This window comes from Helianthus annuus, chromosome 13 (genome assembly GCF_002127325.2).
Source record: "Helianthus annuus cultivar XRQ/B chromosome 13, HanXRQr2.0-SUNRISE, whole genome shotgun sequence".
In the NCBI taxonomy this organism is placed as follows: Eukaryota; Viridiplantae; Streptophyta; class Magnoliopsida; order Asterales; family Asteraceae; genus Helianthus; species Helianthus annuus.
This window is the reverse complement of record NC_035445.2, coordinates 167,719,898-167,860,353: the sequence shown is the minus strand read 5'-3', so window position 1 is coordinate 167,860,353 and position 140,456 is coordinate 167,719,898. Positions and strand designations below refer to the sequence as shown.

At 36.3% G+C, this 140,456-nt stretch overlaps 8 protein-coding genes, 3 long non-coding RNA genes and 3 other non-coding genes across 16 annotated transcripts; 8 read left to right on the top strand and 6 right to left on the bottom strand.

Moving 5' to 3' along the window:
• Window positions 1-28,267: 28,267 nt before the first annotated feature.
• On the bottom strand, window positions 28,268-36,212 carry LOC110903553. 3 transcript variants are annotated; one of them, XR_004876581.1, is made up of 4 exons: window positions 36,063-36,212; window positions 35,469-35,522; window positions 28,772-28,825; window positions 28,268-28,469 (listed from the first exon to the last, which is right to left on the bottom strand). It is a non-coding gene; the product is annotated as an uncharacterized LOC110903553 (long non-coding RNA). The 3 variants fall into 3 exon arrangements; XR_002572055.2 differs by lacking the exons at window positions 35,469-35,522; window positions 36,063-36,212 and adding an exon at window positions 29,366-29,515; XR_002572056.2 differs by lacking the exons at window positions 28,268-28,469; window positions 28,772-28,825 and adding an exon at window positions 35,021-35,166.
• A 10,632-nt stretch (window positions 36,213-46,844) lies between these two features.
• On the bottom strand, window positions 46,845-48,243 carry LOC110902334 (rho GTPase-activating protein gacK-like). Its single transcript, XM_022149023.1, has 3 exons — window positions 47,243-48,243; window positions 46,980-47,087; window positions 46,845-46,860 (listed from the first exon to the last, which is right to left on the bottom strand). Exons 1-3 carry the CDS (start codon window positions 48,241-48,243, stop codon window positions 46,845-46,847), a joined length of 1,125 nt encoding a protein of 374 aa, XP_022004715.1.
• Window positions 48,244-57,410: 9,167 nt separating this feature from the next.
• LOC110900306 (spastin) lies at window positions 57,411-65,632 on the top strand. The gene is made up of 13 exons (XM_022147206.2): window positions 57,411-57,854; window positions 58,990-59,081; window positions 59,222-59,241; window positions 59,711-59,951; window positions 60,313-60,408; window positions 60,943-61,058; window positions 61,365-61,445; window positions 63,253-63,376; window positions 63,471-63,520; window positions 63,643-63,733; window positions 64,445-64,480; window positions 64,908-65,005; window positions 65,136-65,632. The coding sequence occupies exons 1-13, from the start codon at window positions 57,541-57,543 to the stop codon at window positions 65,250-65,252; spliced, it is 1,476 nt and encodes a 491-aa protein (XP_022002898.1). The 5' UTR covers window positions 57,411-57,540; the 3' UTR covers window positions 65,253-65,632.
• Window positions 65,633-66,207: 575 nt separating this feature from the next.
• TRNAV-AAC lies at window positions 66,208-66,281 on the bottom strand. Its single transcript has one exon. It is a non-coding gene; the product is annotated as a tRNA-Val (tRNA).
• A 2,249-nt stretch (window positions 66,282-68,530) lies between these two features.
• On the bottom strand, window positions 68,531-68,604 carry TRNAV-AAC. Its single transcript has one exon. It is a non-coding gene; the product is annotated as a tRNA-Val (tRNA).
• Window positions 68,605-70,105: 1,501 nt separating this feature from the next.
• LOC110902335 (spastin) lies at window positions 70,106-74,831 on the top strand. The gene is made up of 10 exons (XM_022149024.2): window positions 70,106-70,217; window positions 70,905-71,000; window positions 71,491-71,606; window positions 71,903-71,983; window positions 72,123-72,246; window positions 72,416-72,465; window positions 72,618-72,708; window positions 73,703-73,738; window positions 74,280-74,377; window positions 74,501-74,831. The coding sequence occupies exons 1-10, from the start codon at window positions 70,106-70,108 to the stop codon at window positions 74,615-74,617; spliced, it is 921 nt and encodes a 306-aa protein (XP_022004716.1). The 3' UTR covers window positions 74,618-74,831.
• Window positions 74,832-75,496: 665 nt separating this feature from the next.
• On the bottom strand, window positions 75,497-75,570 carry TRNAV-AAC. Its single transcript has one exon. It is a non-coding gene; the product is annotated as a tRNA-Val (tRNA).
• Window positions 75,571-82,576: 7,006 nt separating this feature from the next.
• On the top strand, window positions 82,577-85,036 carry LOC110900307 (fasciclin-like arabinogalactan protein 10). The gene is made up of 2 exons (XM_022147207.2): window positions 82,577-83,071; window positions 83,958-85,036. Exons 1-2 carry the CDS (start codon window positions 82,675-82,677, stop codon window positions 84,887-84,889), a joined length of 1,329 nt encoding a protein of 442 aa, XP_022002899.1. The 5' UTR covers window positions 82,577-82,674; the 3' UTR covers window positions 84,890-85,036.
• Window positions 85,037-96,428: 11,392 nt separating this feature from the next.
• LOC110900308 (putative disease resistance RPP13-like protein 1) lies at window positions 96,429-102,210 on the top strand. The gene is made up of 3 exons (XM_035982469.1): window positions 96,429-96,799; window positions 97,954-101,543; window positions 101,635-102,210. The coding sequence occupies exons 1-2, from the start codon at window positions 96,429-96,431 to the stop codon at window positions 100,451-100,453; spliced, it is 2,871 nt and encodes a 956-aa protein (XP_035838362.1). The 3' UTR covers window positions 100,454-101,543; window positions 101,635-102,210.
• A 5,193-nt stretch (window positions 102,211-107,403) lies between these two features.
• LOC110900311 lies at window positions 107,404-109,248 on the top strand. The gene is made up of 2 exons (XR_004876580.1): window positions 107,404-107,798; window positions 109,007-109,248. It is a non-coding gene; the product is annotated as an uncharacterized LOC110900311 (long non-coding RNA).
• Window positions 109,249-115,371: 6,123 nt separating this feature from the next.
• LOC118479245 (putative disease resistance RPP13-like protein 1) lies at window positions 115,372-118,215 on the top strand. Its single transcript, XM_035981745.1, has one exon. It carries the CDS (start codon window positions 115,664-115,666, stop codon window positions 117,335-117,337), a length of 1,674 nt encoding a protein of 557 aa, XP_035837638.1. The 5' UTR covers window positions 115,372-115,663; the 3' UTR covers window positions 117,338-118,215.
• Window positions 117,352-122,150, top strand: LOC110900310 (putative disease resistance protein At3g14460). Its single transcript, XM_022147211.2, has 6 exons — window positions 117,352-119,540; window positions 119,635-119,747; window positions 120,097-120,379; window positions 120,586-120,800; window positions 121,003-121,397; window positions 121,491-122,150. Exon 1 carries the CDS (start codon window positions 117,888-117,890, stop codon window positions 119,520-119,522), a length of 1,635 nt encoding a protein of 544 aa, XP_022002903.2. The 5' UTR covers window positions 117,352-117,887; the 3' UTR covers window positions 119,523-119,540; window positions 119,635-119,747; window positions 120,097-120,379; window positions 120,586-120,800; window positions 121,003-121,397; window positions 121,491-122,150.
• A 4,338-nt stretch (window positions 122,151-126,488) lies between these two features.
• LOC118485542 lies at window positions 126,489-128,159 on the top strand. The gene is made up of 2 exons (XR_004876579.1): window positions 126,489-126,748; window positions 127,835-128,159. It is a non-coding gene; the product is annotated as an uncharacterized LOC118485542 (long non-coding RNA).
• A 1,088-nt stretch (window positions 128,160-129,247) lies between these two features.
• Window positions 129,248-130,649, bottom strand: LOC118485935 (protein SICKLE-like). Its single transcript, XM_035982468.1, has 2 exons — window positions 130,385-130,649; window positions 129,248-129,726 (listed from the first exon to the last, which is right to left on the bottom strand). The coding sequence occupies exons 1-2, from the start codon at window positions 130,647-130,649 to the stop codon at window positions 129,248-129,250; spliced, it is 744 nt and encodes a 247-aa protein (XP_035838361.1).
• Between the last annotated feature and the right edge of the window lie 9,807 nt (window positions 130,650-140,456).

The window sequence follows — 140,456 nt, the reverse complement described above, 5'->3', positions numbered from 1 at the left end:
CCGCCATTAATAATAGCTTAACGGAGTTAAGATTTTTTCCGAATTACAAACTAATGTTTTATGGATTTTGATCAGAACGAGGATACGATTTGATTTATGTAAAACCTACCTCGAAACGGTGCTTCAAACGACTTAATTTTTGTTAATTGTAAGTCTAAACACCCGAATTGAAGCACCGTTTTCGTCGTTTGGGGCAGTATTTCGTATTTCGAGGTAAATTTTATATCAATCAACTCGTATTCTCGTTCTGATCAAAATCCATAAAACATCGGTTTGTAATTCGGAAAAAAGCTTAACTCCGTTAAGCTATTTCTAACGGCGGACTATTATCGGCCAAAAGTGGAACAGTTCGGATTATTATCGGCCAATAACTGAGTTGGGATTATTATCGGCCAATAACTGAGTTGGGATTATTATCGGCCAAATTGAGCAAGTTGGGATTATTTAAATCCAATTTGCCTTTATTTTATGCAGTTTACTACTTTGTATCCAAAGTAAAACACGAGCAGCGTCCCCACATACTTGTCTTCTTTCGAGACTCGTGAAGTGGAAAAACAAGAACAAGAAGAAAACTTGTGAGTTCTATGTACATCTAATTTAAATCTGAATCATTATCAAAGGCTGGATATTCTTCTGCATGATATATATAAAGAAGACAAAAATATGGGTTAAGTTTCCAGGAATTTTAGTAAGTGTTTTATCTGTAATGAAAAGGACCAATATTAGTTTATTAGTATACAACTAATCATATAAATTAAGTGATAGCTGAACAAATAATACTATACTTCACTTTGAAATTGACAACTTTATACAACTTTTGAATCATGATCAACAACTAAGAGGTGTTTCAGTTTTGCAGTGTTATGCAAATCCAGTTCTGACTCCGGTTTTTTCGGCGAATATAACAAGACTAATATACAGTGTCTAATGCAAGGAGTATTATGCTATAATCATGAAAAAATACAAGGAATAACAGTTACTAATGACGCAGGGCGGAAGCACGAAAATAAACAACCATAGTTCTCAAAGAAAATTGATTGAGGACTAATGAAACGATACACGGGGGTCCCTTTGTATGGATTTCTTAATTTAGCAGGTACCACGAGTTTTCAAAATTACAAACGGACTAACAGTAACATATAATGAGATTAAGGTCACAAATAAACACGAAATTAAGGCAATCGGAGATTTACACGTTTTTCGACTAAAAATGAAAGAATTGAAAATAGCTAAACTTTAGGCAAGGTTTTTAGTAATGAAATCAAAGCCCAAACCGGTGAAATTTGGGTCCGATAGATGGGCCAAACCGCCTATCACCATTTGCCACGTGATCCAGCTAGTCAACACATTTCCGCACGCCGATAATGGGCCTGTAACTCCACTCTCATAACCCAATTTAGGCCCTTTTTAAGTTGGGCCCCTTTCTGTCTTATTTTCCCATGTCTAGCTAGTCCAAATACGCTAACTCTTGGACCATGTTCCTAACAGACTAGAGGTGCACAAAATAACCGGTTAATAACCGGTCCAGCCGGTTATTTAACCGTAGGTTAGTAACCGGTTACAAGTTTTTAGTATAATAACCGGTTATTAACCGGTTTTTTTAAACCGGTTTTTTAACCGATAGACTGGTTAACCGAAAAAATAAAAAAAGGCAAAAAAACTGGTTTTTAACTGAAAATAACCGGTTAAAGTAATAACCGGTTAAAGCATTAACCGGTTAAAGTCAAAAAGTCAAATTAACCGGTATAACCGGTTAACCGATCCGGTTATTAAAATTAACCGGTTTGTGCACCTCTATATCAGACTATCATCATTGGTGACTTTCTCCCAACCTATGTTGTCCAAATAAATTAAAGAAAAAGAAAAATTCTATTTTTCTCCACAATTGGCCAAGCAACGGAAGGTTGCAATAGTTTGCACATGCTCTTTTGCCACTTGTCAAAATTGGATTGGTTCCATCACCTAATTTTCTTTTTTGTATTTTATTTTCTAACTACCAATTTCCCCAATAATTTTATTACTCAAATAATTTTTAATATTTAAACTGAATAACAAAACTAAATACACCGTATTTCCTAAAATAAATTTCTAAACATTACCATATAAATTTTGTTAAAAACGGAGTTCGTTTGAAAAAAAAAATTCCAGTATATTATATACTAGGTTATATACCCGTGAGCTTCACGGGTTATGAGTTGTGTTAAAAAATCTATATCTATAAAAGTATTTCGCCGGAACACGGGCCGTCGTTGGAGTTCGAGCGGTTGTCTTTGTAGCTTTATGAGTGGAATAATTAAATCCTCAATCGATGTAGAAACCATCTTCTCGCTAATTTTCTCATACTTCTGTTTCTTGTTTCTTGCTTTTATCCCTTGCGAAGGAAGACCGGGTGAATAACACAAACAACGTTAGGCTAATAACATACAACTGTTACTTTTGTCAACTTCCTGTGACATAAAACATGCATATAGTACCAGTAAGAAATTATTACATTCCTCCAATAACATTGCTCTTTTTTCAGTCTCGCGTGTGGTATTTTTGGCGCCTTACTTTTTTTCAGAAATTATTACTGAAGTCTAAAAGGAGGGAATAATGTTATATGTTTAGAAACTACAGAAAGAAACAGTTACTTCTTTATATCTTACTTCTTTATATCTGGCAATTCAAGAAGATATGCGAAGATCTTCTCAAATAATGTCAAAAGTAAGACCTCAATGAACAAAGGTTCCTTCACATTTGTTGCTCCATTTTGTACTTCCGTATCTTCAGATGAAGAATTAACAGCAGAGCTTTACTTTTTAAGCACCGATGTAGCGAATCCAGCAGCCCATACCTTCAAAAATAAAATAAAAAATCATACACTATTAATCAATCCAGAAAGTCCCTTAACAAAACAAAGATAATGCATATTTAAAATCCTAAAAAAATATATTAACTGGCAATGGGCTAGTACAAACAAATAAAGATTGATTTATGCTTAAGATAACTAATCCATCAAACACTCTATTCTATGTAACTGAATAACAAATTCAGCCGTTACCAGCAAATGTATCACAACTATCATATATTCATATGCAGCACCAGTGTGTGCCTTCCGTAACTTTATCAGTCCCATATTTAACATAAGGTGTAACATTCTTTGTGTGTAGGTTGTAATTTGCTTGAAAAACATAGCTTGTTAACAATTAATGAAATTGAAATATGAAGGATATAATACATTCTTAAGAGCCCTAATTTAATTGGACAAAACGGATCAACAACTTACGAGTACCGGCTGAAACCAATCTTGAAGAAAAAAAAGAAAAAAAAACGTGGATTTAACCAGATCTTGAAGAAATTGAGAGGGTTTTGTGCTTACCGTACAACTACCGTTTGTATCGTCGCCGGAAAACTGACTATAACTACAGTCGCCCGATTCCGGCCGCCGGAGTGTCGACAGTCGACTCTGTCGCATCTGTCTCTCTCACTCCCGTTCTTTCCCCCTTTCTCGCCCTCTCTCCCTTCCTCCGCCGTGCGCCGCCATGACCAGGTGGTCGGTCCCCCACTTCTTCATCTAATCTCTCATGCCCCTCTCTTGACTTCTCAGATAAGTATACACACTAAGTGTTTGTTTTTCAGATTTGGTTTCATGATAATGAATTTGAATCTTGAATGAGGTAAGTTGTTTGAGGAAACCTGTAAACACATAGGCTTCCCGGGTAAACTTGCAGGAAGAGAGAAAAAGAAGTTTGGTGATAATGACTTTAGGTTTTCAAGAAGAAAAAAAAAAGGAAAATCTCATAAATTATAAATTGACAAGTAGGATAAAATGAAAGGGGAGCTTTGAAATGCTGACACGTGTCTTCCTAAACTTTTTCATTATTATATAGGAAGACTAGGTTATCTATCCGTGTGATACACGGGTTGAACAATTTAAGTTGTATAAGACATACATAAAAACAGAATAAAAGAGACTTTCAACCCAGTTGATCGGTTTTCATTTATAAAAATCTCTAACTCTACTGTTTATAGCATAATACAAAATAATAGAGTAGTCACACTTGCCTAAAATATGCACGAATATAGTAGTTGCATTTTTCTTTAGTTGCATTGCTTTAGAGTTGATCATACAAATATTACAATCAAACACATAACTTTCCATCTTTAGTAGATAAAAACATCAATGTCTACATTTTTGTCAAGAATATTTGGGTCAGTAACTCTAGAGCTTTGAACATGAGATGAGTTATCATAACTTCATCACAAAAATACCAATATTTGACAAAAGTTCTTGGCTTACAGATACAACACTAAATACATGACAATGTTGCTTCCAAGCATGTTCTAGTATGAGTTTGGCAAGAAGTTCAGCTGATGCACCTTTTAGCTCTAGGCAACCAGCATGAGAATGACACTTGATAATAAGTCGTCACAATGATCAGATAAGATTAATGAGAACTAACCTTGAGGCTTGAAATTAGAAAGAGGTGGTAAAGGCCATTAGCTTGGAAGAAATTTTTTTGGCTCACGAAGTTCATTGTAGAATGGGTGGATACAAGCCTCCAACTGTTGTCAAAAACAAAAATGTAAGATTCAATAACAATGAAATTTTCTTTATTTAACTTGTCTTCCTCTTCACTAATCTAAGGGAGGAACTTTTCAATTTGAAGATTTATATTATAGCAAATTTCAGATTAAGAAATATCACATATATTTTTCATGTTTATATTGTTCTTTATCTCTTATTGTTGAACTCTAGCAAGCTGGCAATTTGATGTTTTATCTCTAATATATTTGATACAATAGTTATTTGTTAATCAATTCAAATTATTGACAAAAAGTGTTTCAAATCAATCCATCCCGGCTCGTTTTGACCCATACAAAGAGTTATACCATTTTCGGAACCCGTTACACAAGGGACACCACCCGCATGAATTCTGCTTCTCGATAATTTATGTGGATTCATTGTTCAATGCTCTAACAATGCTTCGATTTTATGCTTCTGAATTCTGGCATTTCCCTACCAGCCTTATACCCTAATATTGTTTATACAACATAATGAATCGTCCGCTCCCAGGTTGAAGAGTTTTCGCAATTGGCGTCGTCATTGTTTGCTGTCTGAGCACAACATAGGCATTAGGCAATGGGTAACCACATAAAAAACCTAAAAATCATGGATGTAACTGACCCGATCTGATAACATTTGCACTTAGTATACATAAAGAGGCCTTTATGACAACATTTCACATTAATCATTAAACCTTATGTAGCCTAATCAATTTTGAAAACAATGAGCAATGCACTTTACATCAATTGTCAATCAAACGTAATTATCCGAAAACCTTAAAAACATAATTCCACATAACCAAAAGTTTTGCATCAAATTAGTCACCGACTACGACCTACAGTTACTGAAATCCTAGAAGTAGGTTGTAAGTAAAGCTTCATTTTCTATGCAACAATGGTGTGTTAAAATTATTGCCTCATACTATAACCCAAAAAATAGGTGTAAACACAACATAACAACCAAAAAGAAAACTATCAAAATCCAATTGAAGAGGTTGAAACTCATCGTCTTCCAAAGTTGATTTAGTTCTTAGTTTAATGGTTTTCTAACCATTAATCAACCAAAATAAAAAATAAAAAAATAAACACCAGAAAGTTAGTTCAGGACTTACATCGAACACCTCGAGTGCAACTTCCCAGCTATGAAAACACCTAGCCCAAACCCCACCAAATCGGTTACAGCACCAGAAAGTTAGCCATGGCATCCACTTCATCATCCTCACTACCATAGGTATCTTGAAACTTAAACCCTAAAAACAAAGAAAGACTGGACAAATTAAAAACTCTGATCTGTAGAAACATACTGGATAATGACATAGGAACTCACATTTGATAGCCGATCAAACTAAAAGAAGATGGATTTACATAAGATGGAGGGGCTGGATCAGATTTGGATGTGTCGCCATTAGGGTTCAACATGAATAGAGAGAGAAATTAGCGAAAATGATTGTGGCGTCTTCAATCTTAGGGCGTCTTCAATTCAATCTTATGGCGTCTTCAATCTTGTGGCGTCCCATGAAGATTGTGTTTAGGGTTTTGAGGAAACAGAAAAGAGAGCAAGTAGTGAAAATAAGAGCATAAGTCGTATTGTGATACGGGTCGAGTCCAAGCAAAAATGGATCCAATCAATTGAGCGGGAAAACCACCAAAACAATGGCCTGAGAATTTGACACCTGTCCCACAATAATTTTATTTATTATATATAGAAGATATTGATTGTTTAACTTTTTAATTTTTATATTAAAAATAAGTAACTTTTATATGTTTTTAAAAAAATAATTGTTTCACTTATTATTTACATTTATTTAATAAAAATTTAGGTTGGGTTGAGTTGTGAATGTGTGTTAAAAATTGAGTTAGGTTGGGTTGTGTATGTGGAAGAGAGAGAAAAGTTTTTTTATTAAAGGTTGGGTTGAGTTGTGAATGTGGATAGTCTCAGTTACAGACATCAGATTTGTAAGTTATAGCCTTATCACACGGAGGTCCTATTTTTTAGATGATACAACTTTTCTATTCTTGTCATTAAAAAAGGAGTAAACTGTCAAAATGGTACCTGAGGTTTGGTAATTTTTACCACTTCAGTGCAAAACTCAAACCTTTTGAATCTGGGTCCATGTGGTTTCAGTTTTGTTGTCATTTTCATCCAAAAGCAAAATCTGGTCAGATTTTCCAGTTAACATCCATTTTTTTTTGTTTTTTCCTCCATTTTAATGAAGGACAAAATGGTCAGATTTTTTAACTTTGTTATAATAAAACGTTAAAAGACCATTTTGCCGTTCATTAAAAGGGAGGGAAAAGACAAAAAAATGGATATTATCTGAAAAATCTGACTAAATTTTATTTTAGATGAAAATAGCAACAAAATTGATACACAGGGATCCAGATTCAAAAGATTTGAGTTTTGGACTAAAATGATAAAAGTGACCAAACCTCAGAGACCTTTTTAGCCGTTTACTCTTAAAAAGACATCGATAGATTAGAATATGAAGATGAATAAAAAGGTCAAACAAATAACATCTTTAATCTTGATCAATTGTTAGCCTTTTTAATTACTAACACCAGCATAAAAGCATAACGCACCCCATTGAACTCTTTTACAACTCAATTTTTTTCATAATTCTCTTGTGGACTTTTGGCATACAGAGTAGGATGAGCAAATACCGATCCCGTTCCGATAATCCCAATCCCGAAATTTCATGAATACTTGATACCGATACCGAAACGTGTCGGTTCGGTACGGTATCGGTATTTTGAGGGTAAAAGTCGGTATTTTACCGATACCGTACTGTACCGATACCGAAAAAACCAAAATGTGGATACCGTTTCCAATACCGAAACATGTCGGGATCGGGATTATCGGTATCGGGATCGGGATGGGATCGGTATTTTATACCATTTGCTCATGCCTAATACAGAGGCTGGCGATATTGACCAATAGACCTTATGGATCTTGAACTTTGTCGAGTACTTGTGAAATTGCGGTGGGGCTCCAACGAGTTGATTCTCCATTTGGCTTTCAAGAATGAAAACTTCGACAAGGTGTTTGTGAAAATGCGCAAGAAGCCGCTCCCAAATTTAGAGCTAATTCGCATACCGCCTAAGTTGAAATTACTAATGACACGACTGTCACACCCCAACCGATGGCGGAAACATCAGAGTGAGACGAAATAGATTGCTCGAGACGTCATAACACTAATCGCGACAAGTATTTAATAATTTCTTTTTTCATTGCTTGAACTAGAAACACCACAAGTTTAAAATAAATAATATATAACAAGTATCGAGGTAAATAAATTTCATTTCATTGATAATGATTTGATACAAGTATTGGAGACAAAATACAACAGGATTGAAAGTAATTTACAATACAAGTATTAAAGTTTGAATACGTTTCTAGGCAATCCTACTCGATTCCTTTCAACGTCAAATCCTGCAACATGTAATAAAATCATGGATCAATACAAAAGTACTGGCGAGCATACAAGTTTGAATATAAGTATATGTATAAAAGTTTATCTCAATCCAACACGGAAATTCTTATTCAAGTTGAATCTAGCACACACGGACATACTAAGCATAACAAATAACATGGATATACAAGTCGAAACTAACACGCATACACAACCTAATCATAACAATTAGCATGGGTGAACAAGTTGGACTAACAGGCGTAAACATTCTAAGCATACAAATAACGTATTCGATGGATTGAGTGTTTGAATATATTCAATTGTGTAAAGTGGATTTTGTAGTTGTTACATGTTGCACCCAAAATGTGATTAAAGCGTAAAAGGATTATGCTCACAGTTTCGCAAAGCTTCCTTAGGTAATCCTATGGAGAGTTGATGGTTGAATGATGGAACACCGAGAACACGTTTTAGTTCTTGCAGAATTCGAGTCTTGTCCTTGCAAATGCAAAGAATTAGAGAGAATTCGGAGATTATAGGAGTATTATTAAAATAAATATAAATGAAATAAATATACATTTATACTTATTTTATAAAAAAATAATTGAATCCGTTAAGATTCGTCTTATAGTTATAACGCATTATGAATTATGGATTTTTACGAAAATCGGGCAGAGTTTCCTATGTTTCTAGACGATCCCGACAATCTTGGTGTCGATATACTTGTCAAAACTCAACAATTAATCATAATCTAAATATAAACAATGTATACTTTATGCAACGATATCGGTTCGGTTTCACGATTACAGTAATAATTAAATATAAAACATGAATAACATTCGTGTAACATAATTTTACCCCAATCTTGTGCCGAACCGATGACCGGGTTGACTGTGTCGACTGCAGTTGACCACAGTTGACCAGTTTGACCACGTTGACCCGAACACCAAAACTGAAGTGAACGGAAACAAGCCGAACCAAAACTCGAACCAAAACAAAGCCTGACCGCAACTTTGACCTGGAATAAAACCCGAAACTGCATAACTCGAACTAAACCCGAAAACCCGCTGAAACGGAACCCGAAATCTGGTCCAAAACATCCCAAGATGAACTCGAAACATCAGAGGTTAACTGAACTGAAATCAAACCTAACCTGAGCCGATATGTAGCTTGAATCCGAACTGAATAAAACCCATAACCACTCTAACTCGAATCTTCTTAAATCTGACCCGAATAACCCGCCGTGAGCCCCCACTGCCGCCGCCATGATCGATGGCGCCGTTGTCGTCTTCAGCCGTCGCCGGCACCACCGTCTCCAACGGTGGTTCTCTTTCGTTTCTTTGATCCTTCTCTCTTCGCGTTCGGCTGTCGTATGCCATTTATCATCAATTAACATCATCATCATCATCTGACCTGCGAAGACCCAGCATCACCATCGTCATCGGAAAACGAGAGGGGGGTGTCGCCTGGAAAGAGGGGAACCGGGGGGTGTGGGTGTGTTGCAAGTAGGTGTCGCCGGAGAGGGGAGTCGCCGGCATCGGCGCCGGTGATCAGGGTTTAGAGAGGAGAAGGGAGATTGAGTGGGTGTGTGGTTGAGGGAGATGAAGTGGGAGCTTGAATGGGTTTTGGAGGGGTAAGCTTTTTGAAACAACTTATTGACTTATTGGCTTTTTGAAAAGTCATAAGTGTCACACCCTGGCTTTGCGGAAGCGTGGTTAATTTGGTGTGACTTCTTAATACCATAGCTTAATCATAACCAAGCTATATGAATTAAAAATATGCAAGATCATCCATTAAAATAAAAATTCCAAAACATTGTCTTACGGGATAACACCCTAACAACCAAGAACTTGTTCAAACATTACAAATGCAAACTTAAAGTAAACATGGTTCAGGGACTGTGACTTGTCCAGGAAAGAGTCACAAGCCTCGAACCCTGGATGACCTCGGGCCTAATGCAGCGGAAAACAAGCCATACCGCGCCAGATCGTTAGTTTCCTGAAATACATGTAAGTTGAAAAATCAACAATAATGTTGAGCGAGTTCATGCGAAAGTGCGTAAACAAACCTTTATCTTTATCAAAAACCTGGTATGTAGCAAATAAGGAAAAAGAGATCACCAATGGTTTGCAAGGCCATTGATATGTGTGAAGTGCAAGTAGGGATGACTCAAACCCAGCGGATTTATGCGTCGGGCACTAAGTCACCCCGAGGTCCGTTCAGCTGGACCTGGGGCTGGGCTCGCTACACCCAGATAGATCTACCGCTCCTGTCCCTCGGTCCTACTACGAGGATTAATGGCCTCAAGTTGCGCCTACCCACTCACATGATCTAAGTAGTAACCCTCCTTACGCTAACCATACCATGTATCAAGTATTCATAATCATAGTAACATGTATTTCACCCCCGCAGTTTATAAAACTGAAAACAGTTAAGAGAAAAGGGGGACATGAACTCACAGTCAGTGCGTAGCTAAATCAAGCACTCCAAATGTCCGAAAGCTGTGCAACGACCTACATGTGCTAATTCTATTAGACGGATGGCCGTTCTTTAGCTTTATAGTTTAATTTTCGGGAAACAGTTAGACAACTGTTCCTTGTACATAATTAGTAGTTAATTTCCTTCCCAAGGATGGGGGAATTAATACATGTGCGTTTATAATATTAAGTCTCACTTAATATATTTTATTTCTCATTCCAAAATATAATTATTTTTCTCAAAAATAATATATTTTCTGTTTACATAATACTTTCCAAAATAATATGTTGACAACATACGCGTTTATGAATATTTTCGCATAATGCGTAAGTTACGTTTTAACGATTAGTGGTAATAGTAATTACCGTTGTAACTTATATGTTTGTCGTGTAGGCGTTGGTATTATTTTGGGTTCAACAAAGTTTGTAAATATTATTTTTACTCTAAAAATAATATTTATACATTTTCACAAAATAATCATAAACAGTGTTGTGAAAAATATATTTACCGAATATATATTTATCACGTTTAGTTTTTGTGAAAATCCCACCTCCGAATATTTGTGATAAAGTCATGGCGAAATATATTTTGTAAACATTTCAAAAATAACTCTAACACTTGTAAATAATTCTAAGTGTTAGATTTTAGAAAAATTTCGCCAGAGTTTCCCCTGTAACTGGAGGTGGCCACGCTATCAAGCGTATCATTTTCTTTTACAAAATCACTTCCACAATTTCTTTAAATCAACCAATCAATTTTCGATACTTCAAACCAGTTGTAACACATTAAACTTGTAGACTAGTATGTAAAATCGCGTTGTTACATGAACTTGTAATTTTTCCGAAAGTCGTAATGTAGATCACCTTATATTTAGTGGATCTATGCATAAAATAGTTTAGTCTTGCAAAAACCCCGTTTTTGGAACAAATCATTCTTTACAACTTCCCGACAACTTTTGTAAAAATTGTTATTTTGTCGGATCTTTCGTTTCACAAGTGTTTATACACTTGTAGTTTGTAAAAAAATCATATTTGTTAACATGTCATCCAACTTATATAAAACATGATTTTCTCGACACCTGGTTCTACGAATGTACCACTTATACATACGTAGATCGGCTCGTTTTAAATACTATTTTACATGTCAAAACACTTTTACACAAGTTCATGTTTCCCGTGTGGTGGAGTTTCACCTTTTAACCCTCGTACCGCTAGAAACAAGCTTATGTTAAGATACATGATCTTAACAAGGTCGGGTTAAACGATGATAAGAGCCACCACATCGTAGATCGGGCCTCAATAACCAACATATTCGAATACTACGACTTTTACACGCGTTATATGCTTTTAACCAACAATATTCGAGTTTTAGTAGACTTTATAGATTCAAAAGATGGGTTACCGACTTTTAACCGTTAAAAATCCTTTTAACCACTTTAGATACGATCAAGAGCGAGTTTTAAATGTTATACCTCTAGCTCGGGGCTAGGGAAGAATCTAGTCGGAAATGGCGTGGATAAAAGCAAATGAACGAGGTCCTTCAACTTCCGCTTGCTTCAAGCTTCCTCGTACGTGACCCGAATGCCTTGTATGTGTTTGGAACTTGCAAGATGAAAACCGAAACGGATGGATGGATGTGAGGAGCTCTCGGCCGAGAATAGGGGGCAAGAGAGAGTGAGAGAATGAGTGTGTTGGTTTGTGTGTTAAGTGTGGGTTTATATAGAGAAAATCAAGTGCTATCGTCCATCGGATTCTTATGTCTCTAGATATCCACAAAACCAATTAAAATAATAAAAAGGTGTACCCTTGTTCCATTAGAATGGAACCGGCCTAAAAAGGGGGGGGGGTACCCGGTTGGATCTTGATTGTTCAGTTAATGTTCAGTTACATTAAGGAGGTTACTTTTAGAGTTTAACCCCGTTAGTTGTTTGATGCGTTATAATGCGGGTGTTAGGGTAATCAGGGACCCTAACTGGCTCAGAAAAAATACCAATAATATTTATGGCAATATTTTTATGTTCCGGGTATAGTCCGGTTGTTCGGTCGGATAGTAATCCGTTAAAGTGCTTAAGTAATCCTTTAAGCGTCGTAATTAATATTTTTAGCGACACAATTTATTCTGCAAAGTGTCAGGAATATTTCCTCATATTTTGGCACTTTATTAGTTAGCTAGAAGCCAGTATGTTAATAAAAGTGCTGTGTTTCGTGCTTAGAGTACGTTTTAGGCACATCCAATCTCTGTATCTTATTCCTAGAGATGCAGTTTAACAACCCTTGTATCCCTACACACACTATGGGTGTAGTAAAATAATTCTGGCCCATTCAGGCCTTTAGAGGCAGTGTTTGCCTGATGCTGGCTATATCAGCATGTTCAATAGGTTATCCGTTCAAATGCTACTGTGCTTTTGTGCATCATGTTTGTCACTAAAGTTCAGTAAATAAGTAATGTAGTGACGGAAATCAAAGTATGATGCAGATATGTACATGTATCAACAATCAAGTAGCAGTTTATCAGAAATCTCAGTTAAGCACAGTAATTAGGCAACAATTAATAGTTAATTAAGTCGTACGGATACCTGGTTTAGTGAGGGTTGTCACATTCTCCCCCCGTTAAATAAATTTCGTCCCGAAATTTTAAATTCTGCTTGTAGAAACAGGGTTCTCAGGAAATAAGTGGGGGTACTTCTCTTCAGATTGGATACATGAAATGTATCGTGAACATTATTCAGTTCGGCAGGTAGATCCAACTTGTATGCTACGGTCCCAATTCTTTCCAAAACCTTGAAAGGACCAATGTAGCGCGGATTCAACTTCCCACGCTTCCCAAAGCGTGCCACACCTTTCCAGGGTGATACCTTCAACAAAACCATATCCCCAACCTCCAACTCCTGAGGTTTCCTTTTCAGATCTGCGTAGGTCTTCTGACGGTCACGAGCCGCACTAATGCGATCTCGGATTTGCGCGATCTTATCTGTAGTTTCCTGAACTACGTCGGGACCTACCAATTGTCTATCACCTGCGTCAGACCAACAGAGCGGCGACCTGCACTTGCGCCCATATAAAGCTTCGAATGGCGCGGCACCAATACTGGTGTGGTAGCTGTTGTTGTATGAAAATTCAACCAGGGGTAAATGCTTATCCCAGCTACCGCCTAAATCCATCACACATGCTCTCAGCATGTCCTCCAACGTCTGAATCGTCCGCTCACTTTGACCGTCGGTCTGCGGGTGAAAAGCAGTGCTCATATTCAGCTTTGAGCCAAAAGCTTCCTGGAAGGATTGCCATATCCTCGATACGAACCTCCCGTCTCTATCAGAAATAATCGAGAGAGGTACTCCATGGCGTGTAACAATCTCTCTCATGTAGATTTCAGCCAATTTGCTTGTATGATCCTTCTCGCGGATAGGCAAGAAGTGTGCTGGCTTCGTTAAGCGATCCACTATCACCCAGATAGTGTCATGGCCTCTTGGCGTTCTTGGCAACTTCGTAATAAAATCCATGGAGATTTCTTCCCACTTCCATTGGGGAATTTTTGGTTGCTGCAGAAGTCCCGAAGGCTTCTGGTATTCCGCCTTAACTTTGGCGCAAGTTAAGCATTTGCTCACGTATATAGCAACATCGCCCTTCATCCTAGGCCACCAGTAATAATCTTTAAGATCCTGGTACATCTTATCCGCTCCAGGGTGGATAGAGTACCGCGACTTGTGAGCTTCATCAAAGATAACTTCTCTTAAACCACCAAACAGAGGAACCCAAATCCTTTTCTCAAAACACAACGTTCCTTCCCTGTTTGGCACCAAAATCTTCTCCATCCCACGGAGATATTCTTCCTCAAGGTTTCCCTCCTTGAGAGCTTCCTTCCGTGCTGCACGAACGCGCGCGGAAAGGTCGGTTTGAATTATCATTTCCATAGCCCTAACCCTTATGGGCTTGATTCTCTCTTTACGACTTAGGGCATCAGCGACCACATTCGCCTTCCCTGGATGATACTTGATTTCGCAGTCGTAATCGTTCAACAACTCGACCCATCGCCTTTGCCTCATATTCAACTCCTTCTGATTGAATATATGCTGGAGGCTCTTGTGATCTGTGAAGATTGTGCACTTTGTACCGTAAAGGTAGTGTCTCCAGATCTTTAAGGCAAAAACCACTGCGCCTAGCTCCAAATCATGAGTGGTATAGTTCTTTTCATGCACCTTCAGTTGGCGTGATGCGTAGGCGATAACCTTTTGGCGTTGCATCAATACACAACCCAATCCTTGACGTGATGCGTCGCAGTATACCACGAAATCGTCAGTGCCTTCTGGTAGAGCTAAGATTGGCGCGTTGCAAAGCTTATCTTTCAATGTCTAAAACGCTTCCTCCTGTTTGATTTCCCAATCAAACTTCTTGTCCTTCTGCGTGAGGAGTGTCAACGGTTGAGCGGTCTTTGAAAAGTTCTCGATGAATCTTCGATAATAGCCAGCCAAACCCAAGAATTGCCGAATCTCGGTTGGCGTTTTTGGCGTTTCCCAATCTTTGATCGCCTCGATCTTGGTGGGATCCACGTGGATTCCATCTCCATTCACCACGTGTCCAAGGAATTGCACTTCTCTTAGCCAAAACTCACACTTAGAGAATTTGGCGTATAGCTGTTCCTTCTTTAGCAGCTCCAGAATGGCTCTAAGATGCTGCTCGTGCTCAGCCTTTGTCTTCGAATAAATCAGGATGTCATCGATGAATACGATCACGAACTTATCCAAGTACGGCTTACAAACTCGGTTCATCAAATCCATGAACACTGCAGGTGCGTTTGTCAAACCAAACGGCATAACGAGAAACTCGTAATGTCCATATCGAGTTCTGAAGGCTGTCTTCGGGATACTCTCCTCCTGTATCCGTAGCTGATGGTATCCAGATCGAAGATCGATCTTTGAATAGAAGCTCGAACCTTGAAGTTGGTCGAACAGATCATCGATTCTTGGCAGGGGATATCTATTCTTGATCGTCAGCTTGTTCAACTCTCTGTAGTCAATACACATACGGAAACTACCGTCCTTCTTCTTGACAAACAAAACTGGAGCTCCCCAAGACGAGAAGCTTGGTCGGATAAAACCCTTGTCTAACAACTCTTGAAGTTGTGTCGACAGTTCTTGCATCTCAGGCGGAGCGAGTCTATAAGGTGCCTTAGCCACAGGCGCAGCGCCTGGAACTAAGTCGATGCGAAACTCCACTTGCCTTTGAGGTGGCAAGCCAGGCAAGTCTTCTGGAAAGACTTCTGGGTATTCCCTCACGACAGGGATGTCTTCGATCTTCGGCTCAGCAGCCTTCTTATCCACAATGTGTGCTAGAAAAGCAACACATCCTTTCTTCAAACACTTCCTTGCTTTCAGGCAGCTAATCATCCTTAACGGCGTCTCACGCTTTTCCCCATGAACAACAATGGTCTCACCATCATCGGTCGGGATACGAATAATCTTCTCGTGACAAACTATCTCTGCCTTGTTACTCGATAACCAATCCATCCCTACTACCACGTCGAAGCTTCCCAACTGGACTGGTAGTAGATCGAGAGCAAACTCACGCTCTCCCAGCTCGATTACGCAACCTCGAATCACCTCGTTTGCTTCTACTAACTTCCCATTTGCCAACTCGATCGAATACGGAATATCTAACTTACTAGCGGCTAAACCAAGCATGTTCTTAAATTCTAACGATACGAAGCTATAATCAGCACCAGTATCAAACAAAACGGATGCATAGCGTTGGTTTACAGGGAACGTACCAGTGACAACGTTGGGATCCTGGCGCGCTTCCCTGGCTTCCATGTTAAACACTCTTCCGCGTGCCTGGTTTAATTCTGGGCAATTCTTCTTGTAATGCCCTTGATCTCCACAGTTGAAACATCCGGGCCTCTGCCCGTTTCCACCATTGTTTCCAGCTTGATGGTTTCCCTGGTTCCGATTCATGGCGCCCGCTTGGTTAGCATTATTGACACGGTTCCCATCACCTCCCTGGTTTCCTTGTGGGCGTTTCCCATTACCACCATGGTTATTCCTATTCCCAGATCCTCCCTGGCCTCCCCGGCCAGCATTAGCCCAACAGAAATCCTTCGTATGACCAGTCTTCCCACATGATTCACAAACTCTCAGGCTGCAACGACCAGAGTGATGTCGTTGGCATGAGTTGCACTTGGGTTGTGCACCCATGTATCCCTTCCCTTTCTTTTTACTACCAGCTGTATCTTGAGCTGGCGCATTCTGCTCTCCTTTCTTAACCACCATCCCGGTGCCCTGCTTGAAATTCGAAAATTTTCGCTTGTTTCCACCTGACGACTCCACATGAGTCTCTTTCTTCTTGGGCTCAATCTCATCAAACTTGTTCAACCGAATCGCCTCTTCGGTGAGAGCCACACTCAGATCAATGGCTTCAGTGATTGTTGCTGGTTTGGAAGAAGTCACCATGCTGATTATCTGAGGAGCCAATCCCCAGATGAAGCGTTCAATCCTTTTGAACTCGGGCGTAACCATATAGGGTACCACATGAGACAAATCATGGAACCTCTGAACGTACTCAGCTATCTTAGAACCTTCCATCTTCAGGTGCCAGAATTCGGTCTTTAACCTCTGGATTTCAGCGCGAGAACAGTACTTCTTGCGCATAAGCTCTTTCAACTCTGCCCAGGTAAGCGCGTAGGCCGCAGTTTCGCCAAGGGTCTGGACCTGAAGATTCCACCAGGATAGGGCTCCATCCACAAATAGCCCTGAGATGTAGGTGACTTGCTGGTCCAATGCGCACTTGCTCATGCGAAGTACGGACTCGGTCTTCTCTGCCCAGCGGACGAAAGCAACAGCACCACCTGTGCCGTCGAAGTTTATGGGCTTACAGTCCAAGAATTGTTTGTAGGTGCACCCTGCACATACATTACATCATAGGAACGGCATTAGCATCTGCTAAAGGAATCCATTTAGGCCATGGTATGTCTTAATGACTTAGGGTTACCATGAGGAGGATTTTGGTTGCCGTTAATGTTCGAGCTACTTCCGCTTGGTCCTCCTTGCGAGGCAGCATATTGAGCAATGGCGTTAGCGATAACTTGCTGTAGTTCTTCATGAGTAGTGGGCATCGACTGCGGTTGACGTCTTGGTGCCATCTTCTAAAGATGCGTACGTCGATTAGGCCATAATAAACATACGTATATAGTAATAGTAATAGCATATAACATCTCATGTTATCAATATATCACACACAACATCCCATGTCCCAACATCCCATGTCACAAATATCATACACACAACATCCCATGTCCCAACATCCCATGTTGCAAATATCATACATACAACATCCCATGTCACAAAACATAAATAAGCAATCAAGTGAATCAGATATGGTGAGAATACGGCGATTGTTATATATATCGAGACCATAATGTGGTAAGGGTATCAGTACGTCACTGTATCATACAATCACAAATCAAATAGGGGCTACATCACCCCTGTCAAAAACAATATCACATCGGTGTCACATACATCCAGTACATCAACAAATATCAGCAAAAATCAGTATCGTCAGATGGTCTCCAAAAGGCTGTGCAGTCACAATCGCGGTCGTCTCACCCACGTCTACCACTATGGCACCGATGAGCTCCATGCGGATGGGGGTGGAGGAGGGGGAAAGTGAGCGTAGAGTAAGCGGCGTAAATGAAGCCAATCCTCCTCCATCGCCTGCTGAGTGCGAATAACAGAAGCGATCTGCTGCTCCATAGTCGAAAGTCGGGCAGCAAAGTCCGGGGGTAATGATCGAAAAGGCTGAAAAGATGAGGATGTCTGACCAAGATATGGACCTAGTGATAGCTGAGCTCTCTCGAGCTCCTGGAGTCGCTGTGTATGGGACTCATGCTGATGGACAAAGGACATCAAGACGTCCTCTATGGTATGCCCCATATGGAATGGATGATATGGATCAGTGGGTGGCATCGGAGAGGAAGATGACCAAAGCAGTGGCGTGCTGGTGGGATCGAATGGTGCTACATGAACAGAAGATGGAACAGGTGTCATCTGAGGCATGAAAGGCATAGGCATCGGTATGTGCCCAAAAGGGTGGGCTGAAGAGCCCTCTCCAGGCCCCGCTGGAGGTACAAACGGTGGGATCTGAAATGAAAAATCAGTATGATGTGCATCAGTGTGATGTGGTGGAAATGGTGGAACATCCTCGTCAGCAGGTATCCAACCGTGCTGAGCCTCCTCATCGGGTGGATCCATATGCTTTGCAAATAGAGCGTGCTCAGGCTCAATGGGTACAGGATCAAAAGGAGCAATGACAGGATCAACATGATCTACATGATGGTCAACAGGGACGTCAGCAATCAAAGGTGGGTCAACAAAAGGTGGATCAACAACAGGATCATCAGCGATCAAAGGCACATCACCAACAGGTGGGTCAGCCAAAACGGGCTCAACAGGAACGTCAGCATGTACCAAGTCATGCTCATGCACAGGATCGAGAGCAGCTGCCTGCTCTGGGGCCAAGGCAGGCTCCGGGTCATCAAAAGCCATGTCAAAATCAAACTCTGGGTCAAAGGGATCGATAGGATCAACAGGGTCCTCCATATGCTGGTCCATAGGAATATACTCAATATCGCGGTCAGGGTCAAATCCTGGAGGAAAAACGGGATCCGAATCCTCAATGTCGTCGTGCTCGAACACAAAGCTCGGGATGGGTGCGGCAGAAGATACCTGATCAGGGTCCGAGTCATGTACAAAATGCTGCGTGCTCGCCTCGTGAGACGGTACAGATGCCACAGACTCAAAGGAGTCTGGGACTGGCGAATGGGCGGGTGAGTCCTCAGCTGGAGCACCAGCGATCATCAAAAGATCGCCAGCGGGAAGAGGGGCTGCATCAGGAATCTCATCCTCGTAAGGCTCGTCCTCAAAGAGATCAATGTCGCCGTCAGCCTCGGCGTCGGGTAGCAAGTCGTATGCTGGATAAGAAGCAAGGGGTATGGGAGCTGGAATCGCTACCAAGGGAAGATACTCAGCAGGTGGGTCATCGATATGCTCATCAGCGCCGTCGGGCAGAGCGAAGGGCTGGAAGTCATCATCATCGGTGCTGGTGAAATCGGAGGTATGCACCTCGTGCTCTGAAGACACAATGTCATCCGACACTATGGGTAAGGGTCCGGTGGTATCTGAATCACCAGTGGCTGGTGAGTCCATGGGTCTGTAACATAAACACAAAATATGCACAAATAATCAGTAAATCAGGTAATCACATAAGTTACCAAGTAATAATCACATAATCCACCTAGTCCCACTAGCCTCCCAGCCTCCCAGACTGTCCTTCCTAGTCCCACTAGCCAACTTTTCCCAGCCTCCCAGACTGACTCCCTAGTCCCACTAGCAAATTCTCCCAGCCTCCCAGACTGACTCCCTAGTCCCACTAGACAACTACCTCGATCCATTAGATCGAGCCTCGGCCTCCCAGACCGAGCCTCAGTCTCCCAGACCGAGCCTCAGCCTCCCAGACTGAGCCTAAAAATAATAAATAAAATATGCTCAACATTTGTTTATAAAAACGTTTTGGATCTGGACTTAAGTGGTATGCAGTAAAAATGTTTTCGTGAGAGCCCTAGTGATCATAGTCTAGACTCGAGAAGGAATCCTAGTTCGCTATGATCAGAGCTCTGATACCAAGCTGTCACACCCTGGCTTTGCGGAAGCGTGGTTAATTTGGTGTGACTTCTTAATACCATAGCTTAATCATAACCAAGCTATATGAATTAAAAATATGCAAGATCATCCATTAAAATAAAAATTCCAAAACATTGTCTTACGGGATAACACCCTAACAACCAAGAACTTGTTCAAAATTACAAATGCAAACTTAAAGTAAACATGGTTCAGGGACTGTGACTTGTCCAGGAAAGAGTCACACGCCTCGAACCCTGGATGACCTCGGGCCTAATGCAACGGAAAACAAGCCATACCGCGCCAGATCGTTAGTTTCCTGAAATACATGTAAGTTGAAAAATCAACAATAATGTTGAGCGAGTTCATGCGAAAGTGCGTAAACAAACCTTTATCTTTATCAAAAACCTGGTATGTAGCAAATAAGGAAAAAGAGATCACCAATGGTTTGCAAGGCCATTGATATGTGTGAAGTGCAAGTAGGGATGACTCAAACCCAGCGGATTTATGCGCCGGGCACTAAGTCACCCCGAGTTCCGTTCAGCTGGACCTGGGGCTGGGCTCGCTACACCCAGATAGATCTACCGCTCCTGTCCCTCGGTCCTACTACGAGGATTAATGGCCTCAAGTTGCGCCTACCCGCTCACATGATCTAAGTAGTAACCCTCCTTACGCTAACCATACCATGTATCAAGTATTCATAATCATAGTAACATGTATTTCACCCCCACAGTTTATAAAACTGAAAACAGTTAAGAGAAAAGGGGGACAAGAACTCACAGTCAGTGCGTAGCTAAATCAAGCACTCCAAATGTCCGAAAGCTGTGCAACGACCTACATGTGCTAATTCTATTAGACGGATGGCCGTGCTTTAGCTTTATAGTTTAATTTTCGGGAAACAGTTAGACAACTGTTCCTTGTACATAATTAGTAGTTAATTTCCTTCCCAAGGATGGGGGAATTAATACATGTGCGTTTATAATATTAAGTCTCACTTAATATATTTTATTTCTCATTCCAAAATATAATTATTTTTCTCAAAAATAATATATTTTCTCTTTACATAATACTTTCCAAAATAATATGTTGACAACATACGCGTTTATGAATATTTTCGCATAATGCGTAAGTTACGTTTTAACGATTAGTGGTAATAGTAATTACCGTTGTAACTTATATGTTTGTCGTGTAGGCGTTGGTATTATTTTGGGTTCGACAAAGTTTGTAAATATTATTTTTACTCTAAAAATAATATTTATACATTTTCACAAAATAATCATAAACAGTGTTGTGAAAAATATATTTACCGAATATATATTTATCACGTTTAGTTTTTGTGAAAATCCCACCTCCGAATATTTGTGATAAAGTCATGGCGAAATATATTTTGTAAACATTTCAAAAATAACTCTAACACTTGTAAATAATTCTAAGTGTTAGATTTTAGAAAAATTTCGCCAGAGTTTCCCCTGTAACTGGAGGTGGCCACGCTATCAAGCGTATCATTTTCTTTTACAAAATCACTTCCACAATTTCTTTAAATCAACCAATCAATTTTCGATACTTCAAACCAGTTGTAACACATTAAACTTGTAGACTAGTATGTAAAATCGCGTTGTTACATGAACTTGTAATTTTTCCGAAAGTCGTAATGTAGATCACCTTATATTTAGTGGATCTATGTATAAAATAGTTTAGTCTTGCAAAAACCCCGTTTTTGGAACAAATCATTCTTTACAACTTCCCGACAACTTTTGTAAAAATTGTTATTTTGTCGGATCTTTCGTTTCACAAGTGTTTATACACTTGTAGTTTGTAAAAAAATCATATTTGTTAACATGTCATCCAACTTATATAAAACATGATTTTCTCGACACCTGGTTCTACGAATGTACCACTTATACATACGTAGATCGGCTCGTTTTAAATACTATTTTACATGTCAAAACACTTTTACACAAGTTCATGTTTCCCGTGTGGTGGAGTTTCACCTTTTAACCCTTGTACCGCTAGAAACAAGCTTATGTTAAGATACATGATCTTAACAAGGTCGGGTTAAACGATGATAAGAGCCACCACATCGTAGATCGGGCCTCAATAACCAACATATTCGAATACTACGACTTTTACACGCGTTATATGCTTTTAACCAACAATATTCGAGTTTTAGTAGACTTTATAGATTCAAAAGATGGGTTACCGACTTTTAACCGTTAAAAATCCTTTTAACCACTTTAGATACGATCAAGAGCGAGTTTTAAATGTTATACCTCTAGCTCGGGGCTAGGGAAGAATCTAGTCGGAAATGGCGTGGATAAAAGCAAATGAACGAGGTCCTTCAACTTCCGCTTGCTTCAAGCTTCCTCGTACGTGACCCGAATGCCTTGTATGTGTTTGGAACTTGCAAGATGAAAACCGAAACGGATGGATGGATGTGAGGAGCTCTCGGCCGAGAATAGGGGGCAAGAGAGAGTGAGAGAATGAGTGTGTTGGTTTGTGTGTTAAGTGTGGGTTTATATAGAGAAAATCAAGTGCTATCGTCCATCGGATTCTTATGTCTCTAGATATCCACAAAACCAATTAAAATAATAAAAAGGTGTACCCTTGTTCCATTAGAATGGAACCGGCCTAAAAAGGGGGGGGGGGTACCCGGTTGGATCTTGATTGTTCAGTTAATGTTCAGTTACATTAAGGAGGTTACTTTTAGAGTTTAACCCCGTTAGTTGTTTGATGCGTTATAATGCGGGTGTTAGGGTAATCAGGGACCCTAACTGGCTCAGAAAAAATACCAATAATATTTATGGCAATATTTTTATGTTCCGGGTATAGTCCGGTTGTTCGGTCGGATAGTAATCCGTTAAAGTGCTTAAGTAATCCTTTAAGCGTCGTAATTAATATTTTTAGCGACACAATTTATTCTGCAAAGTGTCAGGAATATTTCCTCATATTTTGGCACTTTATTAGTTAGCTAGAAGCCAGTATGTTAATAAAAGTGCTGTGTTTCGTGCTTAGAGTACGTTTTAGGCACATCCAATCTCTGTATCTTATTCCTAGAGATGCAGTTTAACAACCCTTGTATCCCTACACACACTATGGGTGTAGTAAAATAATTCTGGCCCATTCAGGCCTTTAGAGGCAGTGTTTGCCTAATGCTGGCTATATCAGCATGTTCAATAGGTTATCCGTTCAAATGCTACTGTGCTTTTGTGCATCATGTTTGTCACTAAAGTTCAGTAAATAAGTAATGTAGTGACGGAAATCAAAGTATGATGCAGATATGTACATGTATCAACAATCAAGTAGCAGTTTATCAGAAATCTCAGTTAAGCACAGTAATTAGGCAACAATTAATAGTTAATTAAGTCGTACGGATACCTGGTTTAGTGAGGGTTGTCACAATAAGCTCTAAAATGATGTTTGGCAAAGAGGGTGCATGTGAGGGGGAAAAGCCAATAAGTTACAAAATCCTGACTTTTCCAAGAAGCCAATAAGTCAATAAGTTGTTTCAATAAGCTTACCCAAACAGCCCTGTAATTCTCTGTGTTTGTTTAGAGAAAAAGATAAGGTTTTTTTAGGTGGAAGTTTGTATGAACGGCTGATCCCAAAAATTATATATATCTATGGAGCTGATTATGTCTAACTATCATCCAAGTCAATACCCACCGTTGGATCATGCTGAGATGGTCAGTCGTTTAAACTCACAAAAATAACTGCTCTAATGGCGGTTCAGGGCGGTTCCTTGCGGTTTCTTTAGCAGGTGGTTACCTCCACCTTAATGCCCATGATCTCCATAACTAAAACTAAGTTCTCCTACAAACATGGGTACTGGTCTCAATTCAGTTGAGGAGTATTGTTATATAATATACAGGCTGCAAACAAAAATTCGTATTTTCAACGAAAGCATTCTTGAAAAATCAAAAGAAATCCCTGGCGTTTTATTGGTCACCAGGCATTCGTTCAAAGAAGAGGAATAAAGGTCATGTTCCCTGTTTTCTTTCAAAAACTATACATTCTTATGGGTCATGTCGAACCAGGAGATCACTAAGCATTCGTGCTTTCTTTCCAACTGAATTTGTGACGTTTTGTCAACTGATGAAGGTAATCATCAAGTGACCAGTTCTTCATCTTCTATTCTTTGTTGAAGGTAATCATCAAGTTACCGGTTCTTTGATTTTGTTAGTTCTCATCGTTCTCAATTATAGCATTATAGATTTAAGTTTGAATTGAATCTTATTTAGCAAATTTATTTGCAGGTTTGAGTATCCTGGTGGCACCTTATACTTCCAAGACCCGCTTTCTTACCCCATGATTTGGAGACTTGATTCATATCCGTAATATCCAAATCCCCGCGTCATGATTTGGAGACTAAATTAATATCTTATTTTTTTACTTCTAATTAATTAGCCTGTTGATATTTTCCAGTGGAATAAATGCTGAGTTTTTCTACTCAAATGCGGAACAAAGAGAAGCAATCTGTAGAGAGGCGTTCTGTTGATATGAGAGTCAAAGTAATCATTGCTCTGAAAAACAAGGTATTTATTTAATTCTTGGCAAAAGTGGTTTACATTTAAAGTTTTGGTTTTAACATCTAAGTAGATCTCATGGTCTGCATGTGTGTAATGGTAGTGAAGATAACTTTGTTGATATTAAACCAAGTAAAATTCTATTTCTTGTGTAGCATATTTAATAAGTTTGTCAGGGTGCGGGTGCTTTCAAAATCGGTACTGTTATATTTCTTGTATCATATTTAGTATGTTTGTTAGGGTGCGGGTGTTTTTAAAATCGGCAAAATTCTATTTCTTGTAGTTGTATTTTCCTCCCAAGATTTTCTTTCATAAGTACTCATTAGAAATTATTGTCGTTCAGGTCCCGTCTCTTGCCGAAGAAATATCTTTGGAAGCAAAACTGTAAACAGGTGAACTTCTCTTCTACCAAAATGCTTATTATATATCAAGAGTTTGTTCTAATTTCTTTCACTATTACCTTTTTCAAGATATCTTTCATGGAATGATTTTGGATTTCTAAATTCCAGTGTGTTTCGAGAAGGAAGCTGCATTGCGCCAAAGAGAGGTTACTTAAGTTATTTAATGACTTATTTTGGTACTTTGTTTCCTCATTTCATGTTCTGGAACAGTTGATCTCCATGCCTTTTAACTTAAAAGTCATTGTTTCTAACCATTATATATATATATATATATATATATATATATATATATATATATATATATATATATATATTTATATATATTTGCTTCTTATTATTGATTTGTTTAGAAGACATGAATACTTCTACTAAGACAGGCTACACTTAAAGAGGCCAAAAAGGCTACAGATGGAGTAAATGAAGAGGTTTTATCACTCTGGTCAGAAGTTAAGGTAACTCTTGCCACTATAAATCAGAAATTGATTAACTAAATAAACAAATTGATGCTATATGACAAAGTATTAATTAATATGCAATAGTTAATAACGAAGTTAATTAACATGCAAGTTAAAATCTCAATAACCTATTATCATATTCTCTCAAAATGCCCTTTTATTTAATAACTTAATGCTAATTATCATGGTTTGGGAGCCACATAAATAGAATTCTTCCAATTCCTATGATACTCACTTACTCAAGAAACTTCCTTTCTAGTGAAGAAAACTGAAACTTCATTACTAATATAGTCTAAGTTGCTACATTCTTTATCAATCCATATTTGCCTATTATGAATCCTATGGTTGAATTGATTGATACTCTTTGCTGACAATTTCTTTGGCGCTCTCAAATTTTTAAGGTTATTATGGTCGTTGAATCCATCCTTGCTGGTTGTTTCACGAGTCTATATAAAAGGTGTGGAGTGCTATCTTAGGTACTCATGTCAAAATACGCCTAAGAAGAGAAGTCGCTTACCAGTAATGTATCTCTGTATTTGCCTTTAGTTTTAGTACCCTTTGTACTTAAGTTACTAGGAATAGAAGTTTTTGAATCAAAAATGGTAAATTGGGAAGGTCCATCGGGCCGAACAACGAGCCTATGTTATACCTCAATTACTTTAATTCAAATTTTGACCCAAACCCTATCGTGACCCGGCTGTTTTACCATGCATGTTTGTGATGATGGATGTCGGGGGACGAATAACCTTGCGTAAATTTGTAAGTGTGTTAATTTATGTTGGTTCATACGTTTTTGGTGACCATTTTGGTTGAGTTTGAATTTCATTATAACAGTTAGACTTGGATGTTCTTTTTTTGGTTTTAACAATGTTGTTGGCAACTTGCTCAGTATTCATTTTAAAGTTTACCTAGCCAGTTAGAGTTCATAATAAAAAAGTACTTATTTTTTTACTTGTAACATTTATGATCAGAACTCATGAAAGTAGTAAAAAAGCTAATAAATTGATTTGTTACATTCGTTCATCAGCCATATCTTTTACTTGGATACACGCATGATTAAAAATACTTATGTTATTATGATATTGAAATACTCGTCCATCGGAACTCAAGCCACAATTTAAAATGAGTTCACGAGATCCCGTCTTAACCGATGGGGGCGGCTATAAACTAACATGGGGAGCAAATATTTTGGATAGGGTTTCTAACCACACCTAACATATATGTGGGCCCGATTAGAGTCAAATAACCCAAAAATAAAGAAAAACTTGGACCAGATATGTGTCAACAAATTTCTAAAGCCCACCATAACAGCTAACTCATTATAAAACTCATTATAAATTGTGTTTATAAAATGTTAGTTTAAATGAGGAATAACTAGGGCACGAAACGAAATCACCACTATTTGGTCTTTTATCAAACAATGGGCTTATGGCTTTAATATTTGTGATTTTAATGTGTTATAAATACTATGGTTATATCATAAACTTGTGTATTAATTATGATATATTTTTTATTTTATTATTATACAATTAATATGCCCGTCTACCGGACAGGTATATAAGTAGTTTTAGACGATAAACAGGTTCAAGCGTAGGTGTTGGAGCCCAAATTTCAAACGGAAAACATCGCTTGGGTTTTGGTTGATGAGCAGATAAAGCTACGTGCTTCAAATGGGTGGTGGTTATGTCACCGACATCAATTTGGGGCAAAGCGATGGTGGTCGATGTTGGTAGGTGACGCAGGTTTGGGGAAGAGCGACGGTGATTTGTGGTAGTAAGTGATGTGGATGCCCTAAAATGGATATTGGTGGAGTGGATGACACATGTGGGGTATTGTTACGATGTTACCCGTCCACTGGACGGGTATTAAACTAGTTCATTTAGGGTTTTATTAGTCATATATACTTAGGGTTTAATTAGTGGGTTTGGGCTTGGGCCCAAGGCCAACAAGCCCAATCCCCGTGTTTAGGGGCCCGAAATCTCTTGTGAACTCGTTTCCAAAATCCGAACACTCCGTAACGTCGTAAAAGGATATTTTAGTATTTAAAACACATAAAAATATGGTCGGTTGTCTTTGTCGGTTGCGTAAAATGCGTTGTTTTTTCGTTTTTAATCCATTCTTCAATCTGATTTCTACCGCGATTCTAAAAATAGGAAAACGCACACGTCATTTCTAAAAATGGAAAACGGAAAGAGCGGAGCGTTACAGTCTCCCCTACTTTAGGAAATTTCGTCCCAAAATTTATTTAAGAGGAAAACCTTGGAAAGGATGTCATTCTCGAGGTGCAGTTGGGTATCAAACGCGAAATAGATTGTGAGTGATCAAAGTTTGTTGATAGAGGAGCGTATTTAATAAGGTAGGGGAAAACACCGAATTTCTCATGGCACGTTTTTACGAGAATTAGGTAATATGGTAGGAACACTTATATATAGGAAGTACCAGCGGCATATCCACCATGTTCATATCATGTTACGTCCGTTTCGTGACTCGGTGTCATGTTACGTTCTGTGTTATGATACACAATAGAACCTACTATGGTTTTCATGCATCTACCAATATAATCCCGTATGCATCCGCGATTATTTTGGTATGTGCATGATCTGCATAGTTTGTACTAGTAGTGTACGGGTTACGGTTTATGTAACATCCATAATTTTTCCCTTGAATTTATTAAATCACAACATACTTTTCTAACAAAATTTGGGCATGACCCGTTTGAAAAACGAGCGGTCCCCTGTTTTACATAATCCAAAATCATTTGAAAGGCACAATATACACGTCAAAACATATCATATTTTACTTGCAAACCATCAAGTTTATGTACGTACTTACGACAAGTTCTTCAAAAGACAATCATAATAAAACTAGGTTTAACTACTAGACGAAAACATATTAACAAAATGTTTAACATTGACTTTTGCAAAATGCGGAACGCTTGACGGGCTTGAGGTGTGTTCGAACCGGGGCGGAGCTTGATAACTAGACATGAGATTTACCTACATGACCACAACATCAAAAACTCATTAGAACAAAATTACTTTCTCTAACTCAAGAATCAACTTACGGATTGTAACCAATGTGACATTTACAACTTACGCTTTACTTCATTCTTTCATTCTTGCACGGTAATATATTCCAACGAAACTTCTTACCATTCCTTCTAGATTTACAATAGCATTATTCGACCCATTCCTAAGAAGGGTCCAAACAAACATTTTCTCCCTATTTGATTCGAGTTAATACATTATTTGATCAACACATATCTATAACGAAAGCTAAAATTGTACAAGTAGCGTACCTCGGTCTTGATTCCCTTGTTGCTTCACTTGACTCGAACTTTCTTCCTTAACGCCTACATATAACCATTCATTCTTTTAATTTATGTTTCATACTCAATTACACACATCAATTGATAAAACTATACACAATTTGGCTCATACTTCTTAAACACATTCAATTCACATAAGGTTTATGACATACAAGACTAACATCTTTATTGTGGCATTTTGTCAAACACTTGGTGTGCATAACATGAATAAAGCATAGGGTACAAGTGTTCAAAGCATGATTCTACTAGTTCATTCTTAGATCATTAAAACAATCAAATTTCCCACAATAATCATTCCAAATCAGTTTCTAACTATTACTAATCTATCAATAATAACTCTCATACTTACTATTACAATAATTAGCATGTAATTTCATTCATGTTCTTCATCATCACCCTAGTTCAAGTGGGTTTTTGCTAAAAATCACCCAACTATCTAGAATCAAACATAATTCTTGTTCTATTGTATTTTCCTAACTCTTAAACACACAAATTTCTGCATGCATTCATGATTGGGTCGAAACCCTCATTCTATATTTCATCAATTTCAGAATTTCGACTTACCTCTTTGTAGGACAAGCTTAGATTGCTAGAGAATCGAGTTCATGCATGTTATTTGGTCTTGATTTCCCTTTCAATCTTGCAGATTTGTAGAACTTAGGGTTTTTCTCCTTGGTTCCCTTCTTTGGTCGATCCACAGAACACACCAGGAGGTGTGTTTTGTGTTTTATTTTATTTAATTGCAAACTTTCATTACTTTATACAAGTTTAGCCCCTCTAATTCTAATGGTTGACAATTAACACATAAATTTTCATTCTTGTTGAACTATTACCACATTCTTTTAACTTAGTTAATATTACAATATTAGACATTTAAGATAGCATCAATAAATTGCGCATTTTGGGGTGTTACAAGTCTACCCCCCTTAAAAGAGGTTTCGTCCCCGAAACCTTAATACATACCAAATAATGTCGGGTAGTGCTCCCTCATTTCATCTTCCAATTCCCATGTCAGATCCGATCCCTTTCGATGTTGCCATTGCACCAAGGCTTGCTTTATAGCTTTATTCCAAAGGTGCGTTACCTTGGAATCCTTGATGGCTGTCGGCCTTTCAATATAATTCAATCTTTCGTCCAATTCGATATCGTCGAGGGGCACGTATGTCGTCTCATCCGCCAAGCACTATCTCAATTGTGACACATGGAATGTGTCATGTATTCCATCTAAAGTTGGTGGTAATTCCAACCGATATGCTACCTCCCCAACCCGGGCTACAATCTTGAAAGGTCCTATGTAGCGGGGACCTAGCTTTCCTCGCTTACGGAAACGGATTATACCTTTCCATGGGGAAACCTTTAATAACACATAATCACCTACTTGAAATTCGATGGGTCGCCTCCTTTGATCTGCATAGGCCTTTTGTCGATCTTGAGCCGCTTTTAAACGGACTCGCACAAGATCGATCTTTTCATTAGTTTTAGCCACTACCTCATTGGGTGCAATTTCTCTCTGCCCCACCTCTCCCCAACAAATTGGAGTTCTACACTTCCTTCCATACAACAATTCATACGGTGCCATTCGAATGCCGTTGTGGTAGCTATTGTTGTATGAAAATTCCACCAACGGCAAGTGGTCATCCCAGCTTCCCCCGAAGTCTATCACACATGCTCGCAGCATGTCGATAAGTGTTTGAATGGTCCGCTCGGACTGACCATCCGTTTGGGGGTGGTAGGTGGTACTGAAATGTAATTTTGTACCCATACTTTCATGAAAACCTTGCCAATATCGAGAAGTGAATCGGGTATCTCGATCTGACACAATAGATACAGGAACTCCGTGTCGTGATATTATCTCGTTAACATAGATCTCCGCCATCTTTTCGGAAGAGAAAGCTTCCCGAATGGGTAAGAAGTGCGCGCTCTTGGTGAGGCGGTCTACGATCACCCATATAGCATCGTGACCTTTCCTTGTCTTAGGAAGCTTGGTCACTAGGTCCATCGTCAATTCTTCCCATTTCCATACCGGAATCTCTAACGGTTGCAACTTCCCATATGGTTTCTGATGTTCTGCCTTTACCTGCAGACATGTCAAACATTTTGCAACATACTTGACGATATCACGCTTCATACCGGGCCCCCAATAACCTTTCTTCAAGTCTAAATACATTTTTGTAGCTCCTGGATGAACCGAAAATCGGGATTTGTGAGCTTCTTCGAGTAATGCACCCTTTGCTTCGCTAAACCGAGGTATCCAAATACGACCATACATGGTTTTAATTCCATCGGATCTTTCTTCGAATTTATCCACAAACCCCTTTGTTCTTTCCTTTTTAGAATCCATTCCGCTTAGTGACTTGATTTGGGCTTCTTTAACCATTTCGAGAAATCGAGGTGTAATTACCATCTTCATGGACTTTACTTGAATTGGAGGCGGGTAATCCTTTCGGCTCAGGGCATCGGCTACTACGTTAGCTTTACCCGGATGATAAAGGATCTCACAATCATAATCTTTAAGAAGTTCTAACCACCTTCGTTGCCTCATATTTAATTCCCTTTGCTCGAAAAAGTATTTAAGGCTTTTGTGGTCAGAATAAATAACGCTTTTCGTACCGTAAAGATAGTGCCTCCATATCTTCAAAGCAAACACTACTGCAGCTAACTCCAAATCATGGGTTGGATAATTACTTTCGTGTGTCTTCAATTGCCTAGAAGCATAGGCAATGACTCTACCCTTTTGCATCAAAACACATCCCAACCCTTGGTGTGACGCATCCGTAAACACCACCAAGTCTTCTGTTCCATCAGGTAAGGTTAGTACTGGGGAACTCGACAGCTTTTCTTTCAAGGTTTGAAACGCCCTCTCTTGATCTGCACCCCATGAAAACTTCTCATCCTTCTTGGTTAACTTGGTCAACGGCAAGGCCAATTTAGAAAAGTCTTGGATAAACCTCCTATAATAGCCTGCTAAACCCAAAAAGCTCCTTACTTCACTTGGGTTCTTGGGAGGTACCCATTTCATAACGGCTTCCACCTTTGACGGGTCTACTAAGATACCATCCGCATTAATCACATGACCGAGAAATTGTACCTCTCTAAGCCAAAAAGCACACTTGGAGAATTTCGCGTACAATTTCTCCTTGCGAAGTACTTCAAGAACCTCACGTAAATGGCATGCATGATCGGCTTTACTTCGGGAATAAACCAGGATGTCATCGATAAAAACTATAACGAATCTGTCTAACATGGGCCGACAAACTCGATTCATAAGATCCATGAACGCGGCAGGCGCGTTCGTTAATCCAAAGGACATTACTAAGAACTCGTAATGCCCGTATCGCGTTCTAAAAGCCGTTTTCGCCACATCCTCATCTCGCACTCTTAACTGATGGTACCCGGACCGCAAATCTATTTTTGAAAACCAACTTGCCCCTTGTAACTGATCGAAGAGATCATCGATTCGGGGCAATGGGTATCGGTTTTTCACAGTCAGCTTGTTCAACTTGCGGTAATCGATGCACATGCGCATCGAACCATCTTTCTTTTTGACAAAAAGTACAGGCGCTCCCCATGGCGACACACTCGGGCGTATAAATCCCTTGTCAAGCAATTCTTGTATTTGTACCATTAACTCCCGCATTTCAGTTGGGGCCAACCTATAAGGAGCCTTGGCTACCGGTTTGGCATCGGGATACAATTCAATCTTAAAATCTACTTCACGTTCCGGCGAAAGCCCCAGCAAATCTTCCGGAAAAACATCGAGAAACTCGTTCACGACTTCAACCTCTTCTATCTTAGGGGTATTCTGCTTAGTATCCACCACATAAGTTAGAAATGCCTTGCTTCCATTTCGTACGTACTTGTATACTTGGACTATAGAACAAAGCTTCAAATTGATATTCCTTTCCCCTTGTATGCTTACTCGTTTTCCTCCCGATGTTAACACATGAATCACCTTCTTCTCACATTGAATTTCGGCCTGATGTTTAGCTAGCCAATCCATGCCAACTATAACCTTAAATTCCCCCAATATCATGGGAATAAGGTCAATGGCAAACTTCTCGTCTTCAATGATTATTTCACAATTTCTACAAACTTCGTGCAACAAATAACTTTTACTATCGGCTATCTCTACTTCTAATGGTACATGCATTCTTTCGATTCTAAAAGAGGGGTGTGACACTAGTTCACTGGATACAAACGATCTACTGGCTCCAGTATCAAATAACACATACGTAGGCATCGAGTTCAATGAGAATATACCTGATACAACATTCGGGTGGTCCTTCGCTTCTTCGGTTGTGATCTGGAACATCCTCCCCTTAGCTCTTGGGGCTTCCTCCTTTCTTGCTTCCTTATCGGTTTTCTGTTGAAGCTTGGGACACTCAGCCTTAATATGACCCGGTTGGAAACAGTTGTAACACGTTCTGGAAGGATTTGGACACCTATAGTATGGGTGTCTCTCTTGACCACAATTGTAACAGCCCTTCTTCCCTTTCAAACACTCCCATGTGTGTAACTTTCCGCACGTTTTGCATTTCGGAATACTACCCTTTGTCTTATCTTTCTTGTTTTGATCTTGAAATTTTGGTTTCTTTGAAGGGCTCGAGCGGGAAACATTCTCAGATACTCTCTTTTCGCCTCTTTCTGCCTGCCTTCTTAATTCAATCTCCCTGTCTCGGGCCAAATTGATGAGTTCATTCAAGGTTTCACATTTAGCAGGAATGATGAATTCCCGATACTCAGCCTTCAATACACCATAATAGCGGTTTATCTTCATTCTTTCCGTCCCCGCTATGTCTTTACAGAATTTCAGCTTATCGAGAAAGATGTTGGTGATTTCATCAATGGTTTCATCTTTCTGACGAAGATGTAAGAAATCTTCTTGGATTCTGTCAATGGCAGACTGCGGGCTGTGGTATTTTTGGAAAGGTTCCTTGAATTCTTGCTATGTTAAAGCTTGAACCTTGTCTTCCCCAATCTCTTTACTATAGGCATCCCACCAGTCTTTAGCTTGGAATTGTAACAACCCAGTGGCAAACATTACTTGATCCTCTTTTTCACAATGACTTCTCACAAACACCGCCTCTGTACTTGCAATCCATCTTTGACATGCTATAGGATCAATTTCTCCCTTGAAGGGTAATGGGTTGCATGCCATGAATTCCTTATAAGTACATTTGCGAGCCCCTTTCTTTCCTTTCATTTCTACAATCATTCCCTTCAACTCATCTATCTTGCTTGCCATCATCGTTTCCACCACTTCCAGTATATGACCTTCCACTTCTTGGGCTAAATGAGGGACGCTTGCTTGTATTACCCTTCCGACCTCTTCCGAGATCATAGTTTTCAGTTGCTCCTATTGTGTCACTTCATTGTCATTCGTATCCGCCATCTACACATAAACATCATTCCTTATTTCAAGCATTCAATCATCCTTTCCATCATATAATCATTCTAATAGAACATAACTTCCTTTGAAAGTTAACGTTCATGCATACTATCATTCTTTAGAGTCTTCTTATAATGCTCACAATACTTCACGTATGATAGAAAACATTAAACAAATCATCGCAATTGATATAGGCTGAAAACAGTCTCCACCGTAAATTACGGTGTCACCGTAATTTACGGTGGCATTATTTCTCTTACGGTGTAAAGCTACAGCCTTACGGCAGAGGAATTTCGTCCCAGTGTCTACCGTAAGCTACGGTAGCCACCGTAGCTTACGGTGACGCCCAGCATACTATGATAAATTTCCTATTTTGCAGCCATCTTTCCAACCCGTTTTAACCCGAACCAATCCGTTTCATCCCAAACTTTTACACATCACCCCATAATGATTTTTCCTATCATTCCTTAGCTAACTCATTCATAATGCAAAATCAACTTTAAAGGTACTTACTTGCTTCGCGCCGCGGATCGAACACACGCTTCACATGAGCTTCCGGTTTGAGTTCAAGCATTTAATGCTTGAATCCCTCAAACCTACCTACGCTCTGATACCAACTTGTAACATCCATAATTTTTCCCTTGAATTTATTAAATCACAACATACTTTTCTAACAAAATTTGGGCATGACCCGTTTGAAAAACGAGCGGTCCCCTGTTTTACATAAACCAAAATCATTTGAAAGGCACAATATACACGTCAAAACATATCATATTTTACTTGCAAACCATCAAGTTTATGTACGTACTTACGACAAGTTTTTCAAAAGACAATCATAATAAAACTAGGTTTAACTACTAGACGAAAACATATTAACAAAATGTTTAACATTGACTTTTGCAAAATGCGGAACGCTTGACGGGCTTGAGGTGTGTTCGAACCGGGGCGGAGCTTGATAACTAGACATGAGATTTACCTACATGACCACAACATCAAAAACTCATTAGAACAAAATTACTTTCTCTAACTCAAGAATCAACTTACGGATTGTAACCAATGTGACATTTACAACTTACGCTTTACTTCATTCTTTCATTCTTGCACGGTAATATATTCCAACGGAACTTCTTACCATTCCTTCTAGATTTACAATAGCATTATTCGACCCATTCCTAAGAAGGGTCCAAACAAACATTTTCTCCCTATTTGATTCGAATTAATACATTATTTGATCAACACATATCTATAACGAAAGCTAAAATTGTACAAGTAGCGTACCTCGGTCTTGATTCCCTTGTTGCTTCACTTGACTCGAACTTTCTTCCTTAACGCCTACATATAACCATTCATTCTTTTAATTTATGTTTCATACTCAATTACACACATCAATTGATAAAACTATACACAATTTGGCTCATACTTCTTAAACACATTCAATTCACATAAGGTTTATGACATACAAGACTAACATCTTTATTGTGGCATTTTGTCAAACACTTGGTGTGCATAACATGAATAAAGCATAGGGTACAAGTGTTCAAAGCATGATTCTACTAGTTCATTCTTAGATCATTAAAACAATCAAATTTCCCACAATAATCATTCCAAATCAGTTTCTAACTATTACTAATCTATCAATAATAACTCTCATACTTACTATTACAATAATTAGCATGTAATTTCATTCATGTTCTTCATCATCACCCTAGTTTAAGTGGGTTTTTGCTAAAAATCACCCAACTATCTAGAATCAAACATAATTCTTGTTCTATTGTATTTTCCTAACTCTTAAACACACAAATTTCTGCATGCATTCATGATTGGGTCGAAACCCTCATTCTATATTTCATCAATTTCAGAATTTCGACTTACCTCTTTGTAGGACAAGCTTAGATTGCTAGAGAATCGAGTTCATGCATGTTATTTGGTCTTGATTTCCCTTTCAATCTTGCAGATTTGTAGAACTTAGGGTTTTTCTCCTTGGTTCCCTTCTTTGGTCGATCCACAGAACACACCAGGAGGTGTGTTTTGTGTTTTATTTTATTTAATTGCAAACTTTCATTACTTTATACAAGTTTAGCCCCTCTAATTCTAATGGTTGACAATTAACACATAAATTTTCATTCTTGTTGAACTATTACCACATTCTTTTAACTTAGTTAATATTACAATATTAGACATTTAAGATAGCATAAATAAATTGCGCATTTTGGGGTGTTACAGTTTATTAACGTATTACGAGTGAGAATGATAACGTATAGTAATTTAAGTATGTAAGCATGATTGGTATTTAAGTATGAGAGAGGTTATAAGTATGAGTATGATTAAAGTCTTTGAATAGTCCATGTGAGATATTTAGTTAACTAGATTAACGCAGTCCTGGCATGTGATCTCACTGGTCAAACCATCGTGTCCGCAAATATGTATGAATGTCTTAACATGACCGCAAGGCCATGCGGCGGGCGTTACTCCTATAGCGCTACACAAGCGCTATATATGTTAAGGTGAGGCTTCATCCGAAGTTAATGGAAAAATGTCAACCCAGCGTTTAACGCAAGCGTCATCTAATCATAGCACATGCCATAATTTCGTTGCTATGAAAAGATCCGTAATGTATGAATGAAGGTCTTGACATTACCACAAATCCATGTGGTGGTGTGTCACTCCTATAGTGCTTCACAAGCACTACATATGTCAAGATGTGGCTTCTTACGAAGCTAATGACCAGTTTATCACATAAGAATGTCCAGTAATCCTAAATCAAGTATAACGTATCAGTATGCGTGTATTAATTTATTGTGTAAAAACGATGATTAGGTAACGAGTATTAAATAGCATAAAAGTTAAGTTAATATAAAAGAGAGGCTTGATAAGTATTAAAGTGCTTCGGGTTTAGAAACTTCGACTATTCCAAAGTGAATCGCAAGTCCTTCCGAATTAGGGAGACATGCTTTGGCCTAATAGGTATAATACTCTGGTCGCCAGGCGATTAACGGTATTTTACCCTTCCAGTTAGTACAAGTCCCTAATTTGATTGAAAATACGAAACTTTGGCAATATTGAAAATCGTAGAGCTGGACCAGTCACCAAGGTGTGGATATTAATCCTAGCTTGTCAATTTCGTCCCCAAAATATGGTTTATTGAACGAAACAAGATAAAATCTCGACTCGTCAATAAGGAACCACTAGAGTATGAAATGGAAATTCCCATCAAGATACGGATATTACTCCTGACTTGATGGTGAAATTTCGTGCAAAATAACATGTAAGGTGGATTGAAATTCGTCACCAAAGGCGGGAACCACCCCTATTCTAGTGAGTCGTTTCGATTGTTGAATATGAGTATCTTCAAGTATGTATTGTGTGAAATGTTTTAGAAAAGACACATTGTATATTTAGACAAAAGAAGAGGTAGAAGCAAATAGGAAGAATTACATATTAAGCAAGAATAAGGAATGGTCAAGTTTTGGTACTTAGACTATAGACTAGGTCGAACATGGTAATTCTACCGGAGTCGTCAGAAGAGTTACGCCGATAGACGCCGCAAGCCCCTTGAATTTGACGTTGGCGATCACGTGCTCCTAAAGGTTTCACCTTGGAAGGGGGTGATCAGATTTGGTAAGAAAGGAAAGCTCGCGCCTTGATATATTGGACTCTTTAAAATTCTGGAAAGAATTGGCAAGGTGGCCTACAGACTGGAACTACCGGAGGAACTTAGCAACGTCCACCCGAGATTCCATGTTTCGAACCTCAGAAAGTGTCTAGCCGAGCAGAATTTACATGTACCACTTGAGGATCTACAAGTGGACGAAACATTACACTTTGTGGAAAAACCAGTCGAGATCATGGATCAAGAAACAAAGAAGCTCTGACGCTCACGCATTCCCATAGTGAAGGTTCGCTGAGAAGGCAAACGTGGCGCCGAGTTCACCTAGGAACTCGAAAGTGACATGAAGGCTAAGTATCCACAGCTATTCGTTATGCATGTGCCTTAATTTCGGGACGAAATTCCCTAAAGTAGGGGAGACTGTAACAACCCGACTTTTTGAAGTCAAAGTACAAGTCAAAGTCAAAGTCAAAGTCAAAGGAATAAAAGATTGCTAATTTGATCTGTCATTCCTTGCTTAATTATTACTTGTATTCTCAAAACTCGTTAATCGATACTTTAGTTTACGTTGTTTTAGTTGTATTATGTGAAGTAACAATGAAATAAACGTAGTTAAAACGCTAATCTATTAGACGCTAATCTCATCGCAACTCGAATCGCAGTTCTGGATATTGTTTTACGTGTGGGTATGAAATTATGTGTTACTTGTGCATGATTATATATGTTAAAGGTGTTAATCGCAAACACAATCGCAACTCTATCGCAACGCAATCTCATCGCAAACTGGAAACGCAAGGTTACTTATGTTGTTGTATGTTAGTTATGTTATTTGTGTAACTATTACTTAAAACTATCGCATCACTTATTCGACACTCGCTTAAACGCATCGCAACGCTCAACGCACGACACGAAAGTCGGAAAACCAACTCACTCGAGCCATCCGATCGAATGACCCTTCGATTGAATGGCCATCTAGTCGAAAGGCCCTCCGATCGAATCTCTCCCACCGCCTTTCTCCTCCTTCCCTAATAAATACTCACCTGTCACATCACTGTTCACGTGATGTGACAGCTCTCCTCCGACCCTTCGCATTCCCAGTCGCTTTTCTCTCGATTCCTCGCGATTCTTGTAAGTTTTCATCTCAAATCTTGTACTTCCTTGATCTACACACACTTTCTCATCGATTTCACCATCAAATCACAACTTTTCACCATGAAATCTATGGATTTGGGTTGTTCTAGGATGATGTCATCATGGGTTATCATGAACACCAAAGTGTGACCTCATTCCACCAAGAACAACTCAGATCTAAGGGATTTCAACATGTTTAAACACTGATTTCATCATAATCTAAACTGATTTCCATTTTTCTTCAACATTCTTAACGTTTTACTCAAAACCGATAGAATCTGAGCCCGTTCAGGCCTTCTACTCATTTTCGAGTGAAGTGACGGACTGAGAACGGATTATTATCGAAGAGATAACCGACTTACGGGTTGAACATGAAACACCGACAGGAACAGCTGGTTTGGATCGAACGGGGTGATTCCCGTCCGACCAGATGAGTCGGACCTGATGTGGTTTCATTGTTTTACACGTTGTCATACCGTCTCGGTTCAATAAAAAACTTTCTAAACTTAGCTGATTTTACAAAGTTTCAAACGAACAGGTTGCTGAACGAATTGTCGTCCGATTGGATCACCATCCGATCGAACGACGATCCGACCCGGTGACTTGTGGTCTTCAACACTTAACCATTTTTGCAAAACTTCAAAGAATACCAACTCCCAAACGAATAGTCATCCCATCGGGCGACCATCCGATCGAATGACCATCCGGGCAGGAGAGATTGTTCTTTGTAATCTCACTCAAACGAACCACCATCCGATCGAACGGCCATCCGTCCGGAGGACCATCCGACCGGATGACCATCCGACCGGATGGCTGGACAAATAGAGGTACTTTTCATCATTTAAAATGCTATAACGAAAACTTCAAAGTTCAAATCATACACAAACACATCCATCCCAAACGGACAACCCACCAACCGAATTCCGTCCGGATGACCATCCGTCCGAACGGTCATCCGATCGGATCACCCTTTGTCACTTATCCCACCGACACGCTGTTTAACACACTGTCCAACGCTTATACTCCCTTCAATCCAAGACTGTGTTTATTCATTAAACACGATATGTGAGTGTGAGTATACTCGATCCCTTTTTTGCTTAACGCACTTTTGGGTGTTACATATGTTACTTATATCAAAATCACATCGACACACAAGGCAACTACTTTTATACGCTAACCGTTTTGCATGTATATGTGTTATTCGATGATTGCTTGTATGTTATGTTTACACAGTGATTGTTGCCTGACACCTTACCAACGATAGTACTATAGTTTGGACTCAGCACCTGTCATGGACAGGGGTTGTTAAGGGTTTTACTTCACGTGTCACAGTGGTGATATGTGTTGCGCATTCTACAACTCGCAGTCATGTCTGTGCATATTTCATTGTTGATAGCCTACATGCTTCACTTTTCAACATGTTACATGCTGGTTGTGCGTACATCGCTTTTCGCTACTATTATACTATCAAACTTGTATGCTCACCTTTACACTATGTGTATTGACTTGTATTTTAACGTATGTGACATGTGTTTAGGATGTTTATGCTATGCTCGCTATTATGGAATCAAGTTAGGAGGTCTAAAAATGTCACATTTAATTCTGAGTTGTCGAAACAATTTAATTGTCTTTGAGATACTATGTCTGTATTAACTATTTTGCTGGATATGTTATGGTATGGGGCGTAACTTTAAATATTTGGTAATATTAGTTGTTATGGATTTCTCCTTGACAATATGTTTCGCTCAGTGTCGCGCCCCGATGTTTCCGCCATCGGTTGGGGTGTCACACGTAAGGGATTCAAAATCTGTGTGCGCCTAATTAGCTTACAAACCGTAAGCCATAAGCTCATACAATCCGTAAGGATCCTATCTAGGCAAATTTTTGTTTGCTTCCTAAGTATCTCTACCATCTTGCCACCCTTCTCGCACATTGCCACCCTGTAGCAGCTCATGACACGTCTAGGGACACTTGGGGACATCCTACAACAATCCTTAACACCTGTAATGATCTTGTACACCTTCTACTAGTATAAATAGGACCTTGTGTTCATGGGCAACTTGCTCATTTCCTCATAATCTTCTATTCTGCTTCTTAGAGTTGCTCCTGATAAAAAAGGACCTCCCTCTGAGTTCTAATATTCTCTAGGATCACAAGTAAGTGTTCCTACTCTGCTCTTTTCGTTTTATAGGCTATTATTTAGCCGAAAGTCAGGCAAATTAACTTTTGCTTTGACTTTCGGTTTAGACCATTATGGTCTAGCCATTGTTCGGGCCGAAAAGAGCTATGTGATCATAATAAGGTAGGTGGTTATCTCAAAAGGACACCTCCTGAAAATCACGTTAAATTGGTCAAATGACGGGTCAAAGTTATATTCATGAAAAAGTCAAAAGGCAGATTTTCGAAAAACTTATAAAATGAACTTATAAGCGTTTTAACACATCTTCTTGACGCTAAATCACTTGGTAACTAATATTAGAACACGTCTAAACATGTTCAGCCCGTCATTTTCCAGTTTATATGTCGGTTCGCAACCAAAAGTCAAGCAGTTTGACTTCTTCTTTGACTTTCGATTTTGACCTGATTTAGCAACTTTAGCTACTAATTCTAAGTTGCATTATGACCATAATTACATGTAGGATAACCCTCTGTTTTTATACTACTTGATCATGATCAGTTCTTGAGTTTTTATACAAGTTCTTAAATTATGCCATAAAATGCCAATATTGCCCTTTTGTGTAAGAATTGTTTTTTTTAAACACATTGTATATATAATTTTCATAACCTACTAATGTGGTAATATAATTAACATATTTTGGCATAATGAACTTGTTCATATCTCATCCGATCACCTGGTACCGCCTATGCACGTACGGTTAGCTTATGTAACTAGTTTACTTAAGTTTACCGAATCGGGTCAATTCTTTTCAAATTCTTTCAAATTCCAGAATGTAAATAAGTTTACCCATATTATACAAGTCTTAGTACTTGTGGGGTTTTAAACTACATTCTACCCAGTCACCTCTTAATTAAGCGTACCATACCGTTTTCATCATTTTAAGATAACCGGTCCAAGTCTATGATTTGAATAAGACCCGTTAACATACTAATTAGTTATTATACCATTCATTCCAGACTAAGGAATTCCAGTAGATTGCATCATGCTAAGTTAATTGATATATTGGTTATGCTTATTTATATATCTTGCATCATAAGATTATTAAGCCAGGTAAATACACTTAACCTATTTTCCCTATACAGGCTTGGGGTACAGTATATTAATACCGCATGGTCGGGTATAGGATCAAAGACCTAGGTGTCGGGAATCCAAATAACCCGTTTTAATTCGTATTGCTTGAACTTAAACATTAGGGGTTAATACGACTGTGTCCTAAATATCATCGGCTCATTGAATTGTAAGTGGCCATGACCTAAGCACGGGGTGTAGGCATACACCTGATAGATGCTAATGCTATGTTAAAATGATTTTTATAACCCAATACGGGTTTACCCAATAAGGGTATTAAAGTGGTGCGTTGGTTAATCATGTTCTTGGCATAGTTTTCGGGCTCTATATGTATTATCAAGCTTGTAAAACTGATAACATGAGAAATAGTTTATCCCAAGTTATTTTACGAAAATATATGTACCATTGTTTGCATGAAAATCATTTTGAAGTATTTTCAAAATGTGTCGGTTATTTGTATTTATCAGTGTAAACTGATGTATTTGTATTTGTATTTGAAATATTTGTATTTATCAGTGTAAACTGATGTATCTTCAAAAGACTAAGCGCATGTTGTAAGATTACGAAATAGGCTGGAAGTGCCCGGTAAATGCTTAAGAGGAATTTGCAACTCTTTGCATTTGAAGCCTAGTAGTCTGCATATTTAATCATTTTTTATTTTCGATCCGCCTGTGGATCTTTTGAATACTTCCGTCTGTATTATTATTTTGAACATTCGGACATTTATATTGTAATAATATTTTAAATTCCAAGACTTCTGTTGTGCTATTTGTGTATCTTGTACCAACTCGTCACGTACCCCAAGTCCGGGCTCACCGGGAAATACAGGGTGTGACACTTTGAGAGGCTGCATTTGAAAAGGTGGCCCGGGGAATTGGAGTCGACGTCTACACCGAAGTACGTTTACCCGATGGTTGGTTAAGTGAAGATACATTTTCCTAATGAAAAACACCAATACATAATTACTTATGGTCTTATGTATTTCCTATTATATATTTCTATCTCTAGAAACTTGACAAAACATTCACATTTACCGAATTATTTAACTACGTGTATAGATGTTAACAATACAAATCTGTTATCTCTGGTTTTTGGTTTTGTGTTGGTGTGTCGTCATTCCTAGGCAGATGTTAGGATACATTTTGAACACATGTAATGCAAATGTTTGAATTATAGTAATTATGCTATCGATTTTTCCATAAACTAATGTATTGTTTTATTTTTGGTAAATCATGATATATGTATAAATATATATATATATATATATATATATAGATAATGTGATGACATCAAGCCCAACGCTTGACAACTAAAATTGGGGTCGATGGCGAGGGTTTAGGAGGTAATGCCAAAGGAATCGAAAGCATGAGGCACTATGATGCAAGAGCAAATGGATAAAGCATTTCTAAAACGTTGACCAATAGAAACTCAAAACTAAAATGGTAACACTTAACACATAATCGAATAAGCGCATTAATCAACATAAACATAAAAGTTTGCATCAAACAAAACCACAAAGTTGATCCAACAAAACTAAAACAGATAACTACCTTAAAGACATTAATGGTTGCAATGCAACCTTATTAGACAACGACAACGAAGCTCCCATCACCATTCAAATGGTGTTTTCCAAATCAAGAAAACTTTCCAATCCTTCAAATATGGGATCCTCAGTGGTTACCTGAGAGGAGTTGGTGCCGGTGACAGCATAGTTCATGAGCTTCGGCATTGGGTGGTTATGGCAACCAATGTACTTTATCGTTACAATATCTGGGTTGGATTTACTCTGCTGCATACGTTTTTTTGCCACACATTCAGAAAAACTGCATTTATAGTACTCCCTGTACGTTTATCACACAAATTAATTAAACCTATATATATATATCTATACTATATAATAAAGCAAACCTATGAGGGATACACGTCGTATTACTATGCATCTTCAGAATTGTTTTACCACCCTTTTTATCTCTAATTTAGTTAATTTTTTTTATATTTAAATATTATTTATATATTTCCCAACTAATAAGTGATAAGCCATAATTATTGATACGTTTTATTTTTTAATTTACGTATTTTTATGTTTACATATTATTTATATATTTCCTAATTGATAAATAAATGATAAGCCATAGTTATAGATAATTTTTTTTACGTATTCTTTAGATTCAAATATTATTTATATTTTTTTTTACAAATTTTATAATATTATTAATATTCTTAAGGTTATGTTTTTATTTTGAATTTGAGTAAAATGCACGGATAGTCCATGTGGTTTTGTAAAATAACACCTATAATCCCCAACTTTTGGAAATTACATTGGTGCTCCTTGTGGTTTGACATTTTGTTGCTCGGATAGTCCCTGGAGTGGATGTCCGTTAGTTTTCTCCGTTAAATCTATGTAAATGACAAGAATGCCCTTAATATAAAAAATAAAGAAAACTAATTAAAAAGTGGAACCCACCACTCACTTCATCTTCCTCATTCAGTTAGACTAAACCCTAATTCCAACTTCATCATCTTCAAAGATCACCCACAACCATCAACATCCTTCAACTCTATCATGTGATATCTTCAATCTAATTCCACCATCAAAGATCCTTAACGCCCAATTGAAAAACCCTAACTCCCGAGTCTCCTGATACCTTCAATCCGATTCCACCATCTATCACCAACATTTTCTGCAACTGGACCTACTGCAACCACCCTCTACTCCGACTCCCACCTCCTCCTTTCGAAAATCAAACCGACCTCCGCCTGCAACTAGCCACTTGACACCACCACTCAACCCACCCACTTCAGCCGGCAAACGCAACACCTCTGCCGTGACGTACACGCAACTGAAGCCCTTAACCTCGTCGTCCAACCTCTGTCGCGACATACATGAAACTGAGTTGCTGCTGAGAGGATTATGTTTTTTTTTCTGATGTGAAATAGTAAGAATGATGGTGGTTGTAGGTTCAATAAGCTATTGTATATGGGGGTCGGTTGTTGTTTGAGCTCTGACGAGGTGGTTGTTTTTTAAGCACCGATGTGGAGTTGTTGTGTAATGTATGGTGGTGGCTGTAGGGGGGCTTGGTGATGGCGGTGGTGATGATGGAGAAGGGTGAGGTTGAATTTTGGTGGGTCCCACAATTATTTATTAATGGATTTCTTTTAATGTTTTAAACTTTGTTTTAATAAGTAAGGGGTAATTTTGTCATTTAACGGAGAAAACTAACGGACATCCACTCCAGGGACTATCCAAGTAACAAACTGTCAAACCACAGGGAGCACTAGTGTAATTTCCAAAAATTGGGGACTATAGGTGTTATTTTACAAAAGCACAGGGACTATCCGTGCATTTTACTCTTTGAATTTCATCAAAAATAAACTGCAATTCATCATGATTTTATTATTATTATTATTATTATTATTATTATTATTATTATTATTATTATTATTATTATTATTATTATTATTATTATTATTAAACACACATGATAATGATCTACAATTAACCATATCTAGAAATAATGTAAACTATTTTGGTCCTTGATTTACAACAAATGAGTATGAGAGAATGGTGGCGGTTTATAGCGGGAAAGAGACATGATAAGTGTTTGATAATAACTAATCTATGTCTATTTTATACTATGCTCTAGCTTTATTAACTATTTAATTGTTATTTTATCACGCCACTATGCATAGTTTATATTTTGCTCCAACTTCTCTATGTGTAGAAAATAAAGTTTGAACCATTATAAAAAATGGTCTGTATTTTTTTCAGCATGTTTCCGTAAAAAAGTTAGTGTTATATGTGTATATAAAAATGGTTTATATTCGAGATTATAAGATTAATAACATTTTTTCGTATTGGTTGTAATATCTTAACTTGTATATTAAAAGATACAAGTTGATGGTATCTACCATTTAGGATATACAGCCAAAATTTAAATTATTTTGGTATTTTTTTTAATGTCTAAATTTAAGTTATTTTTGGTATTGTTAAAACATAGATTTTTAAAAATTAATTAATAACAAAAATATACAATTTCAAAGTATAAATATGTTAAAAAAAATCCAATTTCTTTCTTGAAGTCAATGGGTCGTGTTTATGTCGACGTGTGAATATGTGTCGTGTCCGGATTTATGTGTTTAACACAATTTTCTTGTTCATGTCTATGTGTTATTAATATTACTCACTATTGGATACATATATATTCACTAATAAATTACATTTTTAGATAAATCATTACATATTTACCAATTAACACAATGTTGTTATAACAATAAAAAAATTATACTATGAGCAAAATTATTTGTAATGATTCATAAATATTTACTAATACTATATATACATATGTGAGATTATAAGATGGGTAACATTTTTTTATATCGGTTATGATCTCTTAACTTGTATATTAAAACACACAAGTTGATGATATCAACAAAAAAAAAGCACAAATAGATCAAATCCTAACCTTTTGAAAGTGGTTGGTGAGAAACGTACGTTATCAACAAAATATTATGCAATCTTGTTACAATGTATTATAACATTAATGTTAAAAAAACAAAGACCGACAAAAAACGCTTTTATTATAAATGTACGTTAGTTATCACAAAACAACGAGTAGTTGACTCTTGACTTTAATAACATTTAACATTTAAATCTTTTCAAATTTAACCTTTAACTCTCACTTTCACTGAAAACAAAGTTGTCAATTCAACTAGTTGAAAAATTATAACTTTTATGCAAATGAGTACTTCTATATCTATGAAATGTAAGATAAGAAAATAATTGTGAAAAAAAATGAAGACAAACCTTGGATATGGAGAGCCAGCGATCGACTTTTCACCGTATTTTCTCCAAGACCACGAGTCATTCTTCGCTGACTCCAAAGGCATTTTATAAATCCGTTTTTCCTTATTCCTGTAACACAAAAAACCTAAGTTAGAGGTTGCGAAATATTATATTAAAAAAATCATGAAAGTATACTATAATAATTTTAACATACATAGTTTTTTCTAAAGTTAATTAAAGAGTAGATTAAAAGTGAAGAACATTAATTAGTAGGATCCTTTTACCGTTCATTGGAGTCTGATACACTTTGAGCATTGATTTTAGTACATGTAGAGATGTCAAGAGCATGTTGTTGCCTTTGAGAAAGGATCTCCGTACGTTTGGAGATATTGAGAGACTCCTGCCTTTTCTGAACTCGAGATTGTTTTTGGGGTTGTGGTTGTCGTTGTTGTTTGAGGGTTGGTGTCTGATCAGTTAATTTTCCATAATCAGGTAGGGATAGTATGGGCCCATTCTTGCTAGAATGAGAGGCTTTTGGAGGGTTATTTGGGGTTTGCATCGAATGGTTGACGTTGTTTGTGTTAATAACTGAGGATGATGAGCCATCAATGTTAGAGGAGGAGAACATTGTATTTTGCTTCCAATGGTAAGCACCATCGCGATTTGGAAAGTTAACCGCGGGTGTAGTTGGAGTTGGGGTGAATGTTGTGTTCCCAACAACAGTTGAAGATGAGGATGGAACAATGTTGGAGTAAAACTGATTGGCTATCCCTTGTAGGGTCCAAGGGTCTAGCGATTGATCATGCATAACCGGAGGGTTGGTGATGGTAGGAGGAATGGGTGTGGGTAGGGTGGTGGCAACGGCAGATGAAGACAAGGAGTCATTAGGGGTCGGGTAAAAATCATTGACTATCGCATCTAGGCCCCAACCACCCAACATTTGGTTGTTGTTTGCCAGGGTGGTGGTGGGAGTAAATGTGGTGATGTCAGATGGGTCGTCGGTAAATGAAGGAATTGAGCCCTCAATGGTGGAAGGATAGTTGTTTACCATCACATCCTGACCCCAATCATTCAACATTTGATTGTTGTTTGGAGGTATAACCGAAGTGATGGTGGTGGTGGTGGTGTTGGATGCCGTGGTGGAGGCATCAATGGTGGGGAAAAAGCGATTGACTATTGCACCAAGCCCCCAATCATCCAACATTTGATTGTTGTTTGAAGGTAGAATGGTAGGGGGATAGCCATTGCTCATTTCATGAAGGTCACGATTGTTAAAACCATCCATGGCCTAGTCGTTGAAGGATTCGCTCAAGACAAAGATAGTTTTTTAAGCAAGAACAAAAGGTGTATGCACGATGCTAAGCAAGAGCATCTTATAAATATTATCGATTAGCCTTAAATTCGTTATAAGATTATGTAAATCCCAACTCATATATCATACATTTATGTATAATCAAATAAATGTAATAGTCATCGACATGTCACTGGAAGGCATATAGCACGTGTGACATTTGACATAAATGATTTATGTTGTATATTAATAATAAAATAAAATAAAATGGAGTTTATATGCATGATACAATGAATAAGTTCTTCTAACAATTGTGTTACACCTTTCTTTTAAGATAATGATATAAATCATCCATGGAAATGAGAGTGAAAAAAGATGTTTAATCAATTAAAACCAAGTGAACCGTTCAAAAAAAATATTAAAATCAAGTAAAAAGTAGATCGTCGTCACGTGGAAATCCAAACATAAAGATTGCATGATATCGTAGAAGACCAATAAAATATATTATTTTTATTCAAATAAACCTAACCATCTTTATATATTTCATGAAATGAAATCCTCATAGGAGTTACTTTTTGTGTTATTAGCCAAATAAAATTATGGTCCATGTAGTTTGAGTATCTGGCATATCAAGATAAGAAACTTCAGTTGTGTTTAAATTGGTTACAAAGAGTTGCAATATTTTACAATCTCAGTCCAAGATTTTGATGTTATCTTCTTTTAGGTATTATATTGTAATTTATGTACATTAGCGGTATTTCAAATCGACTACAATGTGAAACCAGAAAATTTTTTAGAAAGTCGTGACTAAACTAAAAAGATAACAAATTTACGAATCTACGATGATAGAGGCCTTAACATAATAAGATATTTATTAATGAATATGAAGATAAACAATATTGTCGTTATCATCTTATTTTAGGACACAACCCTAAGTTCGAGCAATAATATAACGAAAAGTCCTACTCCTAGACTTGACCATATAAATTGTAATCATATTACTAACCATGTTTGCATGGTAATCGTTTGATGATTTTAATTAGAACGCATCTATTTTGTCGTCTTCTGCAGTATTGTATGCGACGACCGTTTTTTATTTTGCTAGCCGACAAGGTTTCAAGTTCAATCACTGTAACATAACATGAAAAGAAAATGCTAGCATTTTAGTTTACATGTGATAAAAAGTTTTGTCGTTAGTAATTTAATTTTGGGCACGACCACACGTTCGAATATTAATTAGAAAACTTTATCTTGTCGTTTTCACTTTATTCTAGCACTGATGTGTGAGTAATGTGTGTGATGACCGTTTTAAGTTTTACTAACCGACAAGATTTCAAGTTCATTTATGATAAAATAATATGTGTGGATATTCATAGTGTTTAAGGCGTCAATGAAGTGACATTATGAGCCTGTGTACGCCGCCACAACAAATGTTTTCTCGTAATACTTGCATATAACATGCATTTATTGCTAGCTTGATTGTGAACATTTCAACGCCCTTTCGCGAAGGTTTTCAAATCATTGTTGATTCTAAACCTTATAGTTGATTTTGTGCTCAAGGGTTTCATATTACTTGTTATTAGGTCTTGATTTATCCTTTTTTTTTAAACGGTGAACTTTATGTATAAGGTAATCATACTCCCTAAATCGGAGAGCCCCATATTGCCCTATTCCGGCCAGACTATATTGTCTTAATCGGGCCCAGTTTGGTTTCAGATTTGGTTTTTTTTAGCGTTCCCCGGGAAACCATACCTCCGGCTGCCACTTGACAGTCATTGGGCCACTACCAGAACAGAACTCTTTGACGCAGAACTCTTTGACGTAACACACGGTGGGACGAAAAGCCGGGTGAGCTCGGGAATCGAACTGACAATTTTGCACAAGGACAAGTTCAAATCCTTTATTGTCTGTATCTACCCCAAAATGATACAAGTGAGAATCAAACTTGGGTCTCCATTAGAAAACCCAAGCCTCCATTGATTTTTATGATATCTTTCATTGGTTAAGATTAATATGGGTTGTTAAGATACTAATTAGAGAATCTAAGTCTAATAAATGATTTCACTAAATGTCATGTGTCAATTTCTCATGCTATCCCAGCCATAAAATAAGAGGTAAATTAATATAAGGACACTTATCTTGCCTATAATAAACAATTTCAAATAATCAATTATATAAACATATAAGAATTACTTTTACCTCTTGAATATACCGGTTTACATATTAGAGATCAAGTTTATCTTTGCCTCCATTACATATGATAAACGTAACACCCCGAAATTTTTCGTTAAACTATGTGACGACACGTGTCCCGAATCTCCAACTAATCCCGACTATGTGGAAGGAGAGGGACCCCACATTGAACATATATATTAATCGACACATAACCCGAATCTCCAACTAATCCCAACTATGTGGAAGGAGAGGGACCAAATATGCCTAAATGGGCTAAAAATATAAGTTGAAGGGCTAAATTTGCCTTAAAGGCAAAGATATTAAGCTGCTGGAGGTCCTTACGGACCGTAACATTTTATATTTTCAGTCCACAAGGGTGATTTGAAAATTATACGCGCCTAAGATCCCTTATGAACCGTAAGGCATACCATTTACGGCCCGCAAGGGGTCCCCAGACAGCAATTTCTTGGCTGGCAACAGCCTTGCTGCAAACCATGCCACTGATGTGCTAAAAGTAGTTTAATAAAAACAACCTAAATTAACCTAATTTAGACACTAAGTAATACTCTAGACTCTCTAAACTCGACTAAACTACTGACCGGCAAGCAGACCGATCGACTCTAGTAAAGCTAAGTAAGTCTGGAAATCGAACCCACAAGACTCAATTTAACTATGTTAACTAAACTATCTAGACGGACACTGACATGACACTAACTATTTTCATATTTAGAGGGGGGTTTCTAGATATCCTAAAATTGTGATTTAATTAAATTAATTAGCTAAGTTAACTAGACACGAATTATGACTCGGGTTTACTCAGATGATGATGGAAGACTATCTAGACTCGAATCCTGGATTGTACTAGTGATGATTTTATTAGGATGTTTGTTACTATGGAACCATGATATTCTAATGCTAAACCTATCGAGACACCGAACAGGACCCCCGACCCTTCTCAGAAAGACACCTATGGAGCTCTAAAGGTTGCTATGGACACCGGTTGGTCTAGACTCCCTCATGGGTTATCTAAGTGGTTTATGAAAGTACCCTAATCCGATCTACTCCCACACGGGTTATAAACCTAGGGTAAACTTGGGTTCTCGACTCGACTTTATAGACAATGGTCGATAGGGAAACTAGTTTAGTCTCCTCACGAAGACCCTACGTAGCAATTTATCAACTTAGACCTAACAATAACCTCGCACATTTCAGCTATTGAGATTAGTAGAACACCTAGACCTAGTCAATTATCAATTGCCGCTTCTAAGGTATATTGACCAATTAACCCAAAAGATCACAATATAAAATTATAATCTAGCATGAACCTATCATGCAAACACATCGAACCAATAATCAAGTTGACTACTTTCATAAATAATCCATAAATAATCAAACATCCAAAATAAAAATCAAAACTTTAACAATCCATTCATCCAATCTAGGCGGTTTAAAGGTTTTAGCCCGACATATTGAAAATCAAACACAAAACAAGAGTATAAACGAAAGAATAGAATATGATCAAAACTAGAAACGAAGAACGATTGAACACGGATAGTACAAGCACGACCCGGATGTTTCCTCTTGCTTCAAACCTTCAACCAATGTCTTCAAACTCTCGAAAACGCTCCAAAAGGTTCCAACTTTTCGCCCAAGATGTTGCAAATTCGTAACTAGGGTTAGAGTTCTTTTTAAGATGTGTTTATATATGTTTGCATCAAAGAATCCAGCTCTAACCTGACTCTGACTACGAAAATATGGCCTCCACGCCACGCGGAGGCAGAACCATATAAGCATCGCGTAGCGTGGCGCGCGTTTTTATTTTTATTGTTATTTAATTCCTTCGCGCGACGCGAAGGTGATGCAACTTCATGGCCATGTGACGCGGCCGGGCCTTTTACCAGTTGTTCTCAGTTTTCTCAATTTTCGTTCAGCTACGTTCCACCCGATTCTCGTAGCTTCTTCTTACTCAGCATATTTTCTGTGTTTTTCCTTATTTTCAGCAATCGAGACCTGTAATTTACACAACTATCAATAGTAGCTAATTCTAAACTAAAACCCGACATAAACGGAACGAAATATATACAAACTATACATGATAAATAGATGTATTTTGCAATACATCAGCCACATATCCTTCATCTTGCCACAATTCACCACATCATGACACCTAATATGACACTAATTATGCTCTAATCACACATAGGGAAACTTGTCACATTCTTAGGAATCTTGGATTAGTATAGATAGAAGCCTGTGTTGAACATTTTCATCGACACCATTCACTTCTTACTCTAAACACTTCTTATAGAGTTGCTTCTGCTTAGGAGACTCCTAGTTTGAGTTCTAAAAGTGTTCTTCAACACTAGTAAGTTTTCTTTCTAGTCTATTTCATTACATAGGCTAGTTATTAGCCAAAAGTCAACCAAATTGACTTTTACTTTGACTTTCGGTTCTGACCATTTTGGTCAAGTCGAAGTTCAAATTGAATTTTGCAATGTGACCGTAATAATGAGGGTATTAATCCCCTATGATTATACCCTCTGATCATCACGTTTAGTAGGCGAAATGACGAGTCAAACATGTATAAAATAAAACGTCAAAAACGTAGATTTTTGCAAATTACGACGAATGATCTTTTAAGCTTCTAAACTATAAGTTTTGACATTATAATAGTTTATATAACATTATAAAACTTATTTCGACATGTCTAACTCGTCATATTCAATTTAGACCTCAATTCTATATCGAAAGTCAAGCAGTTTGACTTTTGCTTGACTTTTGATTCCGACCCATTTGGTCTACTTTGGAACCCAAAGAAGGCATGTTATGTGACTATAATATTATTGGGAATAACCCTCTGAGGTTATACCATTTGGTCATATTATTTGAAGGGTTATTCGACGAGTCAATTATATATACTTTTTAAAATGTAAAAACGCCATTTTGGCGTAGAAATGGTTTTAAAACCTAAGTGCATGTAAATTGATCTCAAGAACGATCATACCATCTTTTAAAATATGTTTTGACATAACGGACTCGTCGTAGACCCATTTGACCACCCGATGCCTTGGTTACGCTAACGACTAGTTTAATATATATATATATATATATATATATATATATATATATAGGAGGAGTTGGGTAGAAAGTGGGTTTTTCCTAGAAAGTCTAGGAAGCAATAAGAATGTGACACGTGACATGGAGAGATTTTAACTAAAAGGGCACTTGTGTAATTTGACATATTATTTTATTTTTGGAAGAGAAAAATGCAATTTGCGTCCCTGTGGTATGTCCTAAACATCAACCTGAGCCCCTAAATTAAATTTTTGGATGTTTGAGCCCCTGACCTTATAAATTCATAACACTTTGAGTCCCTGCCGTCAGTTTGACTGTTTGAGGCAGGGGTAAGACCGTCTTTTGACATATATTAATAACACTTTGCGTCCCTATGGTATGAGCGAAATATCAACCTGAGCCCCCAAATTCATTTTTTGCTTTTTTCTTAAGAAATCTAATAATTCAAATTAAATTAACTCTTTTATTTTTTAAAAAAATGCAATCTAATAATTAACTCTTTTTAAATAAATGCAATATAATAATTAAATGTATCCTATATATATCAAAGATCCACAAGCAATTGGGTTATATTCATTCATAATAAAATTCTCGATAACAAAAGACCGTAAGGTACAGACTCGATAACAAAAGACCGAAACATACAATACAGAGACAAAACGTCAAAGATCCACAAGCAATTGTGGATCTTTACTGACGGGTGCACTTCGGAATGTAGCAGATATGAATGAATATAACCCCAGTGGCAGATATGAAATTCCAGAGCTCGCTAATTACATATCTGCCACTAGGGTTATATTCATTCATATGAATGAATATGAATGAATATAACCCAAGTGGTAGATATGAAATTCTAGAGCTCGCTAATTATGTATCTGCCACTGGGGTTGTATTCATTTATATCAATCACTTCCTTATGTGCACCGCGCCATCTTCTAGGAGGTTGTCAAGTGTTCTCGCCTTTGTAGTTGGTGTTTTGCGTAGTATCTTTACGTCCGCAGCCATTCTGTACAACAAAACACATTCAAATGAGGAACACATTCAATCCAAAACTGATCCGATACAACAAAAACATTCAAACCATAATCAAAACCAAAACACATTCAAACGAGGAACACATTCAATCCGAAACTGATCCGATAGAACAAAAACATTCAAACCAGCATCAAAACCAAAACACATTCAAACGAGGAACACATTCAATCCGAAACTGATTCGATACAACAAAAACATTCAAACCAGCATCAAAAACCAAAAACATTCACCGAAAATCAACCTTATGTTTTTCACCCTCTGTTTTTCACAATATAAACACATTCAAAATCAAACCCAACATTCAAACCCAGAATCAACCCAAAATCAACCCAAAATCAAACCCAAAATCTGTTTTTCACCCTTTGTTTTTCACCCTCTGTTTTTTCATCGAATGTAACCCAAAATCAACCCAGAATCAACCCTCTGTTTTTTCACAATATAAACACATTCAAAATCAAACCCAAAATCAAACCCAGAATCAACCCAAAATCAATCCAAAATCAAACCCAAAATCTGTTTTTCACCCTCTGTTTTTCACCCTCTGTTTTTCATCGAATGTAACCCAAAATCAAACCCAGAATCAACCCTCTGTTTTTCCACAATATAAACACATAAACACATCGAATGACCAATATGAGGATGAAGATGAACCTGATCTGTTCGATGAAGATGACCTGATCTGTTCGATGAAGATGAAGTTGATCTCTTCGATGAAGATGATGATGATGATCTGGGGAGTTGGGAGAGGAGAGCTGTTGATGATGATGATGATGATATTGGGAGTTGGGAGCGACTGTTGATGATGATAATGAAACTGGTCTACTTTAAGTATAGATATTAAAGGGTGGGGGGTATTATGGACTTTTCACAACTGGCAAACGGTCAAACTGACGGAAGACTGACGGCAGGGACTCATACTGTTATGAAATTAATACCACAGCAGCTCAAAATGCAAAAAAAATTATTTTTAGGGGCTCAAGTTGATGTTTGGGACATACCACAGGGACGTAAATTGCATTTTTCTCTTTTTGGAATTTTATCTCTCATTAACTAACAATGTCTATAATTATGGAAACTGTTTCTCCAAGATTTTTTGTATTTCGCAACCTTCTCCTTCTTCGTCTTCGTCATCATCAAACACTTCTCCATCTCCACCATCTCCGAGTTCATCATCACCATTCAAATACTGTTCATATCATCTCCGTTTTTCTTGACGATGTGTTTTAACAACAAGCAAATTAATACAGTTGTGTTTTAGCAGAAAGCAGATTCACACAGTTATGTTTTAGCATTCAGATTCATACAGTTGTGTTTTAACTGCAAGCAGATTCATACAGTTGGTTTTAACATTCAGATTCATCCAGTTGTGTTTTATCAGCAAGCAGATTCATACAGTTGTGTTTTAGCATTCAGATTCATACAATTGTGTTTTAACAGCAAGCAGATTCATACAGGTGTGTTTTAGCATTCAGATTCATACTGTTGTGTTTTAACAACAAGCAGATTCATTCATACGCTGTGTTTTACCATCTATGCTGGTAATGCTAGAGGATTTCTTGACGCTGTGTTTTAACAACAAGCAAATTAGCAAGCAGATTAATACGATGTGTTTTCTTGATGTGTTTCTTCATGAAGAATAGAAGGAAGAGAGAGAGAGAGAGAGAGAGAGAGAGAGAGAGAGAGAGAGAGAGAAAGGGAGAGAGAGAAAAAAAATCGCATGAAATGTTGGGTGGTTATGGAATGACAATTATTTCCATATTTAAATTAAGCTAAATGACATATCTACCTCTAATTAATTAAATAATCCTATTTTAAGAAACACATATTACCAAAATGCCACCAAGATGATGTCAACCATTAAACACAATGGGATGACCCAGATCACTTCCTAGACTTTCTAGGAAAAACATACTTTCCGTAGGATCCCCACTCGTTACACCATAATAAGGAGTGTTTTTTATCTTTAATATGAGTACCATATTGTTATACTTATATAGAGAAAAAAATTACGTTTTGATCCGATGTTTTAATCCTTGGTGTTTTGTCTATGTTCATACAATGGTGTTTTAATTGTATTGTTATTCAATGCATTGTGTTTTACATTAAAACACCATGAACGTATATAAGATACCATAACATAGCAAATAATGAATTATGATTTAAGTCATGGTGTTCTGACATCTAGAGTCTGTAACGTTTTGAGTCCAATTTTGTTTATTTTATAAAATTCTACAAATTAATTTAGGGGTTGTTTGGTAGCCTCTGAATGGTCATTAACTCTTAATGGAACCATTAAGAATTTTACCGATGAGAAGGTAGAAGAATGTGATATGTGATGATTTATCATTCAAAAGTTACCTCTTAACCATTCAGACTTAAGATTACATCTTATTCATTCAAAGTTTGGTAGCATCCGAATGATATTAGACTGCGGGGTATGGGGCGGGAGTTTGGGCGTGGGTAGGGGGAAAACGCCCAAGCCACCACCCCGGGTGGGCATGGGTTTCGGCGTGGCCCTTGGGGCATGGGTTTCAAGCCGGGCGTGGGGCGGTTTGGCCATCCTAGTTGGCTGAATATCATTGGCTCACCCGCCACGTCATAGCGGGCCATCCCAAAAGTTTTATAAATGTTTGTGTGATTTTTTTTAAATTTTGTATATATATATTTTTTTATAAACTACCCTGCCACGCGGTGCACCCAACCCAAGCCCAACCCACGCCCCACCATACCCCGCAGACACGTACCAGGCAGTGAGGGGGCTCCCATTCCACCTGTCATCACCCGCCCCAACCCACGACCAACCCAAATCCCACCATACCCTACCAAACAGCCGCTAATCTTATATAACAAAATATTGTCTATAGTGAATCATAGGCAAACTTGAAAAGTCATCAATCAGTTCTTCTTCTTCTTCCAACCAAAAACACCAAAACCAAAACCGATCACATGAAATTTCAACAATAATCATCATCCAGATGTCAAATTACACTCTAAATCCTTCAAAACATGAGTTTCTTTAAAGAACTAATCGACAATTTCAATTCATATTTCACTAATTCACCATCCGACACCTCAAATCAAAACCCTAGTTCATCGAACAACAGCAGTTATCGCGATCGAGCAGCAATGGAAGGCGTGGAGAACGAACGGGCGGCGTATAAGCTTAAAGGATACTTTGATCTGGCGAAAGAGCAGATTGATAAAGCGGTTAGGGCTGAAGAGTGGGGATTAGTTGATGATGCTGTGTTGCATTACCAGAATGCTCAACGGATATTGGGTGAAGCGATGGCTACGCCTGTGCCGTCGTATATTAGTTCCAGGTATACGGTTTGTTGTCTAGTTTGGATGGTTTTGTGGTGGAGGATGATGTGGTTGTGTGGTTTAGTGACTATGAAATCAAAATCATTACAGTTTTAGTGTTATATAAGTTTTTTTGTGCATTTAAGTGACTTTATCATCAAAATCTTTACAATGTTAGCATCATATAAGTGTAATAAGGGACTGTTTGTTTACCTCTTAATGAGCTCTTAATGGTTCAGACCTCTTACTGGTTCAGCATTTAATGGTTCAGGTTTGTTTCACGAGCAGATGTCTGAATGGTTCTGACATTTGCCTCTGAATGGTTAAGATTTATAAAGAGTCTGAATGGTTAAGACATCTAATATGGATTGGTCAGACATTTGCCTCTGAACGGTTAAGCATTATACAAGCTCTTAATGGTTCAGACCTCTTGCTGGTTCAGCACTTAATCATTCAATTCAGATGTTGCCAAACAGCCCCTAAACTTAGTAGTAGCTCTAGGTATTAGTTTTGTTATTTAATTTGTCTGTTTTTTGTGGTGAATGATATTGCGTTTGTGTGTTTTTAGTGACTTTGAAATCATAATCATTACAGTTTTAGCATATTAGTAACTTTGTAATTAAAATCATTACAAGTTTAGCATTGTATAAGTTTAGTAAAGGTAAAGGTATCGGTGGCTTACAACCCGAGGGGATAGTGAAATGTGTACACAATAAACTAGTAATTCGTTTTAGTAACTTTGTAATAAAAAAATATTATGATTTTAGCATCGTATAAGTTTAGTAAAGGTATTGGTGACTAAAAAATGAGGGCGTAGTTAAATGTGTACACAATAAACTAGTAATTTGTTTTAGTAACTTTGTAATAAAAAAGATTACGATTTTAGCATCGTATAAGTTTAGTAAAGGTATTTGTGACTAAAAATGTGAGGGTGTAGTACAATGTGTACACGATAAACTAAGAATTTGGTTGCATAATGAACTTTTAACATTGCTAAGAACTTAAATCACATAAGTTCAATGTCATCAAAGATAACAATTTTGGTTTCAGCCTTGCTGCCATGTGAAGCATTAGTTTCTATTTTACAAAATTTTGTCTTATCATTCACTACTCTTATATATAGCATGATCACTAAATTAGTACTTTTTTCAATAGAGAACAAGAGAAGGTGAAATCTTATCGTCAAAAGATATCAAAATGGCAGGGTCAAGTATCTGAGAGACTATCCACTTTAAACAGTCGATCAGGTTCTAACATTTTATACTTCTTTAAAATGATTATTACTTCTTTAAAATGATTATATTTTATTTTTTTTATTTTTATGCTCATCTTTTTCTTCTTTTTATATTTCTTATGCTGCCTTTTTTCTTGCTTTTAATCCTGTCAGGCAGCACCTCAATAAACAAGGTACGGATTGGTCTATCTCAACTGTAAGTTTATAGATCTAGTTTATTCATCATCTTTAATATGAGTATTTGCAAAACGTAAAATATATGAATAGAGTAAAGTACGCAGATGGTCCCTATGATTTGCACTTTGTAACGTATTTGGTCCCCAACTTTTCCAAAAGTACACGGATGATCCCTGTGGTTTGCACTTTGTAACGCATTTAGTGCCCAACATTGAGTGACTAAATGCGTTACAAGGCGCATACCACAGGGACCATCCGTTTACATTTGGCAAAAAAAGTTGGGGACTAAATGCGTTACAAGGTGCAAACCACAGGGACCATCCGTGTACTTTAAAAAAGCTAGGGACTAAATCCAAAATTTTAGTTAACCACAACGACCATCCATGTACTTTACTCACATTAGTATTATCATGTAACGTGTACATCCTGTTTCGAATGCTGTATATATCTTCAAACTACGTGCAGAAAACATCACCTCAGTTACAAACAAATTTGGTCTCTCCATCAAGAACTAATGCTACCAAAGTGGTGTCGCAAAAGTCTTCGGGTCCCAGTGTACATGGTGCTATGACACCGAATCGGAGCAATAAACCGATGAACTCAAAGCCTGTTCAAGAACTAAACGGTGGCCTTGATCCAAAGTTAGTTGAGATGATAAATTCTGTTATTGTAGACAGAAGTCCGTCTGTGAAATGGGAAGATATTGGTTAGATACTATCATATTATTCATCTTCTGGGTTGTTAATTACTTTATGAGTAAAGTACACAGATAGTCCCTGTGGTTTTTCAAAATTTTGAATTTGGTTTCTAGCTTTTCAAAAGTACACAAATGGTCCCTTTGGTTTGCACTTTGTAACGCATTTAGTCCCTAGTCAACAAATCTTAAGGTTGCAGGAGGAGACTAAGGGTGTTTCAAAGTGCAAACCACAGGGACCATCCATGTACTTTTGGCAAAAGTTGGGGACTAAATGTGTTACAAAGTGTAAACCACAGGGACTATCCGTGTAATTGCTGGTTACTTTTTAGTTTGCAGAAATGTTTTTGCTAATAGCTGATTGTGATTGCAGCTGGCCTTGAAAAAGCTAAACAAGCTTTGCTGGAAATGGTAATTTTGCCAGCTAAAAGAAAAGATTTATTTACGGGCCTTCGTAGACCAGCTAAAGGTATTTTTTGGCAACTAGCATACGTGTGCACTCGATTTCTTATGCATCATTTGTTAAATCATTCATCAATTTGAACTGAAGTTACACTATTATGCACATTATCGACCCGCTGCAATGCGCAACCGTCGTGCTTATTTTGGCTTTGGTATGCAACGACGTAATCTTTGGTGACTTTCAAATATACTGTCACGACGTGGTTTTTATCGTCACATAAAATGTCCCGTCACAATTTTCTTATTTTGATGTACGTTTCGAACCTGCTGCGGAGCGCGGGTGGTAACCTACTAATATTAATAAAAACGTATTTAATTGTATTTCATAATTTTGATAAGAATTTAAACTAACAAACATATGGTATAGTAATCCAAGCCAAACTTACTTGAATGACCTATTCATTCCTAAAGGTCACCCAAAGATGATGAATTGATGATGCAATGAAATGACTCATTTCAGTTGCATTGTCCGTTTCATTTATTTCCGTTCAACCAAACATACCTAGTGTTGTGTTTTTCTTTCTGGTCTTGTTTCTCTTAGGTTTGCTTCTGTTCGGTCCACCTGGCACTGGTAAGACAATGCTTGCCAAAGCGGTTGCTTCAGAATCACAAGCAACGTTTTTCAGCATCTCGGCTTCCTCTTTGACATCCAAATGGGTATGATTTTCTTATTCGTTCTAGTTTCTAAGCCCTGCCAACACAATACACATATATTTTCATAGTTCATTCACATAAACACACACATACAGGGGTGGGTCAATTGAGAACCATCAAATAATTATGAATCGAATGAACCGTTTTTTGGCCCTTGATTATGAAGAGGGTGATCTTGATTCATTCATGGAGGGGAAGAGACATGATAGCTTTACATTGAATTATGATTCAAGGGCCAAAAGGTGGTTGTGGTTTATATATTGATATTTTTTTGTTCATATATTTTCATGTGCAACTGGAATGGAACAGGTGGGAGAGGGTGAAAAACTTGTTCGGACACTTTTTGCAGTTGCTGTTTCCCGACAACCTTCGGTGATATTTATGGATGAAGTATGCTACTGCTTTGTGTTAATTATACATAGTTTATTGCTATGCAGTTAATATCGGAGATATATTGCTTATCGGTCTCTATGTAAAATATCGGTTAGAATATCGGTACCGATATTTTCAGCGATATTGACCGGTAAAGATATATCACTGAATTGTTAGTATTAAATTGCTATATATGTAAATTCTTAGACCTGGCAAACGGGTCGGGTCGGGTTGGGTCATGGGTCAAAACGGGTTTGGGTCAAAGCGGGTGCTGGTCAAAACGGGTCAATTATAAAAAAGGGCTGTTTTGGTTTGGGTCGAAACGGGTTCGGGTCAGAACGGGTCCGGGTCGGAACGGGTCTGGGTCAGAACGGGTTTCGGGTTTCGGGTCGGGTCAGGTTTTGCTTTTTTTTTTTTACAATATAACTTTGGTGTTTATACGGCTCGTAAATACTGTTATTACATGCTTAGCTGCTTAGTTGTTATACATATTTCATTTGATTTCAAAACGATTCTATAGGCCTATACAGTGCAATTCTATTATAAGTCTATACCGTTGTGTTAATGATTTAATTGTTCACAGTTGACTGTGCAATACTCAGTTCAATTGATTTCACAACAATTCACATTTTCCTACAATTACAAGTTGCGAAACCGACCAGTTCAATTGATTTCACAACAATTCACATTTTCCTACAATTACAAGTTGCGAAACCGAAATGAAACGAAACGAAACAAAAAAAAATTGAAAATATTGAAACCGTGTCGGCCTGAAACCCATTGCGATCCAAAACCCGTCCTGTGCGGAAACTCGTGTCGGCCGAAAACCCGTTGCAATCCGAAACCTGTCTCGTGTGGAAACTCGTGTTGGCCTAAAACCCGTCCCGTGCGGAAACCCATGTCGACCTAAAACCTGTTGCGATCCGAAACCTGTCCCGTGCGGAAACTTGTGTCGGCCTAAAACCCGTCCCGTGCTGAATCTCGTGTCGGCCTAAAACCCGTTGCGATCCGAAATCCGTCCCGTGCGGAAACTCGTGTCGGCCTAAAACCCTTTGCGATCCGAAATCCGTCCCGTGCGAAAACTCGTGTCGGCCTAAAACTCGTTGCGATCCGAAATCCGTCCCGTGCGGAAACTCGTGTTGGCCTAAAACCCCTTGCGATCCGAAACTCGCCCCGTGCGGAAACCAGTGTTGGCCCGAACCCGATCCGAACTGACCCGTTCCGATCCAAAACCCGCCGCGTGCCAAAACCCGTCTCGGTCCGAAACTCAATTCGAACTGAAACCGTTGCGATCCAAAACCTATTTCGTGCCGTAACCCGTCTTGTGCGGATACTTGTGCCGGCCCGAAACCCATTCTGATCTGAAATCTAACCCGTTTCTTTAAGGTGCTAACCCACATCGACCCATTTCTTTAAAGTTGTCGACCCGCTTTGACCAGAAAATAATGAGATGAACTTTCAATTGACCCGTTGTGACCCATTTAGTTAAAATATCTTACCCAAACTAACCCATATAATTTTAAAAGCAACCCAAACTAACCCACTTGAAAGCCTTTGGGTCAAGATTGCCACCTCTATAAATTCTGCATGATATTAAAATTACCGATATCCCACTGATATCTCACAGAGATAACCTATATCTCAAATATCTGTCCTTGACCGATATCCGATATTTTACTGCATTAACTGCATAAATCACCAATTTACACTTATTGCTGATAAGGATATATAATATACTATCTCCAGATGTCTAAAAATATTCAGTTTTGGAATATATGAAAAGCTTGTGGTCGGCATCTCATTGGTTTAACGTTTTTATTTATAGATTGATAGTGTGATGTCAGCAAGAACATCTAACGAGCATGACGCTAGCAGAAGATTGAAGTCAGAGTTTCTTGTTCAGTTTGATGGGGTGACGTCAAACTCTAACGATCTAGTAATTGTTATCGGTAAGCTTTATAAGTCATCAGAATTTAAACCTCACTACATATTGTTTCTAATATCATATTGTTTTAACTAATGCAAGTCCTCGTGTTTATGCAGGTGCAACAAATAAGCCGCAAGAATTAGATGATGCTGTCCTTAGAAGATTGGTGAGCGTGATAGTGGCTATTATGATTCTCGTTGTAGAATAATAGCACCTTGACAGTATTTTTTTTTAATTTTTTTTTGCGACGGTGATTTGTATATAATAGAAGTTGAACTCGTGAATCAGGTGAAGAGAATATACATCCCGTTACCAGATGCAAATTCTAGGAGAAATCTTTTGAAGAACAAGCTTAAGGGTCAACAGTATTCTTTGCCAAGTGAGAATAGTCTCCGCTTGTAACACATTTTTAATTATTACAAGGATTAATTTCATTTATATGCTTCTAAAAGTTCAAAGTGACATATATATGTGTGTATATTTATATATAGGGCGGGGTTCTAGAGTGAACACTAGTGTATTTGCGAACTGAGTGAACAAATCCTGGCCATTGATCTACACACGTGTATGGCCAGGATCTCATCATCAAATCGTAAAATACACTAGTGTATATTTCAACATCAAATCCTGGCCATTGATCTACACACTTGTATGGCCAGGATTAGTTCACTCAGTTCGCAAGCTACGCTAGTGTTCACTCTTGAACCTAATCCTATATATATATATATATCGTTCTAATTTTTGTTATCATATATATCCTTTTAAACACTAAAGATATCATATGAAATAAATTAGTTACTTATGACAGTGCGTATCACTGAATAAACAAATAGGAAAACAACATTATTATTTCTCAGTGCATAATGCTCTCTTTGTTTCTTCGTTGAAACAGTCTGTTACAAGTAAATTTGGCTTTACTTATAATGGAATATTGGAATGTATAAATACGACATTTCAGTGTTTTAAAAGGATAATTATAATACCTTAAATGATATATAAGAAAGTTTTAACTTTTAGGTTATATGTGAAATTGCCCTTATTGATAATTCTGTTCATATTAATTTATTACTAACGGTGATTTCTGGAACAGGTGGGGATTTGGAAAGACTTGTGAAAGATACCGAGGGTAAGATGGTCTTTAATAATGTGCATAAATTTGTTGTACAATCTGTGAAGGAAATTAGGGATCATGATAATAGAGCAAAAATTAAATTATATGGTCTAAGCAAATTCGGGCCATACTGTATTTCTAGTACCGGTCAAAACACTAACAGTGAGGTTGGGTTGACCCGTCAAACACTTTCTTGTTTATTTTTTAATGTGATAACACAAACTATATGCTTTAAATAATAATATTTTTTTAATAAAGTGATATACTTTTGGCCGCTATTATATTCTAACTGGTTACTCATTTGACCCGTTAGAGATCAAGCATAATCTAAGTTGACCCATCTGTAAGTAAATGACTCGAAATTGACATATCTAAATTGCATTCCCTAGTTTTTTTTTCTATGATTTTTTTTTCTTATATAAATAATGACTTGATCGTGTAGGATATTCTGGGAGTGATTTGCAAGCTTTATGTGAGGAAGCAGCCATGATGCCAATAAGAGAGCTCGGTTCCAACATTCTCACCGTCAAGGCTGATCAGGTAACTCTTATAACTTTTCGAATTTCGATGTTTACCTTCGAATATAATTATGTTGAAATGGACATTGATGTAAAAATTAGTTATTACGTTTAACGATGTTATGACCTGATTATTCAATTCATATTATCAGGTGAGACGATTACAATACGGAGATTTTCGGAGCGCGATGACTGTCATACGCCCTAGCATTGTAAAAAGCAAGTGGGAAGAGCTTGAACAATGGAACAAAGAGTTCGGCTCTAACTAATAGCAAAAGATAAATCATGTATTCAGCTACTTGAAGCAAGATCAAGAGTTCAAGACCTAAATTAAACAGCTAATTGACCATATAATTTGGGGTCAAGTTCGGCTGGTCTGGATGAAAGTACACCTTCTGTTTCATGAGGTACAAGTCACCGATGACTTGTAAGTTATGCATAGATTATTGTACGGTCCGTTGGGTTAATCGCCAATATTGCATATTCAAGAACAGGCTTTTTATTAACCTTTGATGACATTTGGAAGTTGTAAACATGTACAGAAAATGCTTTTACTTGGGTTCTACTTTATTTTTAATCAATGTAATGTATAGAATTTAGATCCTTTCTGGATTAAAAAAAATTAAGCAATAATTAATTTTTATTAACATAACAGTCTTCTTACCAAGAACAAGACTTGTGCATTGAGGTTTTGAGATCTTGACGTTTTGTTGAGCTTTTGAAAACGGTGTTGTGTTCTCGATGGCGGGTGCGATCTTTAAATCTTGACAATATTGTGGAGATTTTGATGGATGGTTTGTTTTAAATAAAAAAATAGTTTAGAACGGAAAACAAACATCTTTAAAACAATGATTTTGTGATTTTCGTTAAGTTCGCCTCATAAAAAGGTCACTTAATATAAGAAGTATAGGATAGTTTGTTATTTTTTAATGTTTTGAGGGCCTATTAGGGCTGTTTGGTAGCCTCTGAATGGTCATTAAGAGGCTACCTCTTAATGGAACCATTAAGAATTTTACCAATGAGAACGTAGAAGAATGTGATATGTTATGATTTACCGTTCAGAGGTTACCTGTTAACCATTCAGATTTGAGGTTACCTCTTAACCATTCAGATATTCATTCAAAGGTTTTAAACCATTAAGATGTAGCATCTCTGAATGACCATTTAGTTGTTTATCAAGGGTTGCAAATAGCCAAATATTAAAACTGACAAAAAAATATCTTATGGCTTCGCCCGGGTTCGAACCGGAGACCTTCAGTGTGTTAGACTGACGTGATAACCAACTACACCACGAAACCATTTGTGTGCTCGAAAACTCATGTTATATATTTTAATGCAGGTTAACACTAGAAAAAAAGTTGAAATATTGGAGCATTTTGTGCGTCTAAACTCAGATTATCTTAACTTTTTTTTTTAATTTGCCCGTTTAAAATTTTTGTAAAAAGGTATTTCTTATAAGGAGAAAACTGTTTACGGAATGACTGCTTTGTTGCATATAGCCCTCGCCACTGATGTGTGTTTTGGCTGGAGTGATTTCCTTAGTATTGCATATATTTATTGTACAATATAGGAAGGAAAAACTGAGGATGGTCATTGATAATAGAGCGAACGATATATTATTTATTGTACATTCTTCTAATGGCAAAAGGATTGGGTTGAGTAGAGTCAAAACAGTCAGGGCGGATTGACTCGTGAACACTTTCCTCTTAAATTTTTAGAACAGGTCAAAACAGTCAGGTCGGGTTGAGCCAAAACAGGTTGGGGTCAAAACACGTTTTATAACATAAACTATATAGTTTAAATAATAATCATAATTCTTTTTAATATAGTGATATAGTTTGGGGCGCGTAAGTTGGCCCATTTTTAAGTAAATGGGTCGAAATTGCTACCTCTAATTTTCATCCTGCATCAGATTATCTATGAATTTCTATTCTCATAGGATATTCTAGGAGCGATCAGCAAGCTTTATGCGTGGAAGCAGCAATGATGCCTATACGAGAACTTGGTTCTGACATTCTTACTGTCAAGGCTGAGCAGGTAACTCTTCTTATAACTTATCATCGGTTTAAAATAAGTCTATGTTTTTTTTTCGATGTTTACTTCCAAATAATAAATGGATATATAGTTATGTTCAAATGGACATTATTCAATTGATATTATCAGGTGAGACGCTTAAAATATGGAGATTTTAAAAGCGTGATGACTGTAATACGACCTAGCATTGTAAAAAGCAAGTGGAAAAGCTTGAAAAATGGAACAACGCGTTTGGCTCTAACTGAAAGTAAAAGATACATCATGTTTTCCGCTATATGAAGCAAGATTTGAAAGATTTAATCCCCATTTACTTGAAACTTGATCGGGCTATGCATAGTGCATGGGGAATATGTAACCACAACCGATAAGGATAACGTTTGTTTAAAACAATTTATATGAACTTCAACGTTTTGGTAATTGTTTAGGAGTCTTATTAATTAGCTAGCTTCTATTCCAAGTTATGCAATCCTCTAAATAGTCGATAGGAATATGTAAACATTCGGTATTATGACCAGAAAGGTCGTCGTGGGATAGTCCCCCATAGGATATGATCATGTGTGATGCGTCTGTGTTTTGCATTGCGTTGATTACCTTTTGTATCAAACAAGATCAAGACATCCAACAAGATCAAGACCTAACTATGTTGGCCTTAAATGATGATAAAGTTTGATACAAAAATTTAAGGGTTTATTATGTAATTACTTTATGTTTAGTGTCTATTTATAACTATGATAAGTTTAAGGGTTAGTTTGTGATTAGGAGGTAGTGCTTTCACGGTGGGTCAGACTTCTTTAAAGACTGCTTCGGGTAAAGTGATCAAACACGAGAAAGCGTGCCTAGACAACCAGCACGTGTTTATCCCATTTGCTTTTGACACTTTTGGTTTCCTGGCGCCAGAGACTGTGGACCTTCTTAGTCGAGTTCAAAGGGTAGCGACGCAGCTTGTTGCCCGTTAACCATCTATCTCGATGTAAATTGTTATTATTATTATTATTATTAGTAGTAGTAGTATTAAAGAAAGGCAGATACATAAACGGTAAGTTAAGGTTACATTGCATCACAAAATGTTGCAACATGAACATCTTGTAAACATGGGGTTCGATATGTAATTCTTGTGTTTCTTGATTATGGGATCGTATACATTAAACAACAAATTAAGCATATTATTTGGGGGTCACGTTCGGCTAGTCTGGATGAATGTACAACTTTTGTTTCATGACGTGTACAGTTCACTGATGTCGCGTATTCAATTGCGGGTCACGATCTTCAAATCTTGGCAATATTGTCGAGATAGGCTTGTTTGTTTTAAATGAAAAGAAAATTATGTATAAGGATAAATATAAATGTCTTAAAAAACTGAAGTGATTATGTTGTGAATGTCTTTAATTTTGCCATATAAAAAGTCACTTAACAAAAAATATGGAGGCGAGTTTGTTACTTTTCAATGTTAGAGGGGCTATTTAGCTGTTTATTTATAGTTAAAGGGTTGCAAAAATGACGAAAAAAAGTATATTGGCTTCGCCCGGGTTCGAACCGGAGACCTTCAGTGTGTTAGACTGACGTGATAACCAACTACACCACGAAACCATTTGTGTTTTTGAAGCTCATTTTATGTATTTTAATGCAGGTTAACACTAGAAAAAAAAAGTTGAAATATTGGATCATTTTGTGCGTCTGACCTCAGATTATCTTAACTTTTTTTTTTAATTTGCCAGTTTAAATTATTGTTGTAAAAAGGTATCCATCTAGGTTATTTCTTATAAGGAGAAAACTGTTTGTGGAATGACTATTTTGTTGCATATAGCCCTCGCCACTAATCTGTGGCTTGTTGTTGCTGAAAGCCAGTTGCAATAAAAGAGCTACTGTCATCGAAGTCACCACCATATAACCCACCCCCATCTACACCTACCTACAAACCACTACGTACTGCCCCTGCCGATAAATGGCAGCGGGTCGTTATTACCGTCATTGTTGCTGTTGGCTAAGCTTTCAACCACACTCGCCGTCGTCATGTCTTCCTCGAGGCCATCATAAACGCCACCGGTAGCACCGACCTTCCACCACTGTATATGAAGACCATCATCGGATCTAAACCATAGATGACAGATACACACCAATCCACTCTAAAATTACACATATGACTATGGGACCAAAGATGTAAATAAGAGAAAGTAACGGGGTCATTCTCAAAAAAACAGGAAACTTTACTGGTGCAAGAAGTTGTATTTTACTAATAATAAATAATAAATAATAAATAATAATATAATAATAATAATAATTCGAATTTCCACTCATACCACCCGTAGTGGGGGGCTTTTTGGCGTTTTCCCCCCAAAAAAAGAAAACGCCCGATAACCGCCCCTAGGGCGTTTTTTATGAAAAAAATGGGTGAAGCGTGCCTTTTTAACCCCTTGAACTTTATCTTTGGCTAATAGCATTTTTTATAGTTTTTATTTAATTCTATAATGCCCCACAAGATTTCAAGCCACACTACACGCCCTTTAACATAATGCCCCACAATGTCCACATGCTAACTGGACCGCCACATGACGCAAAACGCACAAGCTACTTCCCCCTCCTACTACACATGGTCTTAGTGTGCTTTCAGTTTCTTCTCGAATAACGCCACACGTCTAACCCTACTCATTTTTTTTTTTGTTAATCTTGTACTTTCTTTTCCTAGTTTGAGTCAAATTGTTCGAGTAAAAAGTGACAGACATACAAACTCAAAAGTCTTTTTTTTTTAAATAATTTTTTATCCTAGTTTGAGTTAAATAAGTTACTTGTTAAATAAGTTACTTGTTAATTAAGTTACAGGCTTATAAATAGAGGAATATTTGTAAACCTTATTAACTGGAAAATCAATCTATGTAGGCTACTTTCTGAACCAATTCTAACAGCCAACACCATGCCTTGTAATATTATCTTGTACCCAGGTCTGAAGTGTCTACTACACGGTGTAAGTTTATATATAAATCTCGTTTATTCATCATCTTTTTTACATGAATGTTTTAAAACACGTAACGTAACATAACATAACATGATCATGTATAAACATTATCTACATGGTCCTCAGAGTGACAAATCGATGGATTCAAAGCCTGTTCGAGAATTAAGTGGTGGTCTAGATCCAAAGTTAGTTGAGATGATAAATTCTGTTATTGTGGATAGGAGTCTATCTGTTAAATGGGAAGATATTGGTTAGATACTTACTGTTACATTGATATCCGGAAAAATTACAAGAATAGACAAGTTGACCTTCAAAGTTAACGGAATAGACATGCATATTCAACTTTCAACCTTAGCAAACTAGACAAAGACAAAAAGAGCCAGAGGACCGCCAAACAGGATTAGTAGGCTAAGACGGCTAGGCTTGGCCTACACAAAAACTCATGGTGAAGTACTATGGGGTCCACAAAAAATAAACTAATAAGAAAAAAACACTTATAAAGTTGGGGCTAAATATCCGGCGGCAAGGGCGGATCTTAGAAGGCTTGTGCCAGGGCGCACGTTTTTCGGCCAGAAGTGCTAATTTTCGCGATTCGATCGAAATTGTTTATACCTACTATGTTCGGCACGGGCATGTTTTTAGTGCCCGTGGCTTTCGGCCTTGGGATGTTCAACGGGCAAGATCCGCCACTGTCCGGCGGACGAAATAACACTGACAAATGGAAAAAATGACGGGCTAAATAGCCTGTGGCTAGAAAATGGATCCAATTTGGCATTCCCCTTATTGGTTCTTTTTGTCTTTGTCTATTTTGCCAAAGCTGGATATGCATGCGTATTCTGTTAACTTTGAAGATCAACTTGTTTATTCTAGTAACTTTCGCTTAATATCCATCTTTTATTTTTTTACTAGTAGCTGATTGTGATTAAATTTGATGCAGCTGGCCTAGAAAAAGCTAAACAAGCTTTGCTGGAGATGGTAATTCTGCCAACTAAAAGAAAAGACCTATTTACAGGTCTCCGTAGACCACCTAAAGGTAGTTTTTTTTTTTGGGGGGGGGGGGGGGGGGGGGGGGGGCATAGAAACTGTTTGATCTTATGCATTCATGTTAACATAGAAACTGTTTGATCTTATGCATTCATGTTAACATAGAAACTGTTTGTATTGAAAAACAACACATAGAATCTGATACACACATGCCTTAACATAGGCTTTGAACCGACATAACTGTTCCTATGACAGTTAAATAACTGTCCTTTAACCGACAAATTAACTGCATTATCCTACGATTTATAAACCAGATATAAATTATTGGGTTGGGTACTTGGGTTGACCCATTTGACCCGTTCATGATAATATACTAACAATAGTACTTCAATAATATTCGGTTTAATTTAGTATCTTCAATTCATTGAAATGAGGGAACCAGAGAACGACTCGCTTCAGTTACCTTGTTCGTTTCATTCGTTTCTGTCAAACGAAACATACCTAATCTTGTTTTTTCTTTGCGGTTTTGTTTCTCTTAGGTTTGCTTCTGTTTGGTCCGCCTGGCACTGGTAAGACAATGCTTGCCAAAGCGGTTGCTTCAGAATCACAAGCAACGTTTTTCAACATCTCGGCTTCCTCTTTGACATCAAAATGGGTATGTTTTTCTTCTAGATCATTATAGTTTCTATGTTATGCCAACATAATACACATATATATTCTCACACACCGGCGCGCACTCACTCATATATGAATTGAAGGCTCGAAGGAACCGCTTTTTGGTCCTTGATCATAGCTCTTCCTTAAGATATGATTCAAAGGCCAAAAGGTGGTTCATGATCATTAAATGGTTCTCATTTGAACTTCCCCTCTATATATATATATTTATATATGTATATTTATTTATACATTGATATTTTCTTATTCATATTTTTTCATGTGTAACTGGAACAGCTGGGAGAGGGTGAAAAACTTGTTCGGACACTTTTTGCGGTTGCTGTTTCTCGACAACCCTCAGTCATATTCATGGATGAAGTATGCTATTTCGTTGTGTTAGCGATACGTAATTTATTGTCTGAATTTCGGGCATAGACCTTTATTATCATTTACAAAACATTTAATAAGTCAAAACCTTGTGGTCGGCATCTAATCGATTTAAGTTTTTGGTTTATAGATTGATAGTGTGATGTCAGCAAGAACATCTAATGAGCATGCAGCTATGAGAAGATTGAAATCCGAGTTTCTTGTTCAGTTTGATGGAGTGACATCAAACTCTAACGACCTTGTAACTGTTATCGGTAAGCGCTCATAAGTCATCTGTCATCAAAACATAAACCTCACAACAATGGTTCTAAACGACCCTAAATTCGGAATAAAACAAGTCATTTTTCTAGTCATTCCAGACTGCATTATCATATTGTTTTAAGTTTTAACTAATGCGCGTTCGCTTGTTCATGAATCATGCAGGTGCTACAAATAGGCCACAAGAGTTAGATGATGCTGTCCTTAGGAGATTGGTAAGTGTACTGGTGCTATTATAGTTTTCGTTGTAGGATAATAACACCTTTGTTGGTTTTTTTTTTTTTTTTTTTTTTTTTTTTTTTTTTTTTTTTTTTTTTTGCTGCAACATGTGATTTGTACATAATAGAAGTTAAAACTCATGAATCAGGTGAAGAAGATATACATCCCCTTACCGGATGAGAATTCTAGGAAAAATCTCCTGAAGAACAATCTCAAAGGCGAACAGTATTCTTTGCCCAGTGAGAATATGCTCCTCTTAACACATTTCTACTTATAATGATTAATCTCATTTATATCCTTGAAAACACTAGTTATATCATATGAATAAATCGATTACTTGTAACAATGTGTTTCACTGAATAAACAACTAGGGAAACAACATTATTATTAAAACCCTTAGTGCATAATGTTCTCTTTGTTTATTTTAGGTGTTGTTTGTTTTTTTTCTGAAAAGCTTTGTGCAAGCTCTTCTGTCTGCGCCGCGCAGACCACGCGCAGACATTGGCATGCGCAGACTGTTTGTTTTTCTGAAGATGTTGTGCGAGCTCTTCTTGGTGCAGACTTGGGCCAGCCACTTCTAAGATCTTCTAAGGTCTGCAGAGAGTTAAACACCACCACTCACCACCACCACCCATCACCACCACAAGCACAGTTCACCACCACCATCCACCACTCACTACCATCCACCACCACTACCACCGTCCACCACCATCGTCTATCACCACCACCGTCCACCACCCACTACCGTCTATCACCACCACCACCGTCCACCACCCACCACCACCGTCTACCATCGTCACCGTCCAGCACCACCACCCACTACCACCGTCCGTACACCACCACCATTTTATTTTAAAAGTCTGCATACGTTAAAAAACAAACATCTTGCAGACTACAAGGTTTGGTCCACCTCTTCTTCTACAGATGTCTGCAGATGTGGTCCACAGGCTGTAGACATTTTACCTCTTAAAAAACAAACAACACCTTAGTGATGTGGTCCACAAGGTTTGGTCCACCTCTTCTTCTACAGATGTCTGCAGATGTGGTCCACAGGCTGTAGACATTTTACCTCTTAAAAAACAAACAACACCTTAGTGAATGTGACATTGCAGTGTTTTGGTTAATATGAAATTTAAAAGGATATATAAGAGAGTTTAAACGTATAGGAGGATATATATGAAATTGCCCCTCTTGATATTCTGTCCATATTACTAACAGTGATTTCTGGCGCAGGTGCGGATCTGAATAAAATTGTGAAACAGACCGAGGGTAAGATGGTCTTTAATAGTGCATATCAAGAAAACATGTTCTGACTAGAGTCGTTTCGTTAATATTACCTCTTGTACAATATAAGAAAACTGAGGATGATCTTTGATAATAGGGCGAACGATATATTATCTTGTGTACACTCTTCTAATAGCAAAACAGTTGGGTTGGGTAGAGTCAAAACAGATTCGGGTCAAACTGTGTTTTTAGAACTGGTCAAAACAGTCAGGTCGGGTTGAGCGTCAAGACTTTCTTCTTAATTAATTTTTTAACTATAGGATTAACTAATGTGATAACTGATAACATAAACTATATTGTTTAAATAATAATCTTTACTCTTTTAATAAGGTGATATAGTTTGGGGCACTTTCGACTTCGTTCTAGTTACTCATTTAACCATTTCGAGATCATATATTACGTAAGTTGGCCCATTTGTAAGTAACTGGGTCGAAACTGCCACCTCTAAATTGCATTACTTTTGACTCCGTGCATCAGATTATCTATGAATTTTTATTGTTATATAAGAATTGATTTGATCGCGTAGGATATTCTGGGAGCGATCTGCAAGCTTTATGTGAGGAAGCAGCCAAGATGCCTATACGAGAGCTTGGTTCCAAAATTCTCACTGTCAAGGCCGATGAGGTAACTCTTGAAATAACTTATCATCGGTTAAAAAATAAGTCTACTTTTATTCAAATTTTACTTCGAAATATTACATGGATAAATAATGATGATATGATAAGATTATTCAATATATATTATCAGGTGAGACGATTAGAAAAAGGAGATTTTCAGAGCGCGATGACTGTAATACGACCTAGCATTGTAAGAAACAAGTGGGAAGAACTTGAAGAATGGAACAAAGTGTTTGGCTCTAACTAATAGCAAAGATTTATAATTTTTTGATCTACTACATGAAGTATGATCAAGACCTAATTAAACAGCTAATTGAGCATATTCTTGTCAAGTTGGAATTTGTAAACATGTACATAAAATGCTTTTATTTTGGGTTGTACTTATTTTTAATGAATCTAATGTATACAATTAGATCTTTTCTGGATCTAAAACAAATTAAGTGATAAAATCTTTTAGATTTCACAGTTGTTAGGGAACAATACTTGTGCGTTGAGATTTCGAGATCTATGTTATGTCGAGCTCTCGAAAATGGTGTCGTGTACTCAATTGCGGGTCATGATCTTCAAATCTTGAAATATTGTCAGAGACACGGCCGACTCAACCATTTTGGTAGCCTAAAGCGAAGTAAAAACTAGAGACCTTTTCCCTCAAAAAAAATGAGTAAATCGCAATTGCCGCCCAAATACAATACTCCATATGCAGCGCCGCTACAAATCTGCTATACATCAATAATATCCATCGCAACCCAGCCCAAATATCATATATAGTTATTACTAACTTTTAAAGCTGGAGGCCCTGTTTATTTGGAGGCCCAAAGCCCAAGCCTCAAAATACTTGGCCTTGGGCCGGCCCTAGTCAGAGATATTGATGGTGGTCTATTTTAAATTTAAAAAAAAAAAAACAGGTATAAGGATAAATATATAAATGTTTAGAAAAACTTAAGTGATTATTTTGTGAGTTTCTTAGTTTTGCCTCATAAAAAGTCATTTAATAAGAAGTATAGAGGCGAGTTTGTAACATTTTTAATGTTAGAGGGGGCAATTTAGGTGTTTACTTATAGTTCAAGGGTTGCAAGGATGTTTAGAAAATCATGTACAATCAAAAAATAATGAAAAAAATACAATATGGCTTCGCCCGGGTTCGAACCGGAGACCTTCAGTGTGTTAGACTGACGTGATAACCAACTACACCACGAAACCATTTGTGTTGTTAAAACTTATATTATATTTTTAATTGAGGTTTAAAACTAGAAAAAAAATTGAAAACTTGGATTATAACGTGCAAATTGTCTGGTACCATTTCTATTTCAATGCAGTATTTTCAGATTTGTTTAGGTAAGATTATTGTGTTTTTAATTTGCCTATTTTAATCATTGTTATAAAAGTGTCCTATCTTGATTATCTCTTATAAAGTTGATCATAATAATCATTTACATAGATGGACATTTTAGAAACCATTTCTAGTAAAAAGCCCCAGTTATTAAGGTCGTCGGAAAAACTTTTTTTTCGCCGGAAACTTCTTTTTGGCAGGAAAACTCAAAGTTTTCATCCCAAACCTGTTTGTAACCATAGATCGGACCTTTAGGAATCTTTTTTTCGACCAAAAACGTTTTTCCGGCGACCGGAGACTAACGACATTAGAGTTCTGTTAGTCAAGGTCCATTAAAGGCCAATATGTGAAAAGATGAGACCGCCAGTGGGAATTTTTAAAGCTGAGAGCGTTGCCGGCCAACGGCGAATAAATGGGATTATTAAAATCCATTATTTCTTAAAAAAAGCAACACAAGTTATAAACAAGGGTTTTATTTAACCCATTTATAGTCATCTCATCTCTTTACCAATTTCAAAGAAAAAAAAACTGGATTTTGGCATGTATATGAATTATGATCTCGTCTCTAGGTATAAAAATACGTCTTTCTTCTCTTTGTTAATGCTAGTTTTTGAAGTGTTACATTTCATCCTTAGTCGAACGAGACGTGTGTATTATTTCAAGATGGTGCATGTAATTCATTCTTCATTCAATTGTAATATATTAAGCCACCTACTATGTGGAGAGTTACACTCGTATTTTTATTTATTTGAGTAAACTGTTATTTTGGTCTCTGTGGTTTGGTCAATTTTGTCACTTTAGTTCAAAACTTAAAATTTTAGTATCTGGGTCCCTGTGGTTTTAGTTTTATTGCCATTTTAGTCCAAAAATGAAATCAGGTCATATTTGTCTTATAAAATCCTGTTATTTTGTCATTTTCCGTAGGGGCAAAATGATCATTTCTTTTTTATAAATAAATACCATATTTTATAAGACAAATATGACCTGATTTGTCCCTGAGGAAAATGACAAAATTACAGGATTTTATAAGACAAGTATGACCTGATTTCATTTTTGGACCAAAATGGCAATAAAACTGAAACCACAGGGACCCAGATGCAAAAGGTTTGAGTTTTGGACTAAAGTGGCAAAAGTAACCAAACCTCATGGACCAAAATGGCAGTTTACTCTATTTATTTAAAAAACCTTAGATTATATAAATGAAAAAATCTGACGAATTCCAATGATCGAGGGATCAACAGGCCCTTGACCTACCCGGTTCCACCCTTGGTAGCAAGCATACTTGTTTGCATTGAATTCATTATCATGTATATATTCTTTACAAAATATAAATTATAGACAACTAAAGTTTTTAAATTTTCAAATAATATAATGTATATGTTACATTTGATTTGTTTGTTATAGCAAGCATAACATGATACACTTCCATCTTTTTACACACGGGCTATGTATAATTTTGTGATATGGCAAAGTTCATGTGTGGTCACACTATTGTGTGAAATATAAGTTATACAGTCATCATGACAAATAAAAAGGAGAAAAAAGAGTTGTATCGATATTGTGTGAAATATAAGTTATACAATAATCATGACATATAAAAAACAAAGCCTTATTTTGAATATTTTATATAATAATTCTGAAATTGTTTTCCACCGTAGCAAATGTCATTTCCAGCTATGGGTGTAAACGAGTCGGGCCGAGCCCGAGCTCGACCAGGCTCGAGCTCGGCTCGTTAGGTTTATATGAAGCTCGAGCTCGGCACGGTTCGAGCCTACATCTTTGAGCTCGAGCTCGGCTCGCGAGTAAAACCCAAAGCTCGAGCTCGGCTCGACTCGGCTCGAACTATTTTGAGAACAACCTTAAACAAGCTAAAAAGCTCGGCTCGAGCTCACTTCAACATCACTTAAACGAGCCAAAGCTCGGCTCTCATCATTATTAATATATTATATATAAAGAAATTAAAATTTTGTATGGACTCGTTTAGGCTCGCGAGCCTAAACAAGCTTTGTATTTTAGGCTCGAGCTCGGGCTCGATAACAAAACGAGCTCTATTTCAGACTCGAGCTCGGGCTCGGGCTCGGCTCGTTCGAGCTATTAACCGAGCCGATCACGAGTAGCTCTCAAGCCTCTGGACTTCTTTACACCCCTATTTCCAGCTACCAGGTCTTGTTTTTTTCTTTCCTTTATTTTTATATCCTCAACACTCAAACATTTTCATTACCCCTTAACTTTATAAAAATTTTTTAAAAATATTATTTTGACTCTTTTCAAATTTTACGTACTAATTTTTATCTATGTGAGTCAAATATAAAATGTTTTCGTACTTATTTTTATGTATTTTGTTCGGTTGTTTTACATTTTGTCAATACGTCTTTATGCTTATTTTTATGCATGTTTTTAGTGGGTTACGTTTTGTCATATATGATACGTTTTCAATAGTTGGTATAAATTCAAGTTACTTTACGTTTCAACGTTGCCACATGCGGTAGCACTCTTTAACATAAAAAAAACATTATTTTATTACGTGCTTTTTTAAGTATGTGTTGGTATAGATCTAAGTTGGTTCACGTTTTGACGTAAATGGTCTACATTTTGTTCAAAAACGAGTCTGGTCAAATATAATACGTTTCAGTATAGATATAAGTTGGTTTACGTTTTGACGTAAATTTTTCTCGGCAACAAGTCAAATCAAATATAATACGTATTCGTGCTTATTTTATGTATGTTTTTAGTTTGTATACGTTTTGACAAAAGTTTTGTTTGGAAACGAGCGGAGTCGGATATTTGACAGTACCAATTCAAATTACTTTAAGTTTCGACGCTGACGTAACATGCGAAGCGTTAAAATTCTAGTTGATATAAAAACATGTGATTCTCAACTCATCCCCTTTAGACCTTGAAACTAAACACGCATTTTTTAAACGATATAGTACCCAGGGGCGGAGGTTTGTTGGTGCCCGGGGGTGCACCCGCCTACCCCAATATTTCGGTTACAAGTGTATAGGTTTCGATTTTTCGTCCGCAAATTTTAAAAATTATATAGGATCGCCCCCCCCCCCAATTATTTTTCCTAAATATTTATACAATACATAAATTAAAGTAAAGTTTGTTACCACTTTGTATATAAGTGATGGGTAGTTTTGTAAATATATTTTAACTCTTATTTGTTTAACCCTAGGTTACCCACCACACAATAAACTTAATCACAATTTTTATGTCTAAGAACGGGTCCTTTGAATGAATGAAATTTTTTAGTTTTATTTGAAGCTATTATTATTTGACTTGACCCGAATCGATAGCCGACCCAAGCTGAACATAACGATAGAAAAAAAATTTGGGTCCCATCACTTTACGCCCCCTCAAAACTTTTGATCAAGCTCCGCCACTGATAGTACCCTTTTAAGCTAACATTTTTATTTATTATTTTAAGTAAGAATGTGGAGTACTTGTCTTTATTTTATGTTTTTTACAGAATGATTTTATTTGTTATATATAATTAAATAAATTATAATTTTGGTCCCTGTAGTTATATTATTTTTACTCTATTAGTCTAAAATGGAAAATTTTGTCATTTGTACTCTCAACGTCTCTATACTAACTATTTTGGCCCCTGCTATTAACTTCATCCATAACCCAAGTCAATAATTTGTCACATGCTCCTCACTATGAACATCTATGGTTGCCAGAATGTATAAACGAGGGAGGGAAAACAGAGTTTACCTCGTCATTAAATATTTATTTAGGTAGATGAAATTACTTAATTGCCCATCATGTGAGGAGCATGTGACAAATTAATAACCTGAATTATGGATGAAATTAGTAGCAGTGGCCAAAATAGTTAGATATAGAGACGTTGGGGGTACATATGACAAAAGTTTTCATTTTGGGCTATTAGGGTAAAAGTGATATAACCAACGGGGCCAAAATCGTAATTTACTCTATATGATTTTATAAAGTTTTAGTTTTTTATATTATAACTAGGTTATTGTCTGGGATTGTTTTCCAGACTCGAGAAAGTTACTTTTATCAAAAACTATTTATGATTAATACATAATAAAAAACATACAAAACACCCATTCGTTATTTAAAAGAATGCAATACAGAATTATAATTTTACATATAGTAAGATGACTGACGTTTTTCTTCAAACAAAATCACATTTTCATCTATAACGATGACAATCGAATAATAGACTCACATTTTCCCCCTCATTTTCATCTATAATGATGACAATCGAACAATACGACTCACATTTTATTTTCTCAAGAATCATGTTTTTACATAGCATGTCACATTTAATGTATCAAAACTTTTTTTCTAATGTTCAAATTACATGTTCGTCTTAAGAAGATAAAAGGAAAAGAATAATTTCTCGAATAAAAATGTTGAGTACGATTTTCTCTATTTATCTTAGGATTGTTCAATTTCTAATTTGATTTGGCCAGTTTTAAAAAAGTTTTAAACTGAATCGCTAACTATGGTTTCTAGAAATGTTAAACTAAATCTGCCGGGTTGGTCACAATAAGGCTATTTGGTGTGAGAGAGGGTAGTCCTTAAAGGATGCTACGTCACGTAGGATGAGTGTGAGAATGAGCCTTAAGGGGATGGACCTAGGGAAACGGAGGTGAGACTAAATATATATATATATATATAGGGAGAAGATCATGCGAGAACCACCTCTTATTGTGAGAACCGCGAGAACCAATATGAACACATCAAAAATGCCTAAAAATAGCTAAAAATCACACAATTTTTTTTTTGAATTTTTTAATATTTTTATAAAAAAATCGCTACTTTTCGAAGCCAATTTTTTTTAATTTAAAAAAAATTGGCTTCTAAAAGTAGCGATTTTAACATAAAAATATTAAAAAATTCAAAAAAAATTTTTTAGATTTTTTTAGATTTTTTAGGAGTTTAGTTTTTAGCATTTTAGCTTGGGGGTGGGGGGGGTTAGGGTTTTTTTTTTTTTTTTTTTTTTTGGGAGGGGGGGGGGGTTGGGGGTTTTAGGTTTTTTGGGGAGGGGGGGGGGGATGGGGGTTAGGTTTTTTTAGTTATTTTAGGTTGTGTTCACATTAGTTCTCAAGGTTCTCACAATAAAGGTGGTTCTCGCATGAGCCCCTCCCTATATATATATGTGTGTGTGTTGTATGTATATTTGTGTGTAAGAAGAAGGAGGGACGCCTTGAACGGGGAGCAAAGGATGATCTACTGGAAATGGTGTTGAGAGCTGGCGCCAGTCCAAGACGGGGTAGGACGTCTCGGTACCTAGTAGCCTAATGAATTGTTAAATGTTTTATATATGTCATGTATATATTCTCTATAAAGTATGCATAATATTAAATGATTTTAATAGTTGTTTATATTTAGGATATAAATAATTAAATATCATAGATACAAAAGGGAAGTATGTACCAAAATCAATGACATTGATATCTTCCAACGATCTTCGATTAACCGAAAATAGAATATACGTGAAGTAAATCATAAAAAAGGTCATTTTATCAAATCTTTATAAATCATATACTAAATTTCATTGAACTTCAATATTTTAGTTATAATATTACAAAGTTATTAAAATACTTATGACATCATTAAAATTTTAAAACCGGCCCAACTAGTTTAATCAAAGAATCACATCGGTTCAATGAGTAGTCCGATTAAAAATATATCAATTAATATTGTTTCAAATGAAAAATATATCAATTAATATTGTTTCAAATGATTTCAACTCTCTTCTTAAATTAACATCGGTTCAAATGATTTTCTAAAAACCAATTGAAAATAGCATAACTAATTTTTTTAACGGCAAATTTGGATCACGCACTACTGGCGTATTATCATGCCAACATCCATCTTCACTAGGTAATAATGTGTATACAATAATTTACGAGGAAACACAATAAATCTTGAAAAAAAAACTCCTTATAGTAATTGAACCCATGGCTTAATGTTCTCTAAGTCTTATCCCACCCCAAGATACCACTAGGCTATAAAGTTATGGGCACATAACTAATTCACAAACAAAATAACACTCACCCACTTAATAAAAGTCCATGGCTATAAAGTCTAGTGACATGTTGGAGGTGGGATAAGGCTTTGGGGCCAATAAGTCCTGGGTTATACAAGTATTTTTTTGACAACCTGTTGGGAGATTTGGAAATCAAGGAACGGGCACATCTTTGATGGAAAACGAATAAACTTAGAAGCAATCGTCGGGGAGATCCAAGCAATTTCCTTTATGTGGGTAAAATTTCGGGCGAAACAGATAAACATAGAATGGGAAAAATAGGTGAGGTTTGAATTGTAGAGATAACTAATCAATATACTGTTTTCGATTATATATAATTTTATTATGTTCTAGGCAATAATGTAAAGGTGGTTAGCTTAGTAGCTAACTAACCATTATATTGTCCAAAATTTTGGTGATGAAAGAAATGTTGTTTGCCGTTCAAAAAAAAAAGGTCCTGGGTTCGATTCTCACAAAGTGGAGTTTTTCCCATATTTATTGGGTTTCTTCCTGAATTGGTATATAGTCAACATGCCAAGTGAAAATAGATATGATCGGGTGATTCTGTTGATGACACAATGATACTCCAGTGTCCGTCAATGATCCAAATTTGATGTTAAAAAAACCCACTTAATAAAAAAAAAATACGTACACATGATACATGCTTGATAAATATTTTCACTAAACAAAAAAAAAAAAAAATACGTACACATGATACCATGCTTGATAAATATTTTCACCAAACACAAAAATAGAAAAAAAATTAATAGCATTTTCATGTATAACATGTTTCTTTTACTAGTTCATAACACCCCCATTATACTCGCCTCACTTAACTACAACTTAACCATAGTTAAACTTAAACCCTAATTTAAACCCATACAATTCGCCACCTTTTCCATAACCCCTTTCATCTCCTTCCCAAACCATAACCCCAAACAATCACAAACCCTTACACTACGCTCAAATGGCTACCTTACGCCTCATCATCATCCTCACACTATCCTTCACCGCCACCGTGATCTCCGTCACCGGCCACAACATCACCGAAATCCTTAACGAGTTTCCGTCCTACACTTCGTTCAACAACTACCTAACACAAACAAAACTTAACGACGAGATCAACCGCCGCGAAACGATCACTGTTCTCGTGTTTAACGACACTGTTGTGTCGGAGTATTTGTCGGGTCTTGATATTTCTGTTGTGAAGAATGCTTTAAGTGTTCATGTTTTGTTGGATTATTTTGATCTGCCGAAGCTTCAGACGATCGGCGGTGGTAGCGTGATGACGACTACGCTGTTTCAGACTACCGGAGAGGCGGAAAACGGAGCCGGATTTGTTAATATTACGGATCTGGTTGCAGGTAAGGTCGGATTTGTGTTTAAAAGTAATTATAATAATAAAATGAAACGGACGTGGTAATAGAAAAAAAACAAAGTTATTAAAAGAATTATATTTGGTGGAAAACCAAATTTTTAGTTATTTTTTAAATAAAAAACGCAAGTTATTAGATTAATTTACATTACTTTTCGTGAGAACCGCTTGAGATTAACTTTTTATAATATGTATGTTTGTGATTCGATTAATTTATTGTTGCATTTTAAGGGCGGATTTGGATTGGAATGTTGGAAAATGATAATCAGGTGTTGGAAATTTTTTAAAAAAAAATATGTTTTTAGTAATTTTTTTAGTTTAGTTTTTGTTTGTGATTCGATTAATTTAGTGTTGCATATGAGGGGATTTGAATATAATGTTGGAAAAAAAATTAAAATAAAACTTTGTTTTTAGTAATTTTTTTTAGCTTAGTTTTTGTTTGTGATTCGATTAATTTACTGTTGCATATAAGGTCGCATTTGGATCGTAACGTTGGAAAATGATAATCGGATGTTGGAAAAAAAATAGATTAAAATGATTACGTGTTTAGTAATTTTTTTAGTTTTCTAATTAAAAAACGCAAGTTATTAGATTAAATTACACTACTATTCAAGAGAACACCTAGAGATGAACTTTTTATAACATGTACGTTTTTTATTCGATTAATTTTTTGTTAACTTATTAGATTAAAGTTTTAAACTACCCTACAATTCATGAGAACGGTTTGGGATTAACGTTTTATAACATGTACGTTTGTGATTCGATTGATTTTCTGTTAACTTATTAGATTATATTATACTACAATTCATGAGGACGGTTTGAAATCAACTTTCTATAAAATGTACGTTTATGATTCGATTACTCTACTGTTGCAGGCAAGGTCGGATTCGGATCCGGTGGTTCCGGATCCAAACTCAACGCTCTATTTTCTCGATCCGTGAAGCAAATTCCATACAACATCTCAGTGATCGAAATCACATCTCCAATCATCGCGCCAGGTGTTCTAAACCGATCTCAGCCGTTGGATGTAAACATCAGTAGCTTGTTGGAAAAGTCAGGGTGCAAAACATTTGCAAAACTAATTTCAGACACCGGAGTGTTACAGATCTACGAAACGACCGAGCCGAGAGGCCTCACGGTGTTTGCACCGTCGGATGCAGCGTTTAACGCTGCATCCTTACCAGATTTTAAAAACTTATCGAATAACGATCTCATTTCGCTGTTGTTGTATCATGCGCTTCCGGTTTATGTTCCTAAAGGTAGTTTGTTGACTGTGAAGAATCCAATCGGAACTCTGGCCACAAATCAGGTTCAGAAATTTGATCTAACGGTTCGAACCAACGGTGATTCTGTTACGCTTGATTCCGGTGTGGATAATTCGCACGTCGAAAGCACGCTTCTCGATAAGGTGCCGTTAAGCATCTTCAAAATCGATCATGTTCTAATTCCGGCAGGTTTTTTTCCTCACTCGCCGGAATCTGCTCCGGTTAAGTCGCCGGAAAGTTCGCCGCCGGCACCGGTCGTGCCGATTACCGCTCCTGTTTCGACTCCGGTTCAGGTTCCGGTTCACGGACCGGTTGCGGCGTCTCCGGCACCGGTGGCGAGAAATTCGCCGGTGAAATCTCCTCCGGTGTCGTCGCCGACGACGTCATCTCCGGTAGCTGGACCCGCTCCGGCGGATAGTCCGGATGCGGATACGGGGAATAATGATAATAATAATTCGAGCGGCGGAGTTAAAGCTTCGGTGATGTTTCTAGCCCTAGTTACGGTGGCGGTTTCTGGTATGATTTCGTCTGTTTTTGGTTAATGGTTAATTGTGGTAGTTTGTTTGTTAATTTATGATTTGATTTTGTCTGTTTTGGTGTTTATGATCTATTGCTTTTTTTATGGAGATTAGCGGTTAATTAGACTATGATTTGGGAAGTTTAATGGTACTTATTATGGTTTTTGAAGTAATATCATATTATTATTATTATGTAACGTTTTTGCATGTGACCAATTTGGAAAATTATGATCCGATTGGTTTCAAACTTTTGACCGTTACATCAGGCATTCAACATTTTGATTTGATATGATTTGGTTTCAGTTATTCATTGATTTGTGGTTTGAGTGCAAGTATATAAAAATTTTTGATGCATGTCTTACAAAACTAAGATTAACTTATTTATCTAACGATATTAAGGAGTTGCATTGTTAATGGGTGCTAACGAGTCAAGCTGAGCCTGAGCTTGAGCTCGATTAAGTTATAAGAGCTCGAGCTCGGCTCATTGCTAGTTTCTCGAGCACGACTCGCTTATTATCAATTGATTAGTATATTAAATAAAAATAATAGACTCGTTTAGGCTCGTGATTTTGATAAGTGGTAAATGTTATTAAATATTAAAAGACTAATTTTTAGGTCCGGACTCGGCTCGTAAACAAGTTTAAAGAAGCTCTGCTCTGCTTGTTTACTAGACAACTTTAAATAAGAGTTTTAAATATTAATAAAAACTAATAGTACACTAATGCTCGACGAGCTTCACATGTCAGGCTCGAGCTTGGGCTCGATAAATAAACGAGCTTTATTTAGGCTCAGCTCAAGCTTAGGCTAGATAAGATTCGACTTATTTCGAGCTTTTTCTTGAGCAGCTCTGCTCTTTTGCACCCCCTAATTGTAAATTTGTAATCCCTCTCTTAAAGTGGTGAGTGTTAAGAATTTTCTCATACTAATACCAGACAAGTCGTGCCGGTGCAATACGCCGTTCAATAAAAGATAGAGTGATTAGTCAAGCTTTAGTTGTTAGGCCTTGGGGTTACTTTAGCCCTTCTTAACTTCACCTAAATGACACATCATCTATTTTCTTCCATTTCACTATATCTTACTCCCTATGAATTGTTTAATCTCATCAGCTTTCATCTAACCCTATTTTTAGTGGTTTTTTGTTAAAAAAAATAAAAGATTAGTTAATTCAATGTCTTAACATTCGGTTAACATGTTAACAAATAAACCATTTAATACTCCTTAACATGAGGAGGGAGGTTTACAATGCCGATTAACATGTCATGTCATCATTAACACCTTAAATGTTAGAGTACAATACATAACTTTATAGAAATTAACTATAAATTAAATGGATTAAACAAATTGGATATTCAAAAGTTAACTAAAGAGTAACTAAATTAGGGGTGTTCACGATCCGATCCGATCCGATCGAGGGTCTGCTCATTCTCGGATTGAATTACAACCGATCCGATCCGAGCGGATCAAATTTGTAAAACCGATCGCAAAAGTGATGCTCATGCTCAGATTGAATTTGAATCGAACCGATCCGATCCGATCGGCTCGGTTTCGCTCAGTTTTTATCAAATCCTAAAAAAAACGAGCGAATCGTTTTCGCTCGATTGAATAATAAGGCTTCGTTCAAAAAAAAAAAACAATAAAGTGCGAATACAAAAGCAACATAAAATAAAGTGCGAATACATAAGAAACACAAAATAAAGTGCGAATACAAAAGCAACACAAAATAAAGTGCGAATACAACCAACCAGACCCAACTAGCAAGAAGCTAGAAAGGACCTGGAACAAACAACAGCTAATCACCAACTATGTTTACATCAAAATTTTTCCAACTGTCGAATGTCATCGATCTCCATCTTTCTCTATGCTACTATAACAAACATACCAAACAGAAACATAACATACCAAACAGCAAATTGAACAAAAACAACAGATTAATAAAAACAGCAGATTGATGAACTGTGGAAGACCGTCCGAAGATTGAAGACTAGAGACAGCGGCGATATGTGTGTCGGAGATTTGAGGGTCGGAGGCGGAGACTGTGAGTATGTGACTGTGGAGACCGGAGAGTGAGATCGAGATTCGAGCGGCAATTTGAATACGACTGATTAGGGAAGAATAGATTTAGGGTTAGATACTTAGATTTATATATTAAATATTAAGTTGGGTTGAATGTTATTTGGGCTGTTAGTTTTTTTTTTTTTTTGCTATTATATTTTTTGGGTTTTTATTTATAAAATCTATAATATATATATATATATATATATATATATATTAATTATTAATAAAAATAATTCGAGCGAAACCGAGCGATCGATGAGCGAGCGGAGCTATGCTCATGCTCGGATTGAATTTGAATCGAACCGATCCGATCGGGTCATTTACAAACTGAGCGGGAATCGAACGAGCATTTTTCGAGCATTTTTCGAGCAATCGTCGAGCGATCTTCGATCGTCGAGTAGTTTGGACAGCCCTAAACTAAATCCATACATCTTTCTAAATTATTTGTGGGTAACAAGTAAAATAAAAAAAATTTAACATTTAGTCTATTTTTACATGTGTTTTGAAATTACTACGAGCGTGTTGCGAACGGAACTGCTGACAAGAATAAAAAGAAAAAGTAGAAAAAAACACTAAAAGATAACCAAAATAAAATCAACCAAAAAAGTTGTATGGTAACGATATTGTTCGTATGAAACCCGTGGTCGGAGATGAGAAAATTGTTCTAGTACCGATACCAAATTTGCCGAACCGAAAGATCTCAAGTACCAATTTATTACCGACTTTTAGCGTTCCTGGTACCGGTTCACTACCTTTTTTTACCTTCATGTACCGGTACCGTAACCGGTATTTTCGGTATCAGTACCGATTCTGTATCGGTTGGCACCTAGCTCATCCCTACCCCTGAAACTAAAAAAGAAACAATTAAAAGTTGAAGAAAATCAACAAAAAAAGGTGTACGATACCGTTGTTCGTACGGTAACCGTGATCAGGGATGAGCAAATGGTACCGGGTAGCATCACTGAATTTCCCGAACCAAAAGATTTCCAATATCAATTCGGTAGCAACTTTTGGCGTTTTCTGTATTAGTGCCGGTTTTTACCTTCATGTATTGATACCGAATAGGACCGTCCCGGAATTTTCTATACCGGTACTGGTTCAATACCGATTAACACCAAGCTTATCCTAACCCCTAATAATAAAAAAATATTAAAGTTAAAAAGTAAAGAAAATAACTATTATTATAGTTTTAGAATAATAAAAATATTAAAAAAACTATATATTATTATAATATTAAAATCACTATTTATTTCAATTCGTTAAGTAATATACAGTAATAATAATAATATATAGTAATAGTAATAGTAATAATAATAATATATAGTAATAATATATAGTAATAATAGTAATTATAATAATAATAATATATATTAATAATATATAGTAATAGTAATAATATTGAATGAATTTGTCTAAAACTAAGTTTTTCCCCGCCGCGCTGAATTCCGTCATGAACCGAAAGCCAAACACAAAGACCCCAATTAAACACCTGAAAAAAAGACATACCAAAGAAGATAACTTAGATACGGCATTTGTAAATGCGAATGAAACATACTAAAGCCTCATTCAATGTCTTTTTCTCTTCAGTGTGACAATGCTCATGCTGAAAATCAGGCCCAGCCACAACTACAAAACATCCCAAACGTGCATTAGCCTGTAAGGCTTGAATCAGTCCAAACCTTAAACAGAAAATTAACAGTAAAACAATGAAGAAATGGAACAAAATTACAAAGTTACAGACAACTTATGAGCCTAAAATACTACAAGAAACAGATTAAAGGACAACCAAATTAATCTTAAAAAAAGTGGACTTACTGAGTGTTGAATAGGCTTGGAGGCTTGGGTTGGGTAGATCCATGATTCTGACGTTATCTGAATAATCCCTAGCAACTTAAAAGACAAAAAGAAAAAGAATAAAACACAACTTTACAACATCTTATACAAGCATGTTTTTAATGATGCAGTTACCTAATATTTGCTTGTGTCAAAGTTTTCTTGAAACTTGCAGCAAGCCAATCTACTATTCTCTACATAAATATATAAAATATAAACGGATTTATAATAATTAGAATAATGGTAATAGTAAATAAACACTCATATTTGCTCAAAAAAATACTAGCCTTGTCAAACTGGTAACAGTCTACCCAACTTCACCCAAATAAAGGACAAATTGAACTTTATCATCATAACCTTTTATTATTACACATATAAAAGAACGACTTAATTGTGCCAATAGAGATTTTCCTGTATAATTTGACCACCAAAAACGATTCAATGAGGCTCAGATCCATGAATAACTGAACAAAAAATGATGAGCCTGCCATATGGCTGCAAATTTAACTGTTGTAACACAAAAGATTTAATGTTCCTTTCACATAAACAACTTGATTGCCTCGCCAAGAAAGGCTATAACAAATTTGTTCCAGATAAACTTAACCTGATCATCATAGCCGTTTTACCTAAACCATATAAAGTTTTAAAAATTTGACACTCGAAGAAATCCTCGATAATCATAGAAAATTGAAGATTATAACAATTTGTTTCCATGAGTAAGAAATTAGGGATATTTAGCAATAATCGGGATGCACAGTCGTCACATATGGCTGAATCGATCATCAACAAATTCAACTTCATTATCACAGGCCACAACCACTCCCATAACCATAACATCATCACGAAGACATAACCGCAACCTAGGGTTCGATAAAAACTAAAACCATTCGACAAGGGCACCACCGCCACCTAGGGTACCGTAATCGAACCCGGTAACGATGGCCGATGATAGGGTTTCATCACCACTTACGGCAAGGGCACCACCGCCACCTAGGGTTCTGTAATCGAACCCGACAACGATGGCTGATGATAGCAGAAAGGAAGATATAACCTAAATCTGAAGAAGTGACAGAGACAACTAACCGTTGAATCGAAGAATGGTTCCGTCATCAGACAGTATCTCCATCAACAGGATGAAAGCTTTAGCAACCACCACTTACGGCAAGGGCACCACCGCCACCTAGGGTTCCGTAATCGAACCCGGCAACAATGGCCGATGATAGCAGAAAGGGAGAAATAACTTAAATCGGAGCCCTAGGTCCGCCGGAAAATGGACCACTTCCATCACCACCTACAGTTGAAAGGCGGTGGATTAGGGAAGAAGGAAGCATGCCAAGGGTTCCAACATAAGAATCTGTTGGGTAGTGGAGGTTTCGGAGAAATTGTTGTGGGGGAAAGGGTTAGAGTGTGGAGAGGTGTCCGGTGGCTGGATTTGACGGTGCCGGAAATGGACGGTGGAACGGTGGCGGTGGGTTGTCTGAGGGTTTTGAGATGAAACAGGGTGATAGGGAGAGGATAAAATGAATTAACGCCGTTACCGTGAAATCACTGTTGTTCGGTTATGTTTCAAATTGATACATATATATGAATGGGTGTTCACACTCGTTAAAAATATGTAGATGATACTAGATGTTTTTTTTGTTGCATGAATGACATGAAACGTTATTATATTGTTAGTTTTTTATTTTGATTTGAATTGAATGGTTTCTATACGAATTTATATCGTATTGAGTAAAAAAAACGTGTTAGAGTCAACACTTTTACATTATTGAATTTCATTTATAATTTTTCCATCTATTAATTATTAAGTTTGATCCCTCTCACGTTTTACTATTCAATTTTTTGTTTGTGTTGATTGGATTATGTAGCAAGGTTTAACCATTATTTATTTTTTAATTTCTGTTGATTGGATTATGTAGCAACATTTAACCATTCACAACCCAAAGCATTCAATAGATGGGTCATCTATATAAAAAGAAATATTAACTATAAATTTTCTTTATTTTCATTCTCACACCTTATATTATGTATGTTATACATTTTAATCTCATTAACTTTTTACAAATATATATTTCGATGTAAGCTTCACTTAAAACGGAGTTGCACATAATAATGTACTAGTCATCTAAGCATATACGAACAAGTCATTAAAGTTTTTTTTTCTTATTTACTTTTTACGTGAGTTATATTATCGATTCGACTTAGTTATTCTTTTTTACGATAGTGTTTTACGTTTCAGCTTTGATATTTCACGTTTCAACATGCCGCAACGCACGGGTTAATGTGCCACATCGTACATGTGTTGTTCAACGTTTTCACATCTATTTTTTTGTTTGGTTTAGCGGTCCAGGTGCAACGCACGGGTCCAAAATTCTAGTTTATTTAAAGGTAACAAGTCATTACTTTATTTCAATTTTTCCATATTTATGTGTATTACAGACATTTTCAGAAAATTTTATATATCAGAAATAGGATAAGTGGGTTTTTTATAGAATGAATAAAATTATTGATTCTAGTTTACGTATTGTTTATTTAAAGTTAACAAGTCATTACGTATTGTTATTTTATAAGTAAAATTTTCTGATCATGATTAATACGTTACTCTTTTATAAGTTAAACCAAAGACATCAGCTTCTATTTCTCTGCAATGAGTTCGCCATTGTCATCGCCACCCATGTCAAAATTCACTATGGGTCTTGATCTTTCTCTCTCTCTCATGGTGTTGATAAACACACGTGGTGTACTCGTGGGCCGAGGAAAAAAAGAGATGTATTGTTTAGTCTATTAGTTAAACCAACTAAGTTAAATAAACCCCTATCCATTTTACTTGGTCTATTAATAGATTTAAATAGATAATTACATGTCATCAAACGTTTATTTGAGATTTAGACTAAAGTATAAAAGTATATTATTACTTTATAATCCGTGTAACAACGTTTTTGAAATAGTTAAGACAAATAAAAGTATAATTCATTATAAAATAACATGAACTAGAATTCTGACCTGTGCCACGCGTTGTAGCGGCAACGTCGCGTTTGTTACTTCGTTACATGCGTAACGATGATGGCATTAACGTGCAGTGTGCGCACGTGATGTTACACGTTTTTTTTACCTTGTTACACCCATTATGTTCGTGACATTATTGTCATTGGACATAGATAAAAAAGAGTATGTCTCGGACGTTGTAGTGTAAAGTCGTAAAAGTAATTAAGACATTAAAGTAATTAGGCATAGATAAACAAATGTATAATAATCTATCCATGTTGCGGTGTAAAGTCGTGAAAGTAATTTAAACAAAAGGTGTCACGTTATTGAGTAGAAAATTTGGACGGAACGTCACTAGACATAGATAAAAAAGGGTATGCCCCGGACGTTGTGGTGTAAAGTCCTAAAAGTAATTTAGACGTTAACATAGCAGAACATAGATTAAAAGGGTATAATAATGTGTCGCATGTTGCGGTGTAAAGTCTTAAAAGTAATTTAAACAAAAGGAGTTATCAAGTTATTAAGTAGAAAATGTTAAGAGGGTCAAAGCTGTCAATTACTGAAAGTTAGAAGTGAATGTGTAACTTACTTAAAGATAAGGGTTAATAGTATTTCATAAAGTGGAAAAACTTGAAAGTGTAAGGGCCTTTTTTGTTGGTTCAAAACTTTGAAGATGAGAAATAAAAAAGTTAAAAATTTGAGGGTTAAAACAGAAAGGTCTCCACCGACCTTTCTTTCTGTTTAATAGTATATAAATATGTAATCAAATTAAATAGACTCTTGAATGTTGTCAGTTGTTGTAACCACTAACCAGTGTTTTAAAAACCAAATAGACTTTTAGCTTTGTGGGTTTGTGGCTTTACCGGGAAGCCCAACACATAGGCAAGTAAGTCAAGAACGCACTTTTATAAAGTGAGTGGTCCAACCAATTGCTAGTTAAGCACGTATATTATGAAGTTTATAGTCTTGTCCATTTTCTTCTGCTCAGCTATATACTTGGTTAAGTAGAGTAGTCTGAGACACGACATTCAGAATTAGAATTAGGTAGATGGGTGGATGAGTCAGGTAATGGGTCAGACTCGCTAGGCTGGGTTGATTCGTATGTGCTTATTTGTCCCTTTTTAAAAGTTTAATATAATAAATCTTTAAGTAGAATAATTTAGGAGGTTGGATGCATTGTGTACTCTCAATTAATTTTAATTTTCATGTTCTTCATCATTTTAAGCCATTATGTCAATAAATCCGCAGGTTCAGAAATTTATTTCAGAAACTGAACCTTCTTAAATTGTTTTGTTTTAGGAAAAAAAATATTTGTGCCAAAAATAAGAACAATATGTCTTATTCACATAATAGAACTTGAAGTATTATTTCTGCATCTCGCTGACCAAATCCGCCCACATTATGAATTTTATAAAACAAGGTGTTACTATATGTATCCCCCTCCTCTCACATACTTACGGGTGGGGCTCGCTATTTTTCTCTCTTACAAGGGGGGAGGGGGGGGGGGTAATAACTAGTAAGAAGGGGGTGCATTTCGATAAGCCTTATTGCTAAAGCTTAGTCACCTAAGCAAAAGTTGCTCCTTGAATCGTGTTTCCTAGCCATTCTTTTCATCTATGATTCTTGCGATACGCCAACTGTTAGGGGCTGGTTGTTTGCCTCTTAATGATTCAGACATCTTATTTGTTCAGCATTTAATGGTTCAGACTGTTTGTTTCGACAACAAATATTTGAATGGTTAAGACATTTGCCTCTGAATGGTTAAGCACTATACTGAGTTTGAATGGTTAAGAACTCTCATCTGAATTGGTCAGACATTTGCCTCTGAACGGCTAAGCATTGTACTGGCTCTTAATGGTTCAGACATCTTACTGGTTCAACACTTAATGGTTCAGACATCTTACTAGTTCAGCACTTAATCATTCAAAAGTTGCCAAACAGCTCATTAGTCTTCTACAAATTCAGAGTTGGTGCCCAAAGACTAACAATATGAATAAACTAGAATAGCCCAAAAATTACACTTTGTGATACATAAGATTTCAGTGTTTTAGGCAGCAAACCAATACGATAGTCAAGTTCAAAGATATCTCAAGTCTCACATGTTAAATAGTAATTTTATGTTTATTGGTTTGAATGTACTCTTTTTTTAGCCTGATCATCATACTTTCAGAAGATAACTTTCTTTTTTTCTTTTTTACTTTAAGAGCATGTGTGACAAGTGGTAAGGCCTTATAAGGGAGGTTATATGACAAGTGGCGAAATATGTAAGAAGGGAGGGGGGGGGGGGTATATAACTTGAGTGTGTAGTGGAAAGGAGGCTATATAACATGTATGCATATTCATGTGTGTGAGAGAAATTATAGATATATATGTATGTATATATATGTGTGTGAGAGAGAGAGAGAAACAAAAGTTCACGGCGCTCTGCATATCACGCCATGCTCCATAACCCCCACCCCCATCCCCCATAACGCCGGGCGGGGCGGTGTTCCGGGCGCCATATGGCGCTATGGGGGATGGTGGCACCATATGAGCTGCGACTTAGGATGGCCTAAGATGTTACCTTAACTCTATCTTTTCAATTTATTCCTAGATTTTTTTTATTCTTACTAAAAAGACTAATTGTATAGTTTATTCTTTCTATATTCTTTTTATTTACAAAAATTGTAAACTGCTTTCTAACAGCAACACAAGCAATAAAAATGAAGCATCTCAAAATATAATTGTATAATCAATAAATGGTAACAAAAATGTGCTGGCTCATTTAATACTGGGAACTACCCCTTGTACAATATATTAAAAACTGTTAGACCAAGACATTTGGTTATCATGTCTAAAAAACTAATCATTTGTTTTGTCCACTCAATTCTTATCTCCAATCACAACAGAGCACAACACTCCTTTCTTTCTTATCTTCACTTTGATCTTGTTAACATTCATAGCATAAAGACTAGACCAACTACTCCATACCATACCAATTTCCAGTATTTTTAAAGGTTGCAAATAGTCCCTAACAAATATAAAGTTGCATCTTAATGTTGCAATAAATTTAACATAATTATAAATTGGAAAATATCAGTATATCAATATAGATAGTAAAGATAAGATTAAAATAAGGTAGGTGGTTAAAAATTATTAAATGAGGGTCAAGTTATTCTACAAAGCCTTCTAATTGTAAGAAGTGTAAGAAGGATTTATAGAGTTACAAGTGTCCAATAACCTAAAACTAAACCCACTACATCACCACCAAAAACCTAAACACCCACCCCACCCCACCACCACCCAAAAACCTAACCCCCCCCCCCCCCCCCCCCCCCCCCGGCAAAAAAAAAAAACTATACCTCACCAAAAAACCCACCAATTTTTTTTTTTTTTTTAGGGTGGGTGATGTGGGGGGGGGGGGGGTTAGGTTTTTGGTGGTGGTGGATGTTAAAGGTTTTTTATTTTTTTTTTGTAGTGGGTTTTTTTGTGTAGTGGGTTTTTTTAGGTTATTGGACACTTGTCACTCTATAAATCCTTCTTACACTTCTTATAATTAAGATCCTTTGTATTTGATCTTAATCCTATTAAATGATATTGTCGATGTATACGAATCCAACTGACATGTGAAAAACGAGAATATATATATTTGACCTTGAAGGATGTGGTTGTAGAAAGTCAAAGTCACGTATGGTTGTAGTGGCATGATGTTAGTGATTTTCAAATAAGATGTATGGTGATTGGTGAAAGAATAAAAAAAAGGAAACGACAGTTAAAGAGTTCTAAAAATGTATTAAATTATACATGTTTAATGGAGTAGGATCAAATACAAACCACATTTTGCATACAAACCGTAAGAACCATTTAAAAATGTCATGTGGCATCCAATCTATTATAGAGAAATGATAAAATAATATCCTAAATAATATCAATTATATTGAATTCCATATAAATATGCTAACACACAATTAATTCTTTATTTGAATCTTTTTTTTTGTTTTCAATGTGCTGATTAAGAAAAGTGCTAATATCATTCAAATGTGTGCTAAAATAAGTTATCTTGATTAATTTTTATGTGCTAATATAATTCAAAAGTGCTACTTTTATGTATGTATTGTTTTGGTATGTGCTAATTTAACTTGTTTTAAGTGCTAGGATCTGTTCTTACGGTTTGTAGGATAAATATGGTTTGTACCGGAACCAACCCCCATGTTTAATAAAACGGGATAACAAGTCAACTTTAATTGTATTAGTGGCTTATATAATATAGAATGACCGGTTTTATCAAAACATCTAATACAAGCACGACTTGTTTACCAAGCAAGAAACATGCCAATTCTGCTATATAATACACCCTTTTTATCAATGTTTTAAAAAACCGGTTTAAACCGGCCGGCAGTACCGTTTGAACTGTTCGATTCATCCGGTTAAACTGTTTTCAAGTCCAATCCGAAACCGGATTTTAAAAGATTGCTTCTTATGTAAATGAGTGTCGGCAACTTGGAATATGCTATAGAATAATGTCGACCAAGACCATGAACAGAGTCGTTGTTTCTATCCACTCATATCTTATCTCAACTCCTCTTGTCAGATGACCACTATAAAACCATGACTACATTCATTCATTCTGAGCACTCCACTCATATCTTATCTTATCTTATCTACACTCCTCTCTTCATCTTCAGACCTCATTCCCATTTCACTGTTAACCATGGCTGAAACTCTTGCAAATGAACTCCTCAAAGTCCTTGTTAAGAAACTGACCGATGAAGCCTTCAAGCGAATTGCTCGTGCTCAGGGTATTCACAACGAGCTGAAGGAGTTGAAGAAGACACTCTCCAGGATCCAAGATCTGCTTAACGATGCCTCTCAGAAGGAGGTTACCTATAAATCTGTCAAAGAATGGCTGAATGCTCTCCAACACTTGGCTTACGATATTGACGACGTACTCGACGACGTGGCGACTGAAGCTATGCGTCGTGAGCTCACCCTGCAGGAGCCTGCAGCATCCACCAGCATGGTAAGAAAGCTCATACCAACTTGCTGCACAAATTTCTCACTAACTCATAGGCTGTCTCCCAAGTTAGATCGTATTAACAGAGAGTTAGAAAATCTAGAAAAACGAAAAACGGATCTAGGTTTGCTTAAGATAGATGAGAAGCAGGGGCGGACCCAAGCCCACCTTAAGGTGGGCGGGCGCACCCCCGGGGAAAAAAAATAGTGCTAATTTCCGTCGAAAATCCCGTTCGCACCCCTTGGAATTTTTCGTCCGCACCCCTTGGAATTTTTCGACCGCACTCTTGAAATTTTTCGTCCGCACCCCTTAGGTAAAAAGTGTTATCAATTTATATTTTATATTTTTTAGTAAACTTCTATTTAAAAAAAAATACTACCTAAATTATATAACTTTTAATACCTAACTAACTAAACCCAAATACCCATACATTTACCCACTTATAATTCCTAACTAGTTAGCCCACTAAGTTTTAGCCCATTAACCAAACCCAACAATATTTCAAACTATAATAAAATAATTAAAGCCCAAAACCTTTAGAAATTCTCTCCCACTCTCTCTCTCTTGCGTCCCTGCACTGCCAACGAACAACATCACCCAATGACAACAGTCCAGCAGCCGGCGACCACCGTAAATAGCCACCATACCACCGTCGTTTGACACCAAATCTAACCGGAATCCGAAAACGGGTACGTTTCTTTGTTATTTTGATGACTTTGGTTGATATTATAGGAGAAAAAAGGGTAATAAAGTTGTTAAATAGGTTGGAAATTTTGTGTGTTTTAACGTTGTTTATGGTTGTCTAGATGATTTTTAGGGTGATTATGTTGTTTATATATATTTAGATTATGTTGTTTATATATTTTAGGGTGATTACAACTTACGTTATGATTTCTAGAGCTTGAATAGTTGAAAATTAAAACTAAATTTGAAACATTGTGTTATGAAGCGATAAACTTGTGTTATATAGAGAAAGAATTGCTTAAGAATTTTAATTTTAGATGATGTTTTGGATAGATTTCAAAAAATGAAAACTCGTAGGGCGTCGACGTTTTAATTATGTTTGTAACAAGGTTTGACATGTTTTTGATGTTTATATGAATTTAGTTTGATGTTCGTTTGTTTTACATGACCCGACCCGATACGAACCGGTTTTTTACTTATATACCTAGAGGCCTAAAATTTTTAAAAATATTTCGCACCCCTATGAAAAAATTCCTAGGTCCGCCACTGATGAGAAGCCAAGAAATACTAGTAGAAGAAGCGAAACCTCTTTGCCAGATGGATCTAGTGTTATTGGAAGAGAAGTTGAAAAAAAGAAATTGTTGAACAAGTTGTTAGGGGATGATGGGTCATCTAAGGAAAATTTTAGCATTGTACCCATAGTTGGCATGGGTGGGGTAGGAAAAACCACTCTAGCTAGACTTTTGTATAATGATACTAAGGTGCAGACACACTTTGAACCCAAGATATGGGTTTGTGTTTCTGATGATTTTGATGTATTTAAGATAAGTGATATCATCCTTCAATCTATGACTAAAGAAAGCAAGGAATATAAAGATTTAGATCAGCTTCAAATGGCTCTCACAGAGAAATCTAAGGACAAACGATTTCTACTAGTACTTGATGATGTGTGGCATGAAGATGATGACGATTGGGAAAAGCTAGTGCTCCCATTTCGTTCATGTGCCCCTGGAAGTAGGATAATCATGACAACTCGTAAAGAAGAATTACTAAAAAAGCTACGTATTGGTCACCTAGATTCTCTTAAGAGTTTGTCACATGAAGATGCTCTATCTTTGTTAGCTCTACATGCTTTAGGCGTAGAGAACTTCAATTCACACACAACACTTAAACCACATGGTGAAGGCATTGTGAAAAAGTGTGCTGGTTTGCCTTTGGCTTTGAAGGCAATTGGAAGGCTATTGGGGACGAGAACAAATGTAGAAGACTGGGAAGACGTGTTGAACAGTGAGATATGGAATTTAGAAAATAGTGATAAGATTGTTCCAGCTCTTAGGCTTAGCTACCACGATCTTTCTGCAGATTTGAAGCAGCTGTTTGCATACTGCTCCTTGTTCCCAAAGGACTATTTGTTTGACAAGGAAGAGTTGGTATTATTGTGGATGGCGGAAGGGTTTTTGAGCCCATCAAATGCAACCAAGTCACCGGAACGCTTGGGCCATGGCTATTTTGAAATATTGTTATCAAGGTCATTTTTCCAACATGCACCTAATGATGAATCACTGTTTATCATGCATGATCTGATGAATGACTTGGCCATGCTTGTTGCCGGAGAACTTTTTTTAAGGTTTGATAACCATATGAAGATAGGCACCGAACATTTGGCAAAGTATCGCCATATGTCATTTTCTCGCGAGAAGTATGTAGGTTACCATAAGTTTGAGGCATTCAAAGGTGCCAAAAGCTTGAGAACACTTTTAGCGGTATCTATTGATGTGGATCATAGTTGGAACTACTTTTTCTTATCTAATAAGATTCTGGTTGACTTACTTCCTAGCTTAACATTATTAAGGGTTCTTTCTTTGAGTCATTTTCAAATAACTGAGGTACCAGAGTTCATCGATAGTTTGAAGCACTTGCGGTATCTTAATTTAGCTAAAACTAATATAAAAGAGTTACCGAAGAATGTTAGCAATCTTTATAATTTACAGACATTGATTGTTTTTGGTTGTGAAAATTTGACCAAGTTGCCTGAAAGCTTCTCGAAGCTTAAAAAGTTGCGACATTTTGATATAAGGGATACTCCGCTTTTGGAGAAGCTGCCATTTGGGATTGGTGAGTTGGAAAGCCTACAGACTCTCACCAAGATCATCATTGAAGGAGATGATGGTTTTGCAATAAATGAGCTCAAGGGATTAACAAATCTCCGTGGAGAAGTTTCCATTGAGGGATTACACAAAGTGCAAAGCACAAAGCATGCACGGGAGGCGAATTTATGTCTAAAAAAGATTACTGGATTAAAGCTGCAATGGGTTGATGTGTTTGATGGCTCACGAATGGATACACTTGAAGAGGAAGTTCTCAATGAGCTGAAACCTAATAGTGATACGTTGAAAACACTTTCACTGGTGTCATACGGGGGAACACAATTTTCAAATTGGGTTGGTGATCGCTCTTTTCATGAGTTGGTTATTGTGTCAATACGTGGTTGTAGAAAATGCACATCTCTACCCCCATTTGGGTTGCTCCCTTCACTTAAGAGGTTGCAGATTCAAGGCATGGATGAGGTTAAAATCATAGGTCTGGAGTTAACCGGAAATGATGTTAACGCCTTCCGTTCACTTGAAGTTCTAACATTTGAAGATATGTCTGGATGGGAGAGGTGGTCAACTAAAACTGAGGGTTCATCAGCAGTGTTTACACGCCTTAAAGAGCTTTACGTAAAGAATTGTCCACAATTGATTCATGTCTCACTTCAAGCACTGCCTTCACTGAAGGTTCTTGAAATTGAGAGATGTGGTGATGGTGTGTTGAGAAGTCTGGTTCAGGTAGCTTCATCAGTCACTAAATTGACAATAAGTTGTGTAACAGGGCTTACATATGAGGTGTGGAGAGGAGTTATGAGGTATCTTAAGGAAGTTGAAGAATTAAGTATCGAGGTATGTAATGAAATAAAATACTTATGGGAATCAGAAACAGAGGCAAGCAAGCTTCTTGAGAGATTAGAAGAGAAAGAGGAGGATGACAATTTTGGGTGAAGAAAGCCTCAAAATGATGCAGTATCTTCATGCAGATTTCAACGGAACTATCAAGACCATCATGCAGTTCCAGTGGTATAAATTAATAATTATTAATAATTAGCGTCTCAACAAAAGAAGTACTATTTCAATGATAGCCAAATTTTTTAACTAAATCAATTTCAAGGGTGTTAGTTTTTAAAAATACACTTTGGGTAACTTTACATCCTCTAAAGTTGATTTATAAAAAAAGTGAAGTACTACAAATGTGGAAACTTTTCATATGCTCTTGTTTACTAGACTGAAATGTTTAGGTGGAAACAATACTATCAGATGCCGGTTTATATGCTTTGATGTTGTCTGTTGGTTATGAGGTGAAGAAAGGGGATAGTGTACCTTATCAGCCATATGGAATAGTAAGGGCCAAGTTTGATAAGTTTGAATCAGAAAGATGGTTTCATCCCATATTGTTGCTTTCATCCAGAAAGCTCCTTTAAGTTTACAGCTTTGCGGGTTAGTAAAACACAACCCATATCGATCATTTCTTTTTCATTCAGATCATGTAATTAAACCCTTGATATGTAAAATTTTATGTGGTCCGGTTTAACAGTGAACCTTCAAGTTCTGTCATATGACCAAAGCAAAAGTATCTAGATTATCATAAAATGTATATTGTTTGTTTACGATTTTGACATGATTTACTGTTTTGATGCAGAAACACAAGCGGGACAAAATTTATTTGGCTCAAGAATCTGCGTATGTGCAGATGATCTTTTCTTCTATTTAGTTAAGTTGTATCATTTTCAAGGTGAATGAAAACAAAAGTGCAAAGTACAGATTGATGCTTAATCTTCACATTGATGGTGATACAGAGTTGATCAATGATCTAGCATACTCGTATTTGGTGCGACTAGACACACGGAAGTGGACTGGAAAAAGGTTCAAGCTAAAAAGGGCATAACTTTCATTACGTTTGAAGTTATACGGGGATAAGTAATGGACACAAATGCCTAAATGAGCCACATGAATGGATAAATGCTATAGGCGGGTTTTTTTATTCCGACTCTCGGCACCCAATTTCGACATCTAGATCTCCAATTTTGAACTCAAGGTTTTCCCCAAATTTAGCAGTTTCAACTAATTTCGACTGCTTGTAAAAAAGGGATTGATTTTTTAACTAGATATTTATTTGTTGTTTTTAGGGTGTTAATTTCAAGGAACCCTTGGAGCGGTTACAAGTTGCGTCTGATGGCACTTGTCGTTCATGGTCTAAGTTACATACCTCTTATTGGAACTTATAACCGATGAAGAATTAATGGAATTTTGCCTCTAATGGCAAGTTACCACGAATGAGGATTATGGAACTAGCCTATGATGTCAAGTTACCATCTGATGAAGATTAAAGGAACTTACCACTGAAACAAGTTACCTCTAGTGAAGATCGATGAAGTCTCGCTAATGAAGAAGAGATGCCACGTGTTAGCCTATCATTTGATGAAGACAATCGGTTGAGAGGATGTTATACGTAATTGTCACTTGTCAGTTTCGTACATCTCAACAAGATAATAAAAACATGAGTCCGCATTGAATTTATCATCACTTGACCCCATAGCTTATTGTGTCAAGTAGTTGAGAGTGAATTCGGTGCATGAACTTATGTGTGCAAACTTCAGAGGAAATTTGCAAGTCACAGAACCTTTCAATTGTGATTTGTGACTAGCTTTACATTATGTATTGAAACATTCGATTTTAATTACACGAGTTCAAAGGGTTATGCATGTAATGTTATGACCCTGAGATCTATGGATATGGTTTTTAAAAGACTTAGTTTTGCTATTCAAAAAGGGGTGGCGGTGCAGCTTGTTGCCCGTTTACCATCTATCTTGATGTAATTTTTATTGACAAGTAAATTTCAAAATAAATAGAAATTAGAAGCTGAAAACAAAAAACATTTTTCAACTAATACCTCTTTTTCAGAACAGTTCTTCACTTCTACTCTCATTTATTGCTTTGTTCAGTCAATTGACGACGAAACAGCCATACTTGACATATCGATTAACTAGTTAATATTTCATTGCAAACTAGCTAGTAATGAATCTAGGGTATTCGCTAAGTCTTAGTTTGATTGTTATCCACAAAGTCAATCTCTCTACAACATTGTATCCTGGAAAGATGTAATTCTCTTGGTCAGGGGCGGACCTAGCATTAAACGAGCCGTAGCCGCTAGTAATGAATCTAGGGTATTCGCTAAGTCTTAGTTTGATTGTTATCCACAAAGTCAATCTCTCTACAACATTGTATCCTGGAAAGATGTAATTCTCTTGGTCAGGGGCGGACCTAGCATTAAACGAGCCGTAGCACGGGCTACGGCTCAACTTCTTATCGGTAGTGTAGAGTAGTTACAGCAAGAAAAGCAGCGCAAAGTTACATCACCGGAAAATGTTCCGGCCAAAAAACAATTGGGACAAAGCTGGTATGTTAACTGATTTTTTTTCCGGCGAGGATCGTTGTTGCAGGCTTGCAGCGACAATTAGAGAAAGTGTGAAACCATAGGAACAAGATGATGGGTATTTTTGTAGTTTTGCTAGGTTAAGTAGGGGCATTTTTGTCAATTGCTAGGTATTTTTGTAGTTTTGCTAGGCTATGAGTTGTGAACTGAACGGTCTTCTTGCCCTTTCCTAATTGACTTTTCTACTTTTATATGTATAGATTTTAAATATAGTAACCTTTTATTTTTTTACTTTTATATGAAAATTTTAAATTACACGATGATAACATAAAAAATCATATAGTAACCTTTTATGTTACTTGGTATTTAATAAAAAATCGTATAGCTATATTTATATCCTTAGTATTTAATATATATTTTAATTTAATTTCTAAAATTATTTCTTTAGGTTAAAATAATAGTCATTTCTTTTAGCTTACTTTACGTTAGTTTTTTTTATATAACACCGAAAATTCCTTTTTGTTGTTTTATATATATAAATTTTTTTACCGAGTATTAAAAATGTTAAGTATAAATGATAAAAAGATTGCAAATATGTGACTTTAATATAATGTCTCTTATTTTATTTTATGAAAGTAAATTTTTTGTTGATATACGCTAATGAAGACTAATTAAGTTACACCGTGACCCTTAGGATTAAGATTTTCGGTTCCATCATAGCCCTTGAATATATGGTAAAAAAATCTCTATTTTATGGATGTACGTTAAAAAGTAAGTTTAGGATACCCCTGAATTTTTCTTCTAGTTCCGCCACTGCATACACTACACGATTGCATACACACATATAAGAAATGTGAAATCAGTATGTGTTTGTTATATTAGAAGTGTCGGATGGGTGGGCGAAAATTTACAACTTGGCTAGAAAGGAAAGAGGTATAAGGGGTGAAAAAGTGATCCAAAGTGATTTTAAATTGTTAAAAACCTCCTAAATCAACAAGTTGCTTTATATTTTTAACAGAATATATATTATTATGATAACAATTCTAACCCGTATAGAACAATAATATGGCTCAGAAAAGAGGTGATATATCAACCACTATGGCTATTTAAGCTGAATCAGGGTCATATTTCTAAGAAAAGAAGCCTGTGCTTAATCAACTAATTAATCCACTAAAAAGTTGACAAGATTTTATGCGAGTGAGGTAACTAACTGATATAAATAAAAGGCATCCGAAGTAAGAGTTTCAACTTTCAACAGTTCAACTCACCTGATATCAATGTGCTTAAAAGTTAAAGCATATAACATAACTTATTTGACATCCAAATACATATTTAGATCAATGTCGCATTACAAAACCACAGAGATTGCAACTTCAAACCTCAAACACGAATTCAATTCCAAAATACCGCAATAATAATAACCCAAATACGTATGCAGCAATCAGACTGGAAACGTTATAAGTTACCAGTTTACATTAATTTAAGCAATTTGGCAACAAATTAGGGCTTAAATCAGGAATTAACGAACCCTGAACAATACGGAAACATACATATACATATTATAAGTAAGAAGTTTAACCTCAAATTAATATTTGAGTAAACAGGAACGACAGAGAGAGAGAGAGAGAGAGAGGGTTAACGTGTATTACGTTGCAGAAAGAAGACATTCTAGCAAATCAACAACAAGACACATCCAACATACTAAGAGATATATAATCCGAATTCACTTATTTCGAGCCCGGATTTTGACTTTGATGACAACCTGTGCGGGGTTGTTACTAGAGATGGGCAAAATCGGGTATGCTTAAAACCCGGAACCGGGTATGGGTACAACTGAGTGGAACCGGGTTCTCGGTGGAACCGGGTCCGGGTACAGCCCGGGTACACGTAAATAAATATAGAACCGGCGTAACCGGTTACGGGTTCAATGGAAACGGGTACGAGTACTGTTTGGAACCGGGTACTGGTACTATTTGGAACCGGTTACTTTGAGTTTTTCAATAAAAAGCTGCATACATACTGTTCGGAACCGATTCCTCTGTATTCACTCAATAAAGCTGGCTTTTTTAACTTTTGTACTGTTAGGAACCGATTTTTAAATATAAAAATCGATTTCGGGTCATTTCATTCAATCCATCTTCTTCTCTAAGTCTAAATATATTGAAAGCACAAGAACCTATGGCATCGGAAGGAGTTGTTTTGGTTTTAGAAACCAAACGTAACCCCGCAATTTGAAAATATTTAAATAATGATCATAAATTTGGTTTTATTCAAAGATTCGTCGAATAGTTTTTTAGTTTTGGCTTTCAAAGTTGGATCCTCCTCGTGCATATCCAACTTGTCGTAAATTTCATCAACTAACGCGTTAACACCCGCTACATTTAAAACTGGGATGCTTCGTTAAAGTGGAATTAGAGTCCTTGCTTAACAAGGAGCCACAATACTTGCATTGGACCTTTTGCGAATCATCGCTCATCTCGACTAAATCCCAATTGCACCAAACATCCATATTGCGGCTATGCGATAATGTTCCAACTACAAATGGAGCATTTGAACCTTGTGGAACATTATTGACGGATGGGGAGTTTGTGGTTTTAGAGTTCTTTGAAGCCATTAAAAATATGTAAAGAAGGAGAAGAAATAAATAGAAGAAGAAGAGGATATGTGAATAAAAAATGGGAAAAGTACAACATATATATACTGTAACCGGTTCCAACGGTCATAAAGGAATAAAGAAATCGGTTCCAACGGTCATAAAAGAACTGGTTCCAACGGTCTTATTTGCATTAAATGTGTTTTGATACTCAAGATTCGGTTCCAACGGTCACCTAGAATCGGTTCCACCGTAATGTATACCGGGTACAGATAGGAACCGGGTACACATGAACCGGGTACAGGTAAGGAACTGGGTACGGTTGGTTTTTTTTACTGAATATGGGAACCGGGTAATACCCGTCGGGTTTTTTTAAAACTGGGACCGGTTCCTCTGAGCATCGGGTAGGAACCGGAACCGGGTCCGGGTCCGGGTCGAGTCCACTGGAATCGGGTATGAACCGGTTTTTATGCCCATCTCTAGTTGTTTCTCTTACTTTGGGCTTGTGTTGGGCCTTCAATTGTCATGTTGCGACAGGTCATGAAGTACCAGAAGAGAGCACTAGAGCACTGGGCTTTTGATCAAGAGATTCTGTTTGAGAGGATAGTGAGAGAAATCGCTAAGGTTTTCAAAACAGATGCTCTGTAGCGGTTGCTCTCCAGGAGGCAGGAGGCAGCTGAAGCATACCTGGTTGGACCCATTGAAGACTCTAATCTATATGCGGTTCAATGCTCAAAGAGTAATGATCATGCCTAAGGATATCCAGCTTACACGTAGGATTCGTGGTGAGAAGGCTTAGAGTTTATAGATCTGTAACGCTAGTATAAAGATCTGAACTGTGTAATTATGCTCTTATAATTCTTAGTGATTCATATTGAATGAAAGTTTTCAGTTTAGTCCTGTTAAATGTTATTATGTAAGTTCGTTGTTATGATGTCGGCGCTGTATTTGATCTTCTATTAAACTATGCATCCATCAACGTCTTTTGAAGGTACTCCTTAGTGATACATAGAAAGTCGAGTAGTTGAGTGTTTTTAGAGTAGTCAGTATGTTTTGATGACCATTCTGTTTAGGTTTACGTCAAAACTTCCAGGTCTATAATGAAAATGAAGATGCATCTGAGTTGTTTAATTTGAATATAACTGATTATATTTAATTGTTTAGATCATGTTGAAAAACCTTGGAATCGTTAATGGTGGTTTTGAATGTGACGAATAAAATAAAAAGAAACAAAGAATTTTCATTTTTAATTGGTGGGCCGAGCAACTAGGCTGTGGTTTTGTTTAGGCATTCTTCATTAGGCCCAAACTTAGTCATGGTTTATTTGCTGATGGGCTTGAAGCCCACCTATAAAAAGATAAAGAAAAAGGGGTGGCAACGAGGTGTTTGGACTTTGGGGACTGCATAGGTTAATTTCCAATGTAAACTAATTATTAAATATGATTAAGTTTCAATAATTAATGATTGGTATATTGAAAAAAGTAGTTGATTTGTATGGGTATTAAATCTAAGTATTCATTTTTTTATTACATGATTTTTTTTCACCATAAAAACTAAGTAATTTAATTAAATTATTTTCTTGTATTTATTTCCCAATTTAAAGTTATTATTTCAATAAAATAAACTTGTTAATGGTTTGAGTCAACAAGAGTCAAAACCAGCTTTGTTTTAAACTAGCTTTTTAAGCGGAAAAAAGCCGTTTCAAAATCGGGTTTGATTTAATAAAAGTCAAAACCAATTTCTCTCGGAAGTGGTTTTTGAGGGGAAAAAGATTGGTTTCAAAAGTAGGTTTAATCTATTTGGCTCAGGTTTAACTGGTCTCAAAGTATATATATTCCAAAACGGATTACAAATCATCTTTTTGGGCCAGTTTGAAACCAATTAGTAATATTAAGTTGGGCTTAAGTGACTTTGTTTAACAAGTTGGACTTGGCCCAACCATCATTAATGGACCAGTTAATCTTCTTTCCGCTTTGGAGACGAACGGAGTTCACTTCCGGCCATTATGTCGTCGTCGCCGATTCATCCCGGTTATTGATTTGTGTCATTATACCAGTTGGCCAGTCCTAGAGCTGATGCTACCCCTAAATTACACAAACCCAACTCTGTTTATCATCTTCGTTTTCTTCATCTTTTCATAAAATCTCTTCCTCTCTCATCTCATGGGTGTCGGTTTCACGGATTGGTGGAGAAATAGCAGCTGTTGATTGAAACTAAATAGGTAGGGTTATGATTCACTGAAAGATTAGGAGGTTTGTGATGAGAATGAGAGGATGAAATTAGGGTTTAGAGAGTACACGAGAAACCATCCACACACGCATCCTGTAAGTATCACCTCTATTTTATGAATTCCAATTGCGTTTATGTGCTTGATTTCTGATTTAGAAACAATTGGGTTTATGGGTTTGTTGATAAATGGAATTTCGATTAGTAATTTACTATATTTTGTGCCCTGATTCTATACTCTGTTTGCGCTGTTTGATTTGAAACTCAATTGATGATTGATGGGTTTGATTTGCTGATTAATACTTCAATTTTATGAATTCCAATTGCGTTTATGTGCTTGATGCCTGTTTCTTTTTAACACGAGTTTGATGCACTGTCCTTATAAATCCAATTTGGGGGTAGTACTTTTTAGACAAAGTACTATAGTATAGGGACTAATATGGTCTTCTACATAGACTAATGGGGTAGTTCTTCATTTTACATGAATATGTGATTCAAATGACAGCTCTTATTAGTCCCTATGCAAACCATTTTTATACTTCTTTATTTACAAGCTGTGAATTAAATGGTAAAAAATATACATTACTGTAAACAACAATCTTCATCAACATTCTATTTATGCTATTAAGACGACGCAATATAGATGCTCATTATATGACCCGCTTCACTAATAAAGTGTAAACTGTAAAGCCATATGCCCCTATATATCTGATCAGTTTGAGATAGAAAAAGTGGAAAACAAACCAAATTGATGGCACAATGAACTTGCCTTAAAAAAGGTATGTTTTAACATACATATTATTTTTTTTTATGAAAATCAAAATATATTCATATCAATTCCAATTTTGGAAAATTGTTGTTTTGACCTTTATAGTCAAACTGGGACAGGTAAAAGAGCTTCGTTCACCTCACTGAGCGGTGGATACAGTTAGACTATGATTTGTAACACCAGTATGTAGAGGTGACCTAATTTGATGTTGTTGTGGTCCTATCTGATTATATTAAACGAACATTTCAAATTTAGTGACGTTATATGACTGGGTTATTAAATTACTGTTCATTCTTATGCTGTCAGTTTACTGTTTGGTTGTTTCTGATGTTCTATCAAACTCTGCATTTTGATATAAGATTCTTGAACTCTGTTATGCATTTTGATCTGGCTCGTTGTATGGTTTGGTATAAGATGGACACGCTTGTGTATCCATGAGCGGGCCCACCTTATCAAGATTGTGTCACATGATACTTGTACTTTTTATGTGTTATAGATGTATGTACATGACGTTGGAGTGGCGCTGTATATTTTCAGGCAACAACACCTACATTCAATCACAGTAAACTTGAATCACTGGAAGCTTGTAGGCTTTACGTCACAAACTTGATGCACAGTTACTTCTTTAGAATTTTCCCAAGTTTTTGAAGAAGCTGATAACTCTATGAAGGTGATTATTAGCACTTGTTTTGTTCTGAAGCAAACATATCTCATGCATTCACATTTTGTAAGAATGTCATGATTACTTAACTTTTTAAAAGTACAGCTATAGTCCCCAACTTTTTAGCTATAGTCCCCAACTTTTTCAATTGTGTTCCCTGATAGTCCCTAGCGTGGATGAGGGTTAGTTTTTTCAGTTAAGTTGATGTGAAATGACCAAAATACCCTTATTATTGAAAACCCCAAAAGACATCTTCTTCTTCACCAGCACTTCACTCAGCCATCAGTGCCACAACCACATTCATATACGCTGTGTAATCATATACCCTTCATCTTCTTCATTCATCTTCCCCCGAATCAACATCTTCTTACTTACTTACATCAACAACATCATCACCACATTCATTGTAGCAAATAGAATTCATCTCTTAATTTTGTAACTGAATTCATCCATAATTTCCTCAAAAATTGATAGATAGATCTCCAATCGTCCAGCACTCTGTCGAATGGTAGTCCCGATGGGTCGCCGGCGGCCTCGTTGTACAAGTACCCGCACGACCGACACTCGTAAATTCCGGTGTTTAGGTCTGCGAATTTCTCCTCTAACCTGCGTTTATCGAAGTCGTCGGTTTCAGCTACGGGTTCTGATGCCGGTGGTATGTCTTCTTTGGAGACATCAGTAGATTTTGCGGCGATTTAGAGCTTTGGATGTTTGTGTAAGGGGGAAAAGGTGAGGAGGGGTTTGAAAGGGAAGGTGAAATGAGGTTTTGATTTGAGAGAATGGGATTGGGAGGGCTGATTCAGGCGAAATGTCACCGATGCTGCTGAAGCCATTTTTGTTTGGTCTGAATATGGTTTGGTTTGTCCTCAACTTTTAATGATAAGGGTATTTTGGTCATTTCTCACCCACTTAACACCAAAAACAAACCTCCATCTGTGCCAGGGACTATCCGGGAGCGAAAATTGAAAAGTTGGGTTGGGTTGTGAATGTGTATTCAAAATTGACTTGGCTTGTGTATACGGAAGAAAGGAAAATTAGTTTTTTTTTTTATTAAAGATTGGATTAGGTTTAATGTCCATAGTCTAATGTTAGTTTGGGCTTAATTGACTTATATAACAAGCTGAGCTCGACCCAAGTTAACCAGCAATCTCCAATGTGACTTAAATCAGTTCCATTTTCCAAGGGCGGAGGTGAAGAATATTAGTCGAGACGCACTTGTAATACTTGTAAGAAAGTGAAGAATATTAGTCGAGACTGACGTGTAAGACTTGTAATTACAGTTTCCATTCACTTTACCACCACCACTCTCACTTCAACTCTGATGATTATCGATTTAATGTAAGTTCGCTTAACCTAACTTTTTAATTAAATGTCATTATGTTTTTATGAGTTAATTACATAGTTAGTCCTTGTGGTTTGCATAAAGTAACATACTTAGGTACTAATAGTTTAAAATCACATTCTAGGGTATTAACTTTTCATTTTGTAACGTTTGGAGGTATTAACGTTATTTGTAGGTTTAAAATCACATTCTATTAGTACCTAACTATGTTATTTTGTGCAAACCACAGGGACTAACTATGTTAATACCCTAGAAGTTAATACCTTCAAACGTTACAAAATGAAAAGTTAATACCCTAGAAGGTAATTTTAAACTATTAGTAACTAAGTATGTTATTTTGTACAAACCACAGGGACTAACTATGTAATTAACTCGTTTTTTATTCTTGAAGTGTCACTGGTTTTGCTTTATGATTTTAGTTATTTATGATGACTATTCAATGATTATGTGAATTGCGTAAGAAATTAATTTAATATTTAATATAAATACTATACTAAAATATTCATTAAAAAACGATGACCATAAATACAACCATAATACACGGGAATGTTCATGTAAAGTAACCGTTGGCAACTTGACATTAATTTAATATTTAATATAAATACTATACTAAAATATTCATTAAAAAACGATGACCATAAATACAACCATAATACACGGGAATGTTCATGTAAAGTAACCGTTGGCAACTTGACATTAATTTAATCCATTAAGTATTATTAAAAGTAATAATGAAGATAGTGTCATGTGGCTTACAACTATACTTTACAAAAGAAATGTTAAAAAATGTTCACCAAGCAAGAACATCGATATAATCACTATGAGCATGAATAAAGTGGTAGGGATAAAAGCAAATATTCAAGTATCACACTTTGATCCGTAGCGGAATAAGTGATCACGGCATGATTAGTTGATCCAAAGCTTATAACTTGCTATTACTTTAAATACTAATTAATCCATATTGAATGTTCCACAAAACAGATAATCCAAATAAAACAATGTAATATATGAGACATTGTTCATAAGAACTCAACTACATTTATCCGTGTTTCTTGTTAACTAAGGCTCATCCTATGTCTAAATCTTCTCTTCATGTCTGTTCACTTGTATCACGTGTAAAAGTAGTTTTTGAGTCAACAAAGGTTGGTGAGTAAACCTCATTGTTATTAGGAACATAATATATCTAATTTGTGTATTGAGAAAATGTGCATTAACCAATGAAAGTAAATATGTTACAGGTCCGTGTATCACATGGGTTGAATAAAGCTTTCTTATTCATATATTCGTAAAATCGTATAGATTAAACATTCATACTTTCTTCATGTTTATATGATATTTCTTTTGACCTAAACAAAAAAAGACGATATATTAAATAATATAGTTAAAAAGAACTATTTTAATGTTTTTCTTTGTATTATTTTTACTTTTAATCTTTTTATTTGTTAAAAAAAGAACCATCAAATTAGGGGTGCTAAACGGGTCGGGTTCGTGGTTCAACCCGACCCAAACCCGAAAATTTTAGATGAACCCGAATCCGACCCAAAAATCTTGTCATATATATGAACTCAAACACGACCCGATATTAGCGGGTTAACCCTAACACAACACGTTCAACCCGAATTTTCAAATTGTTTATTTTTTTTTTTGCAAATTAATATATTAGAGTTAAAATTTTATTAAAAAAACAAATGTATATTTTGCTTTTTAATTATAAAACTTTATGTCAGTCTCTCTTTTTAAGTTATAATTATACAATACACAACCAAATTAATTTATGTTATATAACATATTGTAAAAAATAATAAAACATGATATAAATGGGTTAAACGGGTCAACGTGACTGGGTTGACCCGAACCCGACCCATTTAGCTAAACGGGTTCACGGGTTCAACCTGAAACTAACTTGAACCCATTTAGACTAAAACTAAACCCGTGAATTTCGTGTTAGGTTCGTGTTGTGTTTTCAGGTCGTGTTAGAAATTCACACCCCTACATCAAAAATAGTATGTGAAAAATGTAAACTCATAAATAAACAAAGAAAAAAATAAAAAAAAATAGTTGTTTTTTTGAACGGTTAATTTCATACTGAATGGTATAATAATGGAAGAGCGCCCCCGATGAAGTTTGATTAAATATAATTCCTTATCCCGATGCTTATATTATTATTGTATTATTATAATTCATCTTCTTCATTTTTTATCAACATGTGACGCTGGAAGCTTCCAGCAACCAGAAAATTCTTGTTTTCGTCGACCATATAACTTCCGTTCATCTTATATTCACCTACACGCTCAGGGGTATCCTAGTATTTGCTTAGAAGTATCCCAAATAAATAAAACAGAAATTAAAAATAAATTTACACTTCGTCAAAAAAGTTGAGGGGTCTCCTGTGCAACCCCTCACCACCACATAGAACCGCCCCTGGTTCTAACCATACTAGAACTAGTAGTATACCCGTCCGATAGACTGGTTTTTTAGCGTCATAAAGACAAAAAAAAATTTATTTATGTTTATATGTATCATATGAACTCACCACATGTGTTCACCTTAGACATGTATAGTATGCCTAAAAACGAAAAAGCAAGATCGAAGACAATTTCAATAACTCAGTTTGCATTGAGTCTTTAAGTGGACTATGGACTTATAAAAACATAGATAATCCGTTGAAGTAAAACACTAAGTAACAATTATGCATGGGAGACAACCCCTAAAGTTGGACATGTGTAAATATGATTGAATATTTGATTTGTGTTTATTTGTTTCTTTTTTTTTTGGGGGGTATTGGATTTCAATAATCCCAAGTTTCACCAATTGGCCGGTAATAATCCCAACTTCAAAAATTGCCTACAACAGTCCCAACTTGTAAGATTTTGACCACCAATGATCCTTGTCTAACTGGGTTATAACCTTGTTGGGCTGGTGACCTGCAACTTATTCCGGCGACCCATTTTACCCCTGAAACCACCAAACGAGACCACCACCAATCATCTCCGACCTCCTGTAATCTTCTCCGCTTCTCAAAAGTTTAAAATTTCCACCATCTACGTAACTCCGGTGACCTGCAACTTATTCCGATGACCTGCTTTACCCCTGAAACCACCAAAGTAGACCACCGCTTGTCATCTCCAACCTCTAGTGACCTTCTTCGCTGCTCAAAACTTCAAAAAAACTAACTGAATTATAACCCAGTTAGACAAGGATCATTGGTGGCCAAAATCTTACAAGTTGGGACTGTTGTAGGAAATTTTTATAGTTGGGATTATTACCGGCCAATTAGTGAAATTTGGGATTATTAAAATCCAATACCCCTTTTTTTTCAAAATTGAATTGTTTTCTTTTAAGTTTCCAATGCTATTCACATGATGTTTCTCAGTTCTTGCATTTGTTTTTGTTAATTGTGAATCGTTCAACCTAGCTGCGTGTGGGTCATGATGACCCATAAAAGTGTATGTGCGTTTTATTTGCATTCATTTTTATGAATCTAAATTTTGTATTTTAATAATGGTGTAGTTTGTGATTAAACCGAAAAGGTTGACCCAACCAAATTAGATATTTTTTAGAACCGACCTGGTTTGACCTTTACATATTTTTGTCAAAAACCAATTTCAACCTGTTACTTGTCCGACCTGACCGATCCGCTTTGCAATGTATTAAAAAGCATCATCTTAAGTGGAATTGTGGCGTGGAAGCCTCTACACGGGGGTGTGTGGGCTAGGGAAATCTTCACCAGCATGTGGGCTTATGGGCTTATGGCGTTTTCATTGGTTGGTGAATTTTGGTCGGTTTTGATTGATTTTTGTTTTTATTATTAAAAAACACCACTAACAATGCCGCTCACACTCTTTTTTTGCACCACACCACTTTTCCGACTCGTACCGACGTGATAGTCACATGTCAAATAACACCCTTGTTCCATGCTTCCACTCCCTATAGTCTAAAGAGTGCTTCAACATGTGGTATGTTACACCAATCAACCCCAGTCAATGGTCAAACTAAGTAATTCTTTTAAGACCAATCCACGTTATCATCATAGGAAAAACCAAATTTGTTTGCTTATTCAATTATGCACGCCTTGGATTCCCTAAATGCAGGTTATTATTTTAAGCAAACCCTTAAATATTATAAAAAATACGTCCAGTTTTTTAATCTGTAAAGTTCCCAATGAATATCAGTAAAAATATATATTTCTGTACTGTGCAAATATTTTATTAGGATCTGACCATTTTTCCATTAAAAACAAGTTTTAAACATAGATACATACTAATACTCATGTATGTACACATCCATGCATGCATCTATGTGGTAAAACTGTCGGGTCAGTTAAAAGTTTGGGGTCAAATTTGTTTCTGGTTAAAACGGGTTTTTTTTTAATAAAGTGTTAATTTGGTTCAGATTAAAGCTAGATGGATTATGAACAAAATGGGCTCGCCTTTGTTGTCAAAACACTAAAGCGAATCTTATTAGGAAGATTTTAACATTTTTCATAATAGCGAATTTCAAGGATTGTCCTTTATCTTTATACCCATTTTCAGGAGCTGTCCTTTACGTTCAAAATTGATGACTTTTGTCCTTTATGTTTTCATATCATTCACGTTTTGTCCTTTAGGCCTAACCCAGTTAGTTTGTTCAATTAAATTTGGTTATGTGCTTTGCACATGAGGGCATTTTTGTCAATTCAAAAGTCGCAGAAGCTTTGAGTTGTAAATCTGCCGTTGAACTTACCTTTGAATTGACAAAAATGCCCTCATGTGCAAAGCACATGACCAAATGTAACTGAAAAGCTAACTGGATTAGACTTAAAGAACAAAACGTGTATGATATGAAATTCACTGTTTTACAAAATAAAGAGAACAAATGTGGTTCAGTGGTTGAATCCAGAATCCATAAATATTTGATTGTTTCATCTGGGAACACATGTGATCCATCAAATATCAAGTAAATACACAAGTGGTTTTTTTCTAATGACTACCTACTCCCTCTCGAGTAAATAAACAAGTGGTTTTTTTAATGACTACCAGCCAGAAGAATCACAATAAGATTAAAAAAAAAAGTTTGACCAAAAAAATTGCAGAATTCACTATAAACAACAGTTTCAATCGTTGTTTGATCTGTGCACTCATCAATTCATTCAGATCCCTATCACACACACACACACACACAGAGCTCCCAGTTTAAGTAATCACTACTAACCATGGCTGAAACTCTTGCAAATGAACTCCTCAAAGTTCTTGTTAAGAAGATGACCGATGAAGCCTTCAAGCGAATTGCTCGTGCTCAGGGTATTCACAACGAGCTCAAGGAGTTGAAGACCACACTGTCCAGGATCCAAGATCTGCTTACCGATGCCTCTCAGAAGGAGGTTACCCATAAATCTGTCAAAGAATGGCTGAATGCTCTCCAACATTTGGCTTACGATATCGACGACGTACTCGACGACATGGCGACTGAAGCTATGCGTCGTGAGCTCACCCTGCAGGAGCCTGCAGCATCCACCAGCAAGGTAAGAAAGCTCATCCCATCATGCTGCACAAATTTCTCACTAACTCATAGGCTGTCTCCCAAGTTAGATAGTATTAACAGAGAGTTAGAAAATCTAGAAAAACGAAAAACGGATCTAGGTTTGCTTAAGATTGATGAAAAGCCAAGAAATACTAGTAGAAGAAGCGAAACCTCTTTGCCAGAACGCGATGTTGTGGGAAGAGAAGTTGAGAAAGAGCAATTGCTTAAAAAGTTGTTGGGGGATGAGGGGTCGTCTCAGGATAACTTTAGCGTCTTACCTATAGTTGGTATGGGTGGGGTTGGAAAGACCACTCTCGCTAGACTTTTGTATAATGATACAAAGGTGCAGGATCACTTTGAACCCAAGGTATGGGTTTGTGTTTCAGATGATTTTGATATTTTCAAGATAACTGATGCTATCCTTCAAGATGTGACTAAAGAAAACAAGAAATTTAAAGATCTAAATCAGCTTCAAAAGGCTCTCACTGAGCAATTTAAGGACAAACGATTTCTACTAGTAGTTGATGACGTGTGGAGTGAAAACTATGGTGATTGGGAAAACCTAGTTCGCCCATTTCTGTCATGTGCTCCAGGAAGTAGGATAATCATGACAACTCGTAAGGAGCAATTGCTCAAACAGATAGGTTTTCATAATGTAGACCGTCTCAAGAGTTTGTCGAATGAAGATGCATTGCGTTTATTTGCAGTACATGCATTGGGGGTAGATAACTTCGACTCGCACACGGCACTTAAACCGCAAGGTGAAGGTATTGTGAAAAAGTGTGGTTGTTTGCCTTTGGCTTTAAAGGCAATTGGAAGGCTTTTAAGGACAAAAACAGATAGAGAAGACTGGGATGACGTGTTGAATAGTGAGATATGGGATGTAGAAATTGGTAATTCCACTGAAAATGGTAAAGATGTGGAAAATAGTGATAAGATTGTTCCGGCGCTTAGGATAAGCTACCATGAACTTTCTGCAGATTTGAAGCAGTTGTTTGCATACTGTTCCTTGTTCCCCAAAGACTTTTTGTTTGACAAGGAGGAGTTGGTATCATTGTGGATGGCAGAAGGGTTTTTGAACCCATCCAAGTCACCAGAACGCTTGGGCCGTGAATATTTTGAAATTTTATTATCAAGGTCATTTTTCCAACATGCACCTAATGATGAATCATTGTTTATCATGCATGATCTGATGAATGACTTGGCCACTTTTGTTGCCGGAGAATTTTTTCTAAGTTTTGACAATCATAAGAAGACAAAGACAGAAGCTTTGGCAAAGTATCGCCATATGTCATTTACTCGCGAGGAGTATGTAGGTTACCAAAAGCTTGAGAACATTTTTAGCAGTATCTCTCGGTGTGGATAAAGGTTGGGGCTATTGTTACTTATCCTCTAAGATTTTGGATGACTTACTTCCAGAGTTAACATTGTTAAGGGTCCTTTCTCTAAGTCATTTTAAAATAAGTGAGGTACCGGATTCCATTGGTAGTTTGAAGCACTTGCGGTATCTTAATTTATCTAGAACTAATATAAAAGAGTTACCGGAGAATGTTGGCAACCTTTATAATTTACAAACATTGATTCTTTCTTGGTGTTGGTTTTTAACTAAGCTGCCTAAAAGCTTCTTAAATCTTAAAAGGTTACGACATTTTGACATAAGAGGTACTCCGTTGGAGAAGCTGCCATTGGGGATTGGTGAATTGGAAAGCCTTCAAACTCTCACCAAGATCATCATTGAAGGAGATGATGGCTTTGCAATAAATGAGCTCAAGGGATTAACAAATCTCCATGGGGAAGTTTCCATCGAGGGACTGCACAAAGTGCAAAGCGCAAAGCATGCACGGGAGGCGAACTTATCTCTAAAAAAGATTACTGGATTAGAGCTGCAATGGGTTGATGTGTTTGACGGCTCACGGATGGATACACTTAAAGAGGAAGTTCTCAATGAGCTGAAACCTAATAGTGATACGTTGAAAACGCTTTCAATCGTGTCATACGGGGGAACACAAATTTCAAATTGGGTTGGTGATCGCTCTTTTCATGAGTTGGTTAATGTGTCAATACGTGGTTGTAGAAAATGCACATCTCTACCCCCGTTTGGGTTGCTCCATTCTCTTAAGAGGTTGAAGATTCAAGGCATGGATGAGGTTAAAATCATAGGTTTGGAGTTAACCGGAAATGATGTTAACGCCTTCCGTTCACTTGAAGTTCTAAGATTTGAAGATATGTCTGGATGGGAGGGATGGTCAACTATAAATGAGAGTTCAGCAGCAGTGTTTCCATGCCTTAAAGAGCTTTATGTAAAGAATTGTCCACAATTGATTCATGTCTCACTTCAAGCACTGCCTTCACTCAAGGTTCTTGAAATAGTGGGATGTGGTGATGGTGTGTTGAGAAGTCTGGTTCAGGTAGCTTCATCAGTCACTAAGTTGGAAATAGATTCTATCTCAGGGCTTACATATGAGGTGTGGAGAGGGGTTATAAGGTATCTTAAGGAAGTTGAAGAATTAAGAATCGGGGGATGTAATGAAATAAAATACTTGTGGGAATCAGAAACAGAGGCAAGTAAGCTTCTTGTGAGATTAAAGGTATTGAGTTTACTGAGATGTTCAGGTTTGGTAAGTTTAGAAGAGAAAGAGGAGGATGACAATTTTGGGAGCAGCACCCTGTTTTCTCTTAGAAGTTTGCATGTATACTCTTGTAGAAGCATAAAGCGTTTATGCTGTCCAAATAGCATTGAGAGTTTGGGAATTGTTGATTGTTCAGTTATTACAGATGTCCACCTCCCAAAAGAAGGAGGGAATAAGCTCAAATCACTTTGTATAGAAAATTGTGATAAACTTGAGGGAAAAATCAACAACACAAGCATGCCAATGCTTGAAACCCTATATATTGATACATGGGAAAATCTAAGATCAATCAGTGAATTGAGCAACTCCACTCACCTCACCAGCCTGGATATAATAGGATGCCCACATATTGTGTCACTTCCAGAGCTTCAGCTATCAAACCTCACCTTTTTGTCAATTAGTGATTGTAAACGTCTGGTGTCATTACCTGAGCTAAAGAATCTCGCCTTGTTAAAAGATCTGAAAATCAGATGGTGTCCAGGTATTGATGTTTCCATTCATGGTGGGCGTTGGCCTCCCAAATTGTGCTCACTTACACTAGAAGGGTTGAAGAAGAAGCCCATATCAGAGTGGGGGGATCTGAATTTTCCAACTTCCCTTGTTGACCTAACGTTATATGGTGAACCCAATGTGAGGAATTTTAGTCAGTTGTCCCACCTTTTCCCTTCTTCTCTTACATCTCTGGACATAACTGGATTTGATAATCTGGAATCACTTTCAACGGGACTCCAACACCTCACATCCCTTCAACATCTCACCATTTACAGCTGCCCAAAGCTGAACGATCTACCAGAGACGCTGTTACCTTCACTTTTGAGTTTGAGAATACCTAATGGATGCCCAAAATTGAAAGAAAGGTGTTCAGGAAGAGGCTCCCACTACTGGCCCCTCATCTCTCATATCCCCTGCATCGACAATTGAAGACTAATTGAAAGAAAGGTACATACATGTTAATTAAATATCAGTTAATAATTATTGCTAGACGTTGTTTTAAATAAATAATCCTTACCTTCTTCTTCTTGTTTCTCTGTAGGCACTGAAAACAGATTTCCTGTCGTGAATACCAAATCACCGACACCGTACCACCATCTTCACACATCATATCGGATTTATAAAGCCATCACAGCTTTTCCGGCGACCCGTCAGGTAACAATTAACATCGTCAAACCTCTAATTATTTATTTTCAATGTTTTGGCTACTGGTTTCTTTCTAGTTTGGGCCTGTTTTAATGTTGGAAGCCCAACTTGTTTACAATTAAGGAATGTTATTTAGCCCAACATAATTCATAGTGTTCATTTGGGTGTTTAGCAAAACCAGCTCGGTTTGGTTAAAACCGTTTTGAGTCAAAATCGGTTCGGTCGTAAGCCGGTTATGAAGTAAAATATTTGATACAAATCGGTTTGGGTCGCGTTGAAAGAGTTTCACCTTTTTAAACCCCTAGTTTTCTAACATCAAAGAGTGTTGTTTGACCCCCTTGAATTTTTAAAATTGCAGTTAAAGAAAGAATAAAATCTATCAAGGTTTCTTCAAATCAACAAAACAGATCCAAGATACATCATAATTGCTGGAAAGGGTACTACATCTACTGCGTTAACTTGGGTCAATTACATGCTTCAAAATAAGGCTGCAACAGAAATCAAAGAACAACAAAAATGAGAAACGATGTCACAAATGTTGTAGAATTTACAAACGGTGTGAGTGAAGAAAGCCTGAAAATGATGCAGTATCTTCATGCATATTTCAACGGAACTATCAAGACCATCTTGCAGTTCCAATGGTATAAATTAATAATTATTAATAATTAGCGTCTCAACAAAAGAAGTACTATTTCAATGATAGCCGAATATTTTACTAAATCAATTTCAAGGCTGTTATTTTTTAAAAATACACTTTGGGTAACTTTACATCCTCTAAAGTTGATTAAAAAAAGTGAAGTATTACAAACTTGGCAACTTTTCATATGCTGATTTATACGCTTTGCAGGTGATGTTTAGGTGGAAACAATACCATCAGATGCTGATTTATACGCTTTGCAGGTGATGATGTTGTCTGTTGGTTATGAGGTGAAGAAAGGGGATGGTGTACCTTATCAGCCATATGGAATAGTAAGGGTCAAGTTTGATAAGTTCGAACCAGATAGATGGTTTCATTACATTGTTGCATTCATCCAGAAAGCTCCTTTGTTTCCAGCTTTGCAGGTTAGTAAAATACAACCCATATCGATCATTTCTTTTTCATTTAGATCATGTATCTAAACCCTTGATATGTAAAATTTAATGTGATCCGGTTTAACAGTGAACCTTCAAGTTCTGTCATATGACCAAAGCAAAAGTATCTAGATTATCATAAAATGTATATTGTTTGTTTACGATTTTGACATGATTTACCGTTATGATGCAGAAACACAAGCGAGACAAAGAATTTGTTTGGCTTAAGAATCTGCGTGTGTGCAGATTAAGATCTTTGCTTCTATTTAGTTAAGTTCTTTCATTTTCAAGCTGATTGAAAACAAAAGTGCAAAGTACAGAATGATGCTTAATCTTCACATTGATGATGATACAGAGTTGATCCATGATCTAGCATACTCGTATTTGGTGCAACTAGACACACGGAAGTGGACTGGAAAACGGTTCAAGCTAAAAAGGGCATAACTTTCATTACGTTTGAAGTTATACGGGGATAAGTAACGGACACAAACGCCTCAACGAGCCACATGAATGGACAAATGCTATAGGCGGGTTTTCTGACTCTCGGCACCCAATTTTGACGTCTAGAGCTCCAATTTTGAACTCAAGGTTTTCCCCAATTTTAGCAGTTTTAACTAATTTCAACCGTTTGTAAAAAAAGGGCTTGATTTTTTAACTAGATATTTATTCGTTGTTTTTTAGGCTGTTAATTTCAAGGAACCCTTGGAGCGGTTACAAGTTGCGTCTGATGGCACTTCTCATTCATGATCTAAGTTACATGCCTTTTATTGGAACTTATAACCGATGAAGAATTAATGGAATTTTGCCTCTAATGGCAAGTTACCACTAATGATGATTATGGAACTAGCCTATGATGTCAAGTTACCATCTGATGAAGATTAAAGGAACTTACCACTGAAACAAGTTACCTCTAGTGAAGATCGATGAAGTCTCGCTAATGAAGAAGAGATGCCACGTGTTAGCCTATCATTTGACGAAGACAATCGGTTGAGAGGATGTTATACGTAATTGTCACTTGTCAATTTCGTACATCTCAACAAGATAACAAAAACATGAGTCCGCATTGAATTTATTATCTCAAGTAGTTGAGAGTGAGTGCATGAACTTATCTGTGCAAACTTCAAAGGAATTTTACAAGTCACAGAACCTTGCATAGCTAGGAAATCGTCTTGAATTTCAATTGTGATTTGTGATTAGCTTTACATTATGTATTCAAAACATTCGATTTTAATTACCCGAGTTCAAAGGGTCACGCACAGTAATGTTATGACCCTGAGATCTATGGATGTAGTTTTAAAAGACTTAGTTTTGCTATTCAAAAAGGGGTGGTGGTGTAGTTTGTTGCCCGTTTACCTTCTCGATGTAATTTTTGATTGACAATTAAATTTCAAAATAAATAGAAATTAGAAGCTGAAAACGAAAAACATTTTTTTTTAACTTGTACCTATTTCTTAGAACGATTCTTCACTTCTTCTCTCATTTATTGCTTTGTTCAATCAATTGACGACGAAACAGTGATACTTGACATATTGATTAACTAATATTTCATTGCAAACTAGCTAGTAATGAACCTAGGGTATTCGCTAAGTCTTAGTTTGATTGTGATCCACAAAGTCGATCTCCCTACAACATTGTATCCTGGAAAGATGTAATTCTCTTGGTAGTAACTCGAAAAGTATCCATTCATTCATGTTGCAATGTCTTATAAAGAATGCACAACTAATGAGGGCGATTTATGTTACAATAATATTGTCCTAGGTTATTAATAGACTTATGTTACAACTAGTGAATGCGATTTAGATAGTAAGAATGCACAACTACTATAATGACATGCTTGTTTGATACCCAATACTATTGCAACTTTAGTTTACGATAATAACTTTAGATGCTAGTAATGAGGTAACAGAACAAAAGTAAACATAAAAGTCAAATATGTCATCAAATCACAAAAACCAAACACATATCAAGAAATTTATATAAAAAAAACAGCAAGTCAAACTCCAATCAAGAAATTAAACAAGAAAACATCATAAACATTCAAACTAATGTGTTGTATTTATTTGAATACCATGAAACGGTACAAGTTCAACCACATAAACTTGCTTTGTTGGTCAAGAATCCTACAATAATAATGCTACATAAAAATTACATTCGCGCGAGTTAACAAGAACACAGTTCTCAAATGAAGACCATGACGTTTGAGATCCCTCTTTACTCCTAACTTTTACAGACTTCAAGAATACTAACAAAACCAGCAATATTACCATTTAGTACCTCAAAGAGTTTGTTCAGCAAAACGGCATCATTATGCCCCCTTCCACAAATAAAATCCCACTTTTTTCAAACAATTGTTGACGAGCCCTTTTTTCAAACGCAGTCGTTTCAAGGCGGCGCTGATGTGGGTTCTGACGAAGCCGGCTGCACCGATGACCAAAACAGAGTACCCTGTTTTTGATCTGATGTTGACTGATGACTTAACCATTTTTCCCATCTGGATTGAACAGAGAGTGAGTGGTCATGTAAAAAATAGCGAGAGTTAATTACTGTTTTCGTCCCTGTGATTTGTCAAAAATCACTATTTCAGTCCATTAGTTAAAAAATTGAGATTTCAATCCCTGTGGTTTCACTTTTGTAACCATTTCAGTCCTTGTGATTTCACTTTCATAACCATTTCAATCCATTTATTCTTTTAGTACAGGGACTGAAATGGTTACGAAAGTGAAACCACAGGGACTGAAATCGCAATTTTTAAACTAGTGGGCTGAAATAGTGATTTTTGACAAACCATAGGGACGAAAACTGTAATTAACTAGATATTAGGAATGTAACATAGGACAAACAAATTATTAAGGCGTTGTATAATAATACACTAGAAGGAACCCGCACGATGCAAATGGTTCAAAAGGTTTCGACTGGATTGAGTCAGAATGAAACTAAAATCAAATATATGATCAAGTACACTCATTTCAAAAAAGCTTACTTATTCCCAAAAATTAAATGTCAGTTTTGGTCATTTAATTATCTAAATTTTACAACTTCTAACATAAGCATGTCAAAACGCATCCAAAAAGAGGTGTATGGTTTCAATATTTTCAGATCAAGGTGTGAATTCTTCTTATAGTGTAACATTACCACAACAAAAGTAAGCTTCATAGTTCACAATAAAAAATCAGCATGCAATACAATAACGATCTATAAAACCATATGTGACAACTCAGCAATTGAAACTCAATTATAGCTAGAGGTGGCAAATTCGACCCGATTACTTGTAAATGAATGATTAGTGGTGTATTTAATCTAAACGTACTTAAAAGATGAAAGGGCTGAGTAGCCAAATGTCTATTTAAATGCATGCATCATCCTAAATTAACTTATTGCAATCTGTAAGCTGAAAAATAAACAAAACAGCTTTAGAAAGTTAATAACACTGAAAGTAATAAGAGTAAATTACTGTTTTGGCCCCTGTGGTTTAGCCAGTTTAACCATTTCAGACCAAAAAGAAATCTTTTAACATATCATACCCCGAGGTTGCATTTTATAACGGTTTTGGCCCCTGACACTAACTTTGTTACTTATTTATAGTTAAGTGTAAGGGTAATTAGTCATTATATACCTTAGGGACTGTTTTTGATAATTACAAAGTTCTTTTAATATTTAAGAGAATATTAGTGTAATTACTCAAGTTTTTTTATTATTTCGTTATTTTTACGATTATTATTTAACAAAATGCGTTTTAAATATACAGATGAATATGTATTTTCATTAACGGTTTGTTTTCATAAAATTAGTTTTAAAAAATAATTTGTTTTTTTACATTTTGTTTAAACCATCTATCGTTTTTAAAATTGTTCCTTTTTAAACCATTAGTTTTTAAAATTGTTATTTTTAAAGTCATTTGTATTTTAAAGTTTTTTTAAACACTTCATTTTATATCATTCTTTTTAAAAATCATTTATTTTTTAAATTTTTTTAAACAACTCACTTTTTTTAAGTCATTCATTTTTTTTAATTTTACAAAACGACATGTATAAAAAACAAAAGAAATGTAAGATTTGCAAAAAAAAATTAGAAATATTCAAATAAAAAGTTTGCAAAAGATCATTCATTTTTCAAAAAAAAATAGAATGGTTTATTTCTTTTCCAAATGTTCCATTTCTTTGGACCGTTTGTTTATTCAAAATTCGTTATTTTTTTAACCTTTCAGTTATTAAATTCGTGTGTTTTTTAGTACCTTACACTTGTTAACTTATTTTTTCTAAGGTTTTGTTTTTTTATAAACGTCCTTTTTCTAATCTTCGTTTTTTAAACCACTCCTTCGTTTTAAATCGATCGTTTTTAAATTCCTTTGATTTTTTAAATCGTTCATTTTTTTTATGTTCTTTTTCCCTAACGACTATAAGTAAACTGAATTCAAAGTTTAAAAAATGAACGATTTCAAAAATGGTTCTAAAATTAGAAAGAAACACTTTAAAAAATTAACGACTTAAAAAATGAATTGTTTAAAAAATTTAAAAAAAGATCTTAAAAAGAACGGTATATTATGAATCGTTTTAACAAACTTTAAAAGACAAACAATTTTAAAAAGAATGATTTTAATAAACAAGCGGTTTAAAAATGTATAATTTTAAAAACAATACGGTTTAAAAAAGGTTAAAAAAAAGAAATTATTTTAAAATGACGTTTATAAAAAACAAACGCTTAATGAAAATACATATTTATTTGCATATATAAAACATGTTTTGTTAAATAATAATCGTTAAAATAATAAAAAAATTGAGTAATTGCATTAATCCCTTAAATATTAAAAGAACTTTGTAAATATCAAAAACAGCCCCTAAGGTATATAATTACCTAATTACTCTTACACTTAACTGAAGAAAAGTAACAAAGTTAGTGTCAGGGGCCAAAACCATTATAATATGCAACCTCGAGCTCGGATATGTTAAAAGATTCATTTTTGGGCTGAAAGAGTTAAATTGGCTAAACCACAGGGGCCAAAACAGTAATTTACTCAAGTAATAATATTGCATTCAAAAAAATATCCGAATTTAATTTAATCTCAAACCAGCCTATTCTAAAAGCGGATAACAAAACATTGTGAAACCAAGGGTGTTACTTTGGTCTGTTCAATCATTTTACCAAGTGTTCAAATTCGATCTATGAACGAGCCGAAGTTGAACATTTAACGAAATTCGCTAAAGAGAGGTGATGAAAAGCCCTCTATGAAGATGTTAGCATACTAGGTGTTCGACATGACATGAAGAATGGTAGTTGACATATTGCTATTTTTTCACAAAGTATTCATCACGAACAAGAAAAGTAAGAAAATCACCGTCTTTAGTCATAACATGGGCACTTATATATGTTTCAGATAAACCCAAATTACCTTACACATTCAAACCTGGTACTCATGTGTTACAGCATTAACGCCAATATTTTCGGTATTCACACTTAAACAGTAATATTACAAAATGGTAGTGTAGAAAGTAGAGGGGGCAAATGACCCATAAGCTAATATATGGGTCAGTTTGGGTAAAAGAATTTAGACAATGGGTTATTTTGGGTAAAAGAATTTAGACAAGGGGGTCAAAATGGGTCATTCGAAAATTAAAAACTCTTCCCTACGGGCCATATTGGGTCGATTAAACAAGAATAGCGGGTCATCCGGGTCATTAGGTTTTAATGGACGAAACCACGGGTTAAGGCTTCAATAGTTCAATTCACCATGAAGAAGACTGATTCACTGAACATCATCTTCAATTCTTCATCATCGATGTTGCCTTGTGTGCGTGACCACCTTCAACGAATCAACTCCATGGAAATCGAGCAACAATTCGCTTAACCAGGCACTCTCTAGGTGGAAGTTTATCGTTACTAGGGCCTCAAACAAGTGAAGAACACTGAACAATGGGTGAAGAATACTAAACAACGGCATTAAGGTTTGATTATTATCTTATTTGTTTTTAGCATTCTTGTTGCAATGTTGCAGAAAGTATAAGGTTTTGCTTTATACGTCTCCTAAAGTGTCTTTGATATGAAAGTTTGGTCTCATAGTTTAAATTTTGATATGAATATCCATCATCATTCTTAAATTTTGATATGAACTAGATCTTTTGATCTTTTGGAGCACTGGTTATTGAATTCTCCATGTATCCTCTGTGCTTGACACACAGCTTTGTGGAAATGATTTGACCATTTTTTTATCTTTGCATTTTCTCAACAATAAGTTGTGATGTTGAGTTAGAGAAGTTGTAATTTTAGGTTAAAATATTGTTTGAAAAGGTAATTGAAATCATTTTTTATGAAATGGTCCCAAATCGATATTGATGCAGTTTTAATGCTACATTTAGTATAGTGGAGTCAAGTACAGCTAGGTGATTTCCTTCTACTTAATGGCCTAATATCGAGCAAGTTTTGAATGTTCTAGGCGTTTGAGACAGGTGATTTGTCTTAAGTTTTAGCTTATCCTTTTGTTTATTGTATTTGTTGAACATTATTTTGTGGGTTACTTGTGATATGTGCCCATTGTATTGAATGTCTGTTGTGAAAAGAACTGGCTACAAAACCTGCTTAGTGTTTGACTGTTTGGTTAAAGTTGATTCACATGTCGTTTAAGCTGTCATTTTCAACTTTGTTGTACACTTATACTCAGTCTTGAAACAATCAAGTCTTAAGCGCAATATCTATAGTATGTCTATTGATGTTGAAAGCAATTTTGATATCATGTTTCGGAACAGTTGATATATGATTGTATAACTGGCCACATTTTGTTTTATAGACATTTTAAATGTGCTTTTATATACTGTTTTTATCATCCAGATCTTCAATGCTGTCTTTTATATGCTATATCTTAACCTTTTCAGCCCCATTATTAGAATTGCGACCAATAAGCATGGATTGGTGTCAAAAAGTATTGACCCGTACTCAATCCGAACCTACCCGGACCCGTTTCAACCCGACAAAATTGCCCCCTTGATGTACAATCACTTTGTTTTAAAAAACATTCTTTTTTTTGGTGAATGCAGGACGAGAAGAGGAAAATGGTTGCTTCCGCTTTCGGTGAAGATCAAAGCGGAACATCAACCGCTCCTTTAACAGCTGAAGATCTCAGATATTTGTTTATGGGGGCACATTGAGACTTTTTAGTTAGGTGATTAGTTTGGGCATTTTTGTTTAGATTATGTGCAAAGCCCTGTAAATAGTGGTAGTTACTTTTATTGTTTGTAGAGAAGACTAGTTTTGATTGTTTAATTTAAACTAGAGATAGCAGTGAGTCTACTTTTGGTAATTCTAGTCCTATACCCGATCGTAAAACTGTGTACTATACCCGGGTTAAATTTTTTTTAGTAATGAGGTGTTTTTAAATTTTTAGTTTAACATGTGTTTTAAATGTATAAATTTAGTGTTTTTGGGTCCATGCTTGATTTGATTTGGTGGTTACAGATATTAAGTTTAGTTTTTTGTTTAGGTTGAAAACCGTTGTATTACAGGGTTTGTTTTAGTTAGTTACTAATGAAGATTTAGATATCATAAAACATTATTTAATCAGTGATGCAAAGATGATATTATGAAGAGGTGAAGATAGATCCACTTGATGTACAATCTGTCTCTTTTTAAAAAAAAAAAAAAAAAGCATTTTTTAACCAAACTGACCCGACCCGACCCAACCCGATACCCGTTTTGACCCGAACCCGTTTCAACCCGAACCCGTTCTGACCCGAACCCGTTCTGACCCGAACCCGTTCCGACCCAAACCCGTTTTGACCCGAACCCGTCTTGACCCATGACTCGACCCGACCCGACCCGTTTGCCAGGTCTAGTAGAAAGATTCACCTAAAACTTTATATGCAACAGGGTAGGTACACATAGATATTATGTGGAAAAAATAAAAGAAGTGATATCAACCACCAGAGGAGTAAAAAAGCCACACAGATGCAGAATCAGGAAGTATCAGAAGAGTACGAGTACTGACCTTTTGATCAGAGAACTTCCGTTCCAGAGGCTCATGATAGAAATCGCTAAGGATTTCAAAACACATCTATGATTTCAGCGCTCTGCTATAGCTGCCCTCCAGGATCCTGCTGAAGCATACATTGTTGGACACTAATCTGTGCGCGATTCATGCTAAAAGGGTAACAATCAAGCCTAAGGATATCTAGCTTGAACCGTATCATTCTGCGTTGGGTTTATCGTCTGTAGCTTCATTTAAAGACGCAACCAGGATTTCAGCAAGGCTAGGTTGTGAACTAGACATTCTTGGAGATTCTGAAACTCGAGGTTTTTTCGCATTAACAGGTGGAAACCACTGCTTTTTGAGTGAATTCCAAATTACAGGTTCTAGAAACTTCCAAGGGTCTTTCCACCATCGACTTATTGTAGAAACGATCGAGCCGGTCTTCTGCAGATACATGATTATGGCCCCGTCCTCGCCCTCCACCCTATCCAGGCCCACCGCCTCTCCCTCTCCCGGAACTTGGACCTGAGCTAGGGTACCCTCCTTGACCCGAGCCATGGTTGGGGCTATTCCTGAAGTTGGGTCCAGGACTAAGGTAGCCGCGTCCTGGACCATGACCTGGGCTGTTGGCAAAATGGGAACTATTCTTGAAGTTGGGTCCAGGGCTGTTGGTGAAATACAGACTAGAGCCAAGACTAGGGTAGCTGCCTTGTCCTGAACCACTGGTGAAGTGGGTTTGCGGGCTAGGAAAACCGACACCTTGTGGGGCAGAGTAACCTCTAGGGTGAGGACTATTGCTCCTCCAACTCGGGTTGGTTAAAGAGCTACTTTGTGGTGGGTTAGATGAATAAGCATGATTAGAACTTGCATAGGATCCCTGTGGCTGTTGCATTTGTGCATTTGGCGAGTGGTTTATATGGGGTTGAAGGAAAGGTGAGGGAAACGTTTCATTGGTCTGCAAACCTGTTGAACCAAAAAAAAATTATGTAAATTAATAAGAAAGGCAATTTAATGCATGCCAAAGATAAAAGAAAAATGAATATAAAAAAATCAAACTACTGTTGTATCAGAAGTGGCAATTTCAACTCATTTACTTATTGTTGGGTAAATTTCAGTTACAAATGAGTAAAATAATGTTTTTTTTAAATGGATTGGAACTTAAAAGGAAACGGGTCAAACAAAACTGAAAGTTGCCCAAAGTGTAATTGAAGTGCATAAACCCTCCTAAATCAATCACTTTCAAAAATAAAGAATATTGTTGCAATAATACAATTTGACTAAGATGGTGGATAAAACCGACTCGTTTAGGTTCGCACAACATGATCAACCATTTGATATTCATATTGCAACCTTATAGAAACAGAGCATCAATTTTAATTTTTTCATACTTGTTTCGTGACAATGTTAAAAGTTATGTGCCTCAAGTCCAATCCTCTTAAAAGGTCAATTAACTAAGCACAGATTCAATAATTATCTGTTTAATCCGCAATAAGTCATGTCAAGAGGTAAAATTTAACGTTCAAAAAGAGAAACTAAGAATATAAAGATCATAGCACTAATGAACTAGCATGCATAAAGAAATTCAAAATTATGTGATAACAATATGGTAATATGGTATTACGTGGATGAGTGGATGAAAAATTCTGTGATAGCTGAGGACTGACCTGGCTCCTGTGCTTGTTCCCATAATACGCAGCCAATGGGTTGGTGTAATAGTTAAAGCTTTGAGAAGTTGTCTGCGCCTTAGTTTCAGAGTTAGTTGTGGATTCAAGTAACGGGTTTGAGAGACTAACAGCTGAATGGTCATTATTATAAGTTGCATCCTCCTGTGAAGCTTCCATTCGCATAACTTTTAGTCTTTCTCTTCTCTCAGTTGACTCTTCCATTGACCTTTCTGTGAATTACCCAAGAGAATATATATATATACCAGTATTGCATGATTACATACACGAATATAAAAAATGTGAAATCAGAATGTGTTTGTGATAATATGGGTGTTAAATGGGTGAAATTTTACAGCCTGTGTAGAAAGGAAACAAGTTGAATGGGTAATAAAGTCGTCCAAAGTATATTCAAATCCATGAAACCTCTCAAATCGCTTTACTTTTAGACAGAATATATTATTATAATGACACTTACGACTTGTTTGGACCCATATAAAAATAATAACCCATTTGACCCACTACCCAACCCACCCATTTTACCAACTATATATGGATGACAATATTTAACACCAACATTTTCGATATTCACAGTACTATCACAAAACTGTTGTGTCGAAAGATTCCGATAAAACGTTATATGGAACAAGGCAGGGCATACAGATATAATGTGAATCAGAAAAGAAGTGATATCAACTCCTATGGGCTATGACTATAAGGAACGAAACCTATGCTAATCAACTAATTTATCGGCATCAGGGCATTAAAGATGGCTCACTAAGGCATTAATGGGCGCCAGTCCTTGTAAACGGGTGGGGACGCCACTCAAACATACACACACACAACGTGATAGTTAAAGGGTGGGTTAGCTAAAACCCGTTGCCTATGTCGCAGTGACGTGGGTAGCGTTCCCTTCCATGTTAAACCACAACACCCAATTTAAATAAAATAGCATAAGCCCAAAGTAAAGACTTTGAACCTCAACTAATAACCGGCACCAATGTGTTTAAAAGTAAAAGCACAGAAAAATCCAAACAAATTTGATATCTAATTAGCTTCCAACAGAGTTAACCTGAATTAATTTGCAGAAATCAAAGCAAGTCTTGAAGCATTATTATTATTATTATAAGCACACAATTTCATAGCAGAAGTTCTTGAAGTATTAATAGATTATTCACATAATTTATTCCAATAAATAAAAAGGAAAATAAAATGTGGAGTAAACTGCAATTTTACCCCCTGTGGTTAGCGGTGATTGGCACCCTTACCCCCTATTTTGAAAATATTGATGTCTTACCCCCTGACGTTTCCTGATCGCATCAATGTACCCCCCTCAAAGTGAAAAGACGCTTTTGCCTCTGATAATAAAAAAGACATAAAGAGGAAACAACACATTTACACCCTGTGCTTTACCTCCGCTAACACGTTTACACTCTGTTTTATTAAAGGTCGTCTTCTCCGACGATATTCCAACCACCAGAGCAAAACACAATATAGGCCCTATTCTATGCACTTTGATACCGATCAAATTAATCATTTACTACTTGTGTGTTTATACACCCAATTGATACAAAACTCTCTTGTTAACGTACACATCAGAAATATATCCATACTTGCATACACATTACTCCTAATAAAGATTAATTATAACAAAATAAGATGTTCCAGAGTAACAATTCCCCTATGCAACCATCGATGTTCTTGATGATCAAAAACTATGAACTAATAAAGTGAATCTACATAGGAATTAACAAAGCATTACAGATCATTTCAAAGTAAGTTCTTGGTCAAACAAACAATGTAAAGACTTACAATTCAAAAACTTTGATGCCTGAAGATCTTCACTCTCCAGTTGTCCACTCTGCAATCTCTAATCCTTTGGAAATTACCAATGATCTTCTTCATACCCGTAAGGAACTTATCTTTTCTAGGTAATATAGGTGCATACTCTCGTGTAATTTAACTTGCTCCCCAAGTTAACCTGCAACAATTTTCAGGGGAAGAAACATAGAGCAAGGATATCGGAGAAGACAACAAAGACGAGTTGAAATTACGGTGTTCGGAGTGGTAGCAGTAGGTGGTTACCGACTTACCGGAGAAGACGAGTTGCAGGTTTTGCTCCGGTGGTCGGAATATCGCCAGAGAAGACAACTTTAATAAAACAGGGTGTAAATATGTCAGCATAAGTAAAACACAGGGTGTACAAACGAGATTTCTTGTCCGTGTTCGTTCATTAATGTTCATGAACTGTTCGTGAACGCTTATAGAACATAGACAAAAACAAACGAACCCAAACACATGTTCATGGACATAATTGAACACAAACGAACGTTATATATTCATTTAAAATACAATATGCATTTTTCATTAGAAAGACTACTATGAAGAATCCACCAAAAATAAATAGATACTTAACATAATTAACACAAAACTTAGGAAGTTTGTCAAGTTTTAACACAAATTAAAATTGAAATAATCAAATGAGGGATGTTGGCGGAGGCGTATAGTATAACTATGATTTCAACTTTTAAAAACTAAAGGCAATAAATAAAAATATAACATAAAAAAACTTTTAAACGAACGAACATAAATGAACACATTACCGAACGTTCATGAAAAAAAGGAACGAACATAGCCTCCGTTCATGTTCTTTTGTTTTACTTATCGAACGAAATTTCTTGTTCGTGTTTGTTCACATATTAAATGAATGAAGGCTAGTTGTAGGACAGTACTGTTCGTTTTTGCACATGGATTGGGGTTATTCATAATTGATTGATAATGTTGTAATAGATGTTTTATGTATGGTACAACAAGTAATGTGTGATATACACATAGGGGTGGCAAAATGGGTGGGTTGGGCAGGTTTGGGTAATAAGTTAGGATGGGTTTATGAAGAAATGGGTTAGGATGAGTTTAGGTCAAGATGGGTTTTTGTCAAGATGGATTTGGGCATGATAGGCTAAAAATATAAATAAATTAAAAAAAATCAAAAAAACTTAAAAAACTTAAAAAATAAAAAAAAATCAAAAAAATAAAAAAAAAATAAAAAAAATAAATAACACTGGATAAGAAATTTTAACATTTGCCATTTCACAAATCATCTTAGCGAGCTTCTCAAAACTGAAACTTATACACACTGATGTTGCAGAACCTCAAAGTACCCCATCATTGCAAAGCAGCATATTACATTATTTTCATTGAGAATTTTACAAGAACGTGTATTTCCAGTCATATATTTAGCAATTTCTTGTAAAGTTTCGTTTACTACAAAATTTTCAAACTCTACCCTGCATACATATATTTAGCAATTTCTCATATTTTTACTTAATCAAAATGGTTATATGTAGTTAGGAGAGTCTGAGGTTCAAATTGGAATGGGCTGGGCCGCCGACCCTTAGCTTTTTTTTTTTGGTCTAAAATTGTTTATAAAACAATTATTAATATTTAGTGTGTCAACAAAAGAAGTATTATTTCGGTGATTACCTAAGACAAAAGGGTATGGTGAGATTAGTCCTCAAAGAGGCCATCTGTCACGTAGGCGCCACCTCAACAAGGGTGGAGGGCCATCCCCTTAGGGACTACCCAAGGGTGTGGAAGACTACCCAAGACTACCCAACCCATAATATAATATTAATATATTTAATAAAGGGGAGAGAGAGAAGTTCATATGGGGGCCCACCACTTTGCTTCGTCTCTAACGTCTTAGAGAAGACGGGAGGGACGCGCCGGGGGGCGGTGTGCGACACCGGGGACGGCCCGGGACGGGTAGGGGACGACCCGCAAACCCTTTGGTCTAATTTTTCTAATTAAACTATTTCAAGAGTTTTATGCGTTGATTTTTTATTTTTTTTTTTTTGGTAAATGAGCATTAAGCCCGAGGTAATAAAAAAAGTGAAGCAATACAAATGTTGCAATATTTCAAATGCTCTGTTTGCTAGGATAAAAAAATACCAGCATATGCTTTGCTAATGATGTATTTCTATTTTTTACATGTCGTTGCTGGTAATATGAATGAACGAATTTGTTTTAATCAAATTGCAAATAGTGAAATTCTAGGGTTACTTTGATTGTCCCTGGAAACTTGTTACTTTCATAACCAAAATAAGACAAGTAGTTGACTAAATTAGTTATTTTCACCTTAAATAACCATAAATTGAAATCACTCTTTATACCATGTTAATGGGTGTAAAACTTAAAAGTGCACCCTATATTTACAAATAAATTACTTTTGTCTGAGATTAAACCTAGAACCTCTCATTAAGAGGTAAAAGTCTCTACCAAGTGAGCTAGCCCCACAATCTTTTACAAAACAAACCACATTACTTTAATCATTCAATATATTTGTTATTTTAGAATGTTATAATATAGTACTAGTTATTAATAAAATACAACTGTAATTAACCAATTTTCAAAATGAACTAAATTTTATTAAAAAATAATTTTTAATATACTTTATCTATTGAGCATTTGATAAATGTTATTTTTTTCTTTTTCTGATTATGATATTTATAACAATAATTTATTTGCTGTGAAATAAAAATTAATTTTATTTATTGGAATAAAAATAATCATAAGATATTTTATTTAACAAAAAATTGATTTGGGACCTTTGGGTTGGATTAAACTGGACTGAGAATGGGGATGGTCTTAGCCCACAAATGATAACAATTACGTTATCTTTGAAGAGCCCAATATGAATGAATGGTCAAACTTCAAAAGTCAAAACTCAGTGAAGCCACACTTTTTTCCGTTTTTGTCGGCAAGAGGTCTTCTGCATTTGATTTTTATGATTAAAGGAATTATTGGTTGCCGGTAATATGAATGAATTTGTATTTTTTTTTTCTCTTTTAATAAATACATGTCGTTGCTTGTAACCAAATTGCAAATTGTGAAATTGTAGGGTCTTATGAATTGAGTTTAGTTTGTTCAATAATTGATTCTCAGGAATTCTATTAACTGTGAAAGTTTAACTTTAGTCTTAAATCTTGATAAATTTGTTTTCAATTTTGGTTGATTTATGGAATAACTGATTTGACCTTAAAAGTCTCCTTCCTTTTGAATACATTAGACTATATAATTTGAGTATTAATTACCCAATAGGAGATTTTTACCCATTTTTAAAGCCTATGTGGACATGCATGTTGTTTTTAGCTATTGTGGACTTCATTTTTACCACCCATCTTTGTGAATCATTTGTGTACACAAATAAGAAAAAATGAGAAGTGGTGGGTTGTGTTAGAGGGTGGGTCCCGGTGGAAGGGTAGGGTGGTAATGTTAAAAAAAAAGTAAGTTTTTATTAGAAATAATGATGAGGTGACATTGGTTTTGGATGTTTTTAGATTTTGTTATTGTGTGTTTTTATTATGATGTTTTTATGATGTGGCAGCTGAGTTGGTATGTTTTTTAGTGTTTTTAAGGTTTGTTATTGTGGATAGTCTAAACAACAAATATTGAAAATTGACTTAGGCCTTTGATATTTTGGGAGATGGGTCCCTCCTAGCTATTTGAATGTATCTTACAAATTACAACTAAATAAATGTTGCCGGGAATCTATAAACATGAGTTGAATTGTAAGGAATACATTAAATGTACACTGGCAGGGGTGGATCTACGTTTAATCACTGGGTTTCCAGGAATCCAGGCGGTTTGAAATTTTTAGTGAAAACATATATAAAAATTTGAAAAGGAACCCATAAATAAATTATGGGTGAACCCATAAACATAAACCTCTACTGATCCGCTGGTTAAAAGCGTTTTTTCTTAACCTTACATCCTGAGTAGGGGTGTTCATGAGCCGATCCAATCCGATCGAGGGTCTGCTCATGCTCGGATTGAATTACAACCGATTCGATCCGATCGGATCGAATTTGCAAAACCGAGCACAAAAGTGATGCTCATGCTCGGATTGAATTTGAATCGATCAAATCCTAAAAAAATCGAGCGGATCGTTTTCGCTCGATTGAATTATAAGGCTGCGTTCAACAAACACAAATCCTAACTTAATTAAAACATGTCCAACACTTTACTAACAAAAGTAATACATAGCTAAAATCATGATTAGGAATTTAGGAATTTAGGAATTTAGGAATTTAGGCCGTTCAAAAAAAAAAGGAATTTAGAAATTTAGGGTTAGATTTTGGTGTGTTTGTGGAGCGGCGATATGCAGATCTTCACACAATCAAACTATGACTATGTGAATATTGTTTTAGGAATAGGGATGTAGGGTTATATTTTGATATTAACTCTAAGTTGGGCTGAATATTTTTTGGGCTTTTAATTTTTTTGGGCTAGTATATTTATTGGGTTTTTAATCTTTAAAAATCTATAATATATATATATATATATATATATATATATATATATATTTTTTATTATTATTATTATTATTATTATTATTATTATTATTATTATTATTATTATTATTATTATTATTATTATTATTATTATTATTATTATTATTATTATTATTATTATTATTATTATTATTATTATTATTATTATTATTATTATTATTATTATTATTATTATTATTATTATTATTATTATTATTATTATTATTATTATTTTTTGTGTTTGATGTTGTTGTAGACTTTGGGTTTTTTTTGTTCGTTTTTCTTGTTGTTCCTGCCCTTAGTTCCTTGCTAAGAAGGGATCATTTGTTGATTGAAATCTCCAGTTTGGCGTTCAAAGTAGACTAATAAAAAGTTGACGATTCCTATTTGTAGGTCCGGCTAGGAGGATCTAGTCGCCTAATCCTTGTATACTAACCAACCTGGTTGTGCGGAATCCAACCGGAAAGGCAAACCGAGATAGAACACGCAAATACACGACACGCAATATTCACCGATTAACACCACTGTATTAATACGTATGAAAGGTTCGGTTACAAAGCAATGTTTACAAATGTGTTTTGCAAACTCTCTAAAACTCTCGTGTGTGTGTGTTTGCTCTCTGTGTGTTCTCTATGTGTTCTATTTTTTTTATCCACAGACAGTCTATTTATAGACACAACACAACGAAACAGAATCAAACTTGGCGAATCAGAAGCTTGGCGAATCACCATCATATTTGACGAAATTGGATCATGTTTTACGAAACAAACTTGTTTCGTCAAGATCCCTTTTGTTTCGTTGAAATGAGCTTAGGCCCAACATTAATGGCCCATCATGCATTCTGTGTTGATATGAATGGCCATGCTTCTTTACGTAAAACACATTTGAAGATTTGAAGTGATTAGTCAAACTTGGTGACATCATCATGATGATGTCATGGTGATGTGGCGCCTCGGGAATGCTCGCGGCTCTCCGTGCTTTGCGTGTCGAACTCTGAGGCGCACGACGGAGAAATGTCGTGACGTCGGGCTTGAGTCGGACCTAACCGTGTCGAAACCAAGCCGTACCGAGCCGAGTCGAACCGAGCCGAGTCGCGTCCACACAAAATGTATCAACACTATTCAATCCAATAGCACTATTTGAATATGATGCTATGAGTTGTTCTTTAATGGTTTTTTTAAGTAGATCAATGGGTCTCATAGTTATAAATACTACTAAATACCAGATTTCATAGTCATAACTTCCAAAAATTTACACACAATAATCAACAAATCAAGCAACAATTCTAGCAAATTGAGAGAAATCGTTATAGAAAAAACACCTGAGAGTGAGATATATTCAAGGGAAGGTCGACAGTGGCTGCCGGAGTTGGATGGAGGTGGGGCCTTGGGGGTAACGATGACGAAAAGGCTGATGACTTTGGGGTAATGGGCAATGGCTGTAGGTGCCAGTGGAGTGGGGCAAGGGCTGGTTGATGGAGAAGTGCAGAGGGCAGAGGCTAAGAATTGTGGACTGCCTTGTTATTTTAGGTTAACCCTAAATGAGTTTTAGAACTTAAAAAAGAAACAAAAAAAATGCACTTAAAGAGGATTCAAACTCAGGATGTAAGGTTAAGAAAAAACGTTTTTAACCAACGGATCAGTAGAGATTTATGTTTATGGGTTCACCCATAATTTATTTATGGGTTCCTTTTCAATTTTTTATATATGTTTTCACTAAAAATTTTAAACCAACTGGGTTCCTGGGAACCTGGTGATTGAACGTAGATCCACCCCAGGCATTATGCATAGTGGAGATGGATATGATCGGGTGGTTTCGCTCGTGATACGATAATACTCAAATGATCTGTCACTAATCCAAATTTGCCATTAAAAAAATTACACCCACATGATTAACCATAAGAAAAACCAAATTTGTTTGCTTATTTGTTTCTACACCCCTTGGATTCACGTCTTATTTTTATGATCACCAATGGATATTATATTTTTTTTGTACAATATTATAAGGATGTGACAAAATATTGCCATCCTCATTGTAATAATTTAATCCATCAAATATTATGTAAATATACAAGTGGGTTTCTTTTAATCACTACCTACTCCTATAATGGCTGCCAGCCAGATCATGCTAGACAATAATAATAGACAAAAAGAAAAAAAGTTTGACCATAACAATTTGTAGAACTCACTACAAACAATCGTAGTTTAGTTTAATTTTATATTAAGGTAATAATATGGTGATTTTTGTGAATGTAGAAGAGCCATTAATTTTATAAGTGCTCTGTATGTTTGATATGTTTTACCGTCCGTTTTAAACCTGAATAAAAGTTTCAAGTTTTAACCAAAATCCATTATGATCAAGTCTATATTCTTAAGAGTCCTACTACATTTACACCAGGTGATGGGCAGTGTGTAAGGGTAAAAGTGTCTATTCATGATGATATTCATGCCATAATCTATCTATTATACTAAATGAATTCTCTTAGGACATATGGCCTATTCTTAGCCAATCATTTTGATGATGTGGACACTCTCTTTGGCCTAATAATTGAGAATAAGCGCCAATCTAATTTTCTTTATTTTCCTTCCTCTTCAATTCGTATTCAATGTTCTCTTCTCCTTCTCACGTACGTTTCTTCACCCTGTCTCTCTCTTCAATCAAATAAATCTTTCCTTTTTCCTTATTGTTTCCCTTTTCATAGTACAGAAACCCTAAGTTTCTTCCTTTGCTTCTTCCTTTGCGGCTTTATTCTTGGTATAGGTAATTTCAAGGTTACAATCTTTCACAATTATTTTGTTTTCGTATTCACATCTCCCAGTTCCTCTCTGAAAGTTGAAGCATTGATGTCATCGCACCATCAAAGTTGTCGATTTGAAGGTCATCGCTCTCTCTGGCTCATGAAATCAAGGTATGTCAATTAGTGTAAGGTGTTTCCCCAATTTTTGTTCAATTATCTTCTTCTCCATCATTTTTTGTTCAAATTAAGGTTTTTTTTTAAATGATTGGAATGCGATGGGGACAGAGGATTTTGGTAAATCTTGTGACTAGGAAAGTTTATACATGTTGTTCGATGAAATGCCTGAAGAACATTTTTAATATTTACCATTGTGTTACACTGATATGGGTAGGTTTTTGATATTTACCATTGATGTGTTCGTTGATAACCGGTTTCACATTTGATCGGATATACTTTTGTTCTGTGTTGTTATTTTATTTGACATGGAGTTTTGTTAATTTAACTGAATATATTATAACTTGAGCTTTATTAATGTACAATTAAAATTGGGGACCTGTGCAATATACATGTCTGAGCCAATCCTATTTTGATGTCACCCAACCCATTCATGTTTGCCACCTCCGGTTATTTTTTAGATTTTTTTTATGTTTCAGTGCGTCTTATAATGGCTAATATTACAATTTATTGAATAATTTGTCCTCAGGCATATATATTGGATCTACAAAAGAAGCTATCAGCGATGCAAATCATTGAACAACAGGTTCAAGCTTTCTGAACACGTTTAAACACTTTCTAAAATTAGGGTTTTAATTTACAAGACTTTTAACTTAAGTTATGTTTTTCATTCATTCGGTTTGTGTAGAATCATATTAGGGCATCAATTTCATGGAAATTCTATGAACATGTTGTAGCAATTCTACGTCTCGGTAAATAAATTCAATGCTTGATTTTGACTGAATGTGT

What these genes read in the sequence shown, in the direction of transcription:
- LOC118485935 (XM_035982468.1), bottom strand. Translation starts at nt 130,649, where the DNA reads ATGGAAGAGTCAACTGAGAGAAGAGAAAGACTAAAAGTTATGCGAATG. An exon ending in TTTTTCATCCACTCATCCAC is followed by an intron (nt 129,727 to 130,384) that starts GTAATACCATAT and finishes TTGGTTCAACAG; the next exon opens with GTTTGCAGACCAATGAAACG.
- LOC110900308 (XM_035982469.1), top strand. Translation starts at nt 96,429, where the DNA reads ATGGCTGAAACTCTTGCAAATGAACTCCTCAAAGTCCTTGTTAAGAAA. An exon ending in ACTCATAGGCTGTCTCCCAA is followed by an intron (nt 96,800 to 97,953) that starts GTTAGATCGTAT and finishes AAAAATTCCTAG; the next exon opens with GTCCGCCACTGATGAGAAGC.
- LOC110902334 (XM_022149023.1), bottom strand. Translation starts at nt 48,243, where the DNA reads ATGGATGGTTTTAACAATCGTGACCTTCATGAAATGAGCAATGGCTAT. An exon ending in GTATCAGACTCCAATGAACG is followed by an intron (nt 47,088 to 47,242) that starts GTAAAAGGATCC and finishes TTTGTGTTACAG; the next exon opens with GAATAAGGAAAAACGGATTT.
- LOC118479245 (XM_035981745.1), top strand. Translation starts at nt 115,664, where the DNA reads ATGGCTGAAACTCTTGCAAATGAACTCCTCAAAGTTCTTGTTAAGAAG.
- LOC110900310 (XM_022147211.2), top strand. Translation starts at nt 117,888, where the DNA reads ATGGATACACTTAAAGAGGAAGTTCTCAATGAGCTGAAACCTAATAGT.
- LOC110900306 (XM_022147206.2), top strand. Translation starts at nt 57,541, where the DNA reads ATGAGTTTCTTTAAAGAACTAATCGACAATTTCAATTCATATTTCACT. An exon ending in CCGTCGTATATTAGTTCCAG is followed by an intron (nt 57,855 to 58,989) that starts GTATACGGTTTG and finishes TTTTTTCAATAG; the next exon opens with AGAACAAGAGAAGGTGAAAT. An exon ending in CGATCTAGTAATTGTTATCG is followed by an intron (nt 63,377 to 63,470) that starts GTAAGCTTTATA and finishes GTGTTTATGCAG; the next exon opens with GTGCAACAAATAAGCCGCAA.
- LOC110900307 (XM_022147207.2), top strand. Translation starts at nt 82,675, where the DNA reads ATGGCTACCTTACGCCTCATCATCATCCTCACACTATCCTTCACCGCC. An exon ending in TATTACGGATCTGGTTGCAG is followed by an intron (nt 83,072 to 83,957) that starts GTAAGGTCGGAT and finishes CTACTGTTGCAG; the next exon opens with GCAAGGTCGGATTCGGATCC.
- LOC110902335 (XM_022149024.2), top strand. Translation starts at nt 70,106, where the DNA reads ATGGATTCAAAGCCTGTTCGAGAATTAAGTGGTGGTCTAGATCCAAAG. An exon ending in TGTTAAATGGGAAGATATTG is followed by an intron (nt 70,218 to 70,904) that starts GTTAGATACTTA and finishes AATTTGATGCAG; the next exon opens with CTGGCCTAGAAAAAGCTAAA. An exon ending in TCACTGTCAAGGCCGATGAG is followed by an intron (nt 74,378 to 74,500) that starts GTAACTCTTGAA and finishes ATATATTATCAG; the next exon opens with GTGAGACGATTAGAAAAAGG.